At 42.6% G+C, this 122,189-nt stretch overlaps 2 protein-coding genes across 4 annotated transcripts; one reads left to right on the top strand and one right to left on the bottom strand.

The window, feature by feature from the left end:
* Positions 1 to 6,149: 6,149 nt before the first annotated feature.
* TMEM19 (transmembrane protein 19) lies at positions 6,150 to 24,891 on the bottom strand. 3 transcript variants are annotated; one of them, XM_083182549.1, is made up of 7 exons: positions 24,679 to 24,891; positions 22,857 to 23,007; positions 18,845 to 18,958; positions 15,807 to 15,944; positions 15,352 to 15,606; positions 12,217 to 12,426; positions 6,150 to 7,991 (listed from the first exon to the last, which is right to left on the bottom strand). In XM_083182549.1, the coding sequence occupies exons 2-7, from the start codon at positions 22,984 to 22,986 to the stop codon at positions 7,828 to 7,830; spliced, it is 1,011 nt and encodes a 336-aa protein (XP_083038675.1). In that variant the 5' UTR covers positions 22,987 to 23,007; positions 24,679 to 24,891; the 3' UTR covers positions 6,150 to 7,827. The 3 variants fall into 3 exon arrangements, with proteins under 3 accessions (XP_083038675.1, XP_083038674.1, XP_083038676.1); XM_083182548.1 differs by having other exon boundaries at positions 24,688 to 24,889; XM_083182550.1 differs by lacking the exon at positions 24,679 to 24,891 and adding an exon at positions 24,552 to 24,674.
* An 11,962-nt stretch (positions 24,892 to 36,853) lies between these two features.
* Positions 36,854 to 121,955, top strand: ZFC3H1 (zinc finger C3H1-type containing). Its single transcript, XM_083182547.1, has 35 exons — positions 36,854 to 37,372; positions 49,270 to 49,674; positions 58,544 to 58,611; positions 60,072 to 60,360; positions 61,026 to 61,249; positions 65,928 to 66,048; positions 66,875 to 66,972; positions 76,497 to 76,700; positions 77,091 to 77,249; positions 77,837 to 77,974; positions 79,199 to 79,317; positions 79,631 to 79,774; positions 79,978 to 80,152; positions 80,778 to 80,909; positions 81,037 to 81,585; positions 82,614 to 82,723; positions 92,410 to 92,541; positions 92,624 to 92,745; positions 94,444 to 94,545; positions 97,883 to 97,999; positions 98,937 to 99,120; positions 100,313 to 100,499; positions 101,544 to 101,735; positions 102,907 to 103,141; positions 107,743 to 107,848; positions 107,931 to 108,129; positions 108,421 to 108,515; positions 110,192 to 110,302; positions 114,987 to 115,091; positions 115,179 to 115,344; positions 116,606 to 116,706; positions 118,419 to 118,520; positions 119,765 to 119,804; positions 121,156 to 121,218; positions 121,338 to 121,955. The coding sequence occupies exons 1-35, from the start codon at positions 36,958 to 36,960 to the stop codon at positions 121,464 to 121,466; spliced, it is 5,838 nt and encodes a 1,945-aa protein (XP_083038673.1). The 5' UTR covers positions 36,854 to 36,957; the 3' UTR covers positions 121,467 to 121,955.
* The last annotated feature ends 234 nt before the right edge of the window (positions 121,956 to 122,189 follow it).

The raw sequence follows: 122,189 nt of genomic DNA, 5'->3' as shown, positions 1-122,189 counted from the left end.
CCCAAACAATCTGAAAACTCAGATTTTCAAAGAAACACAAGGGAAAATATATATGTAATATATAATCGGGCGCAAGTGGTTAATTAAATAATTAATATAAGAAACAATATATTAAATGGCAGCTCCCAATGGATTCCCAGCAGGGGATCCAATGAAACAAAATCTAGGGGATATAATTATTCTAATCAAATAATTATAGAGAGCGCACTGAATTAAGCACAAATATTTATTAAAAAACAATAGATGAAAAGTTCATATAAACGATCACAATTATTTAATAAAATATAACAATAAAATCAATATGATATAAAATAGTTATAGACCACTGGGCAATCACTGATGCCCCACACAATGCTATATGAATAATGTCCAGTTGCTCTTACCCACTAAGGATGATGTTATGTCCAATAGCGGGGAACTTGTAATTGAGTTTGATGAGATATGAGAAGACAAAGTCCATCCAGTAAGTTTATGGAAATATTTGATGTTTGAATGGGGGGAAAAAAACGGAGGGGGATTTGTAGAGATGAAAAGGTGACTCGCAGAGCAGCCTCGCTGTTGGAAATAGATGTATCTGTGCTACAACCGGCAGATGATGGTAATGAGCCGGGAGCACTCCATAGTGAACCAGCGGCGCGGCTAGGTGTATGTTGGAGAAGTCTGTCTCATCTACCACCGTGACGTTCTGGGGAAGAGAGCCAACGGTGGGAGTGACGGGGTACCTGCCGCACTTGGTCTCGGGGTCTGGAGCGAGTCACACCTCTCGGGGGAGCCTGTGGATGGTAAAGTCCGGGATCGCCGCAGGTCACCCTTCTGCTCACAGGTATCGGCCCCGACGATAGGAAATAAATCTGGTGATTTGAAGCAAAGTGGTGGGTAAAGGTGAGTGCCGGGTGGTCCTCCCGGTCTTAACGCGTTTCTCCGTCGTGGGATCAGACGGTTTCCTCAGAAGATATGGGAGGGTAACTGGCTGTCCATATTTAAGTGTGAGCCGGACAATCAAAATGGCCTTCCTTTAATTACAGATCACCTGTGTTCACAGCACACCCTTGATTAGGGTAAGAGCCTAATGACATGTTCCAATCAACGGTTACAGGGACAACTCATGTGATGAAAAGTCACACGAACTGTCAGACAAATTATGTCATTTATTTGATCACTTGCATTTGTGGCTCTCAATATGTAGGCCGCACTATCAGAACCCTGAATGTGAGATTTCTCGAGCATAGGAGAAACATAATTAAAGGTGTCATGAACCATTCTCTATCGAAACACGTTAAATTTAAACACAAAGGAGACTGCACAGTTCTAAAAATACAAGTGATCGAACATGTCAAACCCACATTCAGAGGGGGCGACAGGTATGACCGGTTATGTGCACGTGAGGCTTTCTGGATATTCTCGTTGGGTACGTTGTTTCCTGCCGGCCTCAACGATAATATTGAACTAAACAATGTTTGAAAACATATATAATCATTTAGTACTTCCTTTAGTCCACTAATAGATCCTTTATCCTTATAGCTTCCAATATTAGGCTCTCTACTATATGATATCTAGTATACCCTCTACCTCTTCCTTGGAATGTTACCACTTTGTGAATTTAGTTCCTCATAGAATGCTGTATAAAGTAAATATCTTAATCCTCTCATGTGAAGGTTATAATAATTTTTGTGATATTAGAACTTGAATATAGTTCTTTATAGAATATTTCATAAAGCCAATATTTTAAGCCCTTCCACTTAAGCAGGATGTATCTGCCTTTATATCATATAAACCCCATGTATTTAGATTGTTATAGCTAATGATCTGTAGTATAGTAACCCCCCCCCCCCCCTTTTTTTTTTTTTTCCCCAAGGTTAACAAATACAGGCTATATTCATTAAAATGCTTGTACTTTATTGGGAGATAAAGAGAAAGGTTCATACTGTGCACAAGGGTGCTACCGATAAGGTATATTAGATATAGTAATAGAATATGTGGAACATTAGAATAACATGCCAGTTAAATTATATATGTAATAGATTAGTATATATATATATATATATATATTTTATTCTCTAATAAGAAAAAGAAATATAAAGTTTTTCAAATATATTAGAAAATAAGGAACTCTGTGTGCTCTCTGGGTGAGATTCGAACCGAGAGCTGCTCACTAGAAGTCTGTGTCTTTACCACTGAGCCACGGGCTCTACATGCTGCTGATGTGAATTGGTAGAAATATATGAAGTTGATAAAATGAGATTTAAAGAATAGAAAACTAAATAAAAGGTTAAAGTATTAGATATATTGCAACTTTTGAAGATGCCACATTGTTTGAATGTATATGTTTATAATGTAACGTTGTTGATAATAAGAAACAGAAGTGAAATAACAAACTTTCCTACAAGGACATTTGTGATAATAAACCAGGCTCTTACCCTAATCAAGGGTGTGCTGTGAACACAGGTGATCTGTAATTAAAGGAAGGCCATTTTGATTGGCCGGCTCACACTTAAATATGGACAGCCAGTTACCCTCCCATATCTTCTGAGGAAACCGTCTGATCCCACGACGGAGAAACGCGTTAAGACCGGGAGGACCACCCGGCACTCACCTTTACCCACCACTTTGCTTCAAATCACCAGATTTATTTCCTATCCTCAGGGCCGATACCTGTGAGCAGAAGGGTGACCTGCGGCGATCCCGGACTTTACCATCCACAGGCTCCCCCGAGAGGTGTGACTCGCTCCAGACCCCGAGACCAAGTGCGGCAGGTACCCCGTCACTCCCACCGTTGGCTCTCTTCCCCAGAACGTCACGGTGGTAGATGAGACAGACTTCTCCAACATACACCTAGCCGCGCCGCTGGTTCACTATGGAGTGCTCCCGGCTCATTACCATCATCTGCCGGTTGTAGCACAGATACATCTATTTCCAACAGCGAGGCTGCTCTGCGAGTCACCTTTTCATCTCTACAAATCCCCCTCCGTTTTTTTCCCCCCATTCAAACATCAAATATTTCCATAAACTTACTGGATGGACTTTGTCTTCTCATATCTCATCAAACTCAATTACAAGTTCCCCGCTATTGGACATAACATCATCCTTAGTGGGTAAGAGCAACTGGACATTATTCATATAGCATTGTGTGGGGCATCAGTGATTGCCCAGTGGTCTATAACTATTTTATATCATATTGATTTTATTGTTATATTTTATTAAATAATTGTGATCGTTTATATGAGCTTTTCATCTATTGTTTTTTAATAAATATTTGTGCTTAATTCAGTGCGCTCTCTATAATTATTTGATTAGAATAATTATATCCCCTAGATTTTGTTTCATTGGATCCCCTGCTGGGAATCCATTGGGAGCTGCCATTTAATATATTGTTTCTTATATTAATTATTTAATTAACCACTTGCGCCCGATTATATATTACATATATATTTTCCCCTGAAGTTAAAGATCCTGCGATCTGTATTGTCCTATCAGTCGATATATAGCTACAAATGTGTTTATAAATATGTACCAAATCCTTAAGCTAAGTACACACTATAATATATTTCTTAACTATATATATATATATAAATATTATAACATAACAATATTGCTTACAATATTATCATGCATATAGTCTAGTTTGTACCCACAATATCGTTAAGAACATATACTCCTGTGGGTTAACAACCTCTTCCATGTCATCTGAACCTGTAGCCAAAGACTGCATGTTCTGAGCATGGGCCAGCTAACATTGCTGAGCGACACTGGGCCAGATGTATCAAGCTTCAAAAAGCTCCTAACTGACATGTCAAAGGTTGAGTTTGAAAAATTACAATTAGGAGCTGATTGGTAGTTTGTTTATCACTCTCGATTTTAATCACATTTTGAAGCTTGATACCTCTGGCCCTTTAAGGGCTATTACATTTAGGTAATTTGGAGGTATCCCAGTCTTTTAGTGGTCATGTTTTATTAACTTTGCTATATTACAAAAAAGCATTACTGATCCAGACATTCATGTACTCTTGTCAAGGCTCTAGCCTGCAGATAGTCAGGGAGCTGCCAGACCCTTCGGGATGTAATAACTAGGATCCAATCAAAATAATGACGGATGCCAGGATTCTGACCGGAATGAAGGAGAGTGTTGCGTAAGATTTAGGGTTATGATTAGGGTGGGAGAGTTAAGGGGGTATTCTATTACTCCGGTGAAGGGATTTCTGCAGCATGGGTGCAGCATGGGTGGCTTGTTTTCTGTGAGGATTGCCGAAAACAAGCCATTCTCGCCCTCTAACCTTCTTCACCCTATTGTATGGAACGGTGAGGTTCGCCACTAATGCAGCGAGCCGGCTGCATATAGCGGCAACCCTTGCTGTTTTGACAGCCGCACTTTTTGTTTCTACCTCACTGAAAAAAACCAGCAAGGTGAAAATGGCAAGTGCAGGAGAGGGTCAGTTGAATACTGACCCGCAAGCTGTGACGGCAAGCTATTTGCACTGCTTGCAGTCACAGCGCGCCATAGGGCATTAAATAAACCCCAAAAACTGCAGAAAGGAAGAGTTACTGTTAAAATATCAGGATCTTAAGTCATTGTAACCATCAGGATCTCACCTGCTGGTTAAAATCAATACTAACTCAGTCCTTCACATATATTCTTTAGGATGCAAACCATATGGCAATTGACATTATATTTTTCCAATATAAATTTACATTCAACTATATACATGTGTTCAATTATGTACCTTTACATTGAGGTACCGCCTATCATGACAGATTAAATAAATAATACTTTAGAAGTTTTATTTTTTCCCTCCACTAGTCTACTGCTGTTCAGAGTCTGGAATCAGAAGGGTGAGGGAATACACAGGAAAAATTCTAATAATTCCAAGAAGGAAATACCATCTTTCTGGTATGAGCCAAGGCATTAATAACAATTCAACATTCGAATTCTGATGGAAAAAAAATGTAATGCAATAGATTAGTGTGAGACATTAGTTCTCTAAACCTTTTATTAGATGGTAATTTAACAGAACCCACTGCGGGATTTCTTTAGTACCCCGGTCTCATAAAGAGTACACACCCCTTTCACACCCGAAAATGCAGGGACCCGGAAATAGGGTCCCGGGATCATGCCGGCTTGGCCCCTTTCACACCAGCCTAGCTTCCCTGGTCGACCTGTGTCTAGTGCTGGTGTTAATGGGTCCTGGGCCAAAAATCCTGGGACTTCTAGGCATTTCAACCGTGCTAGCTATTCAATTAAACGTCCAATATCGTCCATTATATACTCAGCATTATGTAAAAGAATGAAAATAAGAAATACATTTTTTTGCAGTTCACTCAGTACAAAATGTGTTACTATTAAGTGCCCAACCTCCACAAGCCCTGCTGAATTACATGTGTGGATGTTCTAACAGCCAATATTATTTAATATTAAAGGGGATAGTGGGGCAGGAAACACTTGCTCCCTGTAGAGGAGAAAGTAAATATAAGACTGTCAAAACATAAAATATAGAGATGTACCCAAGCAGAACTTTGCAGCTAAACCTTCTGGCTCTGATTGTGGTGGCTGTATATCCTCGGTCACTGGGGAGACCACTTATGCAGCCTATCAGTGCCTCCCTTTTTTCTTCAGATTGAACAATTGGACACTATTGGGGAGATGTAGCAAAAGGTAAAACAGAAGGTGTCCATAGCGTCGGTCATGGCAAATGCGTTCACTTTATCTATCTCAAACGGATGATACATCGACCTGTATATAGTGATTAAAGGCCTGATTTAGGGGTGGACACTATGCCGAAGTATTCTCTACAGGTGTCACGATTGTTTACAGAGAGTGTTCGTGTGTGTGTGTGTGTGTGTGTATGTGTGTATGTGGGGGGGGGTTTGTCAAGTGCAGATGTGTCGCTACTGAATTGCATTCTGAGCATCTGTAGGGTTGCTCAGATGGTTGATGTTGTGACCTATGATACGTCTTTGTATGCAAGTGGTGGATTAGAGATGCTAAAGCTGGGAGTCTGTAGAAAGTACAGTGGCTGTGGCTTAAGCCTATTTTTGCAATACCACTGTGCGTTTTCTTTTCAATCAGGCCAGGAGTCCTAAACAGGATTCATATAAAACAATTGAAGGACAAAACAACAAGGATGTGCATACAGGTAGTATAACAGAACAGTAACTATGAATATATGCAATCATTTATTAAAATATTCTTCAGATACATTTTATTATTATGAGCATAGAAACAGAAATATAGACTGAAATCAAACATATTAGTAATAAAGTTAACACATTGAAGTGGGGATAGGTTATTGATATGAACAAATCCTTGCTGGCAGCCTGAATTCTAATTTACCCAAGATTCATTGTTAGTATTTTTTAGTTACAGAATATGAAAGTTGTTAAAAATACAGTAGTATTTATAGCAGTGCTTCCATTGTAATCAGGAAAACACTAAATTTACAAGAAAAACAAAAGCAAGCCAATCAAAAAACCTTTGCACGCCGTGGTTTGGCTCACAACAGTGCAAAGTTAAGAACATATGGTACTAAAATGAGTCTAAGTGATCCCATACAAAAACAACAATAGCAAAATGAGTGAATTTCCAGTCATCTACTTTAATTAATTACTTATAAAGCTAGCATAGCAATGCACAAATAACTTCACCTATTTATTATCTCACAATTGAACTTGTGCCGCTCACAGAATTCAAAGAGAAAAAAAATCCTTCGTAAAATATAAGTAGGAACCTACTGCTGCAAACGTAACAAAATAAAATGTGCGCCCTTTATAAAAATGTAAAGGATTCTCCTTTTTCCATGCCCAATCACTGCAGTAGATACTCAGACGAAGTGCTATCTGCCTTGAAGTTTAAAGGTCAGACACAATAATACTAGTGAAGGCTATTAACTGCCCTACCTTTTCCTATAATTATTTTGCAAGCTGTACAGTATGTGTAAACCTCATTCTGTATATATCTGCAGATTTGAAACCGAGGAAGTTATTGTTTATAGAACCTCGTCTCTCCTGCCTTGGTGCCAATATGTAAGCCATGGCAGGACTATAAGTAGGGGAGCATCTTGTTACATATCCGCTATAGCGCACCACTAATGAAAGCGGATAATGAAAAGTACCACAGCTCATAAACCCAATTGTAACAAATTGGCATAAAGTACAGCTTATAAAATGAAAGCGTTTTGTCCAGTTTGGTTGGCCTATAGCTCCTGCTGCTTCTTGCAGGGTTACCGATTGTTCCGGATGTCCAAGCTAAACCCAGAAGAGTGGTCAGATTGCCTGCTTGAACACAGCATTCCTTCATCATGAGGTGCATTTGTTCAATTATAAACATTATACATGGTACCGAAGACTTATAGGACAACAATAAAATGACAAACACGTTTTACAACATATGACGACTGTAACAAATGTTGTTATAATAATTTATAGTAGCTCATCAGTTTTTATTTAGCATTTAACATGAGAAGTAATTGAAAAAGTCAAATTATAAAAGAAATCACCATTTATGTACACACCAGACACCAAACTGGATCGCTAGAGAAAGTTGCTGGACCTACATTATTACCGATGCAAGTGTTAAAACTTGAAACGCTTCAGTGGCAAAGCATGTAAAGAAAGTGAGACTTGTTATTCCCAAACTAAGTGCACAAACAATGAATAATATCATTCATTTTAGATTTTCAATTTTAAAAACAGATTTCTGCTTAAAAAACAAACAAATGTCAACTATAAAACAATACTGTGATCTGATATATAGTAATGCTATACTGTATCCCTAGGAATGTTTTAGACTAAACATTATGTCCAGTGTATTTGGAGAACTTCTCATTGTCCTAATGTTTATGTTCTTGGCCAAAATCCCCACGCAGCCCCCGGTAGCATCAGAGCTATGAGGATAGATGAAAAGAGGTTCACAGCATTATTGTCCAGGATAGGCTTCCCAGAAACTAACTTTGCTTCAGCTGTTGGGTGATTGACCACCTTCCCTGTGCTTTCATCATAACCTGGAAGAGTATTATTGTTAGTAAAATCAGGAGAATTTTTTATATATACATACATACATACATATATATATATATATATATATATATATATATATATATATATATATATATATATATATATATATATATATATATATATATATATATATATATATAAAAACTGCACGCTTCAACACAAAAGCATCATTTAGCTACTTGTATAATGTATTTGCCTTTTTGTATTGGTAGTGTCTGGGAAATGTAGACTGTATGGCAAATATTAGCATCCAAAATCAAGGTAACAGCACAATTTGATAATTGCATATTGTTAATCAATTATTCCTGCTCATTCATTTCTAATGGCAAATACAAGTCTTAGAATACTATTTTGAGTGTAAAAGAACACCTACTGTACTACTGCACATAAACCATATAAAAACACTGGTTAAAAAAAAAAAAAAAAAGGATCCTGAAAATGTACAATGTGGAAAAAGTCCAAACTACTACAACTGGTTATACATTGATCCCACACATCAGCATGCTATCTTGTAAATAGCAGCACTGGTGAGTCATTATCTTATCACTATTCCATGCCCTATTATAAAAAGATTACAAAACACAAATACATGGTGTTAAACTGACGGCACTCTAGACAACAAATGCAGACCCGGGTATGGACCATTGGATAGACAGCAACATGCATGAAGGTCAACATGGGGTTAGGTCAACATGGGAAAAGTCGACAGTCCTTAGGTCGACATGGGGAAGGTTGACAGTTAAAATGTCGACAAGGGGTTTTTCACAGTCGACATGGATACTAAAAAAGTGCATTGTGTCCCCTCGCTGCACTCGCCGTGCTTCGGGCACTATTTTATTCTCCCACCATGCCCTAGTGGATGGTAGGGCATGAAATACTGTCATTCGGCACATGTCGGCTCAAAAAAAAAGTGAAAAATCCCATGTTGACCTTCTGACTGTCGATCTTCCCCATGTCGACCTAGTGGTGTAGACCTAATGCTTGTCGAGCAAGTTGTTTTAGACCTGGTGACTGTATCCCGAAGACACAATACAACATCCACAGTTGATGTGCAGAGTGACTGCCCACATTCTACTAATAATTATTTGACAACCACTGGATTTTGGTAGCAGATACCACTGGGATTTAAAAATAATCGCACTGTAAAAAAATAGGATTTGTGTTCTAACCTGGTTAAAACCTTTTCTTTGACTCAATAAGGGGACACAGGGATACAGTGAGAGTGTAGAGGAGAGAGTCTGGGCACTAACCAGACAGTTTAGCCCGCAACAGGAGCAAGAAAAGAAGGAGACAAAGAAGAAGACCAGTACACACTCAAAAACAAACACAGAGGAAAAAGTGTGCAGTACAGTCCAGTACAATAGGAACTAAACTCCACAAGCCAGGTGCATTCAGATAGATAGATAGAGTGAAAGAAAATGATTTAAGCAGCTAAGAACATAAATCCACTTTTCTTATTCCTCCACTACAGGGCACATGGATAAAATGGGACATTCTTAAGTGGTCTTCCTGTGCCCAAAGGAGTCAAATGCATAGACAAATGAAAGAGTGTTTATAAGACACCAACAGAGGACAGAAAGAGTTAAAGGGCAGAAACCTGAACCTTCCAGCAAAAGTCTGAGGCCCAATTCCAGACATGCCTGTAGAAAGGAAGGGACTCTTGAAAGCTGGAATGACCAGGGTTAAAGACATTATCCTGTCTGCAAAGCAAGGTTAGAAACTCAAGCTGAAGAAGGCTTTTGAGCCTTAAGGATGGTACAGGTAAAGGACCTTATTCAGGTCCGTTGGCGCAAGAGGCTCGTCAGTACTGGGACTGATGTTTCTTCTATGCACATTTCTGCGCATTGATGCGTGCGGCCATGGTGAACAGATTGTCCGGGGGGCATGCAAGCAACCTTGCAGGCGGAGAGGGACGTGGGGTGGCGGGCTGCCCCATTACCATATGGGAATGCCCAGCGATTCATGGGCATTCCCATGAGAATGCTGGGCGTTCTCATGCTAATGAGGCATGACGGACAGGTTGGGGGCAGGCCGCTGACATCATCGGATGTCAGCTGCCCACCTACTTCCCCACAAGCAGATAGGCATCTGTGAGGTGTTAACCTTACAGATGCGTGAGCCTTCGACATCATTCGATGGTGGTCGACAACTATTGAATGATGGGGGCGGATTGCACCATGCTGCGAATGGATGCTACTGTGAAACATCCATTTGCATGCCCTGCGTGCAAATTTGCCTTGCGAATGGGTGGCATTTGCAAGGCGGGGTTTGGTGGTCTCAATCAACCACAATAACCCCCAAAGTTCCTGCAAAGACCTTCCCCTTTGTTTTCAGTACAAATGGCTCAAGAGCCACCTTGTTAAAATTAAATCGGCCATATCAGGTTGAAAGCCAAGGCCCAGAAACAGAATTTCCAGCCACAGATGCAAACCTAAAAGGATAATTGATGAAGAGGCACAGAAGAGCTGCACGCTTTGGACCTTATTCTGGTTGACTCACAAGGCTGCGAATATCGCAGCCTTGTGAGTCCACCAGACTCCGCCCGCGGTGCAATTTCCCACAGACTTGCATAATCATCCATTCGCAGCCTTGCATGCAGGAACAAAATCATTTGATGGCCGGTGACCATGGAATTATTTTGGAAGCTCTCGCAGATCATGACACCTTTGAAGTGTCTCTGATCTGCGGGCACCCAGTTCAGGAATCAGGCGGACAGCTGACATCTGCTGATGTCAGCTGCCTGCCCCCAGCGTCATCGGTGAATTCCCACAAGAACGCCCAGCATTTTCATGGGAACGCCCATGAAACACTGGGCATTCCCATAGGCGAAATTCCACAGCCCACAACCACACGACCCCCTGGCCATGTCAATTATTACGAAGGGCCCTTGGCCACTGTGGTCAGTTTGAAGCCACGAGATTCAATATGCATCATTCCAAAAATTCTGCCTGTGTTGCAACTGCAGGATACCCTGGAATAGTAAAAAGTTGCATCTGAACAGTGTCTGTACCACTAAAGTATCTGCCAGGAGAGCTTGAAGCTCTCTGTCACCGGAATAGGGTCTCGGCAGACTTTTATAACTGCAGGAAGCCAGCAATAACTAGGAGACGAAAGGCGAATGTTTCAGGACGACACGCTGCCAAACCAAGGATGCAACTGACCTCCATCATGGCACCATGACTGTTGTTGTGAAGGCTTATGAATGTCGAAGTCTGTTACAATGTCCCTGTAGCAGGAGCAGACGAAGCCGGAGGAATAGGAGAGCTACAACCTGTGTCCATGTCGACACTCGGGTAAAAAAAATAATGTAGATCTTTTGACTGTTGACCTAGACCATGTTGACCTAATCCTTGTCCCATGACGACCTAGTGGTGTAGACCTAATGGCCATCTTTAGGTCGACCATACAATCCATACCCGGGGAATGGTGGCTCCTGATTTGCAGTTGTGCTGGGGGAACTAATTTCATGTAGCTGTGAAAAGCTAAGCACATAGGCCTCAGGCAGGGATTCATCTGCTGTTATGGTTCAGAACCTGAGGAGAAAGTATGTTGGCAAAGGGTCAATAGCTCAGGGGTGCGATTGGGACCAGCAGGTGGCATGATTGTCAATGCTATCAGTGGTGTCCTGTTCCAAGGTGCCCTGGCGGTCCATTGTGCAGAGCAGGATACCTGGGCCAACACGAACCAGCACTGATGGTGGTCTGCTACACTGGTGGTGAAAAGGGTCCGGGACCTGTCTCTCTGTACACACCCTCCCAGAGACCCACAGCAGAAGTCACTGACCAAGTTGCAGGTGCTACTGCCACCGTCATAGGGTGTTGGAGCACCTGTGAGGGCGTTCTAGAGGACGCTTTACACAGACTGCTCTGACAAAAAAAAGTAAATACAATCAAATATTAGTAAATGTAGAGCCACCTAATAGCAGCCCCCAGATAATGGTGCCCGCATCTGTAGATACCAAACTGGTACTGGCTGGCCAGTGGCTGGGGGAGGGGTATAATAGAGAGGAAGTCCTGGGTTGATGTGTAAGAACAAGTAACTGGTACCCGTACTCTCTCCTTTCCAGGCTATACTTATTGTACCCCTATGCCTCCTAGTGGAGGAAGAAGAAAGAAGTATTGTTACTATGAAGGTTTGTTCTGTGGTATTTCCTGTGGGCAATACTGTATAAATAAGAGTAACATGTATAGAATGGAGGTATAAACTCACCTGTATACTGCATTATAGCTCCAATATAAGAGTCTAACACAGAGCCAAGTAAGCCAGCCACGGAACCATATATAACAATTGGCCACTGTGGCGCTGCAGATTCTAAATCATTGACAAACAAAAGTTGGCTAAAATAATAAGCTGCACCAACACACAAGCCACCGAGAAGACTTGCAATGAGACCTACAAATGTAATTCCTCCATTTGTACCTAGACAAAAACACAAATACACAACATTTAGTTTAAATATAAAATATTGTTATTTATAGATCATTATTTACAATAGACCCATCCCCAGTGACACTTACAATCTATATTCCCTACCACATGTACACAGTAGGTTTAATTTTTGAGGTTAGGGTAGGGTTAATTAACTTACCAATATATTTTTGTATTGTGGAAGGAAACAGTCATGCAAGCACAGGGAAAATATTCGGTACTTGTGTATTAGCACGGCGACCGTTATGCAGTTAGCATAGCGGCACTGTCAGAATCAGCGTAGTGTTCATGCACCCAGTGCAAGCAGGGTAGTGTTCCCGCCCGTTCGCACCTAGCCAGAGCTTACATAGTTAGCGTAGTCAGTCAGGCGTCCCTGTTAGTATTAGCGTTGTGTTCCCACCCGTTCGCGGCCAGCCGGAACTTACGTAGTTAGCGTAGTCAGTCAGCGCTTATTACATTGTGTAGGCACCATTGACCATTTAAACCTGGCTGACATGACAGGTGTGAATGTGTTCCTGAAACACCCCCACTATCCACGCCAGCCCGAAGCGAGCCCCGCTAGGCGACGTGTTACGCGTCCTTCCGACCTTTTCATACCCCCACTATCCACGTCTGTGTGGAGTTGATTTTATAAAGTGTGGTGAGTGCAGCGAGCCACTGAGCCCGAAGCATGGCGACCGCAGCAAGCCCCGTGAGGGGATGCAGATTACTTTACATGTGTTCCGTGTGCGCTCGCCACGCTTCGGGCTCGGTGTCTCGCCACACTTTATTAAATCAACTCCACACCGACGTGGATAGTGGGGGTATGAACAGGTCGGGAGTACGCGGAACGCGTGTGCTCACCACACTTCGGGCTGGCATGGATAGTGGGGGTTTGAAATGGAGGCATTTGCCAAATTAATCCCAAAACCGATGGACAATAAGTGAATTTCGCAGTTTAGGTACTGTGTCCGTAAAGCAGTATCCTTTCTCAGTACTAAGTACTTAAACACACTTAAATACAACAGGTATAATTAGTACATGAGACTTGGTATAAATCTGCACGCCGCAGGGAGCCGGGGGCAGGCAGGGAGATGGAAGCCTCCCTGCCTGCGCCGGAGTCTGTGTGGGGGGGGGGGGTAGGAGGGCTTCCGGGGATACAGGCAGCACAGGCTGCCCCCCCGAGAGCTGGCAGGGGCGCTGTGTACGTCGATTACGCAGGGCTACCGCGGAGTCACTACGCTGACTATGCTAGGCAGCCGTTTTGGCTACGCTGACAACGTAGCTTAGCCTACGCTGAAAATGTAGCGTAGCCAGGCGCAGTGATATTACACAAGTACCGAATATACAAACTCAACACAGATTTGAAACCAGATGCAGTCTTTGACACAAGTTGGCATATTTGCATCTGCATAGAACTAATTGTGTACACTCACCAATATATTTCACATTCACTATCTTCCTGCACCAGCACTAGCTTTGGTGCAACTTATATATGCTGGAAAACAGAATTACTTTTGCTTAATTCTGCATTCCTACTAACACATTGTCTCTGAACTTGGCCTACAATGACAGACAGTTACACCACTTAAACAGCAAGTGGAGCAATAATGAAGTTGTGTATGACTCCGCTTTGCCAAAGTACACTTGGCTCCGGATTCATCGAAGTACAAACACATTGAATCCCAATGGAGAGAACTGTGCTTTCTAGCAATAAAAAGTGTGCAGTTTGGCTGAATAATATATAATAGGTCAATCAATATAGATATTCATTTATACTGCTAAAATGTCACAATGATATATAAAACAAGTGGCCACATGAGATAAGAGACAATATATTCAGTGCCATACAATGACTTGATATTCAAGGTGGACATCTGTTACCAATTCAAGTCTATATATTGGAAATACTACTCCTTGGATATGGAATGATAATTGGTTTGTATACTATCCACAAAGGCTATAGAGCATGTATGTTAGTGAAAGTCTATTGACAGAATGTCACAAACAGGTTTCTGTATTATAAAAAGCATGGACCCAGGTGTGTTCAGAGAATCACCATAGTCATCCAAATGGGGTCATAGTTAGTACTCTAAATACTAGTGTTCATTCTAGCACCCTGCACCTTCCAAAACCTGTGCAGTTCCTTTTTCCTGCCTTGGGTGTCGCTGTCTGCTGTGGTGCTACTAGTACTGTCTGGTCTGTATTGAGATACAAACTAGACTAGAAGCACCACAGCAGACAGAGACACCCAAGGCAGGAAAAAGGAACTGCACAGGTTTTGGAAGGTGCAGGGTGCTAGAATGAACACTAGTATTTAGAGTACTAACTATGACCCCGTTTGGATGACTAGGGTGATTCTCTGAATACACCTGGGTCCATGCTATTTGTAATGCAGAAACCTGTTTGTGACATTCTGTCTATAGACTTGCAGTGCGTATGCCTTATGCAGGTGCTTGTGTCCGCACCATTGGCCCGTCAGCTTCCCTCCATCAAGTGATCCACCCTGGGGTTTATGGAAGTCCCAGTCTGGAGTGTGCACTAGGACTTCCGTCAGCCTCCGGAAGGAACCCTTGATGGTATATAGCATAAGTACAATACTCATAAGAGCAGACAGAGGAGCAAAGCATATTCAATTAGTGCTAGATGCGGATCTAAATCATTATAAATATACCACAGTAATAAGTGGTTGGGGGGGGGGGGGGGGGGGGGATAGGAAATATTTAAATAGTGATCTCTTATTCTCACTTTGCTAAGCTGTCCATAAACTAGCCCTGCTATAGCAAGCTGCAACACATATTGATGCCTAGGCACAAAGAGGCATGTGAAATCAAATTTACATTAGTAATAGAACACAGAATATAGAGGAAATCTGCTCTGGGAACAAGCGCCTTTTTTAAAAAAAGCAACAAATGTAAGAAAAAGGTTTGCTCTTACCCACAGGGACCTTTTTCCATGTTGTTATTAAACGAGGAGTCTGTCTACTGAGAACTGGAGCAATCTCTGAAGCCCATGTATCTCCAGCTGAACAAGCCAGAGCGCCCAGGAGCGATAGGCACATCCATGAAGCGGTGTACTGCTTGGAAAAGTCGATTGGAATCTCACCCGGCCCATTTTCCACCATATACAGCAGAGCTAGCTCTGCCGGGACACCACCATTGCAGAAAACCTGCACCCAATTCCTCTGTCCTCCTGAAGACAATAAGAAGCATATGTGCATTTATAATGGGAATAACCTGCATTTTGTCCACTACAGGTCAAGTTTGAAACCGAGAAAAAAAAAATTCTTTATGCAAAATGTGATAAAAGTAAAAACACATTTACATTGTAACAACTGTAATCTAAACGTTTGCGCTATCTGGACATTTATTTATTTGAAACAAAAAGTTTACCTTCTTTGTATTCAGAGTCAAATTGCTTTTTTACCTCTCCTTTCCACTTGGTGAGTTTGGAGGACGTATAAAAGAACACAAGAAGAGCGGAGAAAAAGCTGTAATTTGCAACAGTGAGGATGAACCCAACCAGTAGCCCTGGAAATAAAAGGACACATTCAGTTACTCTATTCGTGTATTCCTGCCATGGTTACAGTATTATGGAAATAATGCAATTCTGGAACACAACACATTACACAAATGTTACAAGTCAAGTTTTGCATTATTCTAAGCACAACCAATACTAGAAAACTGTATAGATATGCGTTTCATATACATAACCAGTTGGCAAAAAAAAAAATTTTTCATACAATATTGTTCAGGTGTGTTTACTTTTTTGTCCCCATATGTCACGCCAAACTCTCATTGTCATAGTTCTCTACTGTTGAAACCACCCACTGCATTATAATATGTACGTAATAGTGTGCAGTCGCACTCTGTTATATGCACATCTTGTTGTGTTGTAATGCACAAGGCCAAAGGCAGAGTGCATTCAACCACCTGCTTTAACAAATGAAGGTGAAACATGCAGAACAGGCTGTTTCATTTGAATTATTTTCAATAAACATTTAACTGCGTAACAGTATACAAGTGCTTCTGCCTGTGCGCAGTGTCTCTGCTATGAGTGAACCTAGAGGTTACAGACAGTTGTGCCCAGATAAAAGCAGTTTCGAAGGGGGAGGTATCAGGGATTTTGCTTCACATGTGCAGGCTACCATGGGGTAACCATTCACAGAGGTAATATACAGTGGCTAATTGTATACTCCCTTAAGTGTGAGTGCAGTTACGCTGAGAAGTGTGCGGTCATTAGGAAATAATGCATGCTCATGTGGTCTATCCAGTCAGGTTCCTGAATTTTCCCACCATTATACCATGTCATTAAATACATATGTTTTTGGTCATAAATGTTTTTAGCATTACACTTAATCGGGGGAATGACTAAAACAGCAAATCCTTCTCTAAAAACACCATTAGTTAAATATTAAAGTTAGTTGACCTTCTGAAGTTTCTACAGATATCGGAATGTTTACACTGTTGCAGTGATATTTTTTTGTACGGGATGTGGAAATCAACTTCACATGACCAACCATGAAAAAGAAATAAAAAAGATACCAGTCTGACAAAACAGTATACAGAAAGTGCTCAATCCTGTGCATAAAACTTCATCTTCAGCAAAACCCATTCCATGAATAAAAGAAGAGGTAAAAAAAGTAGCAAACAATAAAGCTGTTAACCATCTCCCAAATCTATCCTACAGCTCCTGGGTCTGCTCCATTCAACTGTTCTTGGTTCTTTACGTGACAGATTAGGATGTAATGTACAAACATACTAAACTTTCCACAATATAAGAGGTGGTAAAATGGAAAGTAATTTAAACATACAGATATAAACAAGACTAGGAAGTTAATGTTACTTTTCAATTGCGTATGACTTTCTGAATACAACCAGTGCCACTGAAAGCGCCGCCGGGTCCCAGCAAGAGGGGCACAGCCATGTTTAAAAAAAAAAAAATAGCTGGGGGTGCAGGCTGTGTGCTGCTGCCTCTCTCCCTGCTCAGCACACACACTGAGCAGCATGTGCTGAGCAGGGGAGAGAGGCTGTGCTGCTGCAGCAGACTCTGCTCTCTACTCCCACTGCCGGTGTCTGCAGCGGGGGTGCGTGACCCTCCAACAAACCCGGGGGAAAAGTATCAACCCCCCCCCCCTCTCAACGGCACTAAATAAAACACAATAAACAGACTCCCTTAAGTGAACCCTTAACCCCTTGAGTGGTAGGTTTTCCTGGGTCAGGACAAACCTACCAGGGCAGGTTTGTCCTGCTCCAGAAATATTCACCACAGAAGGGGCATCCGCTGCCTTCTGCTTCAGCTGTTTGTGGCCACTTGAAGTTCAGGGACACTTGGGGGGGCTCGGGGGCACTTGGGTGTTCAGGCGCTCAGCTGTTCATCTGTACAGGCATAACTGCGTTTGGATGCCTAAACAAATGAACAAGTGGTGACGGGGAGGACGGTGACATGGGGATGGATGGTGGTGTGCCAGTGGTTCACCATTTCTTTACAGTGGACCGCCCAGAAATTTCTCGGGAGAGCCTGCTCCTGCAGCGCAGCCCGAGAAATTTCCGGCCATACCACTGAAGGGATTAAAGGCCTATTAAATGAAAAAAATGTAACTTTACATTTTTTTTGGAAAATTGCATAAGCACCTGTCCGTCAGATGGGCATTCAGACTAGTTAAATATGTATTGGTTAGCTGGAAAATGTGATTGTAATAGGATTGTTTGCTGTAGTGTGCGATCAGCTTTCCTGTTGATCAAAGAAAATATTTGGACACTTGGCCAGAAGGTTCTGGATCTTATACAAGTTGGTCAATCTTAACGACCTGCTGGTCTCTAAGAGCAGTACAATTGGTTTCCATGACCAAATTAAAGCTGGGTACACATATGTACAATCGTCGGGCCGTTCTTCCGTTCTGCGGACGAACGGCCGTTCGATTGTATATATATGTACGCAGTCCCGATCCCTTCGTTGCGATCGATAAACGGCCAAAAACGCTCTTGCCCGTCCACGGTCGGTCGGTCGGAGGTTCTTTGCTGCTTAATATTCTTCCGACAGGACGGCTCCATATCGAAAGAAAAGTGACATGTGTACGCACGTTCGATCGATATGCAGCCCGTTCCTGCGATCATTCCTCCCAAAAGCAGCACGCCCATCTTTTTCTTGCGATTGTTTGGACGGGAGTACATCGGACATCGCAAGTAAAATTGTACATATGTGTACGCGCAGATCGGTCGTATGTTTTGGACGGTCGAACGTGTATTCGGTCGATCGAACGGTCGCAAGAAAAATGAAATTGTACATATGTGTACCCAGCTTTAGAATTGCTATGAAAATCATTATTAAACAATTTAATGAGAAAAAAGCAAGTGTTACATTTATATATAAAAACCCACAAAAATATTACAAGCTTTATACTTCTGTATAACTGTAAGCTATAACATACCCCCAAGAGCACCGCTGCTATCCAAACTCTTCTTTTTTATGCCATTGTATACAATAATGAGAGGAGTAATCACAGAAAACAACCAACGCCATGGAGAGACTGGCTGCAGTGTCCCTGGTAAAAGAAGCAAAGCAAATCACTATCAACATAAAAACAAAGGCATCCATATTGTTTGCATTATAACGCTACAATTTTATAGCTATACATGTAATATTAGATACGTTAAGGCAGTGGTAGCCAACTACGGTCCTCGAGAGCTACCAACAATTCACAACCTAGCTGCTGCAAAGGTGCACTCATTACTAGCTGAAACATTTTCAAAGATCCACAGGTGTAGCTAATTACTTCTCTTGTGATTCTGTGAGGAGATTTGGAAAACATTAACTGTTGGTAGCTCTCAAGGACTGGAGTTGGCTACTCCAGCGTTAAGGGGTTTGTGTCCCCTAGACGGCACACCCTGACTGTAATAAGAGGTGCTACCTTGCTGAGATTTATAGTTACAAGCAAAACAGGGAGGGGTAAGGAGGGGGGTTGCAGGTGCACTATGCAGTCATTACCGCTACCATATATATTCCTTCTATATTTAATGAAGAAGTTATACATATATAGAAAAACAGGAAGCACTCTCCAGGTTTTGTAAACATAAAAACCAGCTGTAGATTTTAATGAAAATGCATAAGAGACAATATAGATGATCCTCCACGTTTAACGTTTCTGTCCTCAAGGGACAGTCGTCAGGAGTTTAGGGCAACATAATTAGTCCAGTGCAATCCACACCGCAGAACCACGCAGCATTTCATACAGCTGTGTGGTTCTGCTGTGTAATTTGCACTGGACTGTTTTTGGAATGCCCAGAAAACGCCGGTGTCACGCCCTCAAAATGTCAATCACCCTGTGAGCAGAGCAAAGGCTAGCCTTCACTCTCTGCCTTCTGACGGGAGGCTCGTGCACACAGCAGTCAGACGGGCTGCATCCAAACAGGTCTGAATTGGTGATGTTATTAAAGGCAATATCTGGTGTCATATCAGGCCTTTAGTAAAATGGATTATTTAAATCTTAATGCAAACCTCACCAAGCTAATATTAATAATATTCCCAATATTATAAAGAAAACCTATAAAGGCTGTACTTTTTTGACACATTGGGGGAAATTTACTAAAGGAAATTTGTAAAAAATAGGTGTATTTGTATCCAGAAATACACTTATTTTTGACATTTACTATCACGAAAATACGGCAATTCGTATTGATAGCACATCAATACAACTACGAATTGCCATATTTTTGGGATAGTAAATGTCAAAAATAAGTGTATTTCTGGATACAAATAAACCTATTTTTTTTACAAATTTCCTTTAGTAAATTTCCCCCAATATATCTGGAAAACAAGTGTTTAGATTCTCTGAAAGGTTTTGTAGACAGCTACATCATCATTGCAATAAGACAGATAAAAGATTGTTTGTTTATGGCTTTTTGCCTTTTGTAATGATTTTGGATCTCAATAGACAAATGCCAGGCTATCTTTTCAGATCCAAATCAGCTAAAACCTTCACACACTGCACAAAAAATAATTCTCAAATTCAATATATTCCAATAAACCCACACCCAAATGCCATGCTACTGGCCTTTAGGAATTTGGTGAAGGCATTGTGGTTTTCTGAATGGTAGCCCAGCGAATGGTCAATTGCAACCATGTCCATGTTCGGAGTCAACATCAGAATATCGACATGGTTTAAAACTGTTGACAGGTTCATGATGTCAACATGTAATACATTGGGCAGCTTATGGGAGCTGATGGTTAGGCGCCTTCAGGAGGAAGGTTAATGATTAGGGTTGGGGATAGGGGGAGAAATAGTTAGAGGCAGTATTTGCTGCAACATCACAGGTCCACAATGGAAGTGTCTGGGAGCCAGAAGTCGACACTGGAGCCATTGCTGACGTCAGGAGTATATACGAAGTCAGTACATCACAGGGGACAGTTTGTTAACAGTTTATGTCAACATACTATCTAAGTAAACAAGCTATATGTCATTGGAAATTTGATCCAGTCAACATTATTTATTTATTTGTTAATCTGATGTTATACCACATCCTTCTCAATGATGCAGGCTTTATTCAAAGCATGTTAAAAGAAACATAGAAGGGGAAAGCTGTGGTTTACATGGACCTTGATGAATGAAAATATAACTTTATTTTATTATTATTAATAAATAAAACTGCAAAATATAAAACACAATAGTGATTCAGAAATAGAAAGAAATAGTGTATTAAAATAAGGTGGCAAGTAGGCAATGAACTGTAAACGGTATCTTTAACTAACAGCTGGAAACCCTCTGGTGTCTTATTCTAAATAGCTACATGCGTCTTTTTTCTGTACATACTGTATATATACTGTTAGATGTTTTTTTTTTATAGTATTCAGCCCTCTAGGTGCTTTATGATGAATGCAAATACAACGAGAGTCACACAGGAAAAATGCTGTGTGTATTCAATACACTTCACAGACTGACAAGTAACACTGCTGCAATATAAGTTTACTATTATCACATAAAACCAAAACATGGCATGTATCTTTATGAACTTGTAACAGTATCACCACTTAAGGAAGATGCTAGGCAATACGGATATCAACTACAACAGGTATGATGTCAATTTGTATATTTAATATTTCCTGATAGGAACTTCATATATCCCAGTTGTAGTAAAATCAGAAATTCTGCATGTCACAGAGTTTTATATTAATGACTGTGGGTACAAATTCAGATATTATAGAGGGACAAATCCCTCATACAATCTTTCCACAGAGTTGAAGTGTCACAGTTGTGATAGGATAACTACTCTTGTCTGTGTGGCGTGTGCCTGTCAGAAATGTAATATTCTAGCAAGCAACTCAAATAGAATATATGATAATCAAATGATATGCTGACGTCTTCACTATATAACTGATGCAGCTATAGTAGTCTACCTCCTGCTACCCTTAAGGCAGTGGTTCCCAAACTGTGTGCCTAGGCACCCTGGGGTGCCCCAGGACACTTGCAAGGGTGCCTTGGGTTGGCGGACCAGGATCAATTCATATTATTTATGGTCAATGTACCAGGCAAAACCAGTGCTTGTGGCTGCCAATCATAATATATGTGGACAAACAGAAGCAAATCCTGTCCCTCACCAGATAACTGTGACATATAAACACAATGCACTTAATTAAAAAAAAAAAATTCTGAATTTCTCGATAAGCAGCACTTGGCGTAGGGGTGCCTTGAAAATATTTTGATGCTCTAGGGCGGCGTGATTCAAAAAAAAAATTGGGAACCCCTGCCTTAAGGGCTGCAGAGAAGAGGTGCTAGAGTAAATCAACAATAATACAGTGATTCAGTGCACTGTTCTGCTTGCATACCGCTAGTCGTTGCGCACTTTGCAGAGCAGCTTCACCAGGGACATTTGCAAAAGGCACACATTATTACTAGGGGGTCATTCTTTGGATATATAGCATCCTGTGCGACTGGCAGATGGAGATGAATAGAGTGATGTCCACTGTTATCCCCATAAGGGAGTAATATTGCAGGTCATGTTATTTCTTATTTGACAAACCATTTAATTGGCATCTGAACTATTCAATTGCCAATAGATGTCACTAAGCAAGCAAGAAAATGTTTTGCTATAAATAGTTATTTGTACAGCTTTGTGAAGAATAGCATAGCACAGCAGTCCTGCCATACATGCGTCATTATTACATGTGATCCATTTATTTTTTTAATTAAAATGAAATGCACAAACTCATATGACAACCTGCAGTACACAACTGCATGCCAATGACTGGACAACTAACAGCTGCCCCGCTATACAACAGAGGTGTAGTCACAAGACAGCATGACATATGTGGGGAAACTCACAGCTGGAAGGATGTTAGTTTTTAAAAATGTCACATTACAGTGGGTTAAAAATCACATGTGCAGGGACAAGAAGGAGAAGCACTTTAGTGCAATGGAGAACACACAATGCACTTTAGAATCTTACCATAATATGTACTTGCGGTTATAGATATTATCCAGAATGACAAAGATATGCAGAGGATCATACACAGAATAACAATGTTCATCATCATTTTTACATATTCTTTGTACACGTCGTCCTGAATAAAAAGCATAAGGGCAGCTCTAAAAGTCACCTATGTATAAATGAAACATAAAACAAATGTTCGTTATTCTGAAGTTGTAAGTAAATAGGATAGATATAAATGTGACTTCATGGCTTAAGGCATACACAATAAGCAACATTTGAAACGATATGCCTTATTTTTAGCTTCTGAGCGATATCATTTAACATATGCTAAATATCATCAAGGATGCACACTCCTGCAGGTCGTTAACCTGTACAGGCAAGGGAGCGCATGGTTAACAAATGTCATGCTGCAAAGAGAGATGCAGTCTTTCAAAACAGAGTATCCACTCACGTGTTGAGGGCTAGTTATGAACTTGTAACAGTATCACCCATTAAGGAAGCTGCTAGGAAATACTGATATCAACTACAACAGGTATGATGTCAATTTGTATATTTAATATTTCCTGATAGGAACTTCATATATCCCAGTTGTAGTATAAAATACAACTATAAATAAAATATAATATAAAATACAACTATAAATAAAATATGCCCTTTCTCCATCTTTAGAGCTACAGATGTAATTTGGGATGTGGAAAGCCCCATACACACTAGATCACTTTTTAGAAGATATCACTCTAGAAGATATCTTTATTTTATTTTAAACTCTATTATTATTATGGTTGATGATGTGCACTGCACACATATTTTAAAAAGTTGATTGCCCTTGCAAATACAGGTTTCATTATGGGGGCGATAGTACACATAGTGCCCTCTCCCCGTGCATGATAAATATTTTCCACATACCTCCGTTCCCCGGGACCCGCAAAGCCCCGATCACTCATTTTGATTGGCCCACAGACCAATCAAAGAAAATGGATAACCAGCAATATGTAAAAACATTGATGGTCATCCATTGAACATTTCTACACTATTGATGGCCATTTGCACTTTTGCCATTGATGGCAAAGGCAACGATGGCAAAGGCAACAATGGCTATCCCTATTCCAAATGTAATTATTTATGGTCAGAGTGATAGGCAAAACCAGTGTTAGTGGCTGCCAATCATAAAATATGTGGATAATTAGAACCACCCCTATGTCCACCACCACATAACTGACCCTAAGGAGGTAGGCAGAAATAAATTAATGTAATATATATATATATATATATATATATATATATATATATATAATTTTTTTTCAATAAGAAACTTTTGGACTGGGGGGTGCCTGCTGTGATTCAAGAAAGTTTGGGAACAACTACCCCAACTTAAATGCGCTCTCTAAAATAGAATTATCAAAAAAGTGTTGTTTTATTGCATGACAGTGACTTTGAAACGCAACCTGTAATACTGCAGTGATTAGAAATTTCAAAACAAGGCCATAGTAGCTTGCAAATCACATTACAATCTCAGATTGATGGCCACTATAACATCTCTACATGAAATAGATGATCTGGCTGCTGACAGGACTGGTTTCTTTTTGCGCATCATTTACCACAACCACCCCAGCCCTCTGTGTGCCCTATGACTGCCACCCTCAGAGAATCAAGAGCGAAATTTCACTGAACTGCAATTTTGAGAATGAGAATAAGGTTCAGATCACATGCCTGGGCTGTAGGTGCCCCGCTATATCCTACATCACATAAAGATGTGTGAGTGAGGGAGGCCACCGTGATGTGCAGTTAGTAAAGTCAAGCGCCGATTGGGTCACCAGAGCCCGTCTGCCACCACTACCTGACTGACCGAGTAAAGCAGGGCGATGCTTCCTCTTCCTCTGCGTTGCAGACACTGGCAGGCTGCGGTGGGGGTCCATCCCCGTCCCGGCTCACACTATAACTGGCAGGGTGAGGCTGCTCACCCTCCGCCGCTGCACTCCCAGCCTACTATCTGTCCCGCTTCCGGGCACCCGGCGCAGCTCAGACAGGCACTTCCGGCTGTCAGTTCGAACAGGGAGTCTGCACGCACACGAGTCTGCAGATCGCTATACGCTCACTGTCTCTCTGCTGCTGTCCTATATTGTACACGTGGTAAATGATCACAATAAATAATAGCGCAGGTGCTTGTTCTTTAAAGCATCGCATATGCACTAATATACCTGGGGATAATAATCATTACCCTGGTGTCCATGGCAACGCTTCAACACTTTAAGCAATTCCAGTTTATGCTGTTTATAAAACGTAGCCTCACTGACCCAGCTACTGTAATTCTATTTCAGGTTGATGTTACCTCGCCGATACCGTTTTCTGCTTTCAGATCGCAAATGCAGGGTCGCACCGTGGTCTGTTCAGATGCCGGTTTGCTGACGTCATGTCGGGGGCGCGGGGGAGGAGGCAGCACTTAGAGCTGGCGCTGCCTCCTCCATAGTGTGGACGGGAAATGGGTCGCTTGACCTGTTTAACCCATTCACACTGCACATCAACACGGCAATGAACCGGTAAGAACCCTATTTTACCCAGTTCGGATTGTCGTGTTGCTACCGGTTAGCTATAACCAGTGGCGTTTTTTTACCTATGGGCTGCAGCCCCCCCAGGTAAAATCCGCCATTGTCTCTGCCTAATATGAAGTCAGATGCAGTCTGTGAGACTGCTCTGGCTTCAATGTGACTGGCAGTGACTTCCTATTGGAAGTCCGACCTGCCAGTCACTCAAGGTAATCCCATTGGGAGGAGTTCTGCCCATGGAGGCTTGGCCATGCGCTGGCCATGTGCAGGGGACTGGCGGCTGGGGAACAAGGCGGTGACTGGCAGTGGATGGGGGGGGGGGGGGGCACACACACTGTGGCAGCCTCCCTCCTACAAAACGGTAAGAGCCGCTACTGGCTATAACTGGAAACCCCTTTCCAGTAATTAGCTGCAATCTGAAAAGGGTATCAGTGAAAGAGAGCAGGTGTGTAAAGAGGGTTCTGCTTAGGTTCCCTACAGCATGCTTCCTCTGCCTCACACAGTAACCATCAATAATATTCAGAAACATAGCTAGCAGACATTGCCCTGTTCTAGGAAAAGTGCACACAGGAGGCGTGATCTTATAGGAAAATGGCATAGTAACACAATAATTCTGTCCAATTTAATTTACTCTACACAGTAGTGCAATCTTATTCACATTATCATACCTCCCAAATGTCCAGATTTTCGCGGGACTGTCCTGCATCCTGCCTATGGCCGTCAGCAGTGGCAGATTATCCACGTGGGGACAAGGGTGGTCGCCTTGGGGCCCCCACACTCGCCACCCCACTGCTGAGGTGGCTGGCATGCAGCGGGGTCTGGCAGCACAGGGTCGGGTTGGGTAGCGCTGGCTGCCAGGGGGTCCCTGCAGCGTATGTGAGATCAGCAGCGGGGTCCCTGCGGTGGATGGGAACTACTAGTTCCCACTGGGGAGGGGGGAATGCCTCAGTGGGCGCTCAAGCTTCCCAATATCCCAAGTATCAATGTTGGGAGATATGCACTATGCCAAACACACATTATGCCACAGGAGTAAGCTTTACGCATTGTATGCCAAACAGTAGTACACCCCTTATACACAGTAGAGCACACAATTGTACACCCCTTATAGGAGCAACAGCTTAAGGGGGAGTAACACTAGGCAGCCTGTAGCCAATGGTGTCAAAATACACAAGGAGGATTGGGGCACCTTCCTAGCCCCGCTGCCCAGTGAGTGATAGTATTGCATCTGAGGGTCAATGATCTTGGGAAAATCAAGTCTCTAAATTTGGTTAGACATTGCTTGGATAAAGTGTAAAGTTAACACAGCTATTATAAAGCGGTGAAATGCAAGAGGCTGGGGACTTCGGTCCTCAGAGGCAGGCGTGTGGCAGGGAAGGAGCTATGCACAAGGCTCGTGGGGGATTGTCAGAATTAGGGGTGTGCACCGAGCACTTTTTGTGTTTTGCATATCGAACTCCCGTCATGCTATGGATCTGGATTGGTTTTGGCAAAACCACCCCTTCAGGTTTTGGATCTGTATTTTTTTAAATAAAAAAATCAACCATTAAAAACAGCTAAAATTACAGAATTTAGGTGTTTTTTTGTTCCTACACTATTATTAACCTCAATAACATTAATTTCCACTTATTTCTAGCCCATTCTGAATGCCTCACAATATTATTTTTACATTGCACCGAGGTAGTTGGATGACTCTGAGAAAAGAATTGTACTCCTCCACAAGGGAGGGGTATGGGGTGGGTGGCGCTGTGACTTGTGTTGAATCACTAGCAGCTGCTGGTTTATGTCGGGGTTGTCAAGCCCGAAATATACAGTACACAAAGGAAAAAAAGGGGCAGCGCTGGCTAAAATAAATGTGATCAGTTTAAAATAACATAAAAATAGTAAGGATTGGACTGATTGTACAGTTTAAAAGAAATACATTTTATTAAGTAATGAGACCAAAATAATGCTGGTAAAATATAAGGGGTAAGTCCTGGGGGATGGATAGCAATGGGGGACTGTCCGTTCCTATTACGCCTGGAATTGGAATCATATAAAGTGCAAGTGCAGTAAATTAAATGGGGTTACCGTCCACCTGTAGATACGTGATTGGGGTGTATTGTTTCTCTCCCTGGGCCTCAAGGCCCGAGTTGGAATGTGGGCCGAGTCACCGTCCAGAGTAGGGGAGACACCCGGAGCTAGGACTCCCAAAGATGGTGCTGGGGTCTTTAAAGATGTAGTTAGGTGTCCACGGTTAGGTAGGTCCCAATGTAATCCAAGGCTGGTCTGGAACAGTCCAATAAAAGGGGGGATGAAGTACCACTGACGCGTTTCGCCGTCTCGACGCTTTATCAAAGGTGACATACTGGTGTGGCTGAGGGCTTTTTATACCAGACTAAACAGGAAATGGGTTTGGTCACATGGTACACAGTATACACATAATCAGTCCAATCCATATCAAAACATAATGAAGGTATGTGGAGGAGGCAGAAAAAGCATAGAATTCATTCATAAAATAACATTCTTTGAAAAAAAGTAATATAGTACATAATAATAATTAAAAAAAAATCGGAGGAATTAATTATTAGTGCACATTGGTCATGTGGCTCGGGAAAGAGCCGTCTTCCTATTGGTTATATGGGTGTTGTTACTTTACTAAGGTAACCCCGTATTGGTTGGCGGTGGATAAGCAGGAAGTAGGGCAAGAGTTCCGATAGTCGTAAGGGCGGAAGGTAACCCCATTTCATTTACTGCACTTGCACTTTATATGATTTCAATTCCAGGCATAATAGGAACGGACAGTCCCCCATTGCTATCCATCCCCCAGGACTTACCCCTTATATTTTACCAGCATTATTTTGGTCTCATTACTTAATAAAATGTATTTCTTTTAAACTGTACAATCAGTCCAATCCTTAATAATTTTATGTTATTTTAAACTGATCACATTTATTTTAGCCAGCGCTGCTACCCCCTTTTTTCCCAGTTGGATGACCCCTTCAGTGTGTGCATCCTTATTCTCACAGTGTATTAATTTGTCCCAACTGGAATCCACCATCACAGATCTCTCTATAGACTCTGGAGGTAATTGTCTTCACTGAAGAATTGATCATTTTGATGAACATCATCTTCTCCACATTTTGTGGAAGCAACCTCCTACACAGCTCGCTGACAAGGTTCCCAGTTGCACTAAAAACTCAGGTAAAATAGAGCCAGTTTGTACAGAGGCATCCAAATTGCTTCTTTTTCCTGCCAGTACAGATACTGGCATGCCAACTTGGATGCCGTCACCAGTGTAATCCTCCACCCTTTTTTCAATGGTGACAGCATCATATGCAGTGACAGTAGACATGTGAGAATTTGTTGGTAGGTCCTTCAGTCTGGACCAGATGTCTAAACTCGCTTCTGCCTGCCCTGCATCACAGTCAGCGGGTGGATTAGGAAATCTGAGTTGTTTTCTTGCAGACCTAGTTGCAGGAGAAAATGAAGGGGTAGATGTTGTCATGTTCTGCATTAGATGACAATCTCCTGACCAGCAGGTCTTTGCACCGCTGCAGAGTTGTATCTGCCAGAAACAGAGACGCAACATAGGCTTTAAACCAGGGATTGAGCACGGTGCCCAACACGTAGTGGTCTGAATTTAACAGATTGACACCTTCGAATCAGAGGCGTAACTATAGCACCGCAGCCCCCGCAGCCGCGGGGGGGGGGGGGGGGGGGGCGCTGTGCATGTGTGGGCGCCGGGGGGCTGTGGTGCTATAGTTAGCCCCCTCCCATCCGCCCATCTGCCGCCCGCCAATCCGCCGCCCGCAGCCTTACCTGACTTCACTGGTGGTCATTCTTCTGCTAGTGAGACGGACCACAATAAAATGTTCGCCCCATATAGCAGACAGTTCTCTGAAACTGTCCTGCTGTATGGAGGTGGACATTTTGTGTTGGTCCGTCTCAGTAGAAGAAGAATGAAGGCAGCAAGGGAGCCGGGACGGGACCAGCAAGACAGGTAAGGCTGCGGGCGGGGGGTGCGGCGGGGGGCGCCCCCCATTAACAGCGGGGGGGCGCCCAATTCATAGTTACGCCACTGCTTTGAATCCTGACAAAGCAAATGAAGGGCTTCATCAAGACATCCCATCCTCCTTCACTTTCTCCAGTTGCTGCTGCAAAAGCCTGATTAGAGGAATGACCTGACTCAAGTTGGCAGTGTCTGAACTGACTATATGTGAGCCAAGTTCAAAGGGTTGGAAAACCTTGCACAACATGAAAATCATTCTCCACTGCACTTGAGTCAGGTGCATCCTCCCTCCTTTCCCTATGTCACATGTGGCTGTGTAGGCCTGAATGGCCTTTTGCTGCTCCTCCATCCTCTGCAGCATATAGAGGGTAGAGTTCCACCGCGTCACTATCTCTTATTTAAGGTGATTGCAGGGCAGGTTCAGGAGGGTTTTCTGGTGATCAAGTCTTCGGCAGGCAGTTGCAGAATGGCGAAAGTGGCCCAAAATTTTGCGAGTCACCACAAGCATCTCCTGCATGCCCCTGTCACTTTTCAGGAGATGCTGCACCACCAAATTTATTGTGTGGGCAAAACATAGGACATGTTGGAAATTGCCCAGATGTAATGTTGCACACCGCCGTCCGGGCTGCGAGGCACCCGGACGGACGGCGGATGCTGTACCCTGTGACGCGGCCGGGGACGTTGCCAGGCAGCGTCTCAAGCCTCCTTCTGATGCGGAGCATCGGGACGTTGCTAGGCAACGTCCTCGAGCTTCCGCCCGGCGGCAGATGACGCGCGCGCCTGACGTCAGTCAGGCGGCGCGAAAATCAAATAAATAGCCGGCGTCTGCTGGGCACAGACGCCAGTTATAGCGTTAGCTTATCCTAGCTGCTAGCTCTCTGCCCTGTTGGCAGATAGCTTTTGCTTCCGGTCCCCGTGGCTTCCAGCCCACTGCCCTGTGTCCAGTTCCTGGTTCCTCCATTGTCTCTTTCTCTCAGCCTTCCCTGGTGTGTCCTGTCAGTCTCCTGCTTCAGCCAGAAAACCAGCTTCAGCCTGAGCCTGCGTTTGGCCCACTGTCTCCACCATCTCGTGGGTCACGTAAGTGCTCCAGTGGAGCCTCGGCCTTTCTTTCTTTCTCCAGTGGCCCGCCGTGGCCGTGCCCCTCCGTGGGTTCTGTATTCTCTTTTCCTTCAGCTCCTGTGGCCCGCCGTGGCCGTGCCCCTCCGTGGGTTCAGTATTCCCTTGCCATTCAGCTCCTGTGGTCCGCCGTGGCCGTGCCCTTCAGTGGGTTCATTCTTTATCTTCTTTCTTGTATCTTCCTGTCTTTATTAACATCTGTCAGGCAGGGAGTGTCCTCTTGTCCTATCCTGGTTTTGAGGAGTCACTGTCCCTGGAGCGTAGCCTGCTGGAGACTCCTCTTCCCATTTATTTGTGTCTGCGACTTGGTCGCATCCCGGTTTGGCCTGGTGCCGGCAGTCAGGGGTCAACTCCCAGCTAGGCCCGGTAGTTAGCAGTCCTCTTGGGTGCCCTGTGGCGATCGTTTACCCCTTGTCCATACATAAGACCTGGCTGCATCGGGGTCGGAGCGGGCCTAACTCGCTCCTTCGGACGCGGCGGCCACAGGTGAAGCCTAGCTCTGCAGGGGTTTACCATCTGCCTCAGGGACTCAATAGAGTCAGAGTAGCTTCCGCTGTGGCCGTCCTAACCGGCGGTCCCGGCTACAGGCTCACGCCTGACCACCTGCTTAAATCCTCCAACCATTGCTCCTTGTGCCACAGTAGGCACCGTAACATGTAATGCCCACACAATGTTGGTGTTGTAAGATACCACAAATCCCCTGGAGAATCTGTGGGGCAGAGGCATAGGGAGGGCGGAGCCGGCGGAGCACGTGCTCCGGGCACTGGGACATCAAATGGCGCCAGAGCCGTGCAGCCGGCTCCCTGCTCTCTCCCCCACTCGCCCCCCGCTAGGACCGGATTTCTCCCAAGGCACCTATCATGCACGGCAGGCTGTGACCAGACAGCCGCCGCCAGCCGGGGAGAAGTGACAGCTGGGCAGAGAGCCCAGCTGCTATCACAACAGGTCCATGTCCGGGTGTCCCCCCTCCGCCCGCCCGGACCCCCCAAGCAGTAGCGCACGCGCACGGGGGGGGGAGGGGTATCCAGAAACCCCCCTGAAGACACCGGGGGAGGGGAACAACCGGGAGCCGCCTGGCAATCAGCACTGCAGTGCAGACAGTTAAGTGAAAGTAGTTGCCGGGACAGACAGACCGTGGCCCTTATTCACATCTGATTGCAGTACAAATTTGTTCTCAAAATGGGCAAAACCATGTGCGCTGCAGGTGGGGCAGATGACACATGTGTAGAGAGAGTTAGATTTGTTTCTGTGCAGGGTAAATACTGGCTGCATTTTTTTACACTGCAATCTAGATTTCAGTTTCAACAAACCCCACACAAATGTAACTCTCTCTGCACGTTACATCTGCCCCACCTGCAGCGCACATGGTTTTGCCCATTTTGAGAACAAATTTGTACTGCGATCAGATCTGAATAAAGCTGCGTGTGCTTAAGGTCTGTTCCAGCGAAGTCCCCAGAGATCAGCTTCTCTTCACTCAAGTGCGGCTGGCTCTGGTGCTCCTGCCTCTTCCAGGCGTCTTATAGCCGGCTGGGCTGTGGCTGTGTGTGACAAGCTGCTGCAAGGTGAAGGAAGTTCACTGCTCTGCCTCTGTGCTGGTGGGGAAAAGTGCTGGAAGCTGATAGGGGGTAGGAAGTTGGAACAAGTGTATTTATTACGCAGATGATAGTCTCGGGGGGAGAATGTACTGGCCATGATCCTACTTTGTCCTGATGGGGTTGGGAGGTGGACAGGTGTGTTGGTGACTGCCAGTGTGGTCGAGAAAAGGTGCAGTTGCTGGCTGTTTTTTTTTTCTATGGGGATGGTGCTCGCACAGGAATCTGAGGTATGCTCTTCAAGCAGGGCCAGTCTGTGGAAATAGACTGTGATGTCATTGCCAGGAGGTGGTTTTTCTGCATGGATGCACCTCAGCAGCAGATATGCAGTACACAGGGCTAGTCCCTGAGTGCCGAATATATACAGTATATATATCTATATATATATATATATATATATATAGATATATATACCCTTTAGAAATCCTGCGTTTGCCTCTTGCCAAGGCAAGTGACAGCTGGGCAGAGATCCCGGCTGCCATCAGAGGAGGTCCACGTCCCCCATCTGCCTGCCCACGCTCCCTGCTGCCATTGTCTGCTGCATGAAGTGTGGAGCTGCAGACACTGCTGCAGAGAGGTGATAGGCTCCACACTGTAGTTTTGCTGCTGGGCTAAAATATTATATAATATACAAAAACAAGTATAGGGTATGATCTTTCTATGGTGCAATGCAGCCTCTAGTCCGTACTTATCCTTGGTTATCACCCAATAACCAAAAACAATAGTGAGAAAAAACAAGAAGTGGATTTTCCAAACTTTTAAGGCGCAATCAGTCCAGATATTTTCCGACCGTCAGAAAGCTTAATTCAGTCTCTCTTGTCTGATTGGTCCAGTGTTTCTCGGGAAAAATAAGAAACAATAAAAACCATCAATTAGATATGAACCCAATAAGGGACGGTTTCAACTGTTAGTGAGGAAACAAGAGGATGTAAGTGGGCGTACCCTACTCACAGTGTGACAGATGGTGTAAATGCACGTAGCGGGTACTTGTCCTGCCGGTAAGTCTTCTATGACCTCTTTCGATGAGGATGGCAATACATATATATGTGTCGGGTATTTGTCCTGCTGATGGATTTTCTATGGTTTCCACTTTACCTCTCAGTGACGTATATGCCGTGTGAAAATAAAAAAATAAAAAACAAACAACAATGTGTGACTCTGTTTTTAGTGCTCAAATTTTTTTGAGTGTGTTTTTAGCACAAGAGTGTATATCTATAGAGCATGTAGGGAAGTGGCACATATTTGTCAGATGTGTAATGGGCATTATGGTTTGTTATATAGTATGTATTGGGCACCATGTATGGCCTTATGTGTAATTGGCATTACGGCATGTGACTTTATGTGTAATTACAAAGTTCGCTAAAATGTGCAATGGCCGTTACGGTGTGTGGTACAATGTTAGGCCCCGCCCCTTTTGCCACACAAGAGCCACGCCTACTACAAATGGGGGGGGGGGCGAAACATGGGGTAAGCCATTGTGCTATGATTTCGAGGTTCTCGACATTGTGCCTCTTAGTGAAACTGGTGAGTAGGCTGCCTTAGAACGAGCTGGCATTTCTGAGATGCTGCTGCTATGGCGGAAGGTGATACATCTACCCAGTGGGCTGTCACAGTCATACTGTATAGTCTTTAATTTGCCCTGTACCACTTGTCCACATGTCCGTGATTAAGTGAACAGTTGGTACAACTGCATTTTTCAGGACACTGAGGACACTTTTTCTGACCTCTCTGTACATCCCGCCTGCCTATTGAAGTGTAACCTAGATGGGATTTGGTACCAGGGACATACTACCTCCATCAATTGCCTAAATCCCATTGCTCTAATGGTAGATACCAGATGCAAGTCTAACACCAACATAGCTGTCAAGGCCTGAGTAATCCGCTTTGCAATAGGATGACTGCTGTCATACTTCATCTTCCTGGCAAAGGACTGTTGAAATGTCAATTGCTTAGTGAAAGTAGTGGTGTTGCTACTTCCAATCCGGGATGATGAACGACTCCCAGCAGCAAATGACAGCAGTAGGCATAGCACTGTAGGATGGGAGAGAAGTCAGTCATGCCAGTGACATAGCCTGAAGGACTACTTCCATTCCTGATTGAGCAGGAAATTGACGAGAAGGGCTTTGATGGTGTTGATTGCAGGCGCTTGGATACAACAGGAGGCCAAAGGGATTTAGATGTCATGGAACTGCTTATGTGAAATGATATTGCTTCCCCCCTACCTGCATACCACCCAACTTTGTGGTCCCCGGACCCGGCTCACTGCTGATGCGCGCCGAAGGTCGTGGCCTAATTTCGGGGGCGTGGCCTATACTCGCAGCTCTCCCGTGAGGCCACGCCCCCATTTTGCCGCTATGGGGGCATGACCCAGAGGCTCTGTGAGCCTCTAGCCATGCCCCCAGCCCCCTGGCTGCGGGAATAGACGCTGTGTGCATGCGCACAGTGTCTATTCCCCGCTGCTTAGCAGCCGACAGGGGGGACTCCCAACAGCCCCCCCTCACCGCGGGACACTGCCGCCCGCGGGTGGGACAGCGGGACAGGCCCTAATAATCGGGACTGTCCCGCTAAAATAGGGACTGTTGGGAGGTATGCACCTGCCATGCGCCCCTGTCCATATCAGCATTCTTATCTAAAAGATAGCAGGCCGATATGCAGAGCAAATGTATGAACTGTCAGCAGCTCTGACCATTCCGTCCCCTGCAGCTATCGACTTGGACTGTTGCAGGGTGGGAATGCCCTATCGCCACAGCAGGGACAGCGCTGCCAGCTCTGGGCTGCACAGGAGATCTTGATTGAGTACTGAGATCTTGTGCCTGCCAGCTGCGGGCATGCTGGGAGGGATTAGTGATGGAGCCAAAAGGCTTTGTGCAAGATTTAGTGGCACATTTATTAACGATCGCATATACAATGCAATTGGGGTGAAATATTACTGCACATGATCGCATTGTAATATGCAATCCACTCACAAGTATGAATCATCCTGCACACACAGGGGCTGGGCTCCAAAAGGAGCCAATCCCTGCGATGCACTCAGCCAGGTCCCGGGGGGGGGGTCTGCACATGTGCGGTTAGTGCTTCCGCCTCGCCGAGTGCTCTGCCCTGGCGGCAGTGCAATCTGTAGCCCCTAGACTAGAATGGGCTACATTCATCTCAGAATGGTGGCAGCACTGGACCGGAAGCAATGCTGCTCCATTATATATCGGACAGCTTTGCACCCCCCCCCCATCCCATATGTTATGGGGGGATGCTGTCAGTGGCGATGCTGGAGGGATTGCAGCAAGGATCAGAGATTCCTGCTGCAGTACTTCCTGATACACTCAGGTGATACTTAATATTCGTGGCCCTCTGGTGATGTCCCCCTCCTGGGAATAGCATATCAGTTCATAATGAATGATGCACTGTCTCTGCCTGCCTAGCCAGCTCAATGACCATGCGCAAGATCTCGCTATTATTGCGAGATATCAAGCGCAGCCCAAAGCCAGCAGCATGACTAGAGTTGTCCCTGCAGTGGGGATAGGACAACGCTATCGCTGGGCTGGTGAAGTGGCTGAGCAGTTTCATGCCTAGGTGGCTGTTAATACATCGCCCTAGACGCTAATTGCTTGGGGATTACAGGGGACATTCCCACCAACCCTAGCGCACGTTAGGTGCTCTGTTAATACATTTTAAAAATTATTATTCCCCTCCTAGTTAACCAGCCTTAAATGCAGATATGCACTTAACGCTAGTTCATACATCTGCCCGTTAAATGATAAATGGGCCCCTTAGTGCATTCGAATATGTGATAAAATTCCAGAAAAATAAGTTTTTACCCCATTTTCGTTTAAGAGCATCCCACACTCAGAGCCGCCTCACCCTCCCATAGCAGAAGAGCACTCCACCATAATTAGAGATGGGTCGGTCGTGAGTGAAACAGATCTTTCAAATGGTTCCTTTAAAAGAGACAGTGAGCCGTTGCTTACTAAAAGGTGAATGGTCATTTTCCAGTTCAGTTTTGGTTTCGTTTTCATACAAAGCATATCTGTATTTGCTGTGCTGTGTAAAGATCCAGTGAGCTGGTCTCCATCTGTCTGTGCCTCCCACACGCTTTACCTCCTGGTGTATCACACCTCTATTCTGGTCCGAAATTTTGACGCTGTGGGGGCATGGCCCAGAGGCTCTGTGAGCCTCTAGCCATGCACCTAGCCCCTCTGGTTGCGGGAATAGATGCTGTGCCCATGCGCACAGCGCCTATTACCGCTGGCCAGCAACTGGAGGGGGGACTCACAACTGCCCCCCCACCGTGGAAAACCGGGACATTCCCGCAGTAATCGGGACGGTTGGGAGGTATGCCCGTCTGACTTAATTTACACATGTGGGTGTGTGGTGTTGAACACAGTAAGGCTTGACACTGCGGACATAATCATTTTAGCGGCTTTATCAGACAAGTGGGTCCGGCAACATATAGGATCTTATCGGTGTTCAGCTGTTCTGCTGACTGTTGGCTACTAGCTGAATTGAAATATTTGGCTTACCAAATTAACATATTGGGGAAATTTACTAAAATGAAAGTTGTATTTCAAGTGGGAAGTTTTTTGTTGCTGTTGCAAAGTGAGCCGTACAAAAGAACAGTTTCTTTTCACTGAGCGATCATAGGATCCCAGATCTCGAGTGAGTCACTTTGCCCATCTCTAAATGATGATGAGATGCCGTCAGCTGACGGGAAATCCCTGGCACTGTGAGTGACTGCGGGACTTGGTCAATGACGTCGCGTGTAATAGGCACATCTCGCGAGAGTGCTGAACGCTCCCGGTAGCAGCAGCAGCAGCAGCAAGGCCAGGATCTCGCAGAAGCAGCTGACTGTACGCATCCCACACTGTTCCCGGCCGCTCAGCGCCATGTCCGGGACGGGCACGCGTCCCGCCTCACCCCGAGAGGAAGGCGAGCTGGAGGACGGGGAGATCAGCGATGACAGCGTCCGGCCCGATAGCCCCCAGCTCGTCCGGTACCGGCACAGCTCCCGCACCCTTCCTCAGCAGTACCGCAGCCGCCCTCAGCGGCCCCCTCCGCCCCACACCTATAGGCCCAAAATGCAGTACCGGCCGCCTCCCCGGATGCAGCAGCAGCCGCCGTCTATGGGAGACTGCGGACCCAGGCCCTCGTTCTGGGAGCGCAGCTACGACACGCTGGGCCGGTTCCGCTCCCGTGGCAGAGGCAGGCGGCCCTGGGAGCAAGGCTGGGGGGAGCGAGGAGTTAAGCCGGGCGGCCAGAGACTAAGCAGCTGTCCCTGGGGGGACCCGTCTCCCAGGAAACGTATCCTTCTCCTGAGCTTGTGCGCCCTAGAGTGCCCATTGCGGGCTCCTAACCCCGGGTACACTCCCTGGTGCGCTTCATCAGCCGGCTCCGTAGCTAGTGCCCAGATACATATCTTCCAACATGACCCACTTCGTGAGACACAGAATTCTCCTTTCCTGGACTTTCCCTTTAATTTATGATTGCTATGTTAAGCACCTTTCTTATCAGTTAACATGTTTAAAACAGGTGATGGCAGTCATAAATTAAGAGGGAAGTACAAAAACAGAGCATCCCCCCTGGAATGGGTCATGTTGGCAGGAATGCAGTTACTGGATTTCACAGAATACTGGAGCAGATGTATTAAGCCTAAACAAGCGATAAATGCAAGTGTGATAAGGAGAGATAAACGTCCAGCCAATCACCTGCTAACTGCCATGTTACAGCCTGTTTTTGAAAAAAGTCAGTAAGGAGCTGATTGAATGGACGTTTATCTCTCCTTATCACCCTTACATTTATCTCTTGTTAAGGCTTAATACATCCGCCCCACTGTGCCTGTTGCATACACGGGAAAGGATGTGATTTCTTTTTATGGTGCCAAGGTGTTAAAAGTACAGGGGCAGAGGTGTTTTACACCCTGAACAAAAAGTTAGCATGTATGGAACATATGCCACAAAATTGAATAGTGAGATCTATCATATGAAGAACATGTCGGACAATATGGGTCATACTGTATGTTAGATATAAGTAAGATGGTGACAAGTATGCCCCTTATTAGAGTAATTTGATTATTATCGGACAATGGGCCAGGTGTACTAAGATTCAAAGGTGATAAACAGCCAGCCAATCAGCTTCTACCTGCCATGTCACAGACTGTGGGGTAGATGTATGAAGCAGTGATAAGGGAGGAGAAGTAATAATAATTGCCTGGTACTTTATCACCTGCCAATCAGCTCCTGACTGTTGCTTGCATGCACCTAAAAAGTTTTACTGAACTAATTTGAGCATCTACCACTATCTGTATGTATGTTGCTTTTTAAACCCAGCCTGTTACTTAACAGTCAGGAGCTGATTGGCCGGTGATAAAGTACTAGGCAATTTATTACTTCTCCCTTATCACTGCTTCATACATCTACCCCCTGTGTTTGAAAACTGTCAGATAGGAGCTGATTGTCTGGCTGTTTATCACTCTCCTTTTTATCACTTTTGAAGCTTAAGGCCCCCATACACTATCCGATTTTGGTCAGATTTCGGCCAGATCAGTCGGATCTGGCCGAAATCGGACCAAAATCGGCTAGTTTTGATGTCCCCTCAGATCCGATGCGCGGTCCCATGCGCATCGGATCTGCGTCGGGTGGTCGGACCTGCTCCACGTCCGACCACCCGACTTGGGACCTAGTGGGGCGGCGCGGCGGTGGAGGGAGCAGGGGGGGCTGGGGACGCTGCGGGGGACACAGGCGGCATAGAGCCGGGCAGGGGGAGCCGGGAGCTGTCAGTACTGAATAAAAAAAAAAAGCCCATACAATGAATGGGCGGCCTGTGATTGGCTGAGCGCTCTCTAAGCCAGTCAGCAATTGGCTGAGAGAGCGCTCAGCCAATCACAGGCTGCCCATTCATTGTATAGGCTTTTTTTTCTAGCACTGACAGCTCCCGGCTCCCTCTGCCCGGCTCTATGCTGCCTGTGTCCCCCGCAGCGTCCCCTGCTCCCACCAGCAGCCCTGCTCTGTAGCCCCCCCCTGCTCCCCGGGTTTTTTACATGTGATAAATCGAGACGATTTATCACTTGTAAAAAATGGCACATCAAGTGCCAATCTAATCAAGCTCCCCCGGGGAGCAGCCGGGGAAGCTCAGGGGGAAGTCGGGGGGCGACTTGTCCTAAGGACAAGTCGCCCTAGTGTATGGGGGCCTTTAGTGCATCTAGCCCAATACCTGGAAAAACGTCATGTTAATTTAAGCCTCTCAACTCCTAACTAAAGGAGTCCCATGCTATGAGTTAAGGGTCTATTTACTAAGCCTTTGAGTGAGAGAAAGTACCAACCAGCCCCTCACTCATTTTTCAAACACCCCTTGTAGCGTGACAGTTAGAAGCTGAGGTAGATATATTAAAGTTGGTATGGGGCTGGAGTAGTCAGCACATTTTATGTGCAGTGATACCACTTCTCCTTAATGTATTAATGTGCCAATGTTTCGGAAATGACAGGAAAAACTTGCGAAGCTAGCAATATTTTGAATATGCCCACTGGAGACAGCCAGGAGGAAAGACGCAGCACATCACTGATGCGCAGTGAGCTCTAACAAGGATCACCCGAGGGGAAAAGCTTGGCAAAAGCAATGTTTATACATCGTCACTACTGCTTCCTGCTTTGCCTAAGTAAAGAGGTGAAGTAGGAAGCATTTTACCTACGCAACTAGTGCGGGTATAATACATCTCACCTAATGTACCAGCCAATCAGTATCTATCACCAATGCTTAGTATATAAACGCTTTAGTCCATTTAAAAGCTAGTACACAATACACACTAGAATTACTTTATTGCTATTTACTATAGCCTTCACAATGTTTCTCTATTAGTCTTACAGTTACATCGATGGTTATGGTATAACGGTTCAACAATCGTGGTCAAACATGTCTAGTTAGATTACCTGAAATGGTTGGCAGTGTCTAGATCGACAACAACAGAAGAACGATGCAAGCATAAAGTCGATGTGAACGTGGCCGTTTGTGAGTAGGTACACCTTTTTTTTGTCGTCTATGTTGACTTCAAACCACATAAGTGTGCCATACCCTTTCGTGTGGTTTGCTGCGCTCGCCGTGCTTCGAGCACGGTGTATCACTGCGCTTGGCACACTTTTATTTTCCTTCTCTGTCCATTGAGATGGTAAAGTATGAGCAATTAGGTTAAAACAATCATGAAACACTCACATCGACCATGTCACTGTCAACCACAATACCCTCAACCTTCCATTAATGTCCATCTAGACACTGCCATCAATTTTTAGGCGTCATAACTAGATGCGTCTGACCACATGATTTTTGATCTAGACTTGGGGGAGTATTCAATGCTGCTGGCGAGCTGTGACGGCTCGCAGGGTCAGTATTCAACTGACCTCCTACATACGCTGATTCCTCCTCGCTCCGTTTCTGGAGCAAGGGGAATTCAGCATATGCGACCGCTAAAACAGCGAGACTTGTGGCTAAATACAGCGGGCTCCCTGCGTTACCCATGAGGATCGCTTGTTTTTGGTGATCCCCGCTGTTTAAACCCCCCCACCGGCCTCATTGAATACACCCCTTAGTTGACTGGATACAGATTGAGTTTTTATGATGACATAAGTAACAATCTTTTACTTGCTTTTTCGAATATGGGATATATAGTATAACTGGCTGTTGGGATGATGGCTCTCATAATAGCAATGCTGGCATCTTTATGGAGGGAATCCTGACAGGGGTCAGGTATGTATACTCCAAACCTAACCATGCCTGCAGCATAACTAACCCTCCCTGCTAGTCTCTAGCCCTCCTACCCAGCTGCCTAAACCTAATCAGCCTAAATGCCCATATCAAAGTGCTTATCCCTCCCTCCTCACAGCCTAAGCATAAACCCAACCCCTCCCGGTCTAACGCTACTTATCAGTAGTCAGGATAGCGGCATCAGTAAAAAATATAAGTACATTTTGGAAACTATGGTTTTCACAATAATTTGAATAACGGATATATGGATAAGGGATACTGAGTCTGTATAAAAGAAATGTTAAATTGCAAAGTGGGTTTTATCATTTTTGTTGTTGCAGACATGACTTGATGTGGAATGATTTTCTGTTTTAGTACTGCAATAATCAAATTCTAAAAACGTCTCATAAAAATGTTGACCAGACATTCAAGGAAAGGTGTTTAAATTATAGTTCAGTTTTGCATCCTCTATATAATCTCGCTCAGAAGTGTTCTAAACTGGGTACACACAGCCAACGTGATGTGTCTGTGAACAATGTTGTTGGTATCTACTGGCCGATGTTCCAAAGATACATCAGCTGTTCAATCAAATGGGTGATGCATCGGCCAGTATGTGCCCTTTACTAGACTTTGGTACCTGACTGGTTACAAAAGAGATGGAATCCAAGGCATGGATGTGTCCACTACATATTTGCTCATTTTGGATAAGCAAATCAATATGATGGAAAGTTTTTCAAATGTGAATTTCTCTTTACATAAGATAGGATGGGTTTAATTCTTAGAATTACTTCTTTTACTGCAGATGGTGTACCATCACCACCCTTATGGTGGTGAAGACAATTTGTGGAACCTACTATTCCTTCAGCAGATAGTCTAGTAATTTGATTTGGCCTGCCACTAAAAATAGGTTTTATCCTTCTCTTGTACAGATGTCTAGCCTCAAGCAGCCATGTTTGGCATGTGTGAGCCACTAGGTCCCATGCAACTATGTTAATGTTGGGCTTCATTTTTCTTTGCCAAAAATGTCACAACCCAATGCGACTAGGATTGATGAGGAGACTTTGCTGATTAATTTTATGACACCACTATTATGTGTGAGTCTGTTTACGGAGCAGAACGTTACTTGTTTTGGAAAAAGATGTGACTGCTACATTGTAGCACTTCCAATACAGAGTCAGATAGTCAGTCACACAAAGATACACAAGTGTCATGTAGCATATTTATTAGCACTGTCTCATGCCCCTTTCCCACTGCAGGCTTTACACGGTAAAATGCCGTTTTTTTAGCCTTTTTAAACGGCTAGAGCTGCAGTGGGAAAGCTCCAGGTTGCTTTACACGGGTAACAAATACCGGTATTTGTTAACCGGGTAAAAAGCAGTGTTTTTACCGTGTAAGAGCCGTTTTTTCGGCAGTGGGAAAGGGGTAGCCCTTAACCCGTTAAAAAAAAACCCGGCATGGGGTCCCCCCCCACTGCCGTAACCAGCACCAGGCTGAAGGAGCCGGGGCTGGTATTAAAAAAATCAGGAAACCCGACAAATAGGGGTTCCCTGATTTTTTACAACCAGCCCCAGGCTCCAGGTCCGGGGCTGGTTCCCAAAATACGGGGGACAAAATGACTAGGGGTCCCCCGTATTTTAAGAACCAGCCCCAGGCACAACCAGCCAGCAGGGTAATGCCACAGCCGGGGGACACTTATTATATAAGTTCCCGCGGTCAAAGCATTAACCCTACCGACCAGTCAGCCTGGCCAGGGGCCTTGGGGGAGTGGGGACCCCCCCAATAAAGGGGTCCCCCCCTCCAGGACTTACCTGACCAGGCTGAAGCCTGGTGCTGTCCTCGATGCCCCTGGGCGGTGGGCATCGAGCTGATGGTATGGTGTAAAAAATAGAATAAAAACCATTGTCTTTTACTGGTGAACTATGAGTCCCAGCAAGCCTCCCCCGCAAGCTGGGACTTGGAGAACCACAAGTCCCAGCCTGCGGGGCATTAAAGGGCCCGCTGGGTCTTGTAGTTCCACAGTAAAAGAAAGAGTTAAATAAACACACTGACACACGTGAAAAATAGAAGTTTAATACATACATAACACATACATACTGATACTTACCTATCTGGAGCCCGTAGGTAGCCCTGGTCCTGATGTCCTGGTCCGTGTCGGCGTCTGTATCCATGTCGGCATCCCTGTCGGCGTCGGCGGTCCGGAGTCCGAAGAAATCCATTTGGGAAGCTGTGGAAGGAAACCATACTCACCTGTCCCAGCGCGACGTAGTCCAGGTAAGTGTCTTGGCAAAAAAACAAACCGAACACCCGAACCAAGCGGACAGCTGAGAGCCGCACGGTGTTTACATCGTGCGGCTCCGCCTCCCGAATGCCGCTATTGGCCGCCTTGCGGCCAATAGCGGCATTCGGGCAGCGGAGCCGCACTATGTAAACATACCATCAGCTCGACAGCTGAGAGCCGCACGGTGTTTACATCGTGCGGCTCCGCCTCCCGAATGCCGCTATTGGCCGCCTTCGGCCAATAGCGGCATTCGGGCAGCGGAGCCGCACTATGTAAACACCGTGCGGCTCTCAGCTGTCCGCTTGGTTCGGGTGTTCGGTTTGTTTTTTTGCCAAGACACTTACCTGGACTACGTCGCGCTGGGACAGGTGAGTATGGTTTCCTTCCACAGCTTCCCAAATGGATTTCTCCGGACTCCGGACCGCCGACGCCGACAGGGATGCCGACATGGATACAGACGCCGACACGGACCAGGACATCAGGACCAGGGCTACCTACGGGCTCAAGATAGGTAAGTATCAGTGTGTTTGTGTTATGTATGTATTAAACTTTTATTTTTCACGTGTGTCAGTGTGTTTATTTAACTCTTTCTTTTACTGTGGAACTACAAGACCCAGCGGGCCCTTTAATGCCCCGCAGGCTGGGACTTGTGGTTCTCCAAGTCCCAGCTTGCGGGGGAGGCTTGCTGGGACTCAGTTCACCAGTAAAAGACAATGGTTTTTATTCTATTTTTTACACCATACCATCAGCTCGATGCCCACCGCCCAGGGGCATCGAGGACAGCACCAGGCTTCAGCCTGGTCAGGTAAGTCCTGGAGGGGGGGGACCCCTTTATTGGGGGGGTCCCCACTCCCCCAGGGCCCCTGGCCAGGCTGACTGGTCGGTAGGGTTAATGCTTTGGCCGCGGGAACTTATATAATAAGTGTCCCCCGGCTGTGGCATTACCCTGCTGGCTGGTTGTGCCTGGGGCTGGTTCTTAAAATACGGGGGACCCCTAGTCATTTTGTCCCCCGTATTTTGGGAACCAGCCCCGGACCTGGAGCCTGGGGCTGGTTGTAAAAAATCAGGGAACCCCTATTTGTCGGGTTTCCTGATTTTTTTAATACCAGCCCCGGCTCCTTCAGCCTGGTGCTGGTTATGGCAGTGGGGGGGGGACCCCACGCCGTTTTTTTTTTTTTTTTTTTTAAATTCTCCCCCCCCCCCTATCTTAACACTGCTTAAACGGGTTTTTAAACGGGTAAGTGTGAATGTGACAAAAACAGCTTTTAAACGGTAATTTACCATTTAAAAGCTGCAGTGGGAAAGAGTCTTTATGGCTCTTACCCGTTTAAAAAAAACGGGTCATTACCCGTGTAGGCAGTGGGAAAGCAGCATCAGTGTACCTCCTTGTCACATTGCATTGTGACTTAAACATCATTTTTGAAAAGATGCCCGGCACTAGGGGATTTTCATGTGACCTGGCTTGCTAAAAGTGGCTCTTTGGTGTTACTGCAGCAAAGGAGTATCAGGACATTTCTTTATATGGTTCTGAGTTTTGTTTAACCTTTAGTTGGCATGGACTTCACTATATGTTCTTGCTGCTTTGTTATATAATTTGGGACAGCTAACTTGGGTCCTCTACCTGGAGACCTTGACACACAGGTGGGTATCCAAATTGGACCAAACTGGTTGTTTGCCACAAAGAATTACATTACAATGGAGTGACTACACACTGCCATACAAGTTTCACCTACCAACCGTACTTATAAATATACCCCAAACTGATTCAGATGATCTTTTTGTTTTAGGTTTGCACATCAGTTACTATTGGCCAATTGATTTGTGTCCAGCTTAATAGTGGATCAGGAAATATAGGCTTAAGCCGTGTACACACTAGACAAGATATTGCTGATGAGGGCCCTTCTGGGCGATATCTTAATAAAAATAAAAGTCTGGTGTGTATGCCAAATGTACTACATGTATTGTATATTACACAGTAAGTGAACCGACAGTGTGTATGTATATTTGTGTGTATATATAATATATATATATATTTCTCTCACACCTACTATAAGAAGGGGCTCAACACTCACCATAATAAACAAACTCACCTTAATACACAATCAAATAAATAATGGGGTTTTAATTCATGGATTGATCAATGCTGCATTTAAGCTAGCAGCCTATCTCCAAGGGACCCCATTTCACTGCAAGTCCTACTCTAACACCCAGTCTCTTAACAAAGACCTGGCAACTGCTGACACATTATAGCTAGGCTGGACATGTGCTTGTTTCCTGATTTAGTACTCATCTGCCAAACAAGTTATGGCTTTAAAGGTGAGACAATCACAACACAACTCCTGAATTAGCAATATGGGAGCAGCTGTCACAGGTTTAGGATGTATGGGCTTACCTGAGGTGCATGAGAAAGCTATGATCACAGAATGGGTAATTCAAAATTAACCCCTGTACATGTGTGTGTGTGTATACTTAAAAAAAAAAAAACTTTGTCTAAACTCTGGACACATTGGGGGGGATTCAGTTATTTTATGGCAGTGCTAATTATTGGGTGACTGAAAGAGGCAGTTCTTTTGTTCTGGGCATCCATCATTTATCATTCTTGTCATGCCCAAAGAGACTGAGTTTAGCTGCGTATAGAGTTTATACAGGTTGAGTATCCCTTATCCAAAATGCTCGGGACCAGGAGAATTTTGGATAACGGATTATTCCGTATTTCGGAATATTTTAATATTTCAATGATGTATTTTGAAGTATCTTGCATTTATGCTGTATAAACACATAATATACACACAAATATATTTTATTACCACATAAAATACACACAAATATATTTTATTTGTTCAAAAAACAAGGTTTCAAAACTTGAAACAAAATGTGTGTACTATCTCAGCACTGAATTTGAATGCCAAGCAATCATTGTCTTGCACATATATAGTGCCAGTTACATATCATGTCCCCAGTGGTGCTGTTACAAATGTCCCCAGTGAGTTTTTATCAAAAAAAAAATTTTTTTTTCACTTTCTGGTTTTCGGAATAATTCGGATAACGGATATTCGGATACGGGATACTCGACCTGTACATGTCTAAACTCATGGTTAGGGAGCCTAAATGGTCTTGCCTCCTCTTAATCAATCAACCCATGAGCAGGGTCATTAAATCACCTAAAAAAACTGAATTGCACACCACCCATCTCAGATTTTTACAATTTTAGTTTTAAGTTTATTAAATATTTATTTTGATTTTGAATCTATTGAAACATTTACTAATCTTTGCTTCCTTACACAGTTTAATTGAAGTATTACAGGCGTTTATTAAGAAATCGCCATGAAATTTGGACCCCTAAGGTAACTTTTCCTCCCAAATCTAATTACTTTACCTCCCTTACGCTTCCCCTTGTGGTAATAAAAACATTTGAACAGAATTAAAAACGCTAGGATTCCATTGCATATCTTAATCTTTTTAGGTGCTTAAAGCTGTGCACACACGGGGCGATACATTGCTCAGCAATTTTTAGCAAATGTGGGCAACGCTGGCATTTGTAGCCGATATTTTGCACATCTCTCACAGAGCTGTTGGCATTTTTAGCAGATATTTTGCCCATCTCTCATAAAGATGTTGGCACTCAAAGGGTTGATATTTTTAATAAAGTAAAGAAGCTGCGATTAAAAAAAATAAATAAAATATATATATATTTGGCAGAAATAGTTGGTTTGACATCCTCTCAACTAAAAAAATTGTAGAATCTGAGCTGGTTGGAGAACACACCTGGTTGAACTGACATGGAATAACCCAGCAAGAGAAGGCAGGGTATTTGAATAGAAACTATAGCCAGTATGGAAATTTACTGCACAGCAAAAATGCTCTATAATAGCCCAATATCAGTTTATAGCCTGTTTTTATCATGTGGTTAATTATTCCTTTTAGTCCAATAACACATGGGATCCTGGATAAGTTCCTGGACCTATGTGCTATCGCTAAAACATGGGTATCTGGCGACTGCTTATCGCGGATAATGCTTCGGATGCCTGAGACAGCCGAAGCATAATGTGCTTGATGCAGTTTTGAGTATCCATTAGCAGTATGTAAATGGTCAGAGCCATACCTTTTGAACTTGGCAGGAGCATTTACCATATTTAACTACACTGTGATGTAGTTCCTCAGCTCCATTTAGATTCCTATTAAAATATGCTTTGGACCAGAATACTTTTTTTTTTTTTTTTACTAATTTGAGATGGTGTGAACTTTCTTTTTTATTATTTTGTGTATTTTAAATGAATGGTACATACCTGCTAATTTGAGAAGCGGTCCTAATAGTAAATATTGTGCAAGGTGTAACATTCTTAAGTGGACAGTCATTTCTTCAAGTAGATGTGTTCAATGCAGGAAAAATAGGCAGGCATAAGTATCTCAGTGAATTTGAGCAAGGCCAAATTGTTATGGCTAGGTGGTTGTGTCAGAGCAACTCCAAAATTGCAGCTCTTTAGGGTATTCTGGTATGCAGTGGTTAGTTCATACCAAAAGTGCTCCAAGGAAGAAGGGTCATTTGATGCCATAGTTCACTGATGCACATGGGTAAAATAAACTAGTCTGTTTAGTCCTATCCCAGAGCTACTAAAAAAAAATGTTACTCTTGGCTATAATGGATTGATGTCTCACTCTGAGCACACACACACACTGCATTGCCATAGACTGGGGAGGACCCCTGTCCACCGCTGAAAGTATTTACAACGTGTAGGTGAGCGTCAAAGCTGGACCTATGAGCAATTGTATCTTGTTTTTCTTTTTTTAAGTGGATGACTGAAATTGCATGTGCCATTTACGTGGTCAAGAGGACAAGCTGATGGAGGCAGTGTGGTGCTCCGGGCTACGTTCACCTGCCAAGGTCTTGGCTTCCGATATCAAAGGACAACTTCAATTGTCTTGTGGAGTCCATACCTTGACTGGTGTTAGAGCAGTTTCGGCAGCACAATGGGGACCTACACAATATTATGTGGTTTTAATTTTAAGGTTGATCATTGTGTGTGTTTTTTCAGTTTATGTATGTCAGGGAACCGGGGTAAATGATCCCAAATGGGGTAAAAATGAAATTCCTGGGTGGTAATGGATGGTGGCGCTGCCGAGACACAGCCGGGTATGCACAAGACCGTAACTAGGGGGGCCACCGTGTTGCAGTTTTTTATGTTTCTATATCCCAGGGACTCCTTTTTTTGTATGGGTGCCTGGGACACCCTCCGCCCGAATTGACGTGCGCCCCCTTTAATTATGTTCCAGCCGTGTCGGGGGGGGTGAAGGAGGTGTGCAATATAACTATATAACTGTTAAACTAAGCTAGGTTGTTTTTTTTTTTTATATAGAATTATCTGACTAGTAGCAAAAAAATATAAGTATCTGCATTTTCATAATATTATATATTCTGAATCATTCGGAAGACAAACCTATGTTATCTACTTGAGACACCTAATAACTTGTATGTTGAAATTCATGCTGGGGTGAATGTGATGAGCACCGTGGCTATTAGATTTTTAACAGAAGTGCCGCATATCTGGATTTCTATAAAAAGAAAATGTATATAACTTTTTTTTCTAAATGTGTTGTTTTAGAGCTTAAGGCTTTAGTCAAGGCTGGAATGCAACCAGACATTCTTACTTAAGGTGCCCATACACAGTACAATTATTGTATACAATTTGGACTAGATCGCACTGCATATGTTGCAATGCAATGAGATCTAGTACAAAAAGTATGCGCAGCACATACTTTTTGAGCTGTGCAATGAGATGTGTGCCTGGAGAGCGCGCATCTCATTGCACCCTGCAATTATAACGTGTATGCACACCTTTAGGCTAGAAATGACTTGCATTCAACTGATATTTGAAGAATAAGTAGCACATGTTAAGTAGCACAAAGAGAAATAAAAATGTGGTATTTGAAACCAGTAGTAGCATGTTAGAGTTGGTAATATACTATTGGTTTTGTAACCTCTAATCTTGATGCTCTTTGGTATGTTGTCAATTGCTTCATTGGTTTGGGCTTATAACTTTATAAAGCTTTTATTTAAGAGGGTTCTTTGCCATCAATGGTGAATATGTTATCTTGGCTTATAATCTTAATTAATGAATATTTAATTTTTTAATAAATTGCTGTTGCCAATAATTCCTTATCCATAGTTCTATTTTCTTAACAAACCTTCCAGTTAAAAGTATTGTAAGGTCTCCACCCAGGAAATTTGCTCGTCTACTGAAAAATGAAAGCTGTGAAGAGAGCTTTGAAGATCTACTTTATAAATATAAGCAGATAAAACTTGAACTTGAATCCATTAATAAGGATGAGAAACTGGCTCTCAAAGAAGAACGCGTAAAAGAGCAAACTGTTACAGAAAAAACTGTAGAACAACCTTTTCATGAAGACAAATGTACTGCTGCTGAGGTGGTGCCTGTGATAGTGATTGAAGAGAAACCTCCTGTAAAGTCATTTCAGGCCTTTGAGCTTAAACCCCTCAGGCAAAAGTTAAAATCTGCTACTGAGCAAAAGAAACAAAGCACTGTGGAAGAAACCAGCTCGATCGAAGATGTGACAGAAGTCACTAAACCTGTGCAAGGTAATGTATCTATTCAATAACACTTTTACTGTCAAGCCAGTCATCCTAATGTGACCATTTTCTCCTGAGGTTGCCATGAAAGTAATCTCAGGGAAACACCAGCCCCTCTAATCTTTTTGGTTCTGACCAATAAAAAGAGTTGGGTAATTCTGATATTTTTGTTAATAAAATATCAGAATTGCCTTTACTGTTAGAAGTTATAAGCAAAGACAGTAAAGCAATTTAAACATGCTTAAGATCGACATAAGTCGATTTCCCCCCATCGAGTACCAATTAAGCAATTGGACGTTTCAAGGTGTCTTCTCCTGCATTGGCATCCGGAGGGTTAAATATCTTTAAATTCACACATTGCAAGGTTTTCAACTCTGAAAACCTTGCAACTTTTTTTTCTTACCTCCTTATTTTGCAACTAATGGAGTTTTGACCTTAGCGTTAAATGATAGGCCACTTATAGTTCCAACCTGAGGCTGAATGTACAGTCATTTCCAGAAGGTGGAGCAATTGCAGCAAGGAACAATGTTTTCCTTTTATACTGTAATTTTCACATAGCAGTGCCAGGTCGCATGCGATTTTTTGCAATAGTCCATTTTGAGTGCAACCTGGGTGAAACCCCTGACAATATTTATGTATACTTTATAACCCTTAAATATAACGGCAAACGCTGAAATATATGCACACCAACACAAACTTGTAAAAAAATGTATGACATGCTTTACTTGTAAATTAGCTTAATTACAGGTATTTGCAAATGCAGACTAACACACGAAACATAAAATTGATTAGCTAACACCTAAACAGTAATTCTAGATGAAATCAAGATGGAAACCCATCAAGGACAGTGATCAGCCATTAAACCTCATTTCATAGTTACCTCCAGCCCCCTGCTTGCCTGTTCTTCCTCAACTGCCTGCCTCTTCCTTCTCTAACTCTGATATTTAAACCTTAATCACATTAATTACTCATAAGCATTGAGTCTTATTGGCAAGCTCTGCTTTCAATCATGATGTCATAAATAACCCAAACACCCAACTTTATTGTTACTAGGGAAAGATTCAGTGGCCTTGGGGTCTACGCATGTGTGGCCCTGTTCTCATATTGTTGATAAGTTTGGCTAGACTAGCTGGATGTCCTCGCTCTCTGTACTGTCAACATCGCATTCTTAAGCTTATAAAATCAAAAACCATTTTCTATACGAAATCACACTTCAAGCACTGTTCTGAATATTCAGACATTTTATAATGTTTTTATGCAAATCATAGTTGACAAAATGGTTGCTGCTTCTAACAAACACCTGCTGCTTAGCGCAAAGGGTAGGCCTCATACGCCATGGCTAGTACCTTGTGCAATAAACTAACGCCATCTGCAGAAATAATAACAATATTTAACCCCTTCATGACAGAGCCAGTTTGTGCCTTCATGACAGAGCCCTTTTTTTCAAATCTGACATGTCTCACTTAAGTGGGGATAACTTTTTTTTGCTTTTACTTATCCCAGTGATTTTGAGATTGTTTTCTCGTGACACATTGTACTTCAAGTTAGTGGTAAATTTTGGTCGATACAGTCTGTGTTTTTTTGTGAAAAATACCAAAATATCGTGAAAAAATGGAAAATTTAGCAATATGCAAAATGTTAAATTTTCTGCTTGTGAGACAAATAATCATACCACTCAAAATAGTTAATAACTAACATAGACCATATGTCTACTTTATGTTGCCATCATTATTTCAACCCCCTTTTCATTTTTTTGGACACTAGGAGGCTTCAAATATGACTAGCAAATTCTCAAATTTTCAAGAAAATTTCAAACACTGATTTTTTTTAGGGACCAGTTCAGTTCTGATGTGACTTTGAGGGACTTGTATGTGAGACACCCCCATAAATGATGCCATTTCAAAAACTGCACCCCTCACAGTATTCAAAACAGCATTTTGGAAGTTTGTTAACCCTTTAGGTGTTTCACAGGAATTAAAACAAAGTGTAGGTGAAATTTCAAAATTTCTTTTTTTTTGCAGAGTTTCAATTTTAATACATTTTTCTAACAAATACAGTAGATTTTACTAGAGAAATGTGACTAAAAATTGATTCCCCCAATTCTTTTGTTTTCAAAAATATCCTATATGTGGCCCTAGTGTGCACGTTGACCAAACCACAGGCTTCATAATAGAAGGAGCACCTACTTGATTTTGGAGCCTCCTTTTTATGAGATTTTTTTTTAGGCACCATGTAGGTTTCTAGGCACCATAAGTGCTAAAAGTTAGGAACCTCCCCCACAAGTCACCCCATTTTGCAATCTACACCCCTCAGGGAATTCATCTAGGGGTATAGTGTACATTTCAAACCCCCAGGGGTTTCACCAATTTTGGTACAACTGGGATGTGAAAATGAAAAATTACATTTTTTTACACAAACATGCAGTTCTGGCTCAAAATTTTTCATTTTCACAAGGAATGAAGGAGACAAAGCACCCCAAAATCTGTGCCCCAATTTCTCCCGAGTACGGCAATGCCTCACATGTGACCAAAAAATACCAGTTGGGTGCATGGCAGGACTCAGAAGGGAAGGAGTGATTTTTGGATTTTGCAGCAAAGATTTTGGTGGAATGAATGGTGGGTACTATGATGCATTAGCAAGACTACCAAAGCACCAATACAGTGGAACCCCCCCACAAGTCACCCCATTTTGCAAAGTACACCCCTCAACGAATTCATCTAGGGGTATAGTGTACATTTCAAACCCCCAGGGGTTTCACCAATTTTGATACAACTGGGCAGTGAAAATGAAAAATTACATTTTTTTACACAAAAATGCAGTTCTGGCTCAAAATTTTTCATTTTCACAAGGAATGAAGGAGACAAAGCACCCCAAAATCTGTGCCCCAATTTCTCCCGAGTACGGCAATGCCTCACATGTGACCAAAAAATACCAGTTGGGTGCATGGCAGGACTCAGAAGGGAAGGAGTGATTTTTGGATTTTGCAGCAAAGATTTTGGTGGAATGAATGGTGGGTACTATGATGCATTAGCAAGACTCCCAAAGCACCAATACAGTGGAACCCCCCCACAAGTCACCCCATTTTGCAAAGTACACCCCTCAGGGAATTCATCTAGGGGTATAGTGTACATTTAAAACCCCCAGGGGTTTCACCAATTTTGATACAACTGGGCAGTGAAAATGAAAAATTACATTTTTTTACACAAAAATGCAGTTCTGGCTCAAAATTTTTCATTTTCACAAGGAATGAAGGAGACAAAGCACCCCAAAATCTGTGCCCCAATTTCTCCCGAGTACGGCAATGCCTCACATGTGACCAAAAAATACCAGTTGGGCGCATGGCAGGACTCAGAAGGGAAGGAGTGATTTTTGGATTTTGCAGCACAGATTTTGGTGGAATTTTGGTGGGTGCTATGTCGCATTAGCAAGACCCCCCAAGCACCAATACAGTGGAACCCCCCCACAAGTGACCCCATTTTGCAAACTACACCCCTCAGGGAATTCATCTAGGGGTATAGTGTACATTTCAAACCCCCAGGGGTTTCACCAATTTTGGTACAACTGGGATGTGAAAATGGAAAATTACATTTTTTTACACAAACATGCAGTTCTGGCTCAAAATTTTTCATTTTCACAAGGAATGAAGGAGACAAAGCACCCCAAAATCTGTGCCCCCATTTCTCCAGAGTACGGCAATGCCTCACATGTGACCAAAAAATACCAGTTGGGTGCATGGCAGGACTCAGAAGGGAAGGAGTGATTTTTGGATTTTGGAGCACAGATTTTGGTGGAATGAATGGTGGGTGCTATGTTGCATTACCAATACAGTGGAACCCCCCCACAAGTGACCCCATTTTGCAAACTACACCCCTCAGGGAATTCATCTAGGGGTATAGTGTACATTTCAAACCCCCAGGGGTTTCATCAATTTTGGTACAACTGGGCAGTGAAAATGAAAAAAATACATTTTTTTACACAAAAATGTACTTCTGGCTCAAAATTTTTCATTTTCACAAGGAATGAAGGAGACAAAGCACCCCAAAATCTGTGCCCCCATTTCTCCAGAGTACGGCAATGCCTCACATGTGACCAAAAAATACCAGTTGGGTGCATGGCAGGACTCAGAAGGGAAGGAGTGATTTTTGGATTTTGGAGCACAGATTTTGGTGGAATGAATGGTGGGTGCTATGTTGCATTACCAATACAGTGGAACCCCCCCACAAGTGACCCCATTTTGCAAACTACACCCCTCAGGGAATTCATCTAGGGGTATAGTGTACATTTCAAACCCCCAGGGGTTTCATCAATTTTGGTACAACTGGGCAGTGAAAATGAAAAAAATACATTTTTTTACACAAAAATGTACTTCTGGCTCAAAATTTTTCATTTTCACAAGGAATGAAGGAGACAAAGCACCCCAAAATCTGTGCCCCCATTTCTCCAGAGTACGGTAATGCCTCACATGTGACCAAAAAATACCAGTTGGGTGCATGGCAGGACTCAGAAGGGAATGAGTGATTTTTGGATTTTGCAGCTCAGATTCTGGTGGAATGAATGGTGGGTGCTATGTGGCATTAGCAAGACCCCCGAAGCACGGTGAAATGATGAACCTAATAATCCATAGATGTGTGGTATATTTTGAAACACTCCTTTATACATAGGCCGGGTTTGTCAGGGCAAGTTTCACAGTGGAAAATAGTATCCTTTCTTATTCCCTTTTTATAGCAAACTTTGCACCTTTTTTGTGTCCTGCCCTTTCTTGCAGTGGAGGGGATTTCGTTGGGAAAATGCTGCCCTGGTACAATACGGGGGCCAGTACTAGAAGTACTGGGGCCCTCTGCCTGCTGATTCCCAAATATTAGGCTCTTTATGACTTCCTCTTGAAAGTGCATAAATGTCCCCCTCTGGCCGGTAGAACGGAATAGCACGTAAGCGTTATACAGTGCCATCTGGATGATATACACGGCCAGCTTCTTGTACCAGATATTTGTTTTCCGCAGGGCACTGTACGGCTTCAGTACCTGATCTGAAAGATCCACTCCGCCCATGTACTTATTGTAATCTAGGATACAATTTGGTTTTGAGGTGTGGGTACTGGTACCTCGTACAGGGATGGAGGTGGTACTGTCTCCATGAATTGTTGTCAGTATAAGGACATCCCTCTTGTCCTTATATTTGACCAACAACATATTTTCGGTGCATATTCCCCTGCTTTCACCCCTTCTCATTACTTGGGCAATGTGCGTTTTGGGGAGGCCTCTTTGGTTCTTGCGCACAGTACCGCAAGCTGCTGTACCTCTTGAACCAAGGGCCTTAAACAGGGGGATGCTGGTGTAAAAGTTATCCACATAGAGGTGATAACCCTTATCCAGGAAGGGGTGCATTAAATCCCAGACAATTTTTCCACTAACACCTACGAGGGAGGGGGGGCATTCTGGTGGTTCAATTCTTGAATCCTTCCCTTCATATACCCTAAACTTGTGGGTGTACCCTGTGGTGCTTTCACACAGCTTATACATTTTTATGCCATACCTTGCCCTCTTACTGGGAAGGTACTGGCGGAATTTAACCCTTCCTTTAAAATGTATAAGGGACTCGTCGATACTAATACATTTATCAGGGATGTATAGCTCTGCAAATTTGGCACTGAAATGATCAATGACCGGCCTGACTTTGAATAGCCTGTCAAAGGTGGGATCATCTCTGGGTGGGCACTGTGCATTATCGGTGTAATGTATAAATTTATGGATTGCCTCAAAACGAGCCCGGGGCATGGCCATACGGTGAAATGGGGTGCTGTACAGAACATCTGTACTCCAATATTGCCTAATTTGTGGCTTTTTTACTATGCCCATGTGTAACACCAGACCCCAAAACGTCATCATCTCTACTGCATCTACAGGGGTCCACCTAGCAAATGATGACGTGGGGTTTTGAGCAATAAACTGCTGGGCATATAAATTAGTTTGGTCCACCATTAAATTTATAAAATCATCAGAGAAAAATAATTTGAAAAAGTCAATTTCTCTGAGACCTGTTGAATCAAATTGGATTCCTGGGATGGCCAAAAACTCAGGAACCTGGGGCTCAAAATTGTCTGGTGGTGGGGTCCATACGAGATCAATTATTGGGGGGGGGGGGGGGGGGTCTCAGCTGCTCTACGGGGGCGTCTTTGAGGGGGTCCCTCATCACCAGAGGAGGAAGAAGAGCTTAAGACGAATCCTTCAAATTCCCCGCTTGCCTCACTGGCTGTGTCAGAGTCAGAGGCAAGCATGGCATATGCCTCCTCCACTGAATACATTCTCCTGGATGACTGGGATGACATTTGGGATGCCATTTATATTTTTGTGTTACTGGTAGTGAAATGTTTCAACACGTGTATAGTGTAGGGGGGGGTACAAACTTTATTTCAACCCGGGGGGTATGTAGTGTGTGGTGTGTATGTAGTGCAGAAAAAAAAATACAAAAAAAAAAAAATTGAAGGGTTAAAAAAAAAAAATGGAAGGGGTTAAAAAAAAAATGGAAGGGGTTAAAAAAAAAAAAATGGAAGGGGTTAAAAAAAAAAAAAAGGTCCTGCGCCAAAAATTGAGCACAGATGTTGGTCAGTAACGTCCGTCACTGAACAGCGCTCAAAGGCAACAGGAATTTGATCAAAAAAAAAAAAAAATAGATCAACCCTGTGCCGAAAAAGCTGATCAGTGATGTACGTCACTGATCAGCGCACAGTAGCCACAGGACACACACAAAATCACAGTGTGTGTAAAAAAAAAATTTAAAAAAGACCCCACAGCACTCACAAAAAATAAAAAAAGGTGATCAGTGATGCGACACTGATTACCAGTGAGGGGCAGCAGGTGCACAACCTTTGGTGCAACTGACAGTGCAACTGGCAGCAACTGACAGGTATATATAAAAAAAAAAACCTCTGTACCCCCAAAAAGTTGCTGATCACCTCAGATATAGTGATCAGCACAAAAGGCGGGGGCAGCAGACACAAAATTTAGCACTCTCTATCACTCTCTGTCACTATCTCTCTCTATCTCTCTATCTCTCACTATCTATCACTCTATGACACTGCAGCAGCAGCACTGACAGGTATATCTATATATAAAAAAAAACCTGCGCCCCCAAAAAGTTGCTGATCAGTTAATTTATACTGATCAGCACAAAAGGGGGGGCAGCAGTCAGTTATATAAAAAATATATAGCACAATCTGTCACTATCTCTCTCTATCTCTCTCTCTATCTCTCTCTATCTATAGCTCTATCACACTGCAGCAGCACAAAATATAGCACTAGGCCTCTCTATCTCTCTCTATCTCTCTATATCTCTTTCAGTTATATAAAAAATATATAGCACAATCTGGCACTATCTGTCACTATCTCTCTCTCTCTATCTCTCTCTCTCTATCTCTCTCGATCTCTCTATCTATAGCTCTATCACACTGCAGCAGCACAAAATATAGCACTAGGCCTCTCTATCTCTCTCTATCTCTCTCTATCTCTCTCTATCTCTCTCTATCTCTATCTAATAACTATCTAATAACTCGCAGCAGCACAAGATGTCACAGGATGTCACAAGAATAAGCAAGGCAGTGATCAGGTAAGTATTTGGATGGGTTCTGGTCAGTATTGGCGGCAGCTGGGCACGGTGACCGCACTGCACGCTATTCCAGACCGGAATGGCGTCTGCAGTGCAGTCACCGTTAGTTTAAACCCCCCTCCTTGGCTGTGATTGGTCCGTCGGTCCGACGGACCAATCACGGCCTTTGGGGGCGGGCGGGGTGAGGTGGGGTGACACCAGTGTCACCCTTACACCCCGCGGTGATTGGTGCTGTACTTTACAGCACCAATCACCTCCGATCCCGTGTCACCGGCGAACGTTATTCGCCGGTGACACAGAAAACGCTGTGAATGGCTGTTCACACTGAACAGCCAATCACAGCGATCGCCGACGGGGAGGCGGCATCGCAGCCCCCCCTGGGCATGCACGGACATGTCTGCTGTCAGGGACAGCAGACATCGTCCCTCTGTCACTGCGTCTCTAGACGCAGTGACAGTTTTAAGCCATGACGTATATATACGTCAACGGTCGGGAAGTACTTCCCGGCCATGACGTATATATACGTCAAATGTCGTGAAGGGGTTAAGAAAACAGAGTGTATTAAAAGCATAGAATTATTGATGCGTTAATTTCTGTTTTAACACCCCTTTCAGAGTGGTGGCCTGACCAGGCTTATTGTTAGGTCAGTGACATTGCCAGAAGCACGTGTCAAATCGGTGCTTAGAGTGGACATAATCTCCAAGCTTTGGATGTTTAATTGCTGTGAAATGTCCTGTGTTGCATTGACCTGGTTTCCCAGTTGCAAGCCTGTTTGAAAGCGAAATTTAAACGTGGTCGCTACCCGGGTTGAAATGTAAGGTTGCTGGACCCGGGTTATTTCAACTGGGTGTTTTCACGCTGCAAAATATCCCTTGTTGCTGCACGTTTACATTATTGCTGGCTGTGTAAAATGGATATTCGTTCTATTGTGCACATAATTCTGCAGTGTGTTTTTCAGAGATTATTTGGTCTTTCATAACAGTTTCAGCCTTAGTGGAACTTACTATATTTCATATCAATTGTACAAACACTAGAATTAATTTATTTTCAGAATCCAATTAATCTCACACTATGAAACCCAAGCCAATACTGGGAGAACATAGAAACTCCACAGTTGGGGCCCTTGTGGGAAACTTGTCAAAGACCTCAGTGGGGTGAAGCAATATTCCTAACAATAACCTAGTTACAAAAATAAATAAAAAATGTTTGTCTGAATGCTGAAAGGCACCTAAACATTAAGGGGTTAAGCCTCACCAAAATGTTTGCTCTTTTCCAGAACCGAATAAGATTGAGCCGGCTGTTTCTTGTGATGTCAACATTGCAGACGAAGCCACTGTGATAAAGGTTTTTATCAGTCATTCATAACAAATTTTGTTCCCTCAAGGTGTTTAACCCTTTGAGGTCCGCACCAAAAAAAAGTTAATTATAAACTGATTTCTCAACTGTTTGGTAGAGGCCTATATCTCAAAAAACACTGGGGTCTGATTTAAAAAAAACTATATTATCCTAAGTGAATAAAAAAAAAATGCAAAGACATTTTTTTTCCTTTCCTTTTTTTTCAAAGGGTTTTTCAAATTAATGTTATTGTTATATTAATTTGTAGATGTATTGTTCATTACATATGGTGGACACTTTGATGATTTAGCATCCCACATTCAAATATTTAACAGATTAATATCAACACTGATCCATTTACATCTGTCTGCCGCATAGATTTTGAGACATTGGGAATAATTCAGACCACAGGACAAATTTGGTCTTAAAATGGGCAACACTACATGCACTGCAGATGGGGCAGATTACGTGCAGGAAGAGTTAGATTTGTGCTGGTCATTTTCCTGTGCAGGGTAAATACTGACTGCTTAATTATTACACTGCAATTTAAAATTAAACACACAATTCTAAAGGTGCCCAAACACTGATAGACATTGGATTGGACACGATATCTATCACATTTCCCCTGAAATCCAGAACACCCTTAATCATGCCCACACAGGGAACAATTTAATAAATTATCAGAGGGTTGGATGGGTCAACCAATCTAACCCCATAGATCAGGCATTCCTAACCAAGGCACACCAACCGTGCAGGTTTTAGTGATATCCAGGCTTCAGCACAGATGGTTTAATCAGAATCCCTCAGATACTAATTAAGTCACCTGTGCTCAAGCCTGGATATCTACAAAACCTGCACTGTTGGTGTGCCTTGAGGACCGTGGTTGGGAGTGCCTGCTGTAGATCATATACCACATCATTGCTACATCGTTCATCATACATACACACGGAACGATGTGGTGAAATCGTGCACGATGGGTCATTCATCTTGACGCCTGCTGAAGAGATCAGCAGGCTCGGTGAGCGACACGCAGGCCCCGGTGTTGAATCGGGATCATGTCCAAACACAATATGTTTTTAAAAGATTGATTCCAGTCGGACGTAAACGGCCGTATAGTTAAGAAAATCTTATGTGGGCACCTTAACACTCTCTGCACATGTTACATTTGCCCACCTGCAGTGTACATGGTTTTTCACATTTTGAGAACAAATTTGTCCTGTGATCAGGTCTGAATTAGGCCCAATGCTTCACCAGATGCGTTATTATTCAGTTACACTGATGTACAAAGTGTTAACCAGTTAAGATAAAGGGTCTTGAATTCAGGAGCCCCGGGTTTAGATCCCATGCTACTAACTTATTTTTTCCATCTGTGGTAAATTATTGCTGCTAATTGAATTTTTCCCTTAGTCTTATATTCTACATCTGACTGACTATATTCTTCTTTAATCAAATGTTTCACTTTATTTCAGAAACCTGTTGGTGAGGAAGAGGAGTTGTCAGAACTCCATTTGCGTCTCTTGGCTTTGCAATCTGCAAGTAAAAAATGGCAGCAGAAAGAACAAATGGTGATGAAAGAAGGCAAAGAGAAACTATCAAAGGGCAAGGTGGAGCCTCAGAAGGAGAAGGGCAAGGTGGAGCCTCAGAAGGAGAAGGGCAAGGTGGAGCCTCAGAAGGAGAAGGGCAAGGTGGAGCCTCAGAAGGAGAAGGGCAGCACAAACTCTGTTTTGTCGCGCAAAGTTAACAATGCAGCTTATGCAGGTGTGTTAAGGCCCATACACACTAGTAGATTTTCATTTCAAAAGACTTTGCCAAAATCTCTGATAGATATATCTGTCACCAAAGTAGTGTGTACACACTGAGCTATTTTCCCCAAAGAGCAAGAGATTTTCAGGAGGCAAAAGACTTTGCTTAAAATCTTTCATATAAAAGGCTATTTACGTAATGGGCTGGGTTTGAATTTCAAGGGTGGGAGCAGGGACCATTTTATTCAGTGCATTTCTGTTCTTGGGGCCTGATTCAGAATAGATCGCTGGGCTGCGAATATTCAGAGCCCAGCAATATGGCAAACGCTCCCCCACTCTGTTTCGACTGGGCTGTCTCCCGGCCCATGTGCACGGCTGTGATTGGGTGAGTATGTCAGACGGGATGGGGGGGGGGGGGTCGAGTGTCACAGTTGAGTGTCACAAGTCAGTGGATCAGCAAAAACGGCTGTGAATTCAACAATCCGCGGCCATTTCTGCCAAAACAGATCCTACTTTAAAGTAGGATCTGACACCCTTCAATGCTGTCGTTAAAGGCAGCATTGAGTAGGTGAGTGCCGATATTTCCCCTATCGGGAAATATCGCTACAATTTGAATACCCCTTAAGTCTAGCCAATTACTGTATAACTTCATAATGTGTGATTATTATTATATTTGTAAAGCCAAACAAGCATTGAGAAGACAACAAACAAAAGCATGGAAAAAGCTGCAACAACAGAAAGCTGAAGAAAAGAGCAAAGCAGAAGAGGAGAAAAATCAACAAGCCGTTGAGGAGGAGAGAAGTAAAAGAGAAGAAGAAATCCGAAAGATTAGAGACCTCTCAAATCAAGAAGAGCAGTATAACAGATTTATGAAACTTGTAGGAGAGAAGACCAAGCGGAGCAAGGTGTGCTTTTTATACAATAGAGAAAGGTTTAATGGCGTTTTAAAATAGATGTTAAAATGTTTTTATACCCTCAAATGTACAGTGTAAATATAGGCTTAACACGTTGTACTTTTAAAATGATTTACACTGGTTCTGTGGCTGGCTGACCCTCAAACCTGGTTTTAGTCAGCCAGAAAACTTGTATAATCCATGAGTGTCCCAAGTTTAAAAGGATAATGTAGTAAGTCTAGGTGTATAGGACATATATTACCCATCATAATAGGTTTTCTTAGATGTTAAATGTAGTAGTTCCCCTTTTATTGGGTACGGGAAACCACAATCATTAGGATTAGTGCAAAGGTTTGTTCTACTAGGGAAATAAGAAGTATAGGTACTTGTTTCCTAGCAGGGCGCCCAATTTTTTCATCTTATGCCATCGCATTGTATGCGATGCGATACAATTGGTGCTTACAATGTTAAAAGCAGCCCCAATACGTTTTTTTATTGTATAAGCACCCTAATGGGTGCTTACAATGTTAAATCCACCCCCACTATCAACACGAACCCAAAGCGTGGCGAGCGCAGCGGTACGTATCTTCCGACCTTTTCATACCCCCACTATCTACATCGGCGTGGAGTTGATTTTAGATAGTGTGTCAAGCACAGCGTATTATTTTACATGTATTCTGCGTCCCCTCGCGGGGCTTGCTGCGCTCGCCACACTTCGGGCTCGCTGCGCTCGCCAAACTATATAAAATCAACTCCACGCCGACGTGGATAGTGGGGGTATGAAAAGGTCGCAGGACGCTTACTGCCCCCCCTTGCGGGCTGGCTGCGCTCGCCACGCTTCGGGTTGGCGTTGATAGTCGGGGGGCATTTAACATTGTAAAGACCCATCTGAGTGGTTGTACAATAAAAATTGTATACCATCGCATTGTATGCCATACAATTTTTTTCATTGAACAGCATCGCATCGCATACCATATTTAGTCTTCTAGTATACAATGCGTTGCTAGGAAACAAGTACCGAAGTATATGCTAACTGCCACCTTCTGGTATTACATGGTACTGCAGCAGGGGTGGGATGTATAGTCCTTCCTCTGGGATGCCATTGGGTCAGTGCAGTGTCTCATAGAAACCTAATGACTGTGTCAGTGGGCGGCGAGTAGACAACGGTTTTGTGACCTATACCGTGCTGACATGCTTAGAGAGCAATTACTGCATGAGGCCTTGCACTAGGATTCTGTGCAGTGCTTCGCGTTAGGCTGCGGCCACACATTGTGCTTTAGCGTGATCCGCTGCAGGCAGGCTGCTATGTGGCAGTCTACACATACCTGGTGGCGCCGCAGCTGCCGGATCCTACCGCAGTGTGCTGCGGTAGGACCGGATGACTGGATCTCAAGGGGACCACATACATTTCAGTGTATAAGTTCACACAGTGAGGCGGTGCACTGTTTCCTTGAGTTCAGGTCTGGCTCCAAAAGCCCGGTGCTAGTTCTGAAAATACGCTTATTCCTGCCAGAAACATAATGCTTAGACGCAGCCTAAGGGGCTCCATTAGAAAAAAAAATCACCGCTCACTCTGGCTCCTGCTCTGTATAATCTGACTAACTGTCAATAACTGCTGTTATATTTCTGTGCCTGGAGCAGCTGGGAGCAGTCACTGAGATTCCTCCCAGCAGCCTTTTTTCTTTAAGATATAGGTGTTGCTGGAGACCTGGCCACTAAAATCGGAAGTATATGCTTGGACTGTCCAAACCCTGCAATATGGCAGCATGCAGGAGGCTCTGGAGTGTGCATCAGGTGCATGGATAGGTGACTGACTGTTGTGTTAGGGCCTGTGTACTTGGCCTTGGAGAGAGATAAAGTAAATAAACCAGCTAACAAACTTTATGGTATGTGTCTGGAGAAGGGAATAGGGCAAAACTCATTATGTAAACACCTACTGCCTCCCTCTTCCATCCACTTACCATCCTCTTCCATTACCCATTGCTTTCGCAGTCACTTCACTGGTTTTGTGCCTCTGCAATGCTACTGTTCAGAATAGTTGGCGAACCCCTACTCAAAAAAATTGTATGAGAGCTGTTAAGCTTGGTACACACTGAAGCCATTGCCATTTGTTCAGACATCGAATAAATGCCCGTCAGATGGGATTGTGTGCACACACTGGCAAAGTGTTATGAAGGATGTCAATCATGTGCCATCCTTCGTTAACATACTACAAGTCCATAGCAGCATTGCTTGATTTGATGTTCAACACATCCAAACAAGCGTCCATCAATAGCGACCACGGAAGCGCGCAATCCCTGGTACACACTGAGCGATGTAGGTCATATGTTGGTATGAAACGGCATATACTGCGGACATCGCTCCAATGTGTGCCCTGGTTTTATGTACATCCACATTTAGTTTATTTGTTATTGTTACAAATGTATCTGATTATTTTAAGTTTATTATCAAACAGATGCATCTGTCTCCTTCCTACTGTATATAGCTGTATTTCAGCTTTCATACAGCAGATTAAGGGGCCTACACACGGTGCAATTTCAGGGCATTTTCTAAGCAATCTGACTAGATCGCTCAGAAAATGCCCCCGCATTGCTCCGTGTGTAGGGGTGTTGGATACACATCTCTATCTCCCCGGCGATTAATATCCAGCATGCTGGATAAATCTACTTAATTGCCGATCAGGGCCAGTGTTCTCACTGTAGAACACTGGCCCTGACAGATCGCTCAGCACACTGTTTGCTGAGCAATCTTGCTGAGCGGTCGAGCCTTGCTCAGCAAAATCTCCCCGTTTAGACCCCTATAGTCTGTATGAGGTTTGATCGGCGCCCACACATAATGGTAATTGAATCATCATTCTCAACTCTGAATTCTTGATATAAGCTTTTAATATAACCCCAATATCCATCCTGGATCCCAAAATTTAGTAGCTAATTTTAGCCTGTACCATATATGTCCTATCACTTGAACATCCGACTAATATCAGTTATTCAAAGTTTCATGTGGTAACATTGGTGGTATTCTTCAGCATTAAATACATCTCTATGATTTTGAAATATTGAAATGTACCACAATTTCAGTGATTTCAAATATCATTATTGTAGTTTTGCCCACCATTTTGTTAATCCATATTATCCATATTATCTATATTGAAATAATGAAAATCTATTGGAATACTATTTTTAATTCTGCAAATGTAGCTAAAGTAACCATGGACTGACCCTTTTTTTATGTAGTTTCTAATAATCCACATTTTTAAGGGCAAAGAACACTGAATAAAAAAAATCCATGACCACTGTTTAAGTGTCTTTTTTTTTTTATTAACGTTAAAAAATGTATAATTAAAGTTAATCAAAGTTTTGCACTTACTATTTTAAATGCTAGCCTTTAAAAGTAAAAATGCAAATCAATTGCCATGAATCCAAGTTTTCTGATAATGAGTAATTTCACGTTTCTGGGTTTTGCATATTTTCCCCTCGAACAAGCATTTAATTTAACAGTTGTCTATTTTAAGTGCCAAGTGAAGTCGTCAAAATTGGTGTGAAAATTGCCAAGCAAACATTTTTATTCATCGTAATGACCTGTAATGTTTACATTATGTAGGAAATAATCTTTTTTTATTATTTATGGTACTCTTTACTTAGAAGGGCGCCCGCGATTTTGATCGTGGGCATCATTAGTAAAAAATCTCGGGCATCTCGGGCATTGAATGCACTAAAAAATCGGGTGCGATCAACCGACGAGATGCCCGAGATTTCCCATAGGGAACAATGTTAAATGTCTCAATTGACCCAATTTTCCTGTTCAATGCCTCAATTGACCCGATTTTTCCATAGGAAACAATGTTGAATGGGCCACAGAGGCCAAATAGCCACCCTGAAGTGTATAATGGCCACCCGAATTGTTAACGCCACCCCACGATCAACGTCAACCCGATGCGTGGCGAGCGCAGCGGTACGCGTCCTACGACCTTTTCATACCCCCACTATCCACGTCGGCGTGGAGATGAGAATAGAAAGTGTGGCGAGCGCAGCGAGCCACCGAGCCCGAAGCGTGGCGAGCGCTCGTGGACAGCTGTGAAGCCCGCGAGGGGACGCGGATACCTGTGAAGGTATCTGCGGGGCTCGCTGCGCTCGCCACGCTTCGGGCTCGGTGGCTCGCTGCGCTCGCCACACTTTCTATTCTCAACTCCACGCCGACGTGGATAGTGGGGGTATGAAAAGGTCGTAGGACGCGTACCACCGCCCCTCGCGGGCTCGCTGCGCTCGCCACGCTTCGGGTTGACGTTGATCGTGGGTGGCCCATTTAACATTGTTTCCTATGGAAAAATTGGGTCAATTGAGGCATTGAACAGGAAAATCGGGTCAATTGAGACATTTAACATTGTTCCCTATGGGAAATCTCGGGCATCTCGTCTGTCGCATCGCACCTGATTTTTTAGTGCATTCAATGCCCGAGATGGGCGCCCTTCTAAGTAAAGAGTACCTTATTTTTTTTATACCTTTTTTATTTGAATTTATATAACAAATGTGAGTGACGCTGGCATTTTTAGCCGATAGTTTGCACAATTCTCAGAGATGTTGTCATTTAAGGGGTTAAAGGGAAGATTGTCCCAGCTATTTAATAGAAAATGTGTTTCTTTCTATGTATTTTGTTTTGTAATTTTAAATGTTTTTTTTTTTTGTCTGTTTAGTCTTTTGAAGCAGATCAAAAACGTTCTGATAAGCACAGTTTGGAAAGTTCTGGAACTATCTACCAGTATGATAACTATGAGGAGGTGGCAATGGACACAGACAGTGAAACAAATTCACCAGGTAAATTTTGATTTAGGAACAGAGCTCTCTGCAGTACAGAAGGCCTAAGACATTGGGGGTTATGTTAGCCCCCTCCCGTGTGGGAGGGTCACTTTTAATGTAGGGAAAGATCAGCACATATTAATGTATATGGTCCTTTGGTCGACATGTATTGGGTTGACCACTGAAGGTTGACTTGGCTGAGGTCGACTGGGTTGGAAGGTCGACGCAAGCATTATGTGGACAGTCAAAAGGTTAACATGAGATTTTCACTTGCCCAAAGCATGGCGAGCGCATCAGTACACTGTGACTGTGTCCATGTTGACACCCGGGACAACAAAGCGTGAAAAACATGTCGACCTTTTAACTGTCGACCTTTTAACACTATCGACCTAAGACACGTCGACCAATTTCATGAACTTCTGTGGTCAACCTGTCCACAGGTGCATGTTGACTAATGTGTTGACCCAATGACCCATGCTTCAAATTGAATATACCCCTTAAACTCTGTATTCTCATTCTCTAACCCCTATAGGCATTAGTCTGTTTAAAATACTTTGTTGCAAATGTTACTGCTTTTAGTCTTTTATGGCACATTTGACTATGGTTAGAATATTTATTCGCTAATGAGATAATGGGAAGGCTCATATCAGCAGAATATAAATGTGCTGAGAGACCTGCCCAACCTTTTTTTTTTGGGGGGGGGGGGGGGATTTCAGCATTGGATAAATATAACTTTTAGAGATCTTGTATTTTCTAGTATCTTATTATGGTGTATCTCTATTTAACTTGTTGTCTTTTTGTACAGTTACATTATGAAATAAATGTAAATTATTTTAATGTTTAGGGGCATCTCCCGCAAGATTACCTTATTCCACTGGCACTACAGTAGGAAATGTCCCATCAGGTTTTTGTGAAGCTGATGAATTTCTTTCTGAACTATGGGTAAGTCTGAGGTCTTATTAACTTTGATTTGAAGTATATATGTGTGTGTGTGTGTGTATAATTAATAGATATATATTTATATATTTTTATAAGCAACTATTTAAACTAGCAGAAGGGGGCAGTGAACCAAATAAGAATGAAGAAATCTGCTCCCCCAACCTAGAGGTATTGTCTCTGCAGGCAAATGGAACAGAAAGCCTATTTACTGCAACAGAAGATAATGCCGATCAAAACCGAATAGATATAGGCAGAAAGATGAACATAGCTAGCAGCAGGAGAAGCACGAACACAACTTTAAGAGCTATGTGTGCAAATGCCTAGGAGCTTAGGAAATAAAATCCCAGAACTAATTGCAATAATGACAAGGGATGAACTGGATATTGTGGCTATTACAGAGACATGGTGCAATGAAAATCATGACTGGGACATAGCTATACCAGGATATACTTTATTTAGGAAGGACAGAATGGGAAAAATTGGAGGAGGGGTTGCAATATATGTGAAAAAATATATAAAGACTACCTTAATACAAAGTATTGAAGAAAAAACGGAGGCCCTTTGGGTGACCATAGAAACAGGGGAGAAGGCAATTCTTCGTATAGGGGTGATCTACAGACCACCAGGTCAGGAAGAGGAACTAGACCAGAGCCTATTGCAGGACATCAATAAAATGGCATTAAAAGGAGAGGTGATAATCATGGGAGACTTTAATCTACCTGATGTAAACTGGGAGCTGCCTGTTGCAAGGAATTCAGCATGTCCCTACTTCTGGTGGAACTTGCAAGGAGCATCCCTCCAGCAATTGGTGAGGGAGCCCACTCGTAAGGACGCAATATTAGACTTAATACTTACAAATGGTGCCAGAATATCTGACATAAATGTGGGTGAAAATCTGGGATCCAGTGACCATCAAGCAGTATGGTTCAAAATAAAGACAGAGACTGACTAATCTCGCACAAAAACAAAGGTGTTAGATTTTAGGAAAGCTGATTTTGTAGAGATGGGAAACTCTGTAAGGGATTCTTTGGCAGAGTGAAAGAACTTGGAAGGAGTGCAGGATAAGTGGGAAAAATTAAAAAGTGCAATTCTAAAAGCAATAGAACTTTGTGTCAAAAGAGTTAGGAAAAACACAAGAAAAAGAAAGCCATTGTGGTTTGTAAAAGAAGTAGCAAGTATTGTGAAAGCAAAAAAGTTGGCCTTTAAGAAATTTAAGCAGACGCAGAAGAATGAGGACAAAGAGGTGTATCTTGTTAGACAGAAGGAGGCTAAGAAGGTAATCAGATGTGCAAAAGCACAGGCTGAAGAGAAAATGGCCCAGTCAGTGGGTAAAGGGGGGAAAACTTTTTAGGTATATAAGTGAAAGGAGAAAAACAAAAAGTGGAATAATTAGACTGAAGACAGAGAGTGGAAGTTTTCTTGAGGGGGACAATGTAATAGCAGATAATATTAATAATTATTTCTGCTCAGTATTCACTGCTGAAAGAGAGGGGAAGGGGCCACAGTTAAGTTGCAAGTATAGTCAGAAAACTGAGGGAGAGACAAGTACATTTACAGAGGAGAAAGTCCTCACAGAACTCTCAAAACTGAAAGTGGATAAATCAATGGGGCCAGATGGGATACATCCAAGGATACTAAAAGAGCTTAAAGGGGAGCTGGTAAAACCAATAACAGAATTATTCAACCAGTCACTAGCTACTGAAGTAATCCCAGAGGACTGGAAAACAGCGAATGTAGTCCCACTGCATAAAAGTGGAAGCAAGGAAGAGGTAAGCAACTATCGACCAGTGAGCCTTACATCAGTAGTAGGGAAATTGATGGAAACCCTCTTAAAACAAAGAGTTGTAGAATATCTCAAAACCAGCAATTTACAGGATCCAAAACAGCATGGGTTTACTGGGGGAAGATCATGTCAAACAAATCTTATTGACTTTTTTGACTGGGTGACTAAAGTAATAGATCAAGGTGGGGCTATAGATGTAGCTTATCTAGACTTTAGTAAAGCTTTTGACACTGTCCCACATCGCAGACTGTTAAATAAACTTGAAAGCTTGGGATTGGATTCTAAGATAGTTGAATGGATAAGAGCGTGGTTGCAGGACAGAAAACAGAGAGTTGTAGTAAACGGAGTACAGTCAAAGGAGGGAAAGGTTACAAGTGGAGTACCCCAGGGATCTGTACTTGGACCGGTGCTTTTTAATATCTTTATTGGTGATATTGCAAATGGAATTGAGGGTAAAATGTGCCTTTTTGCAGATGACACAAAGGTATGCAACAGGGTAGACACACCAGGAGGGGTAAAACAAATGATTGAGGATCTAGGCAGATTAGAGAAATGGTCAAGAGAATGGCAACTACAGTTTAATGCCAAAAAATGCAAAATCATGCACTTGGGTCTCAGAAATCCAAAGACTCAATATAGTATAAATGGCACTATAATGGAAACTACTGAGGAAGAGAGGGATCTAGGTGTCACTATTTCAGGGGACTTAAAAGCAGGTAGGCAATGTAACAAAGCAATGAAGAAGGCAAGTCAGATGCTTGGTTGCATAGGGAGAGGTATCAGCAGTAGAAAGAAAGAAGTAATAATGCCACTGTATAGGTCATTGGTACGACCTCACCTAGAGTATTGTGTTCAGTTCTGGAGGCCATACCTCCAGAAGGATATAAATACATTAGAGACCGTACAAAGAGGAGCAACTAAAATGGTGCATGGCCTACATCACAAAACGTACCAGGAAAGACTAAAAGATCTTAATATGTATACTTTAGAGCAGAGAAGGGAAAGGGGGGACATGATAGAAACTTTCAAATATATCAAGGGCTTTAACAAGGTACAGGTGAGAGACATTCTTCACAGGAAGAGGAGCAACAGAACATATATATATATATATATATATATATATATATATATATATATATATTTAAAAAAAAAAGTACCTTTAGAGTTGCAAAATATATGCTCAGCAAGGGGGGTTCTCTGTGTGTAGGAACTGGAGAATGTGGTTATTTTTGTGAAAACTTGTCTTCAGTACTTGATCTGTAAAAGAACAGCATAAACTGTACAGTAACATGGGGGTTTTGTTTTGCTAGGGCTTTGGCGCAGCCTATCTACTGAGATTTCGTTTGTGTAGAAAATGTAGATATTTATTGATTAAGGAAATTGTGCTGGAGGTGATAGATAAGGTTATATAATTTACTGTGCTTGGTGGAGAATTGTATCTATATGGGGTCCCCTATCAGGGGAAATTCCACTGCAGTGTCACAATTTGAGATTCCAGACAGGGATTCAGGTGATCCTTACAGTATATGACACCTTTAAACCTCACCCATTATAATGGGTGTGGTGTTGCTGTTAGCAAAGGTGGAAAGGAGCCAGTGATGGCTTACGGCAGTTCTTCTGAACTCCGTTACAATCTCATAGGTGTCTTGTCCTATGAGATTGTAACGGAGTTCAGAAGAACTGCCGTAAGCCATCACTGGCTCCTTTCCACCTTTGCCAACAGCAACACAACACCCATTATAATTCCACGGCACATCACAATTGAGACCGTAGATCTGGGGTAGCCAACCCTAGTCCTCGAGAGCTACCAACAGTGCATGTTTTGCAGGTCTCCTCACAGAATCACAAGTGAGCTAATTAGCTCCATCTGTGTATCTTTTAAAATGTCAGTGATAAATGAGTGCAGCTGTGCAGCAGCTAGGTTGTCTGGAAAATGTGAACTGTTGGTAGCTCTCGAGGGCTAGGGTTGGCTGCCACTGCCGTAGATCATGTAACAACAGACCTACGGAGGTTTAAAGGTGCCATATAAGGATCACCTGAATCCCTGTCTGGAATCTCAAATTGTGACACTGCAGTGGAATTTCCCCTGATAGGGGACCCCATATAGGTGCAATTCTCCACCAAGCAAAGTAAATTAGATAACCTTATCTATCACTTCCAGCACAATTTCCTTAATCAATAAATATCTACATTTTCTACACAAACGAAATCTCCTTCTTGACAGACAAAGAAATTGTGAAGTTGGTATACAATGAGGCGCAAAAATACTTAGAAATACAACAAGATGTGATCTTCTTTTTGCTGTAAGCGATCTTTTTCAATGGATTTTAGGGTCCGAACCGTTTTTTCATTTGCCGGTATTGATCCCAGAAAATAAAACAATAAAGAATATTTTAACAACGTGTATAGTGTCTATTGCAAATATTTCTTTCAAATATAAGCAGTGTGTGCGTACCAAACTCACGTTTGTATACGCTGGTGTCAAACTTATCAAGGTATCTTTCTTGGTGATGTTCAAGAAGCAGAAGATTTTTGCTTGAAGCAAACAGTGATTCTTCCAAGTCGTGCTCAAGAAGAAAGGAGACAAGACAACACAAGTGCAATGTGTAGATCTGTTGTATTTCTACAAGGTGTGTCTAAATGTGTGTGAGGAGCTGGATTAGCGTACCTCACTCACCAATAAGTGATGGGAAAAACATATATAAAGGTTTCTTTTATGAAAAGAATGGGCGTACCCCAACTCACGGTATTCAAGGTGTTATTCAAGCATATAGAGGTATCTTTATATCTCCTCAGGTTTTTGCAGGAAGCAGGGGATTATTTTGCTTGAAGCAAAGGGTAATTCTGGCAAGTGGTGCTCGGAAAGGAAGAAAAAGGTGCAATATGTAGATCTGCTGTATATATAGATTGGACGTGCAGAATTCTATGTGAGGAGCTAAATTAGCGTACCTCACTCACCAGTGAATAATGAAAAAAACATATGAAAAGGTTTCTTTTATGAAAAAACTGGGCGTACCCCAACTCACGATAGTCAAGATGTTTTTCAAGCGCATAGGGGTGTCTTTTTTTGTCTCCTCAGGATATTGTGCAGATGTCCCTCGATTGATCTCGGAAAGAAGTTTTGATATACCAAGAATCAGGATTTATCACAACTGTACAATCTTAATTTTAAGAAAAGAGGACGTTTATATGAGGTGGGCGTACCAAACTCACACTTTGTGTGTTGGGCCGTCCACACATAAAGGTTTCTTTGGATTCACCAGGGTATAGGGCTGATGTGTGCTGTCGCCATATATTGTCCAGGGAACATATAAAGAGAAAATATATCCCCAATGTAGACACAGCCACAATAAATATAGGTCTAGGTTAAACTAAGGGTACGTGGCGTACCTTACTCACCACTTTGGGTGGTGGCACTAAGCCCGTAGCGGTTTCTTTATAGCTTTCCAACCACACAGATATTCATAGGCGAGTTTTTTATAAAAGTAAAAAAGAGCTTTAATCCAATAGATCCACATAAAACAGGAAATGGCCCACCATGGGTACAAAAAATATTAAAAACAGTCCAATGGGACACCACAAGGGTGTAAAAACACAATTAAAAGCAAAGGCAGAACTAAGTCTGATACATACATCCAGGGGGGGGTAGGTGGCTGTTCACTCTCCAATATCATCAGAATGATATTGGAGAGGAGTGAACAGCCACCTACCCCCCCTGGATGTATGTATCAGACTTAGTTCTGCCTTTGCTTTTAATTGTGTTTTTACACCCTTGTGGTGTCCCATTGGACTGTTTTTAATATTTTTTGTACCCATGGTGGGCCATTTCCTGTTTTATGTGGATCTATTGGATTAAAGCTCTTTTTTACTTTTATAAAAAACTCGCCTATGAATATCTGTGTGGTTGGAAAGCTATAAAGAAACCGCTACGGGCTTAGTGCCACCACCCAAAGTGGTGAGTAAGGTACGCCACGTACCCTTAGTTTAACGTAGACCTATATTTATTGTGGCTGTGTCTACATTGGGGATATATTTTCTCTTTATATGTTCCCTGGACAATATATGGCGACAGCACACATCAGCCCTATACCCTGGTGAATCCAAAGAAACCTTTATGTGTGGACGGCCCAACACACAAAGTGTGAGTTTGGTACGCCCACCTCATATAAACGTCCTCTTTTCTTAAAATTAAGATTGTACAGTTGTGATAAATCCTGATTCTTGGTATATCAAAACTTCTTTCCGAGATCAATCGAGGGACATCTGCACAATATCCTGAGGAGACAAAAAAGGCACCCCTATGCGCTTGAAAAACATCTTGACTATCGTGAGTTGGGCTACGCCCAGTTTTTTCATAAAAGAAACCTTTTCATATGTTTTTTTCATTATTCACTGGTGAGTGAGGTACGCTAATTTAGCTCCTCACATAGAATTCTGCACGTCCAATCTATATATACAGCAGATCTACATATTGCACCTTTTTCTTCCTTTCCGAGCACCACTTGCCAGAATTACCCTTTGCTTCAAGCAAAATAATCCCCTGCTTCCTGCAAAAACCTGAGGAGATATAAAGATACCTCTATATGCTTGAATAACACCTTGAATACCGTGAGTTGGGGTACGCCCATTCTTTTCATAAAAGAAACCTTTATATATGTTTTTCCCATCACTTATTGGTGAGTGAGGTACGCTAATCCAGCTCCTCACACACATTTAGACACACCTTGTAGAAATACAACAGATCTACACATTGCACTTGTGTTGTCTTGTCTCCTTTCTTCTTGAGCACGACTTGGAAGAATCACTGTTTGCTTCAAGCAAAAATCTTCTGCTTCTTGAACATCACCAAGAAAGATACCTTGATAAATTTGACACCAGCGTATACAAACGTGAGTTTGGTACGCACACACTGCTTATATTTGAAAGAAATATTTGCAATAGACACTATACACGTTGTTAAAATATTCTTTATTGTTTTATTTTCTGGGATCAATACCGGCAAATGAAAAAACGGTTCGGACCCTAAAATCCATTGAAAAAGATCGCTTACAGCAAAAAGAAGATCACATCTTGTTGTATTTCTAAGTATTTTTGCGCCTCATTGTATACCAACTTCACAATTTCTTTGTCTGTACGGTATTTTAAGTGTGGGTGACACTTACGTGAGTGGTTACATCAGGGCAGCACTGCGCCATATATTATTTCTGTCACTTCCAGTTGTCTAGAAATCTCCTTATTCCTACACCCGCACAAAAAATCAACACAGTAGATAGGCTGCGCCAAAGCCCTAGCAAAACAATACTTCAGGAAACAAGGTACCGGGAAACCCTTGAGAGCCTGGCAGCGCCTGCAATAGAACACCAACATAAGAGTGAGCGCAGTGTATCAACCCCAACTCTTTCAACATGGGGGTTTGCTGCGCTTAATGGAGAAATGAGTTGTTGGTTCTTTTTTCAAATAAATTTAAATGTATTTGTTCTATTCTAATAAATGAAATAAGCATGCTTATTTACTAAACGAAATGGCATACAAATGTCGTATAAAAAAAAATGAATTACATATATTTAGAATTATTTACATGTTTGTGTGGCATTGTTTAAATCAATAGCCTCATTTAGGCCCTCTGGGTGCACAGTATTCATCATAAACATCCAGAAGACCTCTTGCCTGCATCATTTTTTTGAACCCGTCTCCCCCTCTTTTTGTGTAGGGTATGGATTCTATTCAAATGATCTTGAGGCCTTTTGGATCTCCTGCATGGTTCCTGCAGAAGTGTCTTGGGACACTATGCACATCAGTGCGTTTTATAATATTATCCCTGAGACATTGCTGCTGCTACAGTGTTAATCAGCTGCATTCCATACCAGCGCCCCCTTTTTTATATTTTGCTATATTTTTTTCTTGATACCAGTGATTGCGAAAACCCCCCAAAATGATGGGTCCCTGGGACCCCCTCTTGCAAAAATCGGGGTCCTACTTGACCTTTTTTGGGTCCCAACAGAATAAAGCCTCCTCTCCCCTTCCCCAGCATGGCACATATAGAAGCCTCCTCCTCTCCTCCATATGGCATATACCCTGAGCCAAGGGCCAGCCTGAGCCTATTTTTTTTGGGGGGGGGGGGGGCGCAAACATAGATTTGGGCACCCCAAAACTGTGGCTATTGTGGGTTGGGGTAATCAATTGGCAATTTGCCCACTCACATAAAGCAAGATACACATATACTAGAAAAAGGCATAATGTCGGAATAGGGACACCTGTGCTGCACCAATCAGGATTCTGCCCCTGTCCATTGTTTCTAGAACTAATTTAAAAGTAATGGCAGCAGGAACAGGATGGATAGTGTTAGTGAAATCCCAGCAGAGTCTATAGGCTCCTCTGCTACAGGCAGCTCTGCCTGTTAGGAGTTAATTGGTGAGCTGCAGCCTCTCTGCCAGCCATGCATTGAGGGGAGGAGGGGACAAGTGGGCCATTAACAGCCATCACTCAGAGCCTGGAGGAGGTGACAGTGACACACATGAGAGCAGCACCGCGAGGTAGGAGAGGGAAGTCTGCAGCCCGAGTCTTGCTAGCAATAAATCCCCTTACATGACACAGCCAAGCAGCCTGCTAAATGGACAACGCACCCCTCTTACCTCTACTTCCTGCCCGGGTCTACTCCGTCCTCACTGACACACCTCCCTGGTTCTAGCCCCCAATGCTGGTTTCAGTTCCTCGTGCTCCGTCCTCAAACCAGCCGCAGCTCTGTTCCCCTGCTGAGCAGCTGCTTCTGGTGTTGGCTCCAGCTGTCTGTTGTTGAGGCACAGTGCAGGAGCCAGCTTACGCGGCTTCCGTGCAATGCTGCCTATGACTCTGCGGTGACAGGGATCCTTTAATTTTTGCGCCCAGCAGATGTATGAAGCGGCCGTAAGTCACGCTGTGTTTTCTCCACGGTTGCATCACAACTGAGGGGGAAACAGATCCCTCCCCTGTCACACATTTTAACACGGCGTGCATGCCGAAATGGCTAGGTCCCAGGGCACCCAGCCATTTATAAAAGATGAGTCCCTCGTTATCCAAAGTGGGTAAAATATACGCTATAGCGAGTATTTGCGAACCCTGGATACCTGTTCATGATAATGACCTTTTATGTTTAATTTACATAAGTTTATTTGAATTTATATAACAAATGTTAGCGATGCTGGCATTTTTAGGTAGGGTTTGCACGTTGCGCACAGATGATGGCACTCAGAGGGTTTACAAAGTTCAAGTAAAACTTGTGCTTTCTGTGTTAATACACTGAGGCAAATGGAGGAAAGATCAGAACATGCCCGCTTACAATTAGAAAAATAGGAATGCTTAATTATATTAAGTTCCAGTACAATGTTACATTCTATTAAACCAGTGTTTTTCAACCACTGTGCCGTGGCACACTAGTGTGCCTTGAGCTGTTCTCAAGTGTGCCCCCAGATCTAGAGATGCCCAAACCAGTTTACAGCCACCACCAGTTTAACTGTTATTTACTGGTCTCTTCTTTTCATGTAAAGGGCCAATGTATTTTATTTTTGTTACCTGTGGGGACCAGTGTGATTGTTTTTTATATGGGGACCAATATTTTTTTTTTTTTTTTTCCTGTGGGGGCCAATGTGTTTTGCCCTGTGGGGATGTCATGGTGTGCCTTGGCAATTTTAAAATCTTATTTAGTGTGCCGCAAGGTAAAAAGGTTGAAAATCACTGTATTAAACAAACTGTTTTGTTGTGTCTTCAGCCTCCTCGTTGCGAGGGCCAAATGTATGATCCACTGGTTTCCAGAAAGCCTGATGAAGTGCCTCTCCCACTTCCACCTCTTCCACCTGAAGAGCCAGAGCAACCTCCTAAGCCTCCTTTTGCAGATGAAGAGGAGGAAGAGGAAATGTTGCTACGTGAAGAACTTCTTAAGTCTTTGGCTAACAAAAGGACTCACAAACCAGAGGTAGTGTTCAGAAAGTAAAGGGCTGCATGTGTAACAATTTGTCATGTGTAGCCTTGTCAAAAAGACAGATGGTTTAGCAATTTTGTGTCTAGATGCTGTAATCCAAAAGTAGAGTATAATATTCTTGTTGTTCCCATGGCAAATGCGATTGTTTCAACGTGTGTGTGCATAATGCATCGCCACATTCCATATTATCAGATTGAATACTGATTTAACTTATTGAAAGCAAATGTTTTTTCATAGTGTCCTCGTAGTGTTACTTGTTCTGCTAACAGGATCCATTGGGATTTGCAGCTGTGGGGCTTTTTTTTCCCTCCTGCTTTTGGGATAAGGGCAATCTTGTTTTTTTTTTTTATTAAATTGTCAATTTTACACCTATTTATTTCATAGGAAGCTACTAGTAACAGCCACTCTCCGTCACCACCTCTAATTTCAAATATTATGCCAGTACCAAGGATCAACCTAACAGCCAGTGTTAACTCTTCATCACATCGCAAGACCTCCACTCAGATAGTGAGAGTTCTGAGACCGATCAGACGTGTGATAAAGGTATGTTAGGCACAGTACACACAAACATAATAATTAGGTGGTGTCGTTTCTCCACTAATTGACTAATTCCCAAACACAAGGCTAAATCACTGCTTCAATAGAAACCAAAGTCCTTAACTATTGCCCGAGTAAGACTTTTTGCCCAGAGTGTTAAGCAGCCCACACACGCGCCGATGCCGGCGGTGCGATGCTGTACGATGGGGTGCGCGCTCCCGCGGCACCTCATCGTACAGTACAAAAAGTATGTGCTGCACATACTTTTTGTACTAGCTTTTTCTAGCACAGCATCGCATCGCATGCACATCGTATGCACAAGGCATACGATGCGATGCTGTGTGTGCTAGTTAAGCCCACAACGCACGCTGGAATCGGTGCGTGTGTGGGCTGCATTAGTACTGAGGCAGTGGCTAACAACGTTTCAGTTTTTTTATTTCAAACTGTTTTCAAGTCAAGTATTGCAGCGGGTTCCCCGCTTCAGTGAGGGCACAAGCCATCAGCTTTAATTTGGAGTGCCGGACCCCAAAACTCGTGTGTGTATATATAGATATATAGATGATTCATAGGTTTTTGTGTCTGTTTCACTACAGCTCCCAAAACACAAGTCAGTAGTTGTAACTCTGAATGCATCAGATGACAGTGAATCTGATGTAGAGCCAGCTAGTCCAGCTCTTGGAGTATTCGGAGGACTGGAATCTATGATCAGAGAGGCCAGAAGAACGGCAGAAGTGAGTGATCTTCTATATATTGTGTATAGTGCATAGAACAGAGTGGCGTAAGGTTATAACAGGCTCGGAGGCGCAAGTGTGAAGATGCCCCCCCCAACCTTCTTTCTTAAGTATAGTGATTAGTCATCCTAATATGCACGCATATATACACATATGCACACATACAGATATGCATATACACCTGCTTATGCACACACAAACACACCGCAAAGCAACATATGCTCATACACTTCCATGTATACACACGCAGCTTCATATCCCGCCTGCTAGGGAGCGAGAAGGGAGCGTGGCCGGGAATATTCGAGCTTGTGAAGCCAGCTTGTGATGTTGGGCTCGTTCTGCATTCGGGCTCGTTCTGCCAAGATACCTTGCTCAATACTGTCGGGGAAGACCACATTGAATAGGGCCTGGCAGGCATCTCCCCGACGGGAAATGCTCACCGGTGATTGAATATCCCCCTAACTCAGAGTGTGCACTGTACCACGCTGCTTACAGAGGTGGCTGGACTCTCTTTACCAGAGGCAATTGCGGTCAGGCTGGGTGGTTCCTACAGCTGGAGCTCAGTGGCAAATTACTCTATTGCACTGCCCCTGACACAATTCTTGAGGTACCATGGTCATTTACATATAACATAAGGATAATATGTAGTATTACGACCTTCGTTATCAAGCGGGTTCAGTAGGAAAAATGTGGATTGTTTGGGAGTAAAACTTAAGTGGGTTATAGGGGTATATTAGTTGTAGTAAATTTCTGTGACTAACCAATTGTCACTGACTGCTGGTGAATTCCTGGTATCAGCCCCGTTTTTCTATGATAACATATGGGCCTGGAAAGGTATCCCAGATCCCAATGATTTATCACCAAATAATGGGTAAAATTTGATAGCTTTGCTAAAGGTTATCCGATTGGCTTCTCCATTCTATTTTGATAGCTGTTGTATGTTTGTCATGTAGTCATTCAAATATTTGTTCTATAAGGAATTTTCTCAACTCCTTTTTGTTAACAAATTCAAGCTTTCATCCATAAGGGTATTGATAATTAATATATTATTAGTCCATTCTGTCAGATATCCTCTTTTCTTCAATGACCAGCCTTAAAATGTTTTTCACAGCTTCTGAATGATACTTTTGTTGTGAACCGTGCGATCTTATTGAAAATGACTTGAATTCCTTTACTATTGGCGCTATGCATTAACATTTATTTTTCACTGTTCCACTGTTGAAGGCATCCAAACCAAAAGCTCCTGCAAAGTCTGAAAAAGAAAATGACCCATTGAGGACCCCTGAGGCATTGCCAGATGACAAGAAAATGGAATACCGTCTCTTGAAGGAAGAGATTGCCAGGTAACCATCAGTCATTGCCAATTTGTTACAAGTCTTAAGGTGGCCATACACGTCCCAATGCGGGCTGTACGATGTGTGCTTTTGAGGTGCGCGCTCCCGCGGCACCTCATCGCGCAGTACAGAAAGTATGTGCTGCACATACTTTTTGTACTTTAGTTTTCATCACATTGCATCGCATTGCATGCACAAGGCATGCAATGCGGTGTTATGGATGCTAGTTAAGCAGAGAACGCACGCCCGCATCGGGACGTGTATGGGCGGCATTACGCTAATGTTCTCTTTATTTATTGCTATAATTTATTCCCCTGTTCAGTAGAGAAAAACAAAAACTCTTAAAACCTGACCAGTCAAGAACAAGTTCATCCCCAGCTAATTCTGACATAGAAATTGATGGAAACAGAAGACCTGTAAAGGATCCAAAGGTGACAGAAGCGGAGTCAAGGCACATGAAACAAAAGTAAGCCAGTAGCACAAATTATGGTTCAAAAATGAATGATGATTTGGGAGAGGGGTAGGGGAAACCTGCATTTTTGCCAAGCTCTAGTGTAAACCCATTGAAAGGGTCTATGCTTTCACACTTCTTCACATAACCATTTCTCAGCAGTGCTGCTAGTAAGCCTTTAAAACTTTAGTTCAATCTACTTTTATGTATTTAAACAGAATGCTCCTAGTAAAGGACGAGTCTCTCCTAAAAAATTTGTTGCTACAAGAGGAAAAGAAAAAGGAATCTATCAAAACCGCAGAGTTAAAAATCGCCAGACTCACAGAGCAGCTACATGCAACGGAGAAGTTCCTAAATGCAAATCAGATGTTCCTGGAGAGGCTGCAAGAACAGGTGTTAACATATGATTTTTTAAATTTGTATCTAATTTACTGTAGGACTCTGCACATAATACTACTGTAGCTATTCTGTAGTATGTTACTGCTCTTTGACCATGCTTATGTAGTATTACTCAGATGTGTTAATGTCTCATCTCTTATCTTGTTTTAATTCTACTTGGTGTGGGATGTACTAGACGGAAATGCGTCAGAAACACCGCTTTTGGGCTTTGAAGGCATTTCCCATTTGTATTATGCCCTTGGCCACGGTGGTTCCAATGCAGAGAGTTATAGAAGACTATGATACTTCTTTCAGCATAGGTGCTGTAGAGGGATCCGATCTTATCTCTCCCAGCATCCCCTGCGGAATCAGTGTCACTCGGCCCATGCGCAGAGGAAGTCCTGGGCCGAAACCTGGACGTTCATGGACAGTGGTCTATAACGAAGGGCAGCTTTTATTGGGAGAGCTTCTCTTTGTTACTGGTCACATATGTAATGATTATCGGTGCAGGGGCTAGATGGATGTCCTGCCCTTAGGCTTATATTTTCAGTCATATGTCGTAACATTTTGAGTTGTATTTGCTTTTATATTTTGTGTTACATTTTTTTTGCCTAAACACCTTTTTTCCTTTTTTTTTTAGATTCTTAAAGTGCAGCACAGAGTTAAAATAAAAAGGAATTTTGCTCTGAAATCTGGAGAAGAAATTGCACGGGCAAAAGCAATGGCTAGTCAGGAGCTTGGGAAGCGAAAACTGGAGCCCGGCAGTATTATTGTATGTTGGGCTTTTATTCCACAAATCCTATTTATCCATAAACCAGTTACAAGTATTTCCATTTTTTTGATGTTCTGAATTCTTTAAGTTTATCAATCTCCGAATAAATACTCCTATTTATTTTTAGGCAAATAAAATATTTAAACCAGATACTGGGCTGGTGGGCAGCCCCAACAGACAGTCTGCAGAAGCTATTGCGTTGGAGAAGAAACGACTGCAAGAACTGGAACAGGAATATGCTCTTAAAATTCAAAAGCTAAAAGAAATGCAAGCCAAGAAAGAGCAGGCTGTACACCATCCCACTGTGGTAGAAGAGCAGCCAGAATTTGTACTCCCACAGCCTTCTCTGCATGACCTCTCTCAAGACAAAATAACATTAGACACTGAGGAAAATGAGCTGGAAGATGAAGATTTGGCAGTCTCTGTTAAAGAACGGAGGAGATCATTCCGTGACTCAACTTCTTTTACCAAACCTAATCTAAAGCACGCAGAGCATACTCCACATAAGGAGAGTTCTAGCACGCCTTCCAAGGTGGCCGTAGAGGGAGCAGAACTTTTCTTAGGATTAAATATTGATGAGCTTAGGAGGCTTCATTCCAGCACTGGCAACCTAACAGAGCTACTTTCAAAGGGCGATGCACTACTAGTGTCTCAGGACAAACTCTCCTCAGGGAAGGTGATTATTTTAATCTGTCCTGGTTGACCTGTCTTGTCATATAAGTACTTTTAAATGTCAACCTCTAAATATGTTGAATAGAAGCGTGTTCTCACATGTTTGACTTATGATGTGATTGTTGCAAATACAATTCCAACCGTTATTGGTAATGGAACTAGTTTGTTAGAACACAGATGGCATATTGTTAGTTGAGAGAGAAATAAGAACCGCTTTATGGAAGTAAACAAACTATTGTACAATACAAAATGTACATGTTAAGTTATCTACCTGTGATTATAAAGAACTAGAGATTTAATAATTTTTAGATTTCTTTTAAAAACATATTTATTCCTAAGAGCATTTAGAAACACTTGGCCAAATCTTAAGGCTTTGCCCAACTGACTTTAAGGGCGAAATGTAATCGGGTGAGATTCAGAAAGTGAGAGATTTGTTAAGAAATCTCCCAAGTTTTTTAAAGCGGCAATCATTTATACTGCAAATTCAAACTGGTTTTGCAGTATAAATGATTGCCGCTTTAAAAAAACCTGGAGTTTTCTTATCAAATCTCTCATCCGATTACATTTCACCCCCTATTTCTTTCTCTTTTTTTTTTTTTTTTTTGTTTCAATTGGCTATTCATTTCCGTGCGCACACTTTGTAAATAGAATACATAGTCAAACAAATGGAGGGAAAAACATTTTGCTCAGCAGAGTAAAAAGTCCAAAATTTGAAATGTAACTATTAATAGGCTGGAGAGTTTGGCTCAACTTAATATATTTCTAAACGTGACCAACATTGATTTTCTAATTTGATTTCATCATTGAATTTTGCCTGTGAATGTGGGAAAACGTAATCTTTTAATACATCTGGGTGTAGCAGACAGAGACCTGATTAAATACTTAGTTGCTTTTATTCTATACGAAAGTGTTTAGTGCCAATTCTGGAATGTGTCTGCACATCATTACCTTACTATTTTTCCTCCAGTTTTGGTTGCTGTGCTTAGGATTTTTTTGTGTTATTTTAATTCACACAGTTGATATATTTTCCAGGAAATACCAGTGGATGTGGAGTTATTTGCAACACAGACAAAACAGATTGATGCAAAACCGTTGCCTTTTGGCCACTATAGAAGTCCCCTTCTTGCTTTCAAATCCTATAGGTAAGAAAAATACTGTATGTACAGAATGGCATAATCCAGTCTGTGTGCATATACTCTGTAGGGTGGCTTAAAATATCCTGCGTTTCATAACGTTCTTAAAACCGGGGTCCAGTTCTTCAGATATTTAAATGCGTACCATTAGCACAATTCAGTTGTCGCTCGGATTGGGAGCCCATTAGTTTTTAAGAGCCTAAAAGCATTGGGTGGCTAAATCCGACTAATGCCTGCAACACGAAAAGAGTCTTTACTAGGCTCGCTAACAGGGCACTTCGCACTTCTCTGCTTGCCACCTCAAGAGGCTGCTAACCCAAACGTTGGCTCCAGCAGCGAATGTACCTAAATGGCCGAACAATTGACTAGCTGCCATAAGGTACGTTCTAGTTTCCAGTACCAAAACAACTGAATTGCCCCTTTTTAAGTGACTTTTTTATTATTTTTAAGGATGGGGGGATGTTCAATTAGCTGCTTGATTTTTGGTTTAATTAATGGGGCTAAATGCGCTCCCCCTGAGCCTTTGAGAATTTTTCTTATTATTTATTTATTTATTTGCAGTTTCTTATATAGCGCAGCAGATTCCGTTGCGTTTACAATAGTAAAATGTTACCTGTGTTTTTTTTGACTACATACAAGCTTACATTCCTTTCATGACCTAGTGATAAAATGTCACAAGCTGAGCGTTTCAGCGTGGTCTATTTCACCCACTAAAATTATGAGGTTTACTTTTGTGTTCAAGAATGATCTTGTATTTCCTTATCCAAAAAAACATGGCAGCTGTTTCTCAAGACTCAAATGTCATCTGTGGGTTTATTATCTGAATACTGATGACCTTGTACAAGCCATCAGAGTGGACTTAGAGTAAATTCTGCACGTTGTCTTTGATATGGCTGTGTGTGCGGCAACCAGGTGATTGGCATGTCTGAGCATTATCTGCTGGAAATCTCACATACCTGTCACTTCAGTCAGAAAGTAATTACAGCTGTCTGCGTGTGCCAACAGGCCTCCATGTGATGCAGTCACTTGAGTCTAGTTTGGTCATGTGTGATGGGAAATGGGGATACTACCTTTTCTAATCTCTTGCTGAGTGACAAGATTGGGACGGAATCATACATTGTTCCACATGGATCAGTAAAAGAGTAAAATAAATGCAAATAGTAACTTTTTTAAATATTTGAAAAATGGAAGTAAAAATATCCCTGGCAAACTTTTTTTTTTTCAATAGCAAATAAATAAGCTCTGGCCAAAATAGTTGTGAGACGGAGAAATATTTGAACCGATGACCTAGAACACTGTGGCCGCATACGGCCATGTTCTATCGATGACGTATGCATGTTTGTAAATTAGCCGATGTGGGATTCCCGACCATCTAACAGATGGAATGGGTACGAATGAATGCATTCGTACCTATTCGATCTTAATAAATTTCCGCCTAAGTGTGTCAAAGGGTTACTGGTGGGTGATTCAATATCATCAGGGCAAATACGCTGGGGACCAATGGTGCAGCTCTGCGCATGGGCGATTATCCTCATGTGCAACGCTGCTGTGTGGACTCTAAACGGAAATATGTCAGTTTAGACTGACTCTTATTTCCAAAGGGGAGAGAAATCATTCGATGGTCGGCGAGGGGATTTTTTTTCAGACACATACCCTCGCATGTTACCAAGGGGATGCGGTGGGCGGTTGGTGGGCGTTGTTAAGCAGCAAACGGTAATGAATCAGTCCCCTGGCCTGTAATTGGTAGTCCTTCATCAGGTTTTCATATAGGTAGTTTTAAATTTGAAACATTGTTATTTTTCAGTTGGCTTTACAATAGATTCACTTTAATACAATCATTTAACCAAGTTTTTAAATTGTGTGGCCAACTAAAACAGTGCTCATACACTAAACCAACGAACCAGCTTACTTCTCTACAGTTGAAAAATGTAACTTCTACTGTTAAAAATAATGTAGAAAACCTGTATTGCACATAGGCCACTTCCTCAGCAACTTTTGTTGTGCAATCTGCCTCTCCCCAGTACAGAAGCGCTGCTAGTCACAAAAATCCCCTTCCTGCACAGTATTGCTGGTTAAACTAGTCAAACAATCTCCCCTCCTACCCCGCACACCAGTGCCACGCACACGAGGAGGGGGTTATTTTATGATGAACTCTGCTGAGGGGGGATTGCACACAATTCAAGTGGTTTGTCACACAACGCCCGCACATTCCCCACACAGCTTTGCTTGTCACACAATCTCCTCACCCTGCACAGTAGCTGCATGGCAGCGCTTGTCACACATGATTTTTAGGCCTCTATTGCGGATTTAGAATTGTAACCTTAGTAAGTTTGCTTTTATGGTTTACAACTCTTTCTGAGCCCTCTTCTTATGGTGGTATTTTCCTGCAAAATCTGTGAATGATTCTCTATACCAGGAGTTAAATATTTAAAAATAATAACTAAGGAGTAGTGGGCACACAAATTAATGTATATGCAGTGCGGTCATTTATGAATTATAAGCTTGCGAGCAGGGCCCTCCGATCTGTCGGTTTGTTTCTACCCAGTTTGTTTAATCACTGTTTTTTTTCAATTGTAAATTGCAACAGAATATGCTGCGCTATATAAGAAACCATAAATTATGTGAGAAAAAAGCAAGTGTAGCCATAGCGGGTTGCACTGTTTTTGCATTTTATTCAAATCCATGGTTTAGGAATTGCTGTAGTTATTTTGCATTTTTTTTTATAGATTGTGTTGAGTTTTCTGTATCGGACTTGTCTTCGGAATTCAAATATTTCTTTTCAAGCCATTTGTCACTGAGGTGGATAGCAGTGTAGTCCACAATATCCTGTTAGTGTTTTATTTTCTTAGTCTTGTGAGGCACATAGGGTTATGGACCATGTTCATGCTTGTGTAGCGCTCTTCTCCTGCTGTGCAGTAGTTATAACATCTATGTACACAAGGTGGCTCCCTTCTACCATATTTTAGTGAATCCTGACGTAATAAACTTTAGCCCTATAGTAAGTATTGTGCTGAGAAGTTGTACTTTGCTGCTTCTAACATAAAAAAAATTCTCTTCCTATCAGTGCCTGTTTGCTGGTGCAAAGACCATAGCTGATCAAATATGAGGCATCTTGTAGATTGTGGTGCTGCTTATCTCTCCTTAGCTAGGTTTCAGTAAAAATTGATTGCTTCGATAGGTTTCCAGATGGCTGACAGACCATGTCTAGTCACAGTCAATAGGTGGGTGCGAAAAGTTAAACATGCTTTCGCACTCAACCGATTATTTTTTTTTTTTTCCTTAAACCGAATTGTCGACTTTACCATCCCAGTGGTCCTAGAGGAAGAATAGAATAGTGTGCCTGAAGTGGGTTGGGATCATTTCGTCTACAGCATGATGGTCGACATGGGTCTAAGTCGACATGGTTCGAAGTCGAAGGGCCTTTAGTTTGACCGGTCATTCGTTCGACAGGTCATTTTTTCGACAATGTCTCTCGACAGTGAAAAGGTCGACATGAGTTTTTCAGTTTTGTTTAACCTGAATGTCAACACAGTCGACATGGACACAGTTTCAAGTGCACCGCATGCCCTCGCTGCGCTTTCAGTGCATTGGGCAAGGTGCCTCGCTGCGCTTGGCACACTATTTTGTTTCTCCCACCATGCCCTAGTGGATGGTAGGGCATGAAATACCGCCTGTCGGCACATGACGGCTCACGAAACATTAAAAAAACCCATGTTGACCTTTTGACTATCGACCTAGACATTGTCGAACTAATGACCTGTCGAACTACCGACCTTTAGACCTAGAACCATGTTGACATTTTCCTATATCTACCTTTTCCCATGTCGACATAATGACTATCGACCATCATGCTGTAGACCAAATGACCGCATCCCGCTCGAAGCATGGCAAGTGCACGCGGTGTACTTAACGGTGTCCATGTACACATACTGGTTTTCCGTGTCAAAATTTTTATTGTTACTTTTGTCACTGTCAGATTAACTCATGTCTAACTTTTGTCAATGGCCAGTATTCAATGCTCCCAATTCTCCGTTTTTTTTCGGCGAATCGGGCTGTTTTCACTCCTTGCGCTGAATCTGTTTCACTGAAAATGTGATTCACCCTATTCAATGTTCACAGTTCGCCGAAAGCAAACAGTGAATGCCGGCCAGTTCTCAGTTTCATGTTCGCTGCAAGTCGCTGGAGTATTTCAATGGGGTTTTCACTGGGATTCGCAGAGAGTGTATTCAATGCTAGGATGGAGAACTGCTTTCTCCATGATTTTTGCCATGATTCGCCGTTTTGCATTCGACATCTTTTTTAGGTGAACAGGAAATAAAGTGTTTTGGGGGGAAAGTTTGGTGTGTAAAAATCTGATTTTTTTTTTTTCTAAGGGGCATGCTATTTGTAATCATAATATATATTTAATTTTATTTTAATTTTTTTTTCTACACTTTGCCCAGCAGGGGGCCGGGCGCTGAGAGCCGAGAGCCGTGAGCACCTCATTAATATTCATTTATTCACTGCACTCTGGTCCCAATCATTACATATGCACGATCGGGACCAGGGAGTGCAGTGGCTGATACCAGCCCCCTGCCAGCTCTGGGGTTAAAATTCGCCGCCAGGGGCTCGATGCTCCTGACTAGTTGAATAGGGTGACACGGAGGGCTGGTAGCGAATGCTCCAACCCTCCGGAACCCTGCGAATGTGCAGCAAATCCTAAACAGGATTCGCTGCACATTTCGTAAATGTGCATTGAATACTGCACAATGTCTATAACTAGTGCATGTCTATTTTTTTGTCGGCCTATTGATGGTCTGTGAGCTATACTTTACCCGTGCCAATAAAATACTACTATTCTGATGTAAAACCTTATGAGATTGCATGGCTAATATAGTTGAGGCCTCTTAAAGAGGTAATCCTGCTTCAGGGGCTCACTAACACTCCGCATAGCTTCAGCTTAATCAGCAAGGCTGTGAATAGCTGGTATGAGCCAGAGCATTCGGCCATTTCAGACTGATTGGATTTGCTGCATATAGTAGAGTATATTCATGAAACCTGATGATAGATCACGGACATCTTGAGGCTAGGATTTTGGTCTTGGCATACTTTAAAATCCAGCAAAGTACTTGGATGGTGAATCTAAGTCTGCTCTGCAGTACTTCCATGTTATGAGGTTTTTTTTCTGTCTGAATTGAAAAGGATCATTTCTGAAGATTTATTTTATGTCTGCGAGCACCCTAATGCGGGGTACACACCAGGACGACCCGCTCACGATGACGCGGGGGGGCACGACCCGCTCACGATGTGCACCGTGAGCGGGTCCGATCCGATGGCGACCCGCACCCGGCTGTATGGTCGTCATTGAGATCCTACCTGCAGCAGGTAGGATCTCAATAACGACCGACCGACCCGCGGGACCGCGCATCGGATCGGTATCGGTCCACACCAGGTCAGAAAAGGGCCCAATCAGCACACAATCTACATCCAATTGATCGGAATTGGATCTAGATTGTGCGGATCGGGCCCTAGTCGTCCTGGTGTGTACCCAGCATTAGACCCTACCTCTGTTTAGTTTCTTTTGTCATTTTGAGGAGGTGTCTGCTCCCAATTCTTCTAACAATGGGATGGCAGACTGCCTCCTCTTTTAGTGGGAGCTGCCTGTTTCTCTTTCAGAATCCCCTGGAGGCCCCCCTTTGCCATCCACAATAGAGTACAAGGAGGAGGGGGCAGCAAAGTAGGGAAGTATGCCTCAAGGGTATGTATGGAGGTGAAGTTCCACAGCAGACACATGCATTAAGTACAATCCTCATACACATCCTTGATTTTTTGATTTGCAAACTTGGTGGTGCCCCCTCAGATCCTGGCGCCCTAGGCAGCTGCCTAATGGTAGAGCCGGCCCTGGGTGAGAGGCATTGTTAGCCCAAGCACTTTTGTACTACAAGTCTTCCCGACTCCTTTCAGGATAGTCCCTGGTCTTCGGTGAGAAACACATGAATAGAAAATGTGTTACTTGTTTCCTAGCATGGCGCCCAGATTTCCTACGTACGGCACCGTAGGGAAATCGCATCGGCCATTATAGCGGCATAGCCATTTTTTTTTTTACTTTTTTTTATTTTTTTAATGTCATTTTTTCTATCCTCATTGTACCCCACTATATCGCATCGCATCGCGTTGCATAGCATGTCCTGCAAAATCGCATGCGATTTTATAGGGTGTGCAATGCCATGACATTAGGTATACAAGAATATGATTGTATGTCCCAAAAATAGGTTTAACGCACCCCCTCCACTAGCCACACCACCCCGAAGCGTGGCGAGCCCCAGCGGAACGCATCCTCCGACCTTTTAATTCCCCCACTATCCACGTGGCGTGGAGTTGATTTTATATAGTGTGGTGAGCCACCGAAGCGTGGCGAGGGGACGCGTATTACTTTACATGTATTCCACTGCACTCACCACACTATATAAAGTCAACTCCACGCCGACGTGGATAGTGGGATAATGGAAAAGTCAGAGGACGCGTTCCGCCACACCTCACAGGGCTTGCTGCGCTCGCCACGCTTCGGGGTTGCATGGATAGTGGGGGGCTGGGTTAAACATATTTTGGGGACATACAATCATATAATTGTATACCTAATGTCATAGCATCGCACACCATATAAAATCGCATGCGATTTTGCAGGCAGATGCAATGCGATGGCCTGGGGCTGAGAGAGCAGTGAATAAATTAAATAGGAAAATCGCATTGCACATCGCATGGCCCTAAAATGGCCCATGCAATGCGATTTTCCTACGCAGAATAGCCCACTAAGCAAATAGCTTAGTGGGCCCCGTTCTAGGAAACAAGTACCGAAAATTCTTACCAGGATGAAATTCACAGATGTTCCACCTGATCCTTTTTACATTCTGCCTGGCACACGTAAGAATGCCAGTGGTTAAAATGCAGACTCCGACATCCAGACAAATGGAATACACACAGTATGCTTAACTTCCCCCTGCTTGCTAACACTCCCTTCCCGCAGCCTAACCATAACCCTCCCCTTGTGTCCCTTGCTTTTCTCAATCTCTACCTCATTTCTTTGCAAATTAATCAACTCTTTTGGGTTTCAGTATCCGCTGTATGAAGATGATACTAAAATTTACCTGGTCTCCCCAGACTTGTCACCATCTTTATTGGTCCGTGTCACTGATTGCCATTTTTTCATTTAATCTTCGATGTAATTTTGCCACCTCAAACTGACTATTTCTATAACAGAATTATTCTATTTCCACCAACCTGATCTCTCTCACTGTTAAGGACACGATCAATCATTCCTACCCACAAGCTCGCTGCTTATGATTCAATCTTGACTCTGAACTATCCTTTGTTCCTCACATTCAACCTGTCTCAAAATAATGTTACATACATCTATAAAATATATCTAAAATACCACCATACCTTACACAAGACACTACTAAAACACTAATCCATGCTCTCATCTCCTGCATTGATTATTGCAATATTCTCCTTACTGGTCCTCCCCAATACAGAAATTCTGGTCCTCCCCGAAAATTCAAGCATCCCCTGTAAACTCGCCTATTCATGCAAGTTTATCAGATTCCAGAACTGCTCAAATTACCTTTAGAAACCTTTCCCATCCAACTATGTCCCCACTGTACAGCACAAACATATCTTCACATATTCTCTCTCTCTCTCACTTTTCCATCCTCCCGACCCCTGGCTTACATTGCTGGGGCACCGTAACATACAGCCCACCAATAACCTTTGCAATATGTTGGACCATTATGCAATAGATAACACCTATTCTTGTGTATCAGTCCCAATAGATTGTAAACTTGCGATCAGGGCTTTCCTACCATCATTACTATCTGTAACTACCCTGTTTGTCAGCGCTGAATAAGAAACTTCTAGTAAATGATAAAATAATTATTGGGTGCCGGATGACACTCCAGCAGGGGGGATCCCGACAGTAAGTATCCCAACGTTGGAATCCCGACTGCCGGTGCTCCAATGGGGGGGATCACTACACACAAAGGGCTATTCTCTGTTGTGGGGATCCACAACCCACATAGAGGGAGAATAGAACCTATGGGGTGCGTAGTGAGCCACCAAGCCTGCAAAGGGCTTCTTTGTGCTCGCCCTCCTCTCAGAGCACTGGCAGTTGGGATCCCCCCCGTCGGAGCGCAATACCACACCCCATTTGGGCACACATTACAGCAGCTTGGTGGTGCAAGTCGGGCTGCAGACTATATGGCCTTTGCTGCGCAGTTGTGTCAGGGGACCATCTGGTCTTTGTTTTTTAAAATTTAGTTAAGGCATATACCAAACAGGCGGTCCCCTGACACCATATATCATTGACATTTCTATGGGTGCTGCGTATTGAGACTTCTGAGCAGTCGTTCAGAGACACCTTTGGGGCTTATGTGTATTTAATGTGGGTTTTTTTATGGCTGCCTGCAAGAAAATCCGTCTTTACACGGAAGAGACCATCTACTACTACCCAATTAACATACAGATAGTGGTAGATGCTCAAAGTTAGTTCAGTAAAACTTTTCAGGTGCATGCAAGGGAGGGGTTAATACTTAGTAAGTAACAAGACATTGGTTCCTCCGGCACACTGAATAGTTTTAGCAACCAATCTTCAACACTACATGATAATAGAATTCAGAGATATTGGTTACATATACCTGCGCAGGTGTATGACATGCCCTCAAGCCGCGTCAAGGCTTCTCTGTATATTGGGGGTCCCTACCGCTATATCTAGGTGCAGGGTGTGGCACCCCAAAAACTATCATAAGCTAGGAGGCCCAGCGCGGCACACCAGTGAGATACTATAGTGTTAATAATTAGTGATACCCAATTAAGTTTGCTATGATCCTACAGATGTGATATGCTCCCACAGGTCTCTTGCCCCTTTAAGTTCATAAGCTCTACTGAGCAGGGCCCTCTTCACTCGTGCTTTTTTTCCCTCCTTTCATTGCACCTCAAACCCAGGATTTTGCCTGGTTGGTGAAGTACAGTATGGACCCTGGTCAAGGGACGTTGTGAAAGCACCACAGCTTATAACCTTGGTCGCCTTCTGTATAATGGGCGACCCTGGATTAATGTGAAAGCTCCTGACCTGGAATCACTATCCCTGGTTCAACCTGACTTTGGGATATACCTAAAACAACTTAGGTGACACCAAATCCCACTATTTTCTGCCGGAATGACACTTATTTATGATGCTTATTTCTGACACTTATTCTGTACTTATCCTTTATTGTCAACTGAAAGTCATTGTTTCCTGTTTTTTTTGCTTATTAGATGATGTACTTTGGTGTTGCAGATCCATTACGGCACCATATAAATAAAGGATAATCATAATTGTATAGTAAGAAGTTGTCAGTCTAGTAATCTAAAGAAAGGGATAACAAGGTGCTTGGAGGCTAGTTTTCAGCCCTAACGCTGCAGACCATGTGAGCTTTGGATGTCCTAGCACAAAAGCACTTGGGTTCACGGTGCAGGGGCTCAATATTAAACATGGTTTAATATTTCTCTGATTTTTTTTGTTTTTTTTCATGATTAACATTTCTCTGATTTTTTTTTTTTATACATTAGTTCCATTTAGAAATAAGAAAAAACCTCCTATTAGTAATATGAAAGCATGACTGCTATTATGAATAAACCAGGTTTTAAACATTTTAGTTATTAAATCTATGTATTTTTTGCAGGTTCAGTCCATATTTTCGTACAAAGGAGAAATTACTACTAAGCTCTGTGTCTTACAGCAACATGATTGAACCAAAAACTTTTTTCTGTCGCTTTGATCTTACTGGTACTTGTAACGATGATGACTGTCAGTGGTAAGCAGCTTTTCACATTGTTTAGTGCATCATTAGCTGTAAACCAATTAAAACTGCAGTTGACCATTCACTCCTTTTCTAGGCAGCACATGCGTGATTGCACATTAAGCAGGAAACAACTGTTTCAAGATATTTTGTCATACAACTTGGACCTGATTGGATGTTCTGAGAAGAGCACAGATGAGGAAATTATAACGGCAACTGGTAAACGAAGCTGCTGTCATTATATTGAAAACTTTCATTTGCAAAACATTGTGTTTAAAAATCTGTTTCCAATATTAGTTGAGACTCCAGTTTTCTGTTTAAACCTGGTGGCTTAAATGCTACTTTTTGGAAATGGTGTTTTTGTGTGCCAATCTATTATTGGTGGAGGGGTGTTTTTTATTTTTTTTATTTATTTTTTTCTTCTTCGTTTACAATGTTAGCACATACAACATGATCTCAAACTCATTATTGTAAACAAGCTTATAAACTAATTTAATATGCTCATCCATTCCAATGAATGTAGCTGGAAAACTGGCTGATCATAATTGGAAGGAACACACAGGCACCTTTTTGTACAGCTCTCTGCTTACTGGGCACAATTGTGTTCAAGAAAAAAAAAAAAATTGTATGAACGGTTATATACTGGTCATTCATTTATACACTGAGGGTGGTATTCAGTTGTGTCATGCCCCTCTAAAGTGAGATATAGTAAGGTGATATTCAATTGATCTATATTTCTATGCATATCACATTCATTATGGTCAGGTTTATCCATCTCAGCTAGTCACCCCTGGGTATAGTGAGCTGTAATGCTGGTACAAAACAATTAAATACCGCCCTGAGTGTCTGTCACATAATGCAGCAGCTGCAGTAAGATGCAATTTTGTAAAAGAGAAAAAAAGCCTTACACTAGAAGAGTTACAGGGGACCTGGCAGCTGACTCCCATCAGGCATCTCACACTATGGCCCTGATTCTAATCTGTTTGGTAAGCTGCAAAGGTCGCAGATTCTGAGCATTTGTTGTGCAATCCCACCGAATCGCTGTCCCAGCTTGCGCCATATCTCCTCGCAACCATGCGGGGGATGTGTTATGAAAACACACCCCCTCACATGTGCCCGCTGCTGAAGAAATCATTTGATGGTCAGCAACCATCGAATGATTTCTCCAAGACTCGCAAATATAAGTCAGTGGACACTGACTTATATTTGCGGGCCCCGGACTGAAGATGGGGGGGGCAGGTGAAGTTAGCCGCCTGCCCGCACACCGCGTCACTCCCACATTTACATGGGAACTGCCAGCATTTCATGGGCGTTCCCATACAATTGCTAGGCGTTACCATGTTGGAACGCTGCCGAAAAGGCATTGGCGAAATATACCTGAAGTTGGGAAAACAGATGCAATTGTGCTGGCAAAGTGGTGAAAATGGGTGGATTGACGGCTAATTTGCTGATCCGGGTATTTTTCTCCACGTCAGAATTTTTCGCCTAGGCTAATGATTGGCCCTCAAATCGAATAGGGTAAATCCCCATTTGCCCTAAAAAAACAAAAACAGAAAAGTGCCAATTTTTTTTCTAAGGTGAAAAAAATCTGATTGTCTATTTACCTGTTAGTCATTGCCGTATTCTGAAAGAATACTTAAGTTATTTTGTTAATTTTGTGGAGATTTAATAGTTGGTCTGGTTACATATTAATGTTAACGTTGTGCTGAAACTGCTATAAACTGTAATTAAGATCCAGCTATAATCAACATTAAGCTTTTGCCTGTATACTGCTTCCAACTCCTTCTAATGGTTGGGACAAGCCAATTTTGCAGATGTAGGGCTGTGTTTCAGAACCTCATTATTATAACCATGTGGGTCCCATTTTGAAAGTTGCTATACATTTTTGTGATGATAACATTTTTTCTTTTTCTTCAGAAAAATATGTTGATAAACTCTTTGGTGTTAATCGTGATCGTATGTCAATGGATTTGATGTCTGTTCTTCTTGTTAGTTATGTCAATGAAAGCCGAAATCACAGTAAGTCTTTTTCTTGCCTTTCTTAGGAAATAGTTTTTCTAAATTCCAGATCTTTGTTTTTTGATAATGGTGGGTAAAAGTGGGTCAGCAGCCAGAAACCATTTAGTTGGACAGTTTCCTAACATGTACCGTTTAAATTACTATGTATCCACACTTATGTCTCTCATTTGTCAGAACGACAGAGATTTGTGTTGCTTAGTACACTTTTCCGACCGTGCAATGAAAGTCGTTAAACACAATGCCATCAAAGCAAGTAGCTGTTAATTACACCGGACTGCAAAAGATCATTGCGTAAAACTCCACAGATGTCCCTTTTTGTGTGTGGGTGGGGCAGCGTGCAATCATGTTTGCATGTGAGTAAGCTAGTAGAAATGTTCGCCAAGCATTACCAGAATACAACAGAAAGTGAAAACGCAAATAACAGCGATTTTAAATATATAGTGGGTTTGTCTTAAATGCTTTAAAAAATATATTATACATAAAATAATGCAAATTTAATATACATAAAATATATCCATACTTGAAGCACAAATATTTTAACACTTTGGTGGTATGCCTGCAGCGGGCCGTCCTGGAAAATTTCCGGGCATACCGTGATACAGTAGGTGTGCGCCAGTAGTGCCTCCAACTGTGTGCCACTGGTGCACCACCTCTAGAGGCATCCCCCTGTCGCTCCCCTCACGTGCTCACCTCCTGCAAGTCCTCACTCCATCACTCCCCACCCAGGTGATCGTACACCGGGGCTCCCCTGCCCCCGCCGCCATTCACAGAAGTGAGCATGCGCAGGCAGGCTAGGGGCTGCTCGGATGCACTCGGGAGTTCGGACGCCAAGCCTGCCAGGTCACTGGTTTAAATAGCGGTGGGGGCAGTGGCAGGGGCACCCCAGAGATCCGGAGTCTGGACTGAGTTGTGAACAACAAGGGGGTGGGGGGCCACAGGAGAAGCTGTCCCTAAGTTCTGTGGTGTGTATTTCTGGGGCAGGACAAACCTGCCCTTGTAGGTTTGTGCTGCCCTAGAAAAACCCACCACTCAAGGGGTTCAATCAGTATGGCTTTATGAGATATATAAGAGTGCATCCATTTAAGTGTGGCCAGTCCCTCAATAGACAAATTGGATGATCTTTTTTTTGCACAAAGTTCCACCTGTGGAATAATGGAGTAGATGTAATCTCACCACTGGAGGAATACTAGGGTTCTTAGAATAAGAATGGCAGAAGACCGCTGGAGGAAGATCTGTGGAGTGGATGTATTGACCCGTTTGTCCTCTCTATAATATGGTGAAATGGCAGGTTCTGGAGTCCAATAGATGGAGTGTGTCGGGGTCTAGGAATGCAGGCTGGTAGTTTGATCTCCTAGGTTCACAGATCTCCTCCAGCGGTCTTCTGCCATCCATGCCCTACAGGGAACCCATGCTATTGTGAGGACATTGGACAAGCGGATTGTAAGAACCTTGGTATTCCTCCAGTGGTGAGATTACATCATGCATTCCTGCTTTCCTAGACCTTGGCACACTCCATCTATTGGACTTCATTATTCTGCAGGTGGAACTTTGTACAAAAAAAAGACCATCCAATTTGTCTATTTAGGGACTGGCCACACTTAAATGAATGCACTCCTAATACATCTCATAAAGCCATACTGATTTAAATATTTGTGCTTCAAGTATTGATACATTTTATGTATATTCAATTAGCATTATTTTATGTCAAGTTATATTAATATAGCGCCTGAATCCCGTACCATTTGTCATTGTTTCAAGCAATACCAGAAGAAGGATATTTTGATAGTAAATTTATACCACTCTCCCTCCAGTTCTAAACTGGGTCAAACCTGAGAGCCCCATTCTGCTGTGGTGTCGATCCAGTTTATTCTGAGGTGCATTAGTGGCCAGTAGTTTCAGCTGCAATAGACATCGGACATCACTGGCCCCACCCCAGTTTAACAATTTAACATGACTATGGCCCTTATTGTGATCGGTGCGGCCGGAGCCGATTATGCGGCCAGGACCGTGCGTGCGAAACCCCGCCTTCCATACGGATCGCCAACTCCGTCCGTATGCGGTAAGAAGCTGTCCAAACGGACCGCACGTGTATTTTTCACGGAATACGCCTCCTCCATCTAAGGGAACCTCCCCCATCTAAGGGAACCTCCCCATCATTCGATGGTCGCAGGACCGAGTGCTCCACCAGCACCCGCAACCTCAGACCACAAAAGCAGGGATCTGGGCGGGCAGCTGACAACCGGCGATGTCATATATCCGCCCCCTACACGTGCGTCACGGCCGCATTACCATACGTACGCCCAGCGTTTTCATGGGAACGCCCATGAAACGCGGGGCGTATGCATATGGTAATGAGCCCAAATAGCCCTTCACGCCCCTCTCCACCCCCTGGTCGGAGTGTTCACATATCATGCGGGATTTGGCCGTACGCCCCGCTCGCACATGCGCAGAGACGCCTCTGCACATGCGCAGACACAAAACATCGGCGAGCCGAACGCACGCGGATATTACCGCACCGATCAGAATAAGGGCCTATGTGATCTACTCAAGAGCTAATAAATTTTTAAGTCACCTAGTAATTATAAATCTACACTGGATGATTTGGGTGTACCAGCCTTCAGCAGCACAAAAATAACTCTAAAAGAAACAATCGCTGATTTTTTGCAATGATATGGTCTCTCATACAGTATATTGCATACCTCCCAACTTTCTGGACATTAGAATAGAGCACCCGAAAAGGGGGCGAGGTGTAGGTAAATGAGGGTGTGGCTTATGTAAATTAGGCTGCAACCTCATTTTCGGCCGTGGATAGTCGCTATGCGCACGTCTATTCTGTGAGATTGGGGGGACTCCAAACTGCCCCCCCGCCCGCAGCGGGACACTGCCGGACGCGGGAACGTCCCCAAAAATCGGGACGTTCCCGCGTTTAGCGGGACAGTTGGGAGGTATGTTATTGTGATATACAATGGAGAAAAATATCTCAACATCGTTCACGTAAATCTTATCACTTGAAACAAAGCAATTACACATGGAAAGGAAATTATTCTGTTTGACCATTAGTAAATCTACCCTTATGTACATATTGTGACTAAATTGCTTGTGGTCCTATGCATGCCTACACTTCAGGTAAATTGGCACAACTTACTATATCCCTCCTCCATGTGCTACTAGCATGCTTCAGCAACATTTGAAAACATTTCCTTCTGACTTTATACAATTTGCGCCCTGGGTTGAGCGCCAGCACTGGACAGTACAAAGGGGGGAACCTACCCAGTTACACGCCCCTGTTTTGTTGTATTTGTGTCTGATTAGCCACTGAGCTTTTTATTTCCCACAGCACCACCACATACAACTTTTAAAGAAAAAAGGAAATGGAAGCCAATGTATTGGAAAAAGCCAGTTGTTGAAAGCAGCAGCAGTGATGAAGATGATTCCACAAAAGTGGTCAACTCTGGTAAGACCGAAAATTAAACTTGTTTCAATTTGTTAGTTTGTCTGTTTGGGATTACTTAACAAACAAAAGTGTGTCTTAGCTGTCAGACTCTTGGAGCTGTGGGTGATAAAACAGAGGGGCAGCAGAGTAGGGTGTTTGGGAGATTTCTCTCATATTTGGCTGTTGGTGTGTTTCATCACAAAGTTCGGTTTTCATACTCTGAAGCCTCTTGGATACTTTCTCTCATTGTATTTTCAGAAAACTACCCAGCAATGGACTGACAAGTCTCATCGTTATTCAAGAATAATGCCTGTCAGATTTTAGTTTACCTGCGTGTCTGCTTTTTTGTTACAAATGTGACTGCTAAGGGTATAAAGTGGATGCTGCTTTTCCTGGAAGGATTGCAATATGGCATTTTCAGATCAGAATTGGTGCAGCTGACTTTGTGTCTTATGGTTTATTTTACAAAAGTCTTTATAAATTTTTGAGCTGAATATGTCCTATGCCTATTAATTTTGGACAAAGACTATCCTTTGCCTCGAAATATTCTTCTGGTTTCTGGTGACCTTACCACGCCTACCTTATTCACAAGTAACTGTTGCCCCTTGGCTATTTCTCCAGTCACATGGATATTGACTTTTATTTTTGTAATTAGCAGGAATTTCTCTCAATCTTCCTTGCTCAGCAGTGTGGGCTTGTAGCGGCTGCTCTTGTGTTGGTTGAGTGGTCTTTGTAGTCTATTGAGAATTGCAGGTGGTTATGGGAGACAAGGATGTTTTCTTGCTTGCTACAGAGTGGAACATGAAGAATGCTCAAGAAGTACAAATTTGATTTTAATGGTATGGTGTAATCAATTGCTTTTATAGAACTTCATTGCAGTCAACAATTGCTAGTCTACATGCTCATTGTTATCCTTGTTCATCTGAATGGATTTTTTTTTTTTTAATTTAATTTATAGCTCGACTCCCACAGCCCAAAACAAAAGCTCCTATTTACGATGCTGTTGTCACTCAAGACGATGTCAGATATTTTACAAATGAGACAGATGACCTTTCCAACCTGGAGGCAAGTGTGCTTGAAAACCCTCAAGATATACAACTGTGGATCAAACTGGCATACAAGTGCTTAAATCAGAATGAGGGGTAAGTAGCTTTTGTTTCTGTTCCTGTGATTCTACAATACTAATCTGACAATTATTGTGTGCAAGATTTATTTTCATTCCTAAATCTAGTTTTTTCTCCCACTGTATTCATTGACCCAAGCCACAATCCCATCATTGTTTTATTGAATTTAGCCGGAGGTGCCGGTTTCATACCTTCTAAAGTCATTCTTGTTTGTTTGAAGGCAATAAATAATACTGTGGTTCCTAATAGCAAAATGTGCCAGATTGGTTAAATCAAAGCTTATATAATTAGTTTGCTATTTTATAATTGGTGGAAACAATGCACTGTGTTAAGTTAAGCTAAGGCACTTACTATAAACCTTTCACACCTCCATGTTTAGGACCTGTTAATAAGTATATATAAGAAATGTTGTACAGGTTATATATTTAAGCAATCTGTGACCAAACTATTCTATGTTTCTTTATACATTTTTATGTACAGCCAAATGTTCTTGCGTAAAGATGAAGATTTCCTTTGTCTGAAAATAGTTTCATTTGTTGCATCCAAGGATGCTAGCTGTAAACTGAACATACCTTCTTGTATGGGCATCTTTATAACATTCTCACGGTAGCTGTGTACCTCAAATGGCACAGTTCTGTTCCTTGTTTGTAATGTGCGTGTTCAGTAGTAATGGTTTACTTTTATTTTTTTGAGACGGTCAATAAATTAACTGGAGGGTGTGAGGGGACATTTTATGTAAATTGGGCATAACTGATAGCATAATATAGTGTTTTTTATAAACAAATCGTTAAATTGCTTATGGTCATGCTCATTTTGTACTATAACCCAAATAGTTTTTTTCTGTTAAATTCGTAATTTTTTTCCCCATAGATCAATTTTTTTTTTCTTTATTAATTGTGCTTTCAAGGTTTCTATTTTATTGGTCAGTCTAAATCTACCCTATTTTTATATTGCACTAAAATATTCTACCCAAACTATAACACATTGTATGTATATACCTTTGTTGGCTGCCTAACCCACTCAAGCATACTTATGATTGTTATGCCGGTGTCGGCATCGCCAGCAATGTCGAGATTTAGCCATCTGTGTTGTGCCTGCCGGTCAGGATTCCAGCAACGGGTTTTCGACCACCAGAATCCAAATCGCCGTCAGGGTGACTGCATCCCCTTACACAACAGAACCCTTTACGTTGTATCGTGTATGTTTATAGGACATCCTCAGAGTGTTTAGACTCATCGTTAAATGTGTTATCCCGGGCACTGGAGCATAATCGAGATAATCCAGAGATATGGAGCCACTACCTCAAATTATTCTCCAAAAGAGGATCTAGAGAGGAAATAGAGGAAATGTGCGAGACAGCTGTAGAATATGCTCCTTCCTATCAGATATGGTGGCTGGTGAGTATTGTCCTTTTTTTTTATCAATTTTTTTTTTAGATTTGTATCTTATTGTTCGGTCTGTTTTTAATAAAGTGAGGTTTTTAGAAGATATATATATATAAAACATTCTTTGTTGAAAGTACCTTATGCAAATTTAAACGTCCTATACTTCCCAGCTAATTGTATTTATGTATAAAGTATTATAGAAGTGGCCTTTATATATTCATAAAACCAATAAAATTGCAGCTATTAACATTTAGAAGGTGCTAGATAAATAAGTAGATGCTATGGGCATTATCTCCACTTCTAAAAACCCACATTTAGTATTATCCCATCTAGTTATTACCTTACTCACAAACGTTCTAGTGGTCATGTAGATCAATCCTCCTTTGATTACTAATCGTTACAGTGAAAACTGCATATATTTCCAACTGTAAAGCGCAACGGAATATGATGCGCTTTATAAAAAATTGTAAATATTTATTCCCTATCGCCTTGCATGGGACAGTTGCTCTTTCCATCTCTTACTGCCTGGGTCCACTTATCCAATTGTCTTCTTTCCCTCAGTTCTATTGGAGCTTTGACACCCCTGGCCAAACTAATCCAAAATTGTAGTGTTAACTAGCATGAAAGCTCCTAGTGGACTGAAGAAGTATGAATACCTCAGAAAAATAATACATTTTTTTTTCAGACCCTTTGTACGGTAGTGATAGTTTAGGACACGCTTTCTTTATCATGTTCTTTACTGTATTCTATATAACCTAAATGTGCTTGACTGATCTTGTGAGATTGTCCGACATCTCTGCGATTTTCTCTTGCTTACACTGGTTTAGTGTCAAAGGATACTGTACTTTAGGTGGTCAGGGGGTTGCTTAGCGATTGTACTCTCTTCGTGGCCTTTTTTCTCTTGCGATTACAATTCATTTCTAGAAGTCTAAACGGGCTTCTAAATTATATGTATTTGACTGTAATTTAACACTTGGGATGTTTTCTCTTTTTTTTTTTCTCTTTATGGGATTTTTTTTTTTTTCTCTTTATGGGATTTTTTTTTTCCTACTGTAGTTTCTGACCTTGGAGAATTCCTTTAATGGAAAGGACCAAGTGTGTAACCGTGCATTGCAGTACCTAATGCACAAAATAGAGGGAGAGGAAAAGTCTGACCTGCTTTCCCTGCAGTGTCTAGAAATGTTGCTGTACCGAGTACAATTACACCTGGTTACAGGAAGACTGCAAAATGCTCTCGCTATTTTACAGGTAACTGAATACAGTACATACAATAGTGACCATAACCTTTTATTTTTTGGGGGATGGATATTTTTTCATTCTTGTCCTGTTAGTAACCAAGCAAAAATCTGTTCAATTTTTGGTTTGTGTCCCTTCAGCAGATAGTCTGTAAATGAGACTCTGGGGGAAATTTACTAAGATGGGAGTTCTATTTTACATTCGATGTTGCTATGGGCAACCAATCAGAATCTACTTATTTATTTAGCACCTTCTAGAAGATAATACTATATATATACTTGAGTATAAGCTTACTTTTTTTAGAACATTTTTTATGCTGAAAAAGCCCCCCTCGGCTTATATTCGAGTGAGGCTCCCACTTGAGTCAATAAGTTTTCCCAGTTTTTTTGTTGTAAAATTAGGTGCCTCGGCGTACATAAAATCTGATTGGTTTCCCATAGCAACATCCCATGTGAAATAGAACTCCCATCTTGGTAAATTTCCCCCTCAGTGTTTTGTAGTCGCACATTAGTGTCGTTAAGCAGAAGCACCTAGATGGAATTAAATGTAACTTGTCATGATGTAACCACTGGAAGTAAAGGATTCATTGATTACCTTGTTTAAATAATTATACTACGGGGATTATTTGTCTCCTTTATTTAGGGTTGTCTAACTATCTGCAAGCAGAAACACATCCACAATGCAGCACTTTGTGAAACGATAACATCACTCAAAAGATAGTGTAACATCATAGGTTGTAAATGTTAAAATCTATTACATTACAGATTGAGTATCCCTTATCCAAAGTGCTCAAGACCACAAGCATTTTGGATAAGGGATTTTTGCTGATTTTTTTTTTTTCATACTTACTTGGTACCCTGATTGTGCCCCGATTTGTTCCACAGTGGCCATCAGAATCGGGCGGCACAGGACAAAACAAAAAACACAAAATATCCTGAAAAACCACGATTTCCTGAATTTTTTAATTTTGGAATACACGGATAAGGGAGACTCACCTGTACTATATAGAGAGATGATGTTTTGTTATTACACAGCTTGCGTACATGACAAAAACTTGTGCTTCCACTATTTTTAATGAATGGATAATTTTTTTTCTTATTTTTTAGATAATGTATAAAGAATACAACTACATAGTAAGCAATTTTACAAAGCTTTAACTTTTTGTTTTTAATGTGCTTCACAGAATGCTTTAAGGTCTGCTTGTGAGAAGAGTGTAGCAGATCACCTTACTTCCAAGGATCGCTGCTTAGCATGGCTTTCTTACATTCACCTCATGGAGTTCAGTAGTCTGCCTAATTTCTATGACTCAACAATTTCCAACCCCTCCAGGATAGTTAACAAGGAGCCATCTCTAATACCTTGGCTGAGTCCCCAAAGTGTAACGACTGATCCTATCATGTTGCTTGCTCTATTTGAAGGTGTGTCATACTGTTGCTGATTTGCAAGTGTACTTATTGTTCCTTTTTACTTTGTTTACAGTATTGCATCAACATTGAGGACCGCAGGATTGTTGCTAGGCCTCTCGGTGGTTGTGTGTGTGCTTGTTTGATTCTGTTACGGTTTTATAACCATATTTTTTAAATAGAGTAGCTACAATATACAAATATAGTGACTTCTTAAATGGTGCCCCACCTCTAATGTATTTGTATTTGTGTTTACTGCAGTTAATTTTTTCTTTACTTGCTGGTAGAGTTCATTGGCTCATCATAATTTTAAATGACTAACGTAGAGATTGCAATGGGCTATGTTCTTATAGAAATAGCTGTATAGCAGAAAGTAATGTGGCAGGACTTACTAATAAATGCTAACCCTTTTATCGGTCTTGATGTCACAATATCATGGCATCCTCTGACTATTTGTCCTGCAAAACAGTGGAACGTATGACCAAGGGCAACCAGCAAATGCTTGGGCGAATATCCAGATATATATCATATAATTACGGTTTATTTTAAAACAAAATGTTATTAGGAATATACCTATATTCAGAAAATGGGTAAAATCAATCATCGTAATTATAGCACTTTAATAAAAGTAGTACTGGTGATATTATTGAAGGTAACCATAGTGCATAAGATATTAATGTACAGTTCTTTACTGGGTTTATCACTGGCCACCCCTAGTTATAGGATCCTGGCCAAGTTCTCTGATGTAGAGGTATGACTTATGGTACAGGAAAGGTATCAGTTCTCCTTTACGCTTACCCTTTTCTCTGACATGCAGCAGGGACCACTGGAATCACATCGGGTATTAGAGCTGGGAATGCTGGGAGCTAGGCACTTCTTAATAATAATTAGGGGATACTGGCTCCTCCCCTCTAAGACCCACAATCCCCCAGTGAGAAAATTGTGCCAGGGAGTTAGGTCACAGTTTTTTCTGCTCCTGCACATTTTTCTAGCTTTTGATATATACAGACTGCCAACATCTCAGGAAAAGAGAACGAGCCTGTTAGAGGCCATCCGGATCTTGCTGGAAGCTCAGGTCATCATGCCGGTCCCAGCAGCTCAGAGGAACACAGGGTTCTACTCAACCCTCTTTGTAGTCCCCAAGCCGGATGGGTCAGTCAGGCCCATTCTCAACCTGAAGCCGTTGAATCTGTTAGTCTCGTATCAACCATTCAAGATGGAATCAATCCACTCAGTGATTGCTTCGTTGGAGCCAGGGGAGTACATGATATCATTGGATATCAAGGATGCTTACCTACACATCCCGATTTGGATCTCTCACCAGGCTTTTCTTCGTTTTGCCATCGGTCGGGACCATTTTCAGTTCAGGGCTCTGCCTTTCGGATTATCCTCAGCACCCAGAGTATTCACCAAGACTCTATCAGTAGCCGTTGCATACCTCAGAGGTCAGGGGGTGATAATAATCCCCTATCTGGACGATCTCCTACTCAAGGCTCCAACGAGGGAGTTATTGGAGAGTCAGGCGAGGTTAACTACGCAGACGCTTACCAGCCTGGGGTGGATAATGAATTTCAAGAAATCCTCTTTAGTTCCATCCAGAAGGATCTTGTTCCTAGGTCTTTGGTTAGACACGGAGTCTCTGAGGGTCTTCCTGCCAGAAGACAAGATCCAGGCTATCTTGCTCTTAGTGCAGAAGATCTTACTTCCACAGAAGATCAGCCTCCATCTGTGTACTCAGCTGCTAGGGAAGATGGTGGCAGCCTTCCCAGCTCTGACGTGGGGACGTTTCCACTCAAGACCTTTTCAGTGGGATCTTCTCAGAAAGGGTGCGGGCTCGCACCTGAATCTGCACAGGAGGATCCACTTGTCGGCCGAGGCAAGACATTCTCTACTGTGGTGGCGACACAGAAGGAACCTAATAGAGGGTCGTCGGTTTGCAGTCCAGGACTGGATTGTGTTGACAACGGACGCAAGTCTCCGCGGCTGGGGGGCCGTAGTGCTTCATCTCTGCCTCCAGGGCAGGTGGGACCTGCAGGAGAGTCGCTTGTCCATCAACGTGTTGGAGATCAGAGCCATTTACAATGCTTTGCTGGAGGCTCAGGAGTTCCTTCAGGGCCAACACATAAAGATAAGGTCGGACAATGCCACGGCAGTCGCCTACATGAACAGGCAGGGCGGCACGAGGAGCAGCATGGCCATGAAGGAGGTAAAGAAGGTTCTGCAGTGGGCAGAACGGTCAGGAGTAATTCTGCTGGCAGTGTTCCTTCCAGGTCGGGAAAATCTAGAGGCCGATTTCCTCAGCAGGGAGGACCTTCATCCAGGAGAGTGGTCTCTCAACCCCGAGGTGTTTCGGGAGCTCACCGACAGGTGGGGAGTTCCCGAGGTGGATCTGATGGCGTCTCAGAAGAACCACCAACTACCAGCATACCTGGCACGTACAAGAGACCCTCAGGCCATAGCGGCAGACGCTCTGTCGACTCCGTGGGAGTTCAGGTTTGTCTACCTGTTCCCGCCACTTCCACTTCTGGGCCAGGTGCTCAAGAGGCTCAAGAGGGAACCAGTGCAAGCTATTCTGATAGCGCCCTGGTGGCCTCGCAGAACGTGGTTTTCAGACATCCAGATGTTACTGGCAGACGAGCCAGTTCGGTTGCCCCTCAGACCCGATCTTCTTCTGCAGGGACCCTTCTTCCATCAGAATCTGCCACAGCTACATTTGACGGCGTGGCTGTTGAGACCGAGGTCTTGAGGGAGAGGGGAATTCCAAGAGTTGTAATCCCTACGATGTTAAGAGCCCGAAAGCCCAACTCAGCAGCACATTATCACAGAATATGGCGCTCATATGCCGGTTGGTGCGAGTCTAAGGGCTGGCCATTCCGAATATTCAAATTGTCCCGCCTTCTGTTGTTCTTACAGAGGGGATTGGATGGGGGTCTGAGACTGGGTTCTCTTAAGGTCCAGGTCTCAGCCTTGTCTGTTCTCTTTCAGAGGAGATTGGCCCTCATTCCTGAGATACAGACATTTTTTCAAGGGGTTCTTCCTCCCTTCGTACCCCCCACAGCTCCTTGGGATCTGGACTTGGTACTAGCCTTCTTGAGGTCTGAGACCTTTGAGCCACTGAATAGGGTGGAACTGAAGTTCTTGTGCTGGAAGACAGTACTTTTGCTAGCCCTTGCCTCAGCTCGCCGGGTTTCGGAGCTGAGTGCTCTGTCCTGTAAGCCTCCGTATTTAATTTTTCACGAGGACAGAGCAGAACTGCGTACTCAGGCCGGGTTCCTTCCGAAGGTGGTATCCTCATACCACATTAACCAGCCTATCGTGGTTCCGGCCTTCCAAGGGGATTCGCCAGAGCAATCCTCCTTGGACGTGGTCAGGGCGCTTCGGATTTACGTCAAGAGAACCAGGGATATACGCAAATCGGATTCCTTATTTGTACTCTATGACGCCTTCCGCAGGGGGTGGCCTGCGTCAAAACAGACTATTGCACGATGGATCAAGTGGACGATCCGTAGTGCTTATCTTCATGCGGGACAGGTGCCTCCTGTCTCCTTAACAGCACACTCTACCAGATCGGTGAGTACGTCGTGGGCTGCTGAGAGAGGGGCCTCTATCTCTCAGCTTTGCAGAGCGGCCACTTGGTCGTCTCAGAACACGTTTGTTAAGTTTTACCAGTTCGACACTTTTGCAGCTTCGGCTTCAACTTTTGGTCGTCTGGTTCTACAGAATCCCCAGCACTCTCCCTCCCGGGGCTTGGTCTTTGGAACCTCCCCGATGTGATTCCAGTGGTCCCTGCTGCATGTCAGAGAAAAGAGGATTTTGGTACTTACCGGTAAATCCATTTCTCTGAGATCAGCAGGGACCACTGGACACCCGCCCGGCTGTTGGATTCTGCCTGTTGTGGTTGCTGTTGCAGCCCGGTCCGATACCTGCGTGTTGTATGTATGGTTATGTTGTTTATGGTTTTTCTGTAACCCTTTCCTCTGGTGGGCCAATTTCCTCACTGGGGGATTGTGGGTCTTAGAGGGGAGGAGCTAGTATCCCCTAATTATTATTAAGAAGTGCCTAGCTCCCAGCATTCCCAGCTCTAATACCCGATGTGATTCCAGTGGTCCCTGCTGATCTCAGAGAAATGGATTTACCGGTAAGTACCAAAATCCTCTTATTTTGGGGGGCCCTACAGACCCACAGGAATGTCCAGAAGACTTGCTGAACCTTACAGTTCTTTAGAAACCCTCCAATAATCAGTCCCTATAACAAGATGACAAATTACATTCTACATAAGTCCTGAACTGGCTTCATGACATTGTTTCAGCTGCTGTCTTCCAGAGTGGACCAATTGTTTTCCCTTTGCACTAGTTTTTATTAATGGCATTTTAGATGTCTGCAGTTGCCCATCTGTGTATACGAGGGCATCCCAACGGAAATAATGTTGACTTGACCGTATTTTGTAATCTGGGATCAAGGGACAACAGTTGACTGTTGCTCCTGTAGCAAACCCTAATTCACACTAAGTTTTTTTTTTTCTGTTATGCTTTAGTGTCTAACCACTTTTACATTCCTGTCATAACCTTACAGAAGATTACTATTGACATGTTATCCAATTTCTTCCAATTTACCAGCTGCTGTTTTTTCTTGTTCGGATGAAGGCATGGATGCCAAGGAAAGAATAGAAGTTTGTCTGCCACTTTATAAAAATATGATCTCGTTGCATCTTATGCTTAACAGGTAAGAACTTGGGGAAGTACTGGTATTGGAAAGATCATTTCCTTCAGTATAAATTTATATTCCTTGCATGTTTTTGGTTAAGGCATATTGCAGCGGTGAATCTGTGTAAGCAGTTGCTGGAGAGTTCTTGCGCCAACTGTGACATCCTGGAGGCTATAAGTTCTGTGTACATCAAGATTGGGCAGCCAGAAAATGGAATTGATGTCTGGATCACTGCGTTCAGAAGTAATCCTGAGAATGCACAGATTTTCTATAATGTCTGCAAGTTTTTAGTAGAACAGGTAAAACTATGTGTTGTGCCTTGTCCTTAAGTGTCTCACCCCTTTTTGCTGAGCAATTCCACTCTATTCAGAATGCGTTGGGTATTTGTTGGTTTTTCAGTATATTTAAAATGTCCTCACTGAACTAGAAGAGCACAGTCTCCTGCAGCACCACTTACCATTTTTGGGGAGGTGAAAATGTAGATCCCAATATTCATTTAGTGCAGTAAATTGTCTGGCCAGATTTGATTTTGTTTTTTTTATTCATTAAGGTTGAGATGAGGTCTTATTTTCTAATGTTTCTGTTTGCAGGGTCGTGTTGAGAACATATATTTTTTAATAGAAGAATTTGTAAGTTGTTTCTTTGAAAATGCTGATGAGGAATGTAGTCCAACAGATCTTCTGAGGTACAGTGAAGCACCACCCTGAGACGGGAGATATACCTACATTTGTTTAAATTCTGTACTCCATTGTAAATTTTGTAAAGATGAGAAGGGAGTGGTTCTAAATCCCGACAAGGCGGGGACGCTCGCCACGCAGTGGGCCTGGTGACTCTCTACGCTTGGCACACTAATTTATTCTCCCTCTATTGGTGTCGTGGACACCCACAGAGGGAGAAAGTGTCAGGATTCCGGCGTCAGGATTTTGAATGCCAGGATTGTAACTGCATCCCGATGAGAACTAACCTTCTGCACATTTTATATGTGGATATCTATTGTACAATATAGATGAGATAGACTTATTAGGAATTTTCAGAAAACCGGCATTTATTTCTTGGTGTTAAAAAACCCCAGTTGAAATGGGCAATGTGCCCATCTTTAGCAGAATTAAGAATTCCCTGTTCCATTGGCTAGTTGTATTTGACAGGGAAAATCTCACAATCCTTTTACCTGAAACAAAGGTTTTCAGTGAACCCAAAATGTAAACAGGAGTAACCTGATGTAACAGGACTGATATTCCACAGAGTAGAATCTAGTATTACTTGCATGTCATCCACTTATAAGTGTTTGCACTTACAGTGTAAACTTCTAATGTTGAAGAATAGCAACTGTCTACTTGCATTAAAAATTTGACATCAAAAGCCAGGAGATTGGGTAATCCCTGCACTGCTGCCTATACAGTTATCATTATAGAATATGTCAAGGACTTAAGTTAGGAATTGGTGTCACATATGTGTAATACTTTCTTAGCCAATCGTAATTGGTAAATGATTGGCTATGGTGAGAGGGAAACATTAGTTTGTGTCACTGTGGCTCCAAATCCCCAGAAATGGAAGTCTAAAACTGCATACACACTGACCGATATATCGGCTGTTCAATTGAGTAACCGTAATATCAATGGACCATCGGCCAGTGTGTATGTATCTGTGAATAGCATTGTTCAGATATATTGCGTTGGCTGTGCAACACACCATCTTAAGATATATTGGTTCATCCTGCTGTGTGTATGGCCACCCATACAGCTGCTGCAATAGTCTATGGTGATTGCTCAATGGGCGGGCATATGCAGAACTTCCGTAGATTGCCCAGGGAGTAAGTTAAGACCTGAGCAAGAGATAAAACAAAAATTGTTACAACGTGTAGGGCTGGTTGTCCAAAAAAGTCAGAAAGCTGGAAAATTCTCATGTCAGTAGGAATAATTTGGGCATTCAATAGTGATCTAGAAACGACCTGTGTGCAGATGAGGGGTCTATGTGCAAGTTCTCTGTCCAGGATTCATGCAAATCAGCACAGTAATTGTAATATAATTGTTACTAGAGCTAATTGTTTTAAGAAAATGCTGTGTAGAAAGCCATTGTGAATGCTAACTGGAGTGTAGATGTTTATTTTAGGAGTTAGAACATAAACTCCAAACTCTACTTTCCTGGAATCTTTTTTAGAAATGGTGACATGTATTCTTTACTATGAAGCACACTTGTGTATGACCACATAAGCAAGTGATCTCAATGTAACTTCTTAACGTCTCTCCGGTATAAATTCTGAGGAGAAAGGGGAAATAACTGATCTGGGGTGGTAAAAAATATGTGCTGTGTCCATTCACATTTAACAGTTTTCTTGGTTTTTTTTTTGTCTGCCCATTTTAGATATCTTCTGAATTTAACTGTGCCGCTGGATTTCAAAGCACCAACATGTAAAGTAGATGGACTTATTAATACTTCAAATATGCAAACCCCATACCTCTGGCTTGTTTTCTGGTGAGCTTGTGGGTCTCATTTAAACATAACTTTAATGTGTCAAACTAGATGTAATTCCCTACTTCGGTTTAGTTTGAGTCAGCTTTGCTGGAGTTGCCTGTGTTGCCATTCTCTAAATTAATTAAGTGACCTATTTTGCTGGTTGCCTTGTGCAAGGGATAATGGACACAAGCGTAGCCCTTAAATTATGTATATGTGTAAATATAGAGCTATAGAAGAAATGTTCATTAACAGCAATGGGTTATGCTTTGGAGAAAAAAATGCACCAACTTTAAAACTCAATAGATATGCTTACTGACATCTGGCTCTCTAACATGGATTGTACTATTATTTACACAAGTGCCCGAGTACCCTGTGTAAAAAGGAAGTGGATTCAACAGATCAATAGCATTCCTTTATTTAATTAGGAAAATGTATATTTGCTCATGCAATTTTGTTGCAAAACTATGTTGGGGCATTTTGCAGCTGTCCCTACATCTCCAGCAATGTGCACGTTTAGTCTGATTTAGTATTCCTGCTACAGTATGTTTTGAAGGTAAATAACTCCTTTTTCTGAAGGCATTGGAACATGGGTATACAAATAGTATTAGAATTGGCATAGACTATCAAAGTTAGTTAAAGGAAAAAGGCAAAAACCACAGTGAAATAAAAAACTAAAAAAAACATTTTGTAATGATTGAAATCCATCGGTAGACTGTAATTTCAAGTATGATGTAAAAGTTAATCTTAAGAGAATTTGCCCTTTAATTAAATATTTAGAAGAAAGATCAAACAAAACGCCTAATACTAACACTGATCATAAGTTGCATTAACCTTTCATAGTATGAATTTCACTAGAACTGCTAATCAATAAATTATAGGTTATTCTAAAGGAAATAAACTGCATGATTAAAAATGGGCAGAAAAAAGAAACCTATTTCAACCAGCCAACATAAACACCAACAATGATAAATTTGGTTATAGTTTTATTATAAGTTAGAAATGGAAAAACTTGTTAAAAAGAACTGGAAATTTCTGCCTATATACCCCATCCTCGAAAATATCAGTAGGATACTAACCAAAATGTATTTATACTACGCCCAGTAATCTGAAGAATGAATTGGCTTCTTCACTCCCTATAAAAATAAAAGAACATACATTACAAGAATGGAACATTTGTAATTCTTGCAATATGTGTAAATGTGGTGCAATAAAAATGATGAAATTCCCATAGCAATCAAAGAAAATTGACTACCACTTGTGTGTGTGTGTGTATTATGTATATATGTGTATATAAATATGTATGTGTTTGCCCTGTGTAAAAAACAATGGGGTGTATTCAATACGGCCGGCAAGGGGGTTAAATGGCGGGTATCACCAAAAGCAAGCGATCCTCTCCTTTTAACCCCCGCGCCGGCAGCTCACCTTATTCAACGTTCCGGGGGGATCCTTGCTGTGGGAGGACAGCACGGATTCCCCCAAACAGCGAGGCTCGCGGCTAATGCAGGAAACCCGCTGCATTGAGCTATGATTCTTGCTGTTTTAGTGGGCCACATAAGCCATTCCCCCTCGCTCCAAAAACCTAGCGTTCAGGGGGTCAGTTGAATACTGACCCTGCGTGCTGTCACAGCGAGCAGACAGCCCTGTTTGCTGTCACAGCTCGCAAAAAGCATTGAATACACCCCAATGTGGGAAGAACAGTGGAATCCATAAAGATAATTTATATACAATAGTGCATCATGATTGCCAATTACAAGGCCTATACTATCTACATTTTATCTACACGCACTTAATACTGTCATAATAGTGGATCAAACTATCTTAAATGTGATTTAGATCCATAAAGATAAATAATAAACGGGGTTGCTTTTTGGTGGATACATAGAGGGCAATTCATATAATTTGCAGTAATTTAGCTCCAAAGCTAGGTGCCTGGGAGCTATTCGGCTACCTACTGTGACTAGCTCCAAGGCTGCACTTTGGTTTTCTCAGCACACCCATTAGAGGTGCAGGTAGAAATCTCTATTAAGTCGACTTTCGGTGCTAGTCACAATCTGACAGCTAAGTAGCCGGAGAGCTGCAGTTTAGCACATCATATATTGGGAATTATTATGGAAAATGGTACTCTTTACCTAGCACGGCGCCCACGATGTCCATCGCGGTCATCGGGTGTAAAAAATCGCGGGCATCGCATGCACTACAGTAACGGGTGCGACCGACGCGATGCCCGCGATTTCCCATAGGGATCAATGTTAAATTTTTCAATGGACGCGATTTTTCAGTTCAATGCCTCAATGCCCACGATTTTGCCATAGGAAACAATGTTAAATGGGCCACAGAGCCCAAATAGCCACCCTTAGCAGTGAAATGTCCCCCACAATTTTTAACGACGCCCCATGATCCACGCGAACCCGAAGCGTGGTGAGCGCAGCGAGCCCGCGAGGGGCGGCGGTACGCGTCCTCCGACCTTTTCATACCCCCACTATCCACGTCGGCGTGGAGTTGAGAATAGAATAGTGTGGCGAGCGCAGCGAGCCACCGAGCCCGAAGCGTGGCGAGCGGACGCGGATACCTTCACAGGTAAACGCGGCCCTACGCGGGCTTCACAGGTATCCGCGTCCCCTCGCGGGGCTCGCTGTGCTCGCCACGCTTCGGGCTCGGTGGCTCGCTGCGCTCGCCACACTATTCTATTCTCAACTCCACGCCGACGTGGATAGTGGGGGTATGAAAAGGTCGGAGGACGCATACCGCCGCCCCTCGCGGGCTCGCTGCGCTCGCCACGCTTCGGGTTCGCGTGGATAGTGGGGTGTCGTTAACAATTGTGGGGGACATTTCACTGCTAAGGGTGCCTATTTGGACTCTGTGGCCCATTTAACATTGTTTCCTATGGCAAAATCGCGGGCATTGAACTGAAAAATCGCGTCCTTTGAAAAATTTAACATTGATCCCTATGGGAAATCGCGGGCATTGCGTCGGTCGCGTCACACCCGTTACTTTAGTGCATGCGATGGACGCGATGCCCGCGATGGGCGCCGTCCTAGGTAAAGAGTACCTGGAAAATAATTGAATAGCTCCTGTGCACTTAATCCAGGAGCTAAATAACAAGTTAGTTTAATTACCTATATAGTTGCCATCAGGATTCATCATTACAATTGATTTGAATACATTTTTTAAAGAATACTATTTACTATCATTTGTTAAGTGAATGTCCATTGTTTGAATGTATCCAATCTTGTAAGGCAACATAGTATTCGGCCTTGTTAGTACTTTGATGGACTTAAGGAACTGTTACGAAGTAAGATGCCCCATCTCTAGTACACTTTTGCCACAAAACCTCACATGATTAAATAGTATATTCTGGAATTGTTCTCTCTGCAATCTGCTGTTGTATACTTCGCCGTGAAGATGGCAACCATCACGGTTTAAGCAACTTTGAAAAAAAGGTACTTGTTTAGTTTCCCGGCAGCAGCGCGTGCCGCTCTAGCTATGAATCTTTGCAGCTTGCCAAACTGCCTTACTTCTCGAAGCTACGTTATCAGCGTAGCGCCTGTTTGAATCCTGGCAGCTCGACAGCTGCCTTCTGTAATGTACGTTTTCAGCGTCTCCGTAGCAGCCTCTGACTCCGCGGCAGCCCAGCGCTGCTACTCCTAAGCTCCTGTCAAGCACCTGAGCGCCTCACACAGTGCTGGCGCCCGCATGATATCCTCTCTTCTGTGGAGAGGGGATCATGCGGGTGCCGGCGGAGAGGTGCTCAGGACCCCTAATAAATCAGCAGAAATTACTAACCAGCAGTGCTACTTCAGTCCTTGGGGGTTATTTGCACCAGTTTGCCATACTACGATGGTAGTGGGCATCTTCAGTACACCAATGCACAACCACATAAGGCCATAGCCACCAGATTCTGGCTGAAGGCACCATGAGGTGCCCTCTAGTTTGCCAAATTTTTACCAAATAAAACACCTGTAGGATGCCTTTCAAGGTGCTATCAGTGGCAGGGATACACCACCAGTGAATGTTAAGGAATTACGGACCCATTAGGCAAGTGGCATGGTGCGCTCAATCTACACCGTTCTCCAGAGTGAGTGGTGGAGTCCATGTCCTGTGTCATGTTGCTGCTGTGGTCAGATCGACAGGAAGACCTACATGTTACTAGAGAGGTGTATCTGTTTTTCTGATACCTGAGTGTACATCAGCGTATCACTGAGTGTATAAGAAGGATTTATTTACTTTCAAAACATATACATATGTTACATCTGCAAAAAGTGTACTAGATACTTAAGATGAGGGTGGGGGAGGAGGTACTTGGTATAAGGAATTGGTGTTAGGTCACAGATTATGCCTAATGATGCATGGGGAGGGTCACAAGTATTTGGATATGTGTTTTGCCTGCTTAACTTACACAGTGCTACAGTACTTTCCTCAATTTTGCATCTTGGTATGCTTGTACTGTACTATTTGCATAGTATGACTGACTGGTTTGGCAGAGCTAAGTATCAATCTATGGTGCTTTAAACATGGCTATTTGCCATGATTTGAGGATAGGTGTGGACCTGGTTACTCTTGTACATTGTTTGAGAGGTGGGGGCAGTTGTAAAATGTTTAAAGAGCCTCAGCCAGTCAGTACATGGGCTGTGTTGCCTAAGTCTGCATGGTAAAGAAAGCTGTGAGGCAGCCACAATCCTTCATTGTAAATTCTTATTTGCAGTCTGTGGCAGTCTATAAAGGCAAGTACAGAGGAGGCAGCAGATGCATATGAAGCTGCTTTAGGGGCTGTAATGCAACAGGATATACTGCAGAAGCTGTGGATGGAGTGAGTATTTCTAGTGCTTGCATGTTTCAGTGGGCATCATTTTACAGGTAGATGTGCCGTAATATTTATTGGCTCTTTTCTTTTCAGTTATCTTGTCTTTACTAACAGCAAAATTGCGGAATCCAGAAATAAGGTTCAAGATAGTAAGCATTTTACCGATTTAGTTAACAGATGCCTAATGACTGTTCCCACACGGCACCCCACTCCTTTTAGCACAGCTGAGTACTGGACCAACTACGAATTCCATAATTTGGTAAGGTGGTGGTGAAGAGCGTTTGATTGTTACTGTAGTGAAAGTTAGATACTGTTGGTCATGTTACTATTGTGGCAAGCTTCATCAACATAAGAATAAACCATGCACATAACTAATGATAAAATGGCGTAAATGTCCAACAAGTGCATTATATACTTATTTTACAAGTTATTATTTGTTTAAAACCAAAGTACATTTTTCACATAACTTTAACCGTCAACTTTTTTAGTGTAATCACTTAGTGTAATCACTTAGTGTAATCACTTAGTGTAATCACTTAGTGTAATCACTTAGTGTAATCACTTAGTGTAATCACTTAGTGTAATCACTTAGTGTAATCACTTAGTGTTATACAGATGGAGCCGCTGTCTCCCTCCCCAGTAGTGCCTCATATTTCAGTATCTGGTGGCTGCTGGCTGAGGGTGGGCAGGCAGATGTGGACGCGTGTCCATGGCAGAGAATGGTGCGCGCAAGCATCTCCGCCATGCGCCTACTGGCAATGGTGTGGGCCGGCGGGGTGGGAGCCACTCAGATGAGAGCGGCTCCATCTGTAACCATTATATTGCAGGAAATTATATACATGCATGTGTATAAAGTTCGAATTGAAGAGGCACTCGTCAGACTTCGTAAGATGCAATCAAAAGATTTTTATTCATGTGTGTATATATAGGTCCAAATAGTAAGATGTCACTCAGAGTATGAAACACAATAATACAGAGACTGTAGTTTCAGGGAGCCAAGGTTTCAGGGAGTTACCCCTTTTATCAAGACCATGTGTATATATAGATTTCTTTTTATTAGGTCAGGAGTGGGAGTTAATGTTACATTTCATTTTTAAATAGGCATATAGCCACAAATGTACATAACTGTAGCTGACGTATAAGTAGTACAATGTTAACTACAAGAGAAAAAATATAGATATATCAAAATGTAAAGCAGTGTCTGCTTTATGTTCTAGTACAGATAGAAGGGGCTTTTCTGCTGACTAGTTGGGGATGTCCTAAAGTTGGTGTGTGATTAGGAAATGCTGCCAAGTCACAGGGCTTTCTGGCATTGTTCTGCTCCATATTTGTGTGATTACCATGGTTTTCGATCACCTCCCTCCTCTCCCATAAAACAAAGTCCTAAAAAATGTGAAGCTCTAAACTTTGATCACTTGGCTTTCATCCTGAAAGATTCTTTGACTTCAACGTTCCCACTGAATCTTAAGTAATGTATGCAATGCTACATTCCCAATGTTATCTGTCATTTGTATTTTCAGGTAATCTACTTCTATTTAAGCTGTGCGCCAAAGTCACAGCATCCTAGGATATTGGAGCGCTTTTCTTCCATGATGCCTACAAATCTTGGGCTTGCACTCAGGTGAGCAGATTACTTAAATTTAGCATGTAAAATTAAAAAGCGTAGGCGTTTGGTATGGTAAATGCAAAAAAAAATTGTATTTCTGTTTTTTTCCTTTTAGAATTTATAAAATGTCACATTGGCTGTGTGCTGGTTTAGTTATTGTCTCCATAAAAGTAGCTTTTGTTATATACAAATGTGGAAGTCAAAGGAGAGCTGGGAAATAAGTATTTCATATAAAGCCTTGCATTATGTGGAATGTTTCATTTGGTTCAATGGGATTGCTGTCTAGTAGAGAAAATCATTAGCAGTCCTACGTTTTTGAGGCCACACACAGCTATTTGCTATTGGGGGGGAAGAAGAGTTCTGTTTGTATTTCTTTTTTCATGATGACGCTTGATCTGTCAACATGCATTTGTCGTTATAAAAGATGAAATGAAATACAAAACACACCAACGCACAAACCTAAAACAAGTAGGTGACGGTGAAAAAAGTCACACAAAATCCACACGTTATAAAAAAAAAAAAATTAATTTTTAAACTTTTCTGCAGTGACCAGAATTTGTTATCACCATGGTTATCCCCTGTAAAGCAACACCTTACTAGTACAGGTTGTGTCTGCCATATCTAAAATTCCTGAAAAACAAGATTTTGAGCATGATCTTTTTGCTTTCTGATGGTTTAATTACACAAAATGATTAAAAGTTGTGTGAAAGTATATTAAGGCTATGGGATTATATTTAGTGTATGCACACAAACATTGCTTTATGTGCACAGTTGTTAAACATAGTGTAAGATTATCTTCAGGCTATGTGTATAAAGGAGCCCATACACGCTGCGATCGCGTCGGCTCCATTTTGTACTTTGAGATGCGCGCTCCCACGCATCTCATCATACAGTGCAAAAAGTATGTGCTGCACATACTTTTTGTACTAGCTTTTCATCGCGTCGCATGCACAAGGCATGCGATGCGATGTGTACTATTTACAAAACGTATGCCCAAAACTGAGCGTGTATGGGCTCCTTAAGTAACATAAATGCATTTAGTGTTCAGAATGGTTTCCCATCCACATGATATTTCATTAAATATTAGGGTCATTCAATGGTAACAAACGGTTCTTATTTCATGTGAAATATATATTTTTTGAGCATGTGTTTTGATTATTTTGTACAAATTAAATGTTTGTGTGGTAAAAGATATGCTTTCTTTTTGATGCAAAGCTTGTCATGAAAAGTACATTTTCCCGGTATGCAAATGTTCTACAATATGGAAAAATCCCATATCCAAAATACCTCCACTCCCAAACATTTTACATATGGCAGACAGCCTGTAGTAGGCTAATAATGTATTATATATGAAGACTGGGATTGTTGATCGAGAATACAATTTTAAACTTTTTGTTTATCCTGTGTAAATGAGGACAATTTACTGCACATACCTGATACCGAAGGATTCCTTTTCAGTGCTCTTTGCTGTAAAGATTAATAAGACATGACAAGGCTTCTAAAGCCTCTACAGGGGTTGCTGGTGCTGCTGTTGCATTTTGTATACATTATTATACATTTCTAAAAAGGCTATGTGCTTTGTTTTTCCAACGATAGACTTCAGCTTTGAGAAACAAAGGATAATTAGCACTTTTACTTGGTCAGGTTGAACAAGGGAGCTTTCGGACACTTGTATGTCTTGCTTGCAATCACAGTACAGTATGCTTTTTGTAATCCTATACTTCCAGGGTACTTAAACAAGAATTGGAAGACAACAATGTTCAAATTGTGAAAATGCAATCCAAGATGTTTACATATAACTTCCCAATGTGCCTGTCCATCTGGAAAATGTAACGTACAAAATGTTACTTTTGTTTTACTTTATAATGTAGTATGCAGGTAACGTTAATCTGAATTTGTCATGGGGTTTGCTTCCTTTTAAATCTTCTATCAAACAATTTTTCTGGAAATTTAGTGTAATTTAGATTTACACTGTTGTGTATGGATGATATTTTATTTATGAAAAAAAAAATGATGGAACACATGCACCACAGGCTGACTTCTGGAATCCATCAATGCAAGTGTCACTCAAACAACTCTAGACAATAAAAAAATGGTCACTGACAGGAACAAGAAGACTCTCAAAATGGAGTAAATGTGTCTTGATCTTGCTTCTTTTTCATATCTGAACAGGGTAATTCAAGAAACTGATACCATAGCGTCATACTGTATTCTTTTTTTATTTGTGTAAAAAAAAAAAAAAAAAAGAAGCGAGAGCAAGACACATTTACTCCATTTTGAGCGCCATTTTGTTCTGGTCGGTGACCATTTCATTTTAACCTTTTATATTCTTTATGCCAACAGAAAATTTGTGAAGATCATCTTCCATGTGGAACTTCAGCTACTAATTACATTTTAAGAATGCTACTTAGGTGGTAATCAATTCACCACAGGGGCAGGGAAAGGCTATTCAATTAATTACACGTGAACTGTGGGCTCAAAGTGTTTTTTTTGTTCTGCATGCCACTCAATTTTTGAGGTTTTGTCACAACTTTAGGGTATTTCAGAGGTTCCCAAACGTTTTTGAATCATAGCACCCTAGAGTTCCACGGCACCCCTAGGCCATAAGTTTCTCAGAAATTTAGAAAAAATAAATAAAATGAAGGATGTTATTTTTAGGGTCAGTTATGTGACGAAAGACAGTATTCACTTCTGTTTTCCCTCATATATGTTATGATTGGCAGCCTAAAGCACTAGTTTTTCCTATTACATTAACCATAAATTATTAGAATTGGTCCTGGACCACTAATCCAGGGCACCCTTGTAAGTGTCCCGGGGTACCCCAGTGTGCCACAATACAGAGTATACGAACCACTGGGTTACTCCTTCTTCTGCAGGGACTCGCGTGAGGAGTATTCAGTTTGATTGAAATACTTCCAGTGCCGACTGGAGGTATTAAATCCTGTGGCTCATTGAACACCCCCTTAATTTTTTTTACTGCTACAATTTCTTATGCTACTGTAAAACACTTTCACAAAAAATTTCATTGAGGCAGTGCAGTTATAACCTGTTTTTTTTGTTTTTACTTCCTTAGAGCCATTGCAGTAGAAACCTTCCTTAAGGGACAGAAGGAGGTAAGCGTTTGCATATGCTTCAAACAGTGATGCCGTAGAGCCGTGGTTCCCAACCCTGGTCCTCAAATACCCCTAACAGTTCACATTTTCCAGGTCACCTGTGGATTTTATAAATGTGACAGTTAGTAATACACAGTGCTCCTGCTGGGAGACTTGGAAAACCTGGACTGTGAGGGGTACTTGAGGACCAGGGTTGGGAACCACTGCGAGCTGTACCAGTAACTTTTAAATTATTTAAGGTGGTGCTGATCATCTTGGCTGCTGACTTGCTTTAATAATGTAGGAACACCCTAACATAAGGCTACAAATAGTGTCCAAATTCTGGACATGGCATTGGATCATCAGACTACTATCTACCATTCCTGCAATCTAAGCCATTTGGTTGCAGAAACATTACGTCATATGGATTATTTATTTAAATTTTTGTTCAGTTAATGTATAACAAAAAATGGTTTCTGTTACTTAAATAGCAAGCTAAAATGGTATACATATTTTCTTATTCGCATAGAAAAAAACAAATTGGTCACTGATCATTGTGGGTTACTTTACATAGTTGAACAAGTTCCATACATTTAGATTACATTTTCTTAAATAGTTAAAAAAATAAAACAAAAGCTTTTCTGCTGGAAGATCAACATTGCTTGAGGGCGTAAAATAGCTACCATTTACAGAACACTATCTTTTTTAGTTATTAATGTTTTTGAAGGGGTTATCGACAGGGGCTGGCAGGCAACTTTCAGCCCGGGGGCAACACAAGCAAACAGCCCACCCCTTTTACCATTCTAACCGCCCTCCGCCCCATCCCACTTTACTTTAACATCAACAACACAACCAGCCAGCCGCATGTAATGTGGTGGGGGGGGAGAGCTGATCGTGCGGGAGATGGGCAGTAGAGCTTGGCTTTCAGGAGATGCATGGGCTTTACCAGCCCTACCTGACAGTATCCTGACTAGCTCCTGCTGCTATTGGAGGCTGTCTCAGGGCTGGCATGGCAGTCTCCTCTCTACCCGGGAGCTGTGAGCTGTACTGCCCATCTCCCTCACTATTCGCTCCCGCCGTGCCGCCACTGATCAGGATGATAAGGAAATAGTTGACATCCGCATCCTTTGTCTCCCGGCCGCCAGGCACACAAAGCCAGGCCCAGGACACTGAAAAATATACCGGCCTGGGGGCCATGTGGCACCCCCCACCCGTCCCAGCCAGCCACTGGCTATAAAATTACACCACTTGTAATGGATGGAACACCCAGTGTAAATCAATTGCCAAACATTGCCAGTGTAAATCAATTAATTTTAATGAGAAAAGTAACCAGTTACCTGTCCTTTTCCTGAAACTGCACCTTGTTTTGCAGGTCCAGCGTCTGTACCAAAGAGCCCTGCAGAAGTTACCTCTGTGTGCTGAGCTTTGGAAAGATGTAATGTTTTCTCCTTTTCTTTTTCTGTTGGGGTTCTTGAAGTTTTATTTCTGTTTACCAAGCCTGTAGATGTGAGCAAGACTGTGTCCTTACCACATGTGCTTCCCCATCTTTTACAGCAACTCTTGTTTGAAGCATCAGGAGGAGGTAAAACTGATAACCTGAGAAAACTAGTTTCCAAGTTTCAAGAGATTGGAGTCAGCCTAGATGAGCTCTTAAATTTAAACACAGAAAGCAAGAATCGCTGAACACTCGTTGCAGTCAGCCAAAATCCTACTCTAAATTGCCAAAATGGTCAAGAATAGTCTGATTCAGATTAGCCTGTGAAAGTCACACCTATTCTGAGTCATTGCTTTCTGTAACCTGCAAAATCAAATATACTGCCCAACTTAAACTGGAGAATTGAATTCCATAATCTGGCCTGCTACTGGGCCCAACAAGGTTCTCTTTACATCGTGTACGTAAGTATAGTTAATTATAGAGATTTGCTGTTTTTTTATTGTTTCTGTCTATTTATTTTTTTAATTTTTTTGTGTCCATTCTCTTCCCTTACCCTCTACATTTTATTTTTGCAATCCCCGTTTTGTTGTTGTGTTTCTAACTTGTTTGACTCTCTCACTGATGCCTGTGAGACCCCGTGTCTGATATTAGCTTTGGGGGCTGCTGTTTACAATCCAAAAGCAATCAGTCTCTCATTCTAAATCCTTATCAATTTGGTCTTTTTTTTTTTTTTTTTTTTTTTTTTTTTTGAAAACGGTGGGAGGATTTGGGAAATAATTGCAGTTAAAGCAGCATGTCCTCGGCCAAACCAAGGCTGTCAGTCTGCTAAGTGCACTTGAGGGATATTTTTTTTGTTTTGTTTCTTTTACATTTCTGCATTTTGGACTCTTAAGTTGAGACTGTTAAACTTGAAGACAAAAGATACTATTGCAAAATGCCAGTGCATCAGAGCCGAAGAGTGGTCAATTATT

The sequence above is a fragment of the Crinia signifera genome, chromosome 4 (genome assembly GCF_055691185.1).
Source record: "Crinia signifera chromosome 4, ASM5569118v1, whole genome shotgun sequence".
Classification (NCBI taxonomy): domain Eukaryota; kingdom Metazoa; phylum Chordata; class Amphibia; order Anura; family Myobatrachidae; genus Crinia; species Crinia signifera.
Note: the sequence above shows the minus strand (reverse complement) of the source record. Positions and strands in the feature narration are given on the sequence as shown.

Bases quoted from the DNA above. Each gene is read 5' to 3' on its own strand.
- ZFC3H1 (XM_083182547.1), top strand. From the start codon at position 36,958: ATGTCCGGGACGGGCACGCGTCCCGCCTCACCCCGAGAGGAAGGCGAG. The intron at 107,849-107,930 runs GTAAGAACTTGG...TTTTTGGTTAAG, and splicing joins TTGCATCTTATGCTTAACAG to GCATATTGCAGCGGTGAATC. The intron at 115,345-116,605 runs GTAAGGTGGTGG...TTGTATTTTCAG, and splicing joins ACTACGAATTCCATAATTTG to GTAATCTACTTCTATTTAAG.
- TMEM19 (XM_083182549.1), bottom strand. From the start codon at position 22,986: ATGCTTTTTATTCAGGACGACGTGTACAAAGAATATGTAAAAATGATG. The intron at 15,607-15,806 runs GTAAACTTTTTG...TATTGTCTTCAG, and splicing joins TGACTCTGAATACAAAGAAG to GAGGACAGAGGAATTGGGTG. The intron at 12,427-15,351 runs GTAAGAGCAAAC...GTTTTTGTCTAG, and splicing joins ATGGAAAAAGGTCCCTGTGG to GTACAAATGGAGGAATTACA.